The sequence below is a fragment of the Microtus oregoni genome, unplaced genomic scaffold (genome assembly GCF_018167655.1).
Source record: "Microtus oregoni isolate MIOR12 unplaced genomic scaffold, Mior012 000034F_ref0000314, whole genome shotgun sequence".
In the NCBI taxonomy this organism is placed as follows: domain Eukaryota; kingdom Metazoa; phylum Chordata; class Mammalia; order Rodentia; family Cricetidae; genus Microtus; species Microtus oregoni.
The window spans coordinates 4849644-4992648 of record NW_024543093.1 but is presented as its reverse complement, the minus strand read 5'-3'; the positions used below and the strand labels follow the sequence as shown (position 1 = coordinate 4992648).

The 143005-nt window shown below is 48.3% G+C and overlaps 2 protein-coding genes across 4 annotated transcripts; one reads left to right on the top strand and one right to left on the bottom strand.

Annotated features, from left to right (window-relative positions):
* The first annotated feature begins 51374 nt into the window (after window positions 1-51374).
* On the top strand, window positions 51375-119744 carry LOC121432450 (protein GREB1). Of its 3 annotated transcripts, none has more exons than XM_041630441.1 (32): window positions 51375-51531; window positions 55696-55815; window positions 57486-57662; window positions 66257-66439; window positions 67586-67729; window positions 69835-69963; window positions 73531-73644; window positions 74023-74166; window positions 76564-76749; window positions 80138-80488; window positions 81685-81813; window positions 82545-82673; window positions 83480-83593; window positions 84697-84877; window positions 86475-86670; window positions 87843-87979; window positions 89379-89718; window positions 90804-90919; window positions 92616-92812; window positions 93735-93839; window positions 94864-95489; window positions 99204-99306; window positions 101024-101182; window positions 102510-102652; window positions 106374-106535; window positions 108728-108932; window positions 109627-109801; window positions 110717-110935; window positions 113449-113584; window positions 116500-116700; window positions 117680-117818; window positions 118948-119744. In XM_041630441.1, exons 1-32 carry the CDS (start codon window positions 51375-51377, stop codon window positions 119109-119111), a joined length of 5781 nt encoding a protein of 1926 aa, XP_041486375.1. In that variant the 3' UTR covers window positions 119112-119744. The 3 variants fall into 3 exon arrangements, with proteins under 3 accessions (XP_041486375.1, XP_041486374.1, XP_041486373.1); XM_041630440.1 differs by having other exon boundaries at window positions 83396-83593; window positions 93750-93839; XM_041630439.1 differs by having other exon boundaries at window positions 83396-83593.
* An 8912-nt stretch (window positions 119745-128656) lies between these two features.
* LOC121432404 (neurotensin receptor type 2-like) lies at window positions 128657-136617 on the bottom strand. The gene is given in 5 exon segments (XM_041630361.1): window positions 128657-128991; window positions 128993-129161; window positions 130760-130850; window positions 132361-132634; window positions 135994-136617. Coding segments are annotated over 5 exon segments (1374 nt in total). The 3' UTR covers window positions 128657-128775.
* Between the last annotated feature and the right edge of the window lie 6388 nt (window positions 136618-143005).

Here is a 143005-nt window from a genome sequence, read left to right as displayed (position 1 = left end):
TGAACTCCCAGAGATCCGCCTGCCTCTGCCTCTCGAGTGCTGGGATTAAAGGCGTGCGCCACCACCGCCCGGCTTGCATGGTTAGTTTTATGAAACATTGTGAAGCAGTTTCCTAAGTGACTGTGCCCCTTTATCCTCCCATGGCTAGGGCACAGGGTTCTGGTTTCTCAGCGTCTTTGTCAACATTTGGTATTATTACTACTTTTTATTTAATTATCCTGTAAGGTAAGGTATGTGGTGGTATTTTATTGTGCTTTTGAAATATTTATCACTGAGTCATGATAGTACATGCCTTTAATCCAAAGAGATAGAGGCAGGTGGATGTCTGTGAGTTCCAGCCCAGTGTGATCTATAGAGTGAGTTCAAGGACAGCCAGAACTACACAGAGAAACCCTGTTTCAAAAAAAGACAAAACAAAATGAGAAGATTTGTTTTTATTCATGTGTGTGTGTCATGCATGTGAGGGTGGAGAAGCCAAAAGAGGGCATTAGATTCCCTGGAGCTGCTGAATTTGAGGTGCTGGGGGAAAACCTCCATTCCTGCGTAAAAGCCACAAGCGCTGTGCACTGCTGAGCTGCCAGGCCGAGCTGTCCCACTAGCCCACTCTTGTTTTGTTCTCTTAATTACTGTTTTCCCCCGGGTTCTCTGCTGTCTGTGTTCTTTCTGTTTAGTAAGGTGTCTCTCCACAACTTTGGCCCATTTCCTGACTGTGCTATTGTGCGTGCCTCACTCTGCCGCAGCTGGACTGTGTTTTGTGAACATCTTATTGCTGGTCTGTTTCCTCATCTTAGCAGGCTTTTTTTTAGAGCAGAACTTTTTCAATGAAGTCTAGTGTATGAGCTGCGTGTCCAATTGTATATGTATGTCCGTGTGTCTGTATGTCTTTTTGTGTTTGTGTCTCTGTGTGTATCTGTATCTGTGTGTTTCTCTCTGTGTGTGCCTGGGCATTATGCTTTTGATGTCAAATTAAAAAACTCTTTGGTTAGCTCTAGGTCATGAAGGCATTCTGTTCTCTAAAGCATTGTTTTCTGGTTGTGTGTTTGGAGCCACTGGGAGTCAGCTGTTGTATAGATGGCGTCAGGGTTTAGGTCCAGGTTCACTTCTTTGCTAAGTTGTTCCAGTACCATTTACTGGAAAGGCTTCCTGTCCTCTGCTGGGTTGTTCGTGAGCCAGTTTCTTTGAAGATGGTCTGGGTTGGTGCTTTTTGAGCTGGAGATGTAGCTGAATCTGTAGAGCACGGAGTTCCCTCCCCAGCATAAACTCCATGTGTGATGTATACCTGTAATCTCAGCACTCTGGAGGTAGAGGCAGGGGACCCACAGTTCAAGGGCATCTTTGGTTACATAGAGAATTTGGGGCCAGCCTGGACTACCTGAGACCTTGTCTCAAAAAAAAAAAAAAAAAAAAAAGAAAGAAAGAAAAAGAAAAATTAAAAAAGACAAAGTTGGTAGTGCTTATGAACAACTCGAATAGATGTCTGTTTAGGTACTGGAGGCTTCCTGGTAGTCATAAACACAGCTCATCAGCTTTGGGATGCTGTGAGTTAAGACTGTGTTCTAGTTAAGTGAAGATATGAGTCAGGGCAGGCAACTTGGCTGGGCTGCTGGCGTCTGGCACCCTGGTCTGAACTGGGGCACCCTGACCTGTAGGGTGAAGTTAACCTTGTAGTTGGCATGGGCATGACCTGCCTGGGCTCCTTCAATGGCTGGCTTGCCTAAACTGCTGGCCAATTTTATCCATCAGCTCCAGCCGGACCTCCCCACCCACGGAAAAGGTGTTGGTTTAGAAGCCTGGGTAGACAGTGTGTGAAACTTAAATACAGTCTGGGGAATGTGAATTTCCATTTGTTACGATTACTAGCAATGTTTTAAAATGCTCTAATACACAGATGTGTTCACTGGAGAAGTAAAATCAAAAGTGAAATTATATACAAAATTCTCTGGAATTTCCTTGCCTAAAAAATTCTCATGAGCCCTAAATTATTGCTAATTTTGATAGAAATTATCTTTTTTGGGGGGGGGGTCAGTTCCCTCCCAAACTCTTTTCTCAGTCCAGCTGACTGATGGAAATGCAAAGCTAGTTTGGAAACAAAAATTCTCTCAATGGCTGAATCTGGCAAGAATTTTCAACATGGCTGGCCATGCCGCTGAATGAGGCCTTTGTGTGTGGGGGCAGAGGTCACTCTAGAGAGCCCAGTAGTATTAAAAGGTGGGGAGCCTGGAGTCCGGCTGTGGCCAGAGCTGGGAGAATGAGCTTTTGTTTCCCCTGGTCCCAGTGGTGGCTGAGGACATCAAAGGCATGTCTACATACTGTTATCTGCCTTGTCCCTTGCCCTGCCTGCACAAGGGGGTCTCCCTATGGGGAGCCAGGGTGAGGGCGCCCCCAAGCTAACAGCCAGTGTTAATTGTGAGTAGGGATTGATCAATGACATTAGCATTAGCCATTTCATCCGTTTCTCTGTTTTGTTCAGAGGAAAATGCATGGATTTCCTTATCTGATTAAAAGATTAAGAAGCATTCTCTTCAGATTCAAGGATTATGGGTGCTAGTGGCAGAAAATTCATAGATAGAAAAGAATACAAAACAATAAATGAATTCCTTCTGCCTAGAGATAAGCACTGTCAGCATGAAGAATCTTTCTTTACAGTTGTGTGTGTGTGTGTGTGTGTGTGTGTGTGTGTGCCACAGCAGGTCAGAGGACAGTCTGCCACAGTCTGTCTTTCTGCCATGTGAGCCCAGGGATATAGCACAGGTAGTTGTTGAAATATTAGTGGCGGGGCTGTGTCCCCGGCACCCGGCCGCCCGCATGGCTAGCTTATGCCCTGAAATAATTACAAGGAACCTGTATTCTTTTAAACACTACTTGACCTATTAGTTCCAGCCTCTGATTGGCTAGCTCTTACATCTTGATCTAACCCATTTCTAATATCTGTGTAGCACCATGAGCTGGCTTACCAGGGAAGATCTTAACCTGCATCTGTCTGGAGTGGGAGAATCATGGCGACTCCCTGACTCAGCTTCTTTCTCCCAGCATTCTGTTCTGTCTACTCCGCCTACCTAATTTTCTGTCCTATCAGAGGCCAAGCAGTTTCTTTTACTTAACCAATAAAACAACAGATAGAAAGATGACCCTCCTCCATCAGGTAGTCACGATTAGCAGCAAGTGCCTTTACCCTTTGAATCATTTTGCTGGTCCTGTTCCCTGCCATTGTTGTTGTTGTTGTTTTGTTTTCTTTTCTTGAGATAGAGTCTCACTGTGAAGCCCTGGCTAGCCTGGAACTCACTGTGCAGACCAGGCTGGCCCAGAACTCACAGAGATCTGCCTGCCTCTGCCTCTCAGAGTGCTGGGATTAAAGGTGTGTGCCACCAATGTTAAAAGGCTGTTCTGCAGTTTAGATACTATCTCCTTGTCACTCTGGAGGGAACGTCTGACTGTGTCCTTACTGTAAGTATCACACTATGCATGTTTTGTTAGCTGCAGAGATCAGATATTCTTCGACATGATTTCTTTAGATTATGAAATTTTGGCTTTGAACAATTTGAAGTTGTTTCTGGTATAGCCAAATATTTTATTACATAGTAAATAAATACTGTTAAAAATTATAAATTACAGGTGTTCCTTATAGAAACTGTTCAAGGTATCATTGAGGTAACAGACGGTTACTTATTCGGTAAAATGATGCCCTGGGTGGCGTGGAGTTCAATCAAGGTCTACACAGTGATTTCCAGGCCAGCCAGGGCTGCATGGGGAGATGCTGACACATAAAAACAAAACAATGGCAAAGTGATCTGTGTTCCGATTGATGAGCAAGACTTGTGTGCGGAGCAGTGACCCCTTCTGGGGAGAGCTGAAGAAGAACAGCAAATTGAAACAAAGAGGAGTGATGGTTGCCACACTGTGATGTCAATATGAGCGGGAGACATAGGCGTGGTGAAGGTGGCTCAGGAGATGCCACCACGTGACTTGGATATCTGCAGGGCTGTGGTCTTTAGTCAGGCAGTGATGGGCCGCATGTACTGACCACACTGCGTTTATGTTTACCTTACTTCTCGCCCGGATCCTCAAAGGCAAGAATTGGGCCACATCACCTGGGAACTCACCAGACCTGATCTGAGGATTATGGCCTCCTGGAACTGGCCAAGGAGCACATTCGACTCAGTTATATGATAGCATATAATTAACTGCGCTTGCTGCAGGCTTTGCATCTCTCCCCGCATGTCAGGAGACCTTTGACTCACAACAGGACTGCTGGGGAGCTGACAGGCAGACAGCTACAGTCGGCCTTGGCGGGGATTCTCGAGTGTGAAAGCCCTTAGCCTGTCCCTGTTTCTGGGCAGTAACAAAGAGTTTATCAAGAGAGAATATGCTCTGATATTTTAGTTTATAGTGTGCCTTGTAGGACGATGACTTTGAGATGTGTCCAGCCACCACCACAAGTGCCAGCTTCTTGCTGTGTTTGGTGCTTTTTCAGGAGCCACGCGCTTGGCATTCTCCTTTTATATATGCAGCCCAACTGACTCTTGCTAGAGCCTGGGTGTGATGGTGCCAATAACTTCTTCTCCTTCTCTCCTCTCCTCTCCCCTTCTCTTTTCTTCTCTTCTTTCCTTTCCTCTCTTCCTCTCCTCTCCTCTCTTTCCTCTTTCTCTTCTTCAAGATTTATTTTTAATTATGTGTACGTGTGTATCTGTGGATGGGTATGTGCACTTGTATGCAGGTGGCTGAGGAGGCCAGTAGAGGGCGTCACGTCCCCCGGAGCTGGAGTTACAGATGATTCTAGGTCACCCAATGTAGGTGATTAAAACAGAACTCAGGTCCTCTGGAAGAGCAGCGAATGTTCCTAACTGCCGAGCCATCTCTCCAGCCCCCTAGATTTCTCAAGTTTACAGAAACAGCATAATTTTGTGCCTTCTTTAGTTCATGTATTTGTAATTTACTAACTTATTTAAGTAAAGACAATAATTACACACATGGCAAAGGCATACTTATTGTCCACAGATACAGTACTGTGTGTTTTCTATGCATCTGTCTTTTGATATTTTATCTGTAACACTTAGTGTATTGAATGAACACACAACTGATTATGGTGAACGAATGTGATCTAAGTTCTCTTATCTCTGGTCCATTCCTGAGGAATGGCAGTTTAGAGAGCCTAGGGACAAAGCATATTGCTTGGAAGGGACCCGGTTGGTATTTTAAACTGTAAGCCAGAGGGCCTCCAGTCTGTGCTGGTGCCACTGGGCTGTCTGGCTTCTGGAGGGATGTTCCTCAAAGGCTTTGTACTTGGTTGTCAGCTTTTGAGAAGTGATTGGCACCTGACTACTCTCTGGCCTGATACATGGACTAACCCCTTGATGGGTTCCTAACACAATGATACTTTTGTAAGATGCTGCAAATATTGGAAGGTGTGGTCATTGTGAGGCCTGGTCACTGGGAAGGCCTACTCATTGGGGGGGGGGGTCGTTGAAAGACTTGGTCACTGGGAGAAGGTTCTTGATGGTGTGCTGTGGGATAGGACATTCTCTGTTTCTTTCTGCGCCGTGTGAACTGATCTGTACCTCTGTGCACTTCCAGGAATGATGGGTGAAGCCTCTGTGAGCTGAAACAAATCTTTGCTCTCCTTTAAGTCTTAGGCAGGAGGACCATGAGATCAAGGCTAGCCTGGGCTACATACTGAGACTTTGTCTCAAAAAATAAATAAAGAAAGAAAGAAAGAAAGGAAGAAAGGAATTCTAAAATCTTCATAATATGTAAGAGTTCAGAGAAAGGTGCACGTACCAAGACCCCAGTTGATTGCAGAATTAAAGCTAGAAGGCTGATTCTGCCACTGTGGTAGGGCCATCCCTGGACTGGTGGTCCTGGATTCTGTAAGAAAGCAGGCTGAGCATGTCATGGGGAGCAAGCCAGTAAGCAGCACCCCTCCATGGCCTCTGCTTCAGCTCCTGCCTCCGGATTCTTGCCCTGCTTGAGTTCCTGCCCCAACTTCCTTTGATGGTGAACAGTAATGTCAAGGTGTAAGCTGAAATAAATCTTTTCCTGCCCAGCTTGCTTTTGGCCCTGGCGTTCCATTGCACCTTAGAAACCCTAACTAAGATGCTTCTCCTCTTGGAATTACAGATACATAACCATCCATGGGCATAGAATCTCTCTCTCTCTCTCTCTCTCTCTCTCTCTCTCTTTCTCTCTCTCTTTCTCTCTCTCTCTCCCTTTTTTAATTTTTGTTTTTTGTTCCCTCAGAACTTTCAGCATCAAGATTTGCCCCTAGTCTTCAGTCTTTTTCCCTCTTGAGACAGAGAGTGGTCTCAGGTATCTCAGGTTGGCCTTGAACTTGCAATATAGCCGAGGATGATTTTGAACTCTTCATCTTCCTGCCTCCATCTCCTAAGTTCTGATATTACACACATGAGCACTCTTGTCATCTGGTGCTGGAGGCGAAACCCAGGCAAGCCTCCACCATTGTTGTAAAAACAGTGTTTTATGTTCCTTTAAATGCAGTGAAAGACTATGCACATTTTGATACAAAACAACACAATAATCAATCATCAATTTAACCAAGAAATTTAGAAAGAGTTGTAATCCTTCCCTATATAGCGGTTTGGCTAAATGGGCGTATTACTTCTCTTGCTGTTGTATAGTGAGCTGTCAAAAGCAACCGAGAAAAGGTGGGACTTTCTCAGGTTCCAAAGGCAAGGCTACAGTCCATCATGGCGGGAGAGTCACAGCTATAGGACCCCGAGCCAGCAGATTCCACTGTGCCCTCAGTCAGGAAGCAGAGAGTGACGAATGTTTCTATTTGAGCCACTACCTGGGCTGCCAGGATCCCAGTCCAGGTATGGTAGCTTGAATGAGAAACACTGCCCCTGCCCCCTGCAGAAAAGACCCAGTTGGTGAAGCTGCCCAGATTTATGGGACCTTGCTGGAGGAAGCATGGCTTTAGGAGTTTATGCTCTCAGCCCGTCTCCAGTTGATTCTCTCTGCTTCATGTTTGTGGTTGGAGATGGGGTCTCTTAGCTTTCTGCCCTGGCCACCTGCTGCCATGCCTTCCCTGCTGTTATGGACTCTCTCTCTTTGGACCAGTAAGCCAAACTAAGCAACCAAGTTTTACTACCACAGCAAAAAAGCAAATTTACTAGGGGATGGTGCTGCTCACAGTGGGGTGGTCTTCTCCCTTCGGTTAACCCTCTCGGATGAATCCCCTCCCAGGTGATTCTGGACCTTATCAGTCCAACAGTTGAGATGAACATCACTATAGATAGGTATTGTAATAAACTTTGGTATTTTTCTAGTAATGAAACACAGTAACAATGTTAGCCGAGCTGCAAAAATGACTTTTTTTGGTGACTGCTTTCTGGTCTGATAAGACACCTTATAGTTGGTATCAAGAAACCAAGGCAGAATAGTATAATATGTATAACAGTAAACTTCTGTGTAATGGGTATTATTCTCATATTGGAATCTCCCGGCTTGAGGGTCCCACCTTGCTTCTCAGAGTCCCTGTGCTTCTTTGGAGGTCTTGGGGGGCCCTCTGTGCTGGGGGTGTATTGTAGTTATGAAACTTGTTCCTTAATTGTCACTATTGTTGACACAGTGGCTTTGGAGTGGGTGCAGAAAAGACCGTTTTCTTTTTCTCCTGTGCTGTAGCTAGGGAGTCTGGGCCTTTCCAAACTCTTCCCCTGATTTCCCTAAGTCTGGGCTGTATTGCTTTCAGGTACCCTGTTGGAAAGGCCTCAGGAAGGAACAGTAGCCTGCTGAGCAGAAGCCTCTTAATAGATGGGATTCTCTTCAGAGGTCTGGAGACATTAGGAACTCATATCTGTATGGGAGATCAGCAGCCTTCAGAATGTAGAAGGCAGAGAAGTGTCCCCCCCCCCCCCCCCCCCCCCCCCCCCCGCCTCCCTGAGTTCCTCCTGCATTCCAATTCCTGTCCCCAGCTTGACCCTTGGCTAGTCCCAGCACCAGACAGTGCTTCTCAAGGATTATTGGCAGTTGGGATTTACATTTCCTCGAGGAGAGCCCCCAACTCCTTACGACTAAGGGCTTGACTTTATGCCTTAGCCTTTCCTCTGCACCCCCTCCATCTGGGGCACACGAGTCTGGCATTGGCCTGTTCCCCAGGGCCTGCTCTTTCCACTCACGCATACGCAGCGGGGTTCTTGGGTACCATGGTCTCTGCCTCCTACTCCTGACCTTCCGCTGGTCCTCACCCATAGAAGATGTTTTTCCACCCTTCCCACATCTCCCCTTGCTTCTCCCTGCTGTATGGCAGCTGCCCGAGCAAGAACACTCACAACCCTTTCAAGAACATACAGTCATTTTCCGGGACAGCATAGTCTAAACTCAAATTTAGAAGGAAAGAAAACAAAACATTCTTTTAAAGCCAACATAAATGATAGAGATTTGTCAAAGACAATTTTTTTTTTGTTTTCACCATTTCCATTTCTTGCCAGACTAGACTGTCTAACATTACTATATTTCTCTCCTGCTCACCCCACCCTGTGTGTATATGTGTGTGTTGCAGGGATGCAGGCGTGTGCATGCCCGTAGGAAGTCAGAGGACGGCCTCAGGCATTGATCTCCACCTTTCCCATTGCTTTGCAGCCCTGGTATAGCGGTAAATGCCTGAAATTCCAGACTGGGTAGGTAGAGGTAGGCGGGTTAGATGTTCAAGGCCATCCTCAGCTTCGGAGAGCCCAGGAGGTCAGTCTGGGCTGTGTGACACCAACTTCTTGTATTAAACCAACAATGCACCCTGCCCCCAAGAATCCAAGGCCAGTGAGTCGACTCAGAGGCTAAAGGCACTTGCTACCCAGCCTGATGACTTGGGCTCATTTCACAGGACCTACATGGTGGGAGGAGACAACAGACTTGTAAGAAGTCCTTTGACATCTGCATTTGTGCTGGGATACCCGCACTCTCCCCATGCACACACTAAATAAGATAAATGTGAGAAAAATAATTGTAAAAAACCTATGTGTTGGAAGCTAGTGTGATGGTATTGAGTGGGGCCTTCAGGGATTGAGTAGATCATGAATATGATTGGCAGTTTTAAAAAAGAGACCCCGATCCAGCAAGCAGAGGCTGTTTTTAGATCAGAGACCTAGCTCTCATTCAACACTGGCGGATTGGACTTCGATGGCGGACTTCCGGCTTCCAGCAGGTGAGAAGTGAGTTGCCTTGTCTGAGGTGCCCTGCTGTGGCAGCTTCTGTGGCCTAGAGCAGTCACCTGTCCCCACAGATGGTTCCGTGCTGCACACTTAGCCCAGCTGTTGGAATCAGGACCCAACTAGGTCCAGGCACTAGTCTTAATTTGTTGTTTGAGAACTCTCTTTTTAGTTCTAGCAGGCCTGGAACTCACTGTGTAGACCCGGCTAGCCTCACATTCTCAGAGATCTGCCTGCCTCTGCCTCTTATTTATTTATTTTTATTTTGTATGCATTGGTGTTTTGCACATTGGTGTCAGGTTCCCTGGAACTGGAATTACAGACGGTTGTGAGCTACCATGTGGGTGCTGGGAATTGAACCCAGGTCCTCTAGAACAGTCAGTGCTGTTAACCACTGAGCCATCTCTCCAGACCTGTACTTCTTGAAGGAAGGCTGGTATTAAAAGAGTGAGCCACCACACCTTGCTCTATGTTTTTTAATTATTGTTTAATTTTTTGTTGTTTTTTGTTGTATGTGTGTTCCTGTTTGTGCGCACACATGTGCACGCGGGTATGTGTGGCCATGTGTGCCTGTGCACCTGGTGACCAGAGGCAGATGGCAGGTGTTTTCTTCAATCATCCCCACCTTACTTTGAGGACAGGGTCTCTATCGAGTCTGCACTTTGCCGACTCTGTTAGATTGCTCAACAGGCTCCCAGGATCCTCCTGTCCGTCTCTCTAGTTCTGGGCACAGAAACAGGGCATGCCTTTGCCAAGCAGAGATTACAGGCAGTGCCCATGTGCCTGGCTTGGTGCTGCTGAGGTGAAGCGGTCCTTATTCTTTCTTAACAAGCTCTTTACTGACTCAGCCGTCTCCTTAGCTCCAGGCACTGGCTTTATCAGGATGTTATGCAAGCTTCTTTTGATTAGTGGCACATTTTCCTTGACATTTCTTTGTTGAAAACACCAGGTCATTGCTCCCTTGGAATTGCTGGGCTCTGAACTATTGTGTACCTTTGTCCTTGTTTATTAGAGAACACTAATTAGATATAGAAGCTTGAGCAGGTTCAGGTGCAGTATTGGGAAGGTAGAGAGATGTGTGATCGGTGGGCTTATATTACATGATGCTTTGTGTCAGCCGGCCTACCTCGGAGATACTTAGATAGGCCAGTGATTTGAATATGCCATTCTGATTTATTTTTATTTTATTTTTGGTTTTTCATGACAGGGTTTCTCTGTGTAACAGTCCTGGCTGTCCCCCAACTTGCTTGTAGACCAGGCTAGCCTTGAACTCTCTGTGATCCACCTGGCTCTGTCTCCTGGGTGCTGAGATTAAAGGCGTGTGCCACCACCGCTCGGCTGCCATTCTGATTTTTACGTTTAAAATTTCTCCACCAAGGGGGCTGGAGAAATGACTCCGTGGTTAAGAGCACTGAGTGCTCTTCCACAGGTCCTGAGTTCAATTCCCAGCAATCACATGGTGGCTCACAGCCGGGTCATAATGAGACCCGGCGCCCCCTTCTGGCCTGTGGGCACACATGGAAGGAATGTTGTACACATAATAAATAAATAAATCTTAAAAATTTCTCCACCAAGCCAGGCCTAGTGTCACAAGCTGATGATTCCAGCTGCTCAGAAGGCTGAGGCAGGTGGATGACAAGTTTGAGACCTGCCAGGGCTACGTAGTGAATTCAAGTTTATTTTGGGCATCTAATTGAGTTCTTGTCTCAAAAATTTAAAAGTTAAAAAAAAAAGAGAGAGAAGGAAATAAAGATCTGAGGTATAGCCTCATCAGTAGAATGCTTGCCCAGCCGGTATGGGAGATGTTTAATTCCCAATACTACAGCATTCAATCAACTCTTTACCCTTTCCCCACGGGACGAAGCCATAGTCGGGTCACTGATTTCAGAGACTGAACTGACGGCATCGTGGCTTATAATGCCTTCCTCATTTATTTATTTTTTGGGGATGGGGGCTCACACGCCACAGTGTGCACGTGGAGGTCCGAGCTCAACTAGCAGAAGTCTGTTCAGCCCACCACATAATTTCCAGGGTCTGAAAGTAGGTCACGAGACTTGGGGAAATGCCCTTCCCCAGGTAGGCGTCCTACCTGCTCTTCCCTTTCTCATTCAGTATAAAGGGCTTTTCCTGAGGTCCAGCAAGGCAAGGCAGAAGTAGTGCCTGGTTTCTTTTCTAGAACAATCTGCGCACGATGGCTGGTGTCTGTGTCGGTTGCGGCTGGTGATAGTTTGTCTGTAGCATGACCAATGTTTTGATTTAATATATCCATTGTGCTCAGTCTTGCAAAGTAATGACTCTTTTTGGTGTTTAACTTGCCCACCAGGGGCCAGGGGCTCCTGAAGGCTCAAACTTTGGCAAAAGCACAGGAGTAAGGCTCTGGGGCTCTCTTTTGCCAAGCAGAGAATACAGCTTTCCCTAGTGCAGTGGTTCTCAACTTGTGAGTTGTGACCCCTCCTTTGAGGGTTGAACAACCCTTTCGCAGGGGTCTCATATCAGATACTCAGCATATCAGGTATTTACATTACAATTAATAACAATAGCGAAATTACAGCTATGAAGTAGCAATGAAATAATTTTATGGTCGGGAGTCACCACAGCATGAGAAACTGCATTAAAGGGTTGTAGCCTAAGGAAGGTTGAGAACCACTGCCTTAGTAAATAGCCAGCTATGGGCAGCCAGGAGTTGATGGAACAGCATTAGAAGGTCACGTTGTCCATTTCCCAGAAGGCCTTTTTCTAGAGGTCGTGGCATTTCTGATATTGTGCAACCTCCCCCATTTTATAACCAGAGAGCTGAGACACAGAACCCTTGAGATTCCCCCCTTAAACCTGAGGAGTCAATAAAGACAACTGGGCAAACAAACCATGGCCTTGGGTTCCCAGGAGTCATAAGGCAGTGAGAATGGAGTGGGGGAGAGCATTCCAGGGATCAGGAGACTTCGGTAAACTCCCTCAGAGAACACAGGGGTGAATTCGAGAAGGCTGCTTCCAACCAAGCACAGCCCTGTGGAGGTCAAGGCTCCAGCCATGGGCAGCTTTGAAAACTGGGGCTTCTCCACGACAAAGAATCAGCCTGGAGATCTGAAGGTGACTGTGAGGGAGAGAGACAGCTGAGGGGCTTGCACAGGGGAGTCGCTCTGACTTCCTATAGATCCTCAAGTCGCTGAGAAGGTAGAGTTCCCAGGAGTCTTTGCCACCTTGAGTGACAAGAGGAAGACTTCAGATCTCATATGTCAGGTTCGTGCAAGACTCAGTTGTGCCTGACACGGGGAAGGTGCTCTGTGACCTGCCTGGGAGCGGTCTCAGAGAATTCTCATGATGTTTTGTACATCTTAACTCATTTTTACTGAATTATCATTTAAAATGTGTAGACTAAGATAGTCAGGTCTTTCAGCTACAGGGCAGCAAGGGAGGAGGCCCCCATGGGGCAGAAACTATAGCTGCCTACAACACACCCATGGCCTGGGGGAATCAATAAGCAGAGTTTCTCTGTCTTTGAGCTGGATGGAATTTTTTTTTTTTTAATTTAAAGGTTTTGGGCCAGGCGGTGGTGGTGCACACCTTTAATCTCAGCACTCAGGCAGAGGCAGGAGGATCTCTTTGAGTTCAAGGCCAGCCTGGTCTACAAGAGTTAGTTCCAGGACAGGAACCAAAAGCTATGGAGAAACCCTGTCTCGAAAATCCAAAAAAAAAAAAAAAGGTTTTGGAAGGCCAATAGTTTTTCTGTTTGTAGTTCCAGTGTAAGGGTAAGCGTCCGGGGCAGGCTTTCAGACAAGGCCCCGCTTGATCCTGGCAGCTATCTGCCATTTCCCTTTTTTTCAGTGCAGTGTTCCTAGGGGCTTTTTAGAGTCCCCAGATCGTCTTGGAGGGATGTGTTTTGGTCTCAGGTGTAAAGAAGGACCCTGTTCACCTTCTGAGATTGCAGTTGGAGATGGAGGCTGGGGCCTGCGGGAAGTTCTTGGTAACTGGGGCTCATTGTCCCAAGCTACCTTCACTGTCTTTGACACCCATTTTACTCTGATAGCTGCTGAGACCACAGGGACTCTGTCAGTCATCCTTCAAGGCCATGTTCTCCAGGTAGCCTTCCCAGATCTCCTTTGATGATAGGACTCTGTTGTGTAGCTGGGAGTTTCTTCTGACTCCCATATATTTCAATGAACAAGAACATCCCATTTCCCGGTCATTTTAGATCGTTGCTAGTTCTCATTCCTGGCTTTTTTTTTTTAAAATGTAGGAACAGTGGCTTCCTTGTAATGATTCATATCTATTTCATGATGAGTGTTCATGCTGTACTTTTCTAGGGTAGATCTTTTGTGTATCAAATCTTGCATGTTGATTGAGGACATCCTGGCTTCCTATTTGTAGGAATAGCCTCCATTATATGGATGGTCAATCATACTGATGACCTCAATATAACCTATGTTTCATTTAACCAGTGATGCATGCAGGTTCCCTCCCTCCAGGCCCCCTTCCCCCTCTCTCTTTCCCTTCCTTTCAGAAATCACACATCCCAGACTGGCCTTGGACTTGCTATGTAGCTCAGAAGGATCTTGAACTTCTGACCTTCCTGCCTCTATAGTTTTGGTGCTGGGGTTACCCATGTACACCATCATGCCCAGTTTTATGCTGACTCTGTCCCCTGAGCTACACCCCCAGCTGCCCAGCCAGCAATTTCAAATGCTGAGTTGAGCTTCAGACCCGTGGAGCTGAATGTAGCTCATCCCTAAGGAGCTCACACCTTAGAGATGGGTGACAAGATGAGTGTGATAGAGCAGGGGAGTCCTTTTGATTGGGAGACTGGGCCAGATGAGATGGAGTTGGATCTATATGCCGGAAGGCAGTGAGAAATAAATGTTGTCCCTAAACACAGGGAGTGGAATATAGGCTTAGATTAACGCAGAAGCCAAGGGTATGTGTAGGAGACACTGTAGTTGTTTGTTCGCGTGCGGTTCTCATAGCATCTTTGTTTATTTGGAGACAGGGTCTCAGGATGTCTCCTTGGCTTGCCTGGGACTCACTATGTAAGCCAGGTTGACCCAAAACTCATAGAGATCTGCTTGTGTCTGCCTTGGTGTGTGCCATCACGTCCAGATTTGGAATGTACTTCCTTCCAGAGCCAGGGTCTTGTGGTGTCCCTGAAGACTTTAGACAGGGCTGTTCTATTGGCATCTCCACACGACTCACTGTGCAGAGAACTCTGGGTCAGAGAAAACCATTTCTCCAAGTCAGAGACTTCCATGTTAAATTTGGATTTTACCAGTTGAGAGATGCTGACTCCAAATCCTGCATCCTTCCCATTACTGTGTCCCTTTGTCAACCACCGTGACCGTGTCATGTCGTATTGCTGCTGCTGCTTGTCACCGTGATGTTTGTGAATGTTGATGCTTCTTGGCTGTTGTTGGGGGAAGAGAAGAAAAGGAAGACGGGCACTGGCTGCAGAAGGCTCTTCAGTGGGGACGAATTGGAGATTGCAATAGCCAAAGGAATGTCTCTGAGGGCTCAGGAAAGCACACAACTCCAATGACCAAAGGACACCTGCACATTCTCTGTTACTCAACCTGTGCAATTTCTCTGTGTGCCGAGTCCTTTGCCCCCTCTTCCTCCATGCATTCAGTTATTGGTGACATTTTTCCTTGTTAGGTTATGAGCACCTCTGAAGTTGAATGCAGGTGCCCCCCGGGGCTCACACTGCTGGGCACATGATAGACACTTGAGGACCATTTGCTGAGCCCATTCTTCCACCCTCCCACCTGCTCATCCAGCCATCTGTCTACCTATCCACCCACTGTCCATCCATCCATCCATCCATCTAGCCACTCACCCACATGCCACTCACCCGCCCAGCCGCTTGCTGTCTATCCAACTGCTCACCCACACACCCATTCATCCACCCAGCTCTTCAATATCTATTCACTTACTCGCCCACCCACCCACTCAACTGAATGTTTTTTGAATAGGATAGAGTACAAGCAGTGACATTGTAAGGTAACAGATCAAATCCGATACTGACAGTGCTCATGAAGAGTCTAGGGGTGAGGGGAAAACCTCGTGAATAGGAAAGAGCGAATGAACGGAATGATTGAAGACATTGTTTGCTCCATACCTGAGATGCTTCAAGAAGAAATCATGGTTTTAAGTTTACTTTCTGTCCTCAGTGGTATCGCTGTGAGTGAGGTGGCTCCTGCCCTGATCCTGTTCCCACTATGCCCTCCCCTGGAGGTGGTGGCAGCACCATCTGCCTCGCCTCAGCTGGAATCCCAGTGAGACATGTGGTCTTTGGTGGGGGCCTGAGTATGGAGGGAGGGCAGGGGGTACTGACCTGGTGGCTTCCAGGTGGCCTTGTCTCCATCTCCTCCTGTGTCTCCCAGGAGGGATTCTGTGTGAAAGGACCAGGCAGATGTTCTGGGGCCAGAGTGATCACTCACTAGCCCTTCTCTGGGGACAGGAGGTGACAGAACATGTCTCCGAGAGCAAAGGCAGAGCGCTTTGATATTATGCTTGATCCAAGCCACTAGGAGTTTGTGACTCATTCAGACTCATGGAGGCAGAGGAATTCTTTCCCCTTCCCTGAGCTCTGTGAAAGAGAGGCCCACATGGTGCTGCCCACTAAGGTTGATTTAGCCACACAAAATGTTGCATGCTTTGGAATGCAGCTAGGAAAAGCCTCACCAGGGCCCAGTGTTTCATTTTCAAAGGAACTTTGCAAATTTGGATCTGGCAATAAATTGGAAATGTTGTGAACGGCCTAGCAATGTGAATAAATACGGTCAAGGTTCACACCAGCTCTCTGGAGTGGACTCGAACTTCCAACTTCCCGCTGAGGGTCCCCAGAACATCACAGGCAAGTAATTGCCAAGTGTTTGGGATTGCCAGTTGTGTGTGTGTGTGTTGGGGTTGCTTGGAGAGATAGTCTTTTCTCTCTGTCCTCATGACCTGTGTGGCATGGGTCCTCAGTTGGGCTGTTATAATGGCCTCCTACCAGGGTTCCAACTTGGATCGTATTAGCACAAATCTGGTCTTGTCCTACAGGATCCTCAAACTCTGCTATGGTTTCTTTTGGGAGTGGGAGAAGTGGAGGGGTGAGAGAGGTGTCTTGGGAGCTAAGAACTCACTTTCCCACCCCCTACCCAAGTTCCAGCCTTGTAAACACCTTTCCTGCTGAGATGGTGTGGGAGGGCCAAATGGACTTGCTAATGCTCCCTTCCCAGGGACTTGGGGCCCAGGTCCCATGTCTTGGAAGAGTTCCTCTGGAGATGACTTCCTGTGGCAGAGGAAAGCATGGCTACCCTCTTGCAGAGACAGGATGCTCCTCCTCCTTGTAGCAGAGGGCCCATTCTGCTATACCTATTAGATCAAGTCCAAGTTCCTTCATGTGCTCCTATCCATGTCTGTGTTTCTAATGTCCTTCTCCGCCCGTGTGTATAGATGGTGCAGGCAGTGGATCCAGGGTTACCTGGGTGAGGTTGTGGGGATAGAATGGGGTTACATTGAGGTGGCTGTTGCTACAAGGCCAGGTTTGCCTCACCCTTGATCTCCCAGCAAAGGTAGCCTAAGGCTCTTTGAGATCATCAAGTCTGCCACTATCCGAATGTATTGTGCCTTCCTCATGCCTTCCTGTTCCCTTGCCTCAACCTGCTGCAGTGGGCTGCCTTTTGTACTACTGCTTCCTAGCTGGCTCAGGTGCCTTTAGTTAAGCAGAGCCAGGGTAGTATTTGGAGGTGAGTGAAGGAAGTTAGCCACTCAGAGCAGGCTGTAGACACGAGGAGTGAGCACCTGAAGGACTTGGAAGGATACGTCCCACTGGCAGGCTGACGCAGGAAGCTGTGCAAGGTCAAACATCACTATGCTGGGACTCAGCCTTCAGGATTCCTTTATCTCTCTTCCTTTATCTCCCTTCCCCCAGTCCCATTGGTACCCAGTCCTCGTCCTCCACTGTTCAACATTCACTGTCTAGACCTGTCCCCTGCATGAACTGATCCTTCTGCAGATGTTGAGAGCGTAAAGCAGCTACCTTAAGGATAGTGATGTTGCCAACATAGAGTGACTACCTCGAGCATAGAGTGTCTCCCTTGAGCATAAAGCGTCTCCCTTGAGCATAGAGCGACTCCCTCAAAGATGGTGATGTTGAGAGCATAGGGTGGCTACCTCAAGGATGGTGATGTTGAGAGCATAGGGTGGCTACCTCAAGGATGGTGATGTTGAGAGCATAGGGTGGCTACCTCAAGGATGGTGATGTTGAGAGCATATAGCAGCTACCTCAAGGATGGTGATGTTGAAAGCATATAGCAGCTACCTCAAGGATGGTGATGTTGAGAGCATATAGCAGCTACCTCAAGGATGGTGATGTTGAGAGCATAGGGTGGCTACGTCAAGGATGGTGATGTTGAGAGCATATAGCAGCTACCTCAAGGATGGTGATGTTGAGAGCATAGGGTGGCTACCTCAAGGATGGTGATGTTGAGAGCATAGGGTGGCTACCTCAAGGATGGTGATGTTGAAAGCATATAGCAGCTACCTCAAGGATGGTGATGTTGAGAGCATGGAACGGCTACCTTAAGGATGGTGATGTTGAAAGCATATAGCAGCTACCTCAAGGATGGTGTCTAGGTTCCTCTCCCGGTTTTTAGAATTTGGTTCAAGTGTGTCATGACAGGTTTTTGCAACAGTCTTTCTCCTACTGACACCTGGGCCACCCTTGGCCCTCCGGATGCCCACACCTTTACAAAGACCATGGAATGGCAGGTGGGTGCTCACTCTGTGTGATTGACATGACTTCTGGGCATCTGCATCGGGCCACATGGAGATGTCCTGATGCCTAAGATTCTGTACCTATTCTCTGGAGCTCTCCAGTTGCCTGGGGGGACAGCTGTAAGTCCTCAGCAGAGGTCTGTGTGGGGCCGTGAGAGTGCTTTCAGTTTCCTTGTGTGATAGGAAGGGGCAGACTGACTCACTGTGGGCCACAGGACCCTTCCTGCTGCTCAGACCTGCAGCCGTGGGAGCTGGGCAGTAGAGGGTCGAGGGGACAGCGTATCTCAGTGGAAGGCTGGCCTGGGTCCTTGGCATGGGGGCTTGTGAGACGGGGTCCTGTACTCTCAGAGCCTGAGGCTTTGTTGGTTGCAAATCTCTAGCAGGGGGATTTGGCCCAGTGATGTCTTGAAGGTCACTACATCCCATTGCCTCTTCCTTCTTCTCTCAACTTCAGACTGAGTGCAAAGGGAGAGTTCCATGTTGGTGGAATCAACAAAGGGTTTACTAAGGCATGTCCAGTTGTCACAGATTGGGGGGCCTGGACAATGGTCATCTAGCCTTTCTCAGTTCTAGAGATGGGAAGCCCCAGTGAAGTTTTTATCCAGGACCCATCCCTCTGTAGGTATTAGAGACATGTCCCTCTGTAGGTGCTAGGGACATGTCCCTCTGTAGGTATTAGAGACAAGTCCCTCTGTAGGTGCTAGGGACATTTCCATATGCAGGTGCTAGAGACATGTCCCTCTGTAGGTGCTAGGGATACACAAGCTCCCAGCCTTTCTCCTGGCTTCCAGGCTTACTTGGCCATGGGAGTATTAATATGTTCTCTCCTTCTCTGTAAAAGTTCCCATTTAGGTTCTGGAGAGGTGACTCAGCTGTGAAGAACATTTTCTGCCCTTCTGGAGGACCTGGGTTCAATTCCCAGGACCTGGGTAGCTCATAACCATTTGTAACTCCAGCTCCAGGGGATCCATTGCCCACTGCTGGATCTAAACTCACACATACCCTTTCATGTATATACATTACATATGTATGTGTATTTCATTAAAATTTATATTATATATAATTTAAAATTTAAGAGCTCATTGCCCTTTTAATAAGGTTACCAGTCATATTGGCTCAAGATGGGGTGGCATCTTAAGAGTGAGGGAAGGCTGGGCGGTGGTGGCACACACCTTTAATCCCAGCACTTGTGAGGCAGAGGCAGGCAGATCTCTATGAGTTCGAGGCCAACCTGGTCTACAAGAGCTAGTTCCAGGACAGGCTCGGAAGCTACAGAGAAACTCCGTCTCAAAAAACCAAAACAAACAAACAAACAAACAAACAAAAAATAGAGAGGGAAGCAGAGGGCAAGGGCCATCCCCTTGAAAATCTGATGGCCTTCTTTCACATTGTTTGCTCAGGGGTTCATTTTACCTAGTTAGCAGTTTGGTTCCTGGGGGACTTTAAACTTGGGGACTTGCAGGGTAGGTACTACTTTAGATCTCTGACCTTGATCTGCCTACTGCCCTTCCCATCTGGCCTCTCTAAATGACCCTTTGGCTCTTTGTGTCTCTGTAATCAGCGGGGGTTGGAAATCCTCTTGATCGATGGGAGAAACCGCTTTGCTGCTACGCCCTTTGAGACAGACCGGCTCTGTCGGTCAAGCAGGGAGAATAACGCGGAGTTCCTGACGGTGAGAGTAATCTCCACTCTGCAGTCTCAGGGGAGTTAGGAGGGAAGACGATTGTGTGCGTGCCTGTGAGTGTGGGGTGTTTGGTGGGTCCGTCTGCAATTTTGAGGGTCTCTGTCCTCTGGGGGTGCCCTGGCTACTGTCACATACATCTCATGTCGAACCATGGCAGTGGTTAGATAAAATAGTGTGGGATCATTTACTATGACTTCCTGACGAATTGTATGGAAGTGAACATAAACAAGCTAGCCCACTGTTAAGTCTGTCGCCTCCCTCCTCCAGCTTCTTATTGACACAAAAAAATCTGTGTGTTAATGTTAGTTTTCTGGCAAAAGTTATGGCTTGGTTCATTGAGTGAATATTTTCTTTCCCAAACTTATGATCTTTGCAAATGTTTTCTTCTACTTGCTTCTGGGTTTAGAAATACCCAAAAGGTCATGGCTCCCTGCAGATTCTTATAAAGTATCTGTCATACACGCCATGCGAAGCTTTTGGACATTTGGGAAGTATACTTTTGTTCCTTGACATTTCGGTTGTGTACCTTGTTTCCGGTGACTGACAGCAGAGCGGATAATGAAGGGTTCGTAATCCACCAAGCTTTTGGTTCTATGTCCATTTTGCTTGCCGGTTTCTTTGTCTGTAACCACGTGATAAAGTAGCCACTGTGCCCACCTGGGTATTCACGACAGCCATAAAGTGTGTGACATTTATATTTACACAGAGATTTTTATACGGACCAGTGTGTGTGCTTGTGTGTGTGTGTGCTTGTGTGTGTGTGTGCTTGTGTGTGTGTGTGTGCTTGTGTGTGTGTGTGTGTGTGTGTGTGTGTGTAGTTCAGAGAGCTCCTTCTCTCCCTTCCATCATGCAGGCCCCAAGCATTGGACTCGGGTTGTCAGGCTTGGTGGCAAACACCTCTACCCCCTTAGCCATTTTACTAGCTGCTAGTCTCATCTTTTTGATGACAGGTCTTTGAAAATGTTTTGCCAGGAGTTGATTGCCACATCTCCTTTTGCCCACATTACCCATGTGACATACAACAGGTCTATATCTATGCCTGGTGGAGCTAGAGAAGCCAGGAGGGTGTTTTCATACTGACCAAAATGCCCCCTACCCCCACCCCCAATTATATCCGAATCCTGTGACATATAAAATGGTGTGACATTTGCATCTGCCACGCCCTCTTACATACTTTAAATCATCTTTAGATTTGACAGGCCCCAGTCTATGTAAACATGATGTGAATACTTTCATGTATGTTGTTTGGGGCACAATGGCCAGGAGACCATATCTTCACATGCTGAGCACAGACACCAAATATCTGTGGCTGTTTTCCATGTTAGGATAACGGGATCACAGACCCAGAGCCTGTGGGTACAGAGAACTCACTGTACTGGCATTTGTAGAGGACCCAGTGCAGGATTGGAGGACTCTCAGCAGAACGTAGAGTACATGATTCCCAAACTGCTGCAGCTTTGACATTGAAGGGGACAGCCATTGAACATGCGGCTCTCACAACCCTGACAGGTGTGGTCCAGCTCCTGCTAGGGCAGGCTCATGTCTGTGAGCTCATCTCCTCTGCTTGGTAAAACTGTACTCATGCTGGTGCCCAGAAGGTCATGGGCACACAGACCTGGGGGTGCTCTTGCCCCAAGGTTATATGAAGTGTATGAACTCAGCGGTAGTTGTGTGTGTGTGTGCGGTGTGTGTGTGTGTGTGTGTGTGTGTCTGCATGCATGCAGAGGCCAAAGGATGACATCCAGTTTCCTGTGTTCCTTTGAGACAGTGTCCCTTGCTGAACCCGAGTTAGGATGGTGAGTAGTAAGATCCAGGGATCCTCTAATCTCTGCCCCACCTACCCCATGCTGGTGTCACAGGTGTGTGTGACTGTACCTGGCTTTTATGTGGGTGCCGAGGATCTTCTCAACCCTTCAGGGTCATGTTTTTACTACCGAGTTGTCATGTGTAGATGGACTGAGGACCACAGCCTATAGATGATGATGATGCCCAACAGTGAAAAAGGAGCCAGCTGTTTGGAGCCCCCCCCCCTTTCCTACGCAGGCATGAGATAGCATTTTTCATCCTTACTGTCCTACCAGGGTTCACAAAATACTCCCTACCCCCACCCCCAATTGTGACCAACATCTCCCAACTGGGAAAAAGTATGCATGGTGACAGTTCTGGGAACTGAAGCCAGAGCCTTATGCATGCAGTCCAGAGCTCTATTGCTGAGATATATATCTTAAGCCCTAGATTCTGTGATTCAATATTACTTTTGTTTTGGAAGCTAGCTGCTGTTGGTCTTGGTAAAAGGACCGGAGAAAATCCGTTGTCTGGAACATCAGCACCAACACTGGTTTCTGAAATGTTGCCTTCTTTCCAGTATAGTCAATGGGCCACCTTTCCTCCCCCAGAGGTCTGCGTGGTCCCTCCCTCACCATCCCTGAGCTCTGAGGATGTTTTGGATAGATGCCTGCTTTGATAAACAGATGTCCAACGCTGCGATTCAAACTGAAACCAGAAAGGCAGGAAGGACCAGCCCAGGTGTTTTTATACAGACCAATCTCCTCCTCACTTCTTCTCCCAGAATATTTCTAGTGCAGAGTCACAGGAAATATTACTTTCCGACTAGCCACAGGAAGCCTTTAACTGTTTCTTTGTGCCCCTGTCCTTGCTCCTGCCGGCTGTGCTCAGCAGCCCACATGGCTCATGGTTTAGATATCTCCAGAAGTCATCACTGCCTAGCTCATCTAGATGGGCTTAGAGTGCCCAACACAGAATGGCGCTGACTTGGAGTCGTTCAGATCCTGCTTGCCCGCATACCAGGGTAAGTCTTTTCTTGAGAACCAGCTGGGCTAAGCCCAGGAACTCTCTTTTCACAGGAAAGGGGTAAATATTTTTTATTCATTATTGTGGTGCTGGAAATTGAACCCGGGGATTCACGTATGCCAGCTAGCTCGTGACTACCAAGCTGTGTAGTTGCCCATACAGATACATGCATACCAGCAAACACTGCCTTTAAAATTGTGTGCGTGGCATCTGGACAGCTAGTTCAGTCAGTAAAATGCTTGCCTTGTAAGCATGAGGACCTGAATTTGATTCCCCAAATCCACATTTTCAAGGCTAGGCATGAGTGTGTGAGTTTATAACTCCTTTGCTGGGGGGGCAGAGACAGGTATAACCTTAGGGCTTGAGGGCTAGCCTACTTGGTGAGCCGCAGGCCAGTGAGGGAGCCTGTCTAAGAAAAGGTGGCTGACTCCTGGGGACTAACACCTGAGGTTGACTCTGGCGTGTACGCACACACATGCAACGTACACGTGTGCGCGCACACACACGCACGCGTACACACACATGCACACACGCATACGCACACACACGCACACATGCACACACGCACACATGTGCACACATGCACACACACGCACACACATATGCCCACACGTACATGTACGCACGCACACATGCCCACATGCACACGTGCACACACACAAGCACACATGCACACACATTCTGAATAATGAAATGGTTGGAACCCAGCTATAAACTTCACCTTGTCCTCGTTTGTATATTGGTGAGTATCCCCGCCTGTCACGCGGGAGACCGGGGTTCGATTCCCCGACGGGGAGCCAAAAAAAAAAAAAAGGAAAAAAAACCTGCACCTTGCCCCTCTCCCAAACCCTAGCCTGAGTTCTCAGTTGAGCTGGTGGGAGATGAGGAGAGGACGTGGACCTACTTGGTGAAGCATGGAAGGAAATCTAACCGGTACATCAGTGTCACCTAGAGACCACAGTCACGAGGTGCCATGACAAGCAGAGGGCTCTGAGGCTCTGGAGGGCAAAGCCTAAGTCAGAGTAACCAGTTAGCCTGTTTCCCAGGGATACTCGAGGCTGAAGCGGGCTCTACCTGAGCTCTGGTCTGCACAGAATGGAGGCAGGGCCGTGTTCAAGTCTCTCAAGATGGAACTGGACAAGAGAAGGTGGGGAGACCATGGTTTGGGAGCACAACAGACTCATATCATACCTCCTGCTTGAGTGACCTTGGGAGAGCGCTCATACTTTATCTCCTCTTTGCCTCCTGGGACTATGTGGGGATGAAGGGAAGTGATGTGTGTCACCCAGGTAGGAGTGTCCTTTAGGGACTCTCTGTGTGCTATGCTCCTGGACAGGAAAGAGCCACCTCTGCAGGCTCACAGACTGTCCTCACACACAGTACTTCGGTCTGTCTGAACGTCCTCTTCTCCCAGAAGGTCAGCATGACCTCCTAGTCTGGGACCGGTTTGACCCTGGTTTGTTTGGTCTTATCGTAGCTTCTCACGCCGTGCTTTCCAAAACCCATCACTCATCTCCCCCATTCCGGGCTGAACGGATGCTGGGCTCCAAAGCTTCGTGCGGCAGAAACTCTGCCCGCTCCTCCATCTCCTTGTCAAAGAGCCCAGACTTATTAGCATAGCCAAGCTCCATAGCTGAACACTTGATTTCCTAGGGCTCTTGGGAGCTGAGGGTGACGGTGAGGCTTCTGGCCAGTGTGCCTCCAGCAGAAGCCCGCTGGGTGGGCCTTCTGGAAAAGCAGTTGTTTCCTGGTGTGGAGGTTTTGTTGCATTTATCCTTCGCCTGTATTCCTTCTCCTGATCTAGACTGGGATGCCATCTCCTCCCTCCTAGTGGCAGAAGGAGCTTTGATCTTGGAAATCACTGAGGACAGACCTGGGAGGTCAAGCTGCCAGAGTCGAGTTCTTGTTCCAGGTCACCTCGCCTGACTGCCCACAAGGGAGTTCTTCCCTCCGCTCGCGCTGACGCGACACTAGCGATTTAACGTCTTTACTCCACAGTTCAGCAAGTATGTAGGCTGTGTCTTTGTTTCATGCGGGTTTCTTTTTAGAATGATTGGCCTCTTCTGAGTTCTGGGAGCCTTTGGTTAGGACCCACAAAAGAAACCTGCATTCATGTAGCCATCTGCCTCTTGAGATGAGATGAAATCGCCGCTCTCGGGCCTGTCCCATCTAGGGACTTCATGATGTTGAAAGAGTCTTGTGGAAGTTGAGCTCCAGAGTGGATCTCGGGCCTCAGTGAACAGCATGTCTCTTGGAGTATTGGGGTCCCTGGTCTTGCGGAATGACAGAAACAGAATAGGAGGTACTGGTGAGATTGATGCTCCAAGGAAATGGGCAAGCTCTTCCAGGAGGATGTGTCACTGGATCCTAATACAGGCCACCACCTGTATTATTTTATTAATACAGCGTATCAAATTGCTGTGGAGTCTGCCAGCCCCTCACGCTCTTAACTTCCATTCCCTTCAGCTTTGAGGAAGGTTTCTGCAAATGGCCATGTGTAGCAGGCTTACTTGGACTGCCAACCAGCTCCCAAATCAAGACAGACTTCTTATCAATTATGAGTGCTTGGCCTTGGCTTATGCTTGTCCCATAGGCTTTTATAACTTACTTTAACCTGTTTCTCTCCATCTATGTTTTGCCTCGGGGCTTTTTACCTTTCTTTCATTCTGTTTTTTTTGGGTTTTTTTTTTTGTTTGTTTTTGTTTTTTTTTTGGAGGGGGGATTTTTCATTCTGTAAGTCCTGCTTTCCTGCTTCCTCCTTGCCCGGCTGGCCTTGGGCTTTCCCCTCTCTTCCTCATCCTCACTTACTTTCTTTTCTCCTTTTTCTTCTCCAATTTATTCTCTCTGCCCACCAGCCACTCCTGTCCCCCTACTGCCTACCTATTGGCCATTCAGATTTTTTTTATTAGACCAATCAGGTGCCTTAGGCAGACAAAGCAATACATTTTTACACCGCTAAACAAATGCATTGGAAACAAATGTACCACATCTTTAAATAGTTAATGTCCCACAACAGTCATGGAAGCAACTCACAGAATCTCAAGATGAGTTGTGTGGGTTGTAAAATCGATTATTTAACCAGGCATCTAATGCAGGGGAGCCGTACACGGAGGTTGTGTTGGACATGTCTGGACCTGGCTGTGTATGTTAGGGAAGGGTCTTGAATTAAAAATTTTGCTTCTGTGTTTCAGAAATCCCAGTGGGCACTGTTCTGAGCTAGGCTTGTAACTTCCTTGTATCAACTCCAAATTCACACACTCAAAAATTCATTATGGCAGAACACTTCCGTTCTTTCTCTTGCTTCTCCTTCCTTCCTCTTCCTCTTCTTCTTCTTCTTTTTTGAGACAAAGTTTCTCTGCATAACTCTGACTGTTCTGTGAACTCACTCTGTAGATCAGGCTGACCTTGAACTCAGAAATCCACCCACCTCTGCTTCCCCAGGGCTGGGGTTAAAGGTGGGTGTGCACTACCACTTCTGGTCAGAACACTCCCACTTCATTCAAAAAGGGGCAGGCCTCCTGTGGGAGTCAAGGAAATGCTGTACAGCAAGTTGAGGCAAGGCCAAACTCCTCCCATTGCATCAAGGTTAGGTGAGGCAACCCAACTTCTGGAATGGGTTTCCAAAAGGTAGCTCAAGTAGGTGTCACAGACCTTAAATAATCTCAGCACTTGGGAGGCAGAGGCAAGCTGTGAGTTCGAGGCCAGCCTGATTTACAGCGTGAGTTCCAGTACAACCAGGGCTACACAGTGTGACCTTGTTTTGAGAAAACAAAACAAACCGAAACTAACCAAAAACCTGTGTGTGCACGCGCACGTGTGTGTGTATGTGCGCACGCATGTGTGTGTGTGTGTGTGTGTACATGTATACCCCCCTCCTATACAGTAACGTTGAAGTTCCCATTAGCCAGGATCTGCAAAATCTGCCTTATTTGAAAGTGATGGGAAGGAATTATTAAAAAAATATAAAGAAGTTGAGGAATTTGCATTTAACTTGTGAGGATGGAGGAGAATCCCTCATCCATCCCCTGAGAGGAAAGAACCTACAAACCAGCAAAAAGAAGAGGGAGAGTACCAGGCAGGGACTGAGCCAGAGTACGACTGATGCATTAATATTTATAGATTTGGAAAGAGCAATTCAAGGGATTATTTGGGAGTGTAGAAAGGGACAAGAGAGAAACAGATAGTTCAGAAGCATGCAAAGTGTTGGATTTCATCTGCTAGGAAGGGAGAGCAAATTAGACCAGCTTGGTGGGGCTGGGGAAAGGAGGCTGGAGCTCAGAGGGTGGAGTGCCAGCATGCATGAAGCCCTGGGCCTGAGTCCTAGCACTATATGGTGCATGCCTGTAATTCTAGTACTTGGGAGGTGGAAGCATATACGTTCAAGGCCATCCTTGGGTGACATAGCAAAATGGAGGCTAGTCTAGGATATGTAAGACCCTATCTCAAAAACAACATAACCCTTCCCCCCAAAAACAAAAAAACAAAAAATCCTATCATAATCAGCTACAATTTCACATGTTATCAGCATACAACAGTGAGAAAAGTTGACAGTAGGCAAGGGTGGATAAGGATGTAGGGCACCTAGAGCATGATTGGATTGATGGCAGGAGTGTAAAATGGTCCAGTGCTATAATTTGTGGGGATGCCATCTCTGTAGCCTACACAACTCCATAGTTGTGCACCAACCTGTGTTTGTAACAGGGGATATGAGAATGCTTATCTGAGGGTCGTTTGCAATAACTCATGAACAAGCAAGCCCTGGAAATAGCTCCACTAGCCACTAGCCATCCATTGGGAGAATAAATTGTAAACAGCCTTGGTGGCCAGGGTCTTAGAGACAGAGGCATCATCGTGGGGGAACTTGAGGGCTTAGTAAGAAGCTAAAAGCCAGTCACAGGAAATGTGCGCAGCACATGAGCACTCTTGTGGGCTGTGGGAGTGGGACACTGAATAGTATGCTGCAGAGGTAAAGCTGAAAAGGAAGTTGGAGATGGTACTTCCTGCTAGAGAGGTGGTACTTCCTGCTGGGGAGGTGGTACTTCCTGCTGGGGAGGTGGCTCAGCAAGCGAAAGGGTGTGGCTTGAGTTCAATCCCCAGAGACCATATAAAAAGTCAGAGGTAAACTGGGCAGTGCTGGTGCATGCTATTAATCCCAGCACGGGGGGGGGGGGGGGGGGGGGGCAGAGGCAGGTGGATCTCCGTGAGTTCGAGGTCAGCTTGACCTACAGAGTGAGTTCCAGGACTGGCTCCAAAGCCAGAGAAACCCTGTCTTGAAAAACAAAACAAAACAAACAAAAAAAGTCAGATGTCATGTTGTCCACCTTTAATCCCAGCCCTCCTTCTGTGAGGTGGAAGGCAGAGAAAGGAGGATTTACTGGTGGGAACTTGTGGACAGGTTAGTCTGGAGTACATGGCATGGTGAGACGAGAGAAACTCTGCCTCAATAATGCAGAGGTTGACTTGAGCCAACCCCTGAGAGCTACCCTCTGACTGCCACAGGACTTGATCCCCAGGGTGCTGTGATTCCCACACGCCTCTTTCTACCAAGTGATAATTGTGCTTTAAAAGGAAAGGGGGTATTTTCAGCTCCCGCTCAGATCTACTGAGTCAGAATTCTAACAAGACCCCTCAGGCATCCCTACATATATTAAAGTTGAGCTTCGTAAAACAGGAAAATTTTGAGCTAATAAATCATGAAGTGAGGGTTTGTAGCACGATTAAATAAAAACCCAGAGACAGATATTGTAGTTCAAGCCTGAAGGTCAGAAAAGCAAAACAGCCAGCCTCTGGCTCTTACCTCTACCTCAGTCCAAAATGGCATCCTGTCTCCAGGAATCTCAGAATGAGACTGTGTCTGAGAGCTGTCTCCTCCCGTTTTATGTTCTTCTCTAGGGCTGGGCTTAAAGCCGTGCATCACTACAGCCCAGTTTCTATGGCAAACTAGTGTGGCTACTGGGATTAAAGGTGTGCGTCACCTCTGCCTGGTCTGTAAGGCAGACTAGTGTGGCTGTTTTACCCTCTGATCTTCAGGCAAGCTTTATTTATTTAAATACAAATGAATATCACTACAAGGGTTATCTTGAAAACTATGTAAAGCATAAGAAGAAAAACAAGGGACAAATAAGACATAAAATTCAGGCTAGGCATGATGGCGCACAACTTTAACCCCAGCCCTGAGGAGGCAGAAGCAGGCACATCTCTGTGAGTTTGAGGCCAGCCTGGTCTACAGAGTGAGCTCTAGGACAGCCAGAGCTACACAGAGACAGACTGCCTCAAATTAAAAATAACAACAACAAAAACATAAAATTCAGATTCTTGATTACTTGGGAAGATTGACTAGGTAAAGAATGGGAAAGCTTTTCAGGGATAATGAGGGTGCTTGTTTTGAAAATGCTGGTGGGGACCAGAGCTTTCATTGGATGCTAGGTCGCTGAGTCCAACTTTGCAGAGTCAGTGTATTACAAATATTACAAAAAATTACAAATATTCCTCTGTTTTCATCTATTTAAATCAAATGTGCACTCTTCTTCAAAACAAAGAGTTTAGAGGGCTGGGGAGACGGCTCAGTTGCTGAAGAGCTTGTTGGGTAGACATGAGGACACGAGTTTGATTCCCAACATCCACATCAATGCCTGGTGTGGTGGTCCATGCCTGTAGCCCCAGCACTGGAGAGTCATAGACAACAGGATTCCCAGGGGCCATCCGCTGGCCCCCGAGTCTTGCTGAATCGGTGAACTCTAGATTCATTGAGAGCCTTGTCTTAAAAAATAAGGTGGGAAGTGACTGAGGAAGACATCCAAAATTGACCTCTGACCTCCATGTGCTCTTGTGAATGCATGAATATACAGGTACACACACAGGAACATGTATGCACATGAGAGAAGAAAGGAAGGAAGATGTTAGTGACAGTTACCTGGAGGATAAAGAACTGTGGTTAACTTGGAAAGGTGAGGGAGCTTGATGTCCATGGAGTAAAGGCTACCCTAGCTGTCCTGGGTCGGAGATGCTACGTGCCAGTCTATCCATCTGGCCTGTGACTTACTGTCAGCTAGGAGAGGCATCACCCAGGTGGGTGGGCTAGTGAGATGGGTCAGCAAATTTCCTTGGTTGCTTCTTACTGACTCGAGGACAGCTGACATGATGCCCTGTTCCGAAATATTATTTTAAGGCGTGTTACATTTGTTTATGCTGTGAACGTTTATTTAATGATGCAAAGACGTGTTGCATTCTTTTCTGTTGCATTTGTTTAACTCTGTGAAGCTGTGTTCTTTTGCCTGTCGAAAATGCCTGATGGTCTAATAAAGAGCTGAACTGCTGATAGCCAGGCAGGAGAAAGGATAGACAGGGCTGGCGGGCAGAGAGGATAAATAGGAGGGGGAATCTGGGAAAAGAAGATGGAGAGCAAGAAAGGGAGGAGAGGAGGACATGAGGGGCCAACTGCCTGGCTACACAGTAAACCACAGAGTAAGAAGTAAAGAAAGGTATATGGACTAGAGAGAGATAAAAGCCCAGAGGCCAAAGGTAGATGGGACAATTTAAGTTTTAAAAGGCTGATTCCCAAGCTTTTTAAACAAGCCAAGCTAAAGCTGGGCATTCATAAGAAAGAGTAAGTCTCCATGTGATTATTTGGGATCTGGGTGGCAGGCGCCCCCAAAGGACAGAGAGCCGAAAAGTATAAGAGTGAAATAAACAACAACCAACAGCAGGGCCCCGAGTCTTCTGTGCCACAATCATCTCCTGTGACTGTGTATTCATTTTATAAAAAACTGTGAACGCGACCAGAGAGATTGCCCAGTGGTTAGAGCACTGGCTGCTCTTTCAGAGGACCAGGGTTTGGTTCCCAGCACCCGCATGGAGACTTACAGTCACCTATGATTCCAGTTCCAGGGGCTCTAATGCTTTCCTCTGCACTCTGCATGCATGAAGCATGCATGTGGTGCACATACATACATACATGTAGGCAAAATACACAAATAGAAAAAAATTAAAAAATTCATGTGATCATATGCATAAGCAAAACAAGTAGAGTTAGAGAACACAGATTAGAAAGAAAAAAAACATGCCTGTAATCTTGCTTCCCTAAACACCCCTGTTCACATCTTATTGTATTTCCTTCCAGCTTTTCTGTATCTCAATGGAGGAGAAAGCATGGTAGTACTTGGAAGCGGGAACATCAGGTGTTTAAGGTCAATTTTGCCACATGGTGAGTTTGAGGCCAGCCTGGGCTAATGAGACATGTGTTTAAAAACAAATAAATAAATACAATTTTATAAAGCGCTAAAGACGTGAATGCCGTGGCTTCCCTCCCGAAGTGTGTGCTCTCCGCTATGACTATTTCATGCATTTGAATGCACCCCCTTAAATGCGGAGAAGCCAGCTTTGGTAATGAGCTAACACTAGCAAGAATAACATGGAAAATGTTAATTATTATTATTATTTTGTGGAAAGTTTTGGCAAGGATCTGATATTCAGGGTTATTAATTCTTTTTTTTTTCTCCCCTTATAGCCTGCCTCTAGGAGAACCTTCTCAGAAATACTCATGGTACTTGTGTGTGTCCCTTGTTGGGTGGGGGGTAAGATCTCTTGCAAGTAATTCTGTTAGTAAGAGAAAAGAAATTTAACGAGGCAGTGTTGGTGCATGTCTTTATTTCCAGCACTCAGGAGACCGGGGCAGGCAGATCTCTGAGTTCGAGGCCAGCCTTGTCTACACAGTGAGTTCCAGGACAGCCAGGACTGTTACACAGAGAAACCCTGTCTCAAAAACCTTAAAGAAAAAACAAGAAAGAAAGAATTAAAGAAAGAACAAAAAAAGAAAAAAAAAGGAAGAAAATTCTGTTATTTAAGAAGTGTGTCCGTGTCCCTGAAAATTACAGTCATGGTCAACTGTAGCCAGAAACACAGAAGTGTTCATGGTTTCCTTGACTGGGACCTGCATCTCAAGGGCAGAGTTCCTAACGTTATTGCTTTGAGCAAAAGCCGCGGAATACTTATCTCTTCATAAGCTTTTAGTTTTTGTTGGAAGATCCACCACAAACTGTATGGCGGGGGATGAAGGTGGGGTGGGGGGTGGGGGTGGGGGTGTCGCGGGAAACAACAACAAAACAAAGCTGTGGCAGCTGGGTCATTCTGACCTAGAACGGCCAGGAATGCTTCTAAGCTTCTAATTGCGGCGGCTTGCAGTGATGAGTTGATTCAGCCAGCCCTTGCTCCCTCGGTGGTGAGAGTTCCTAATCCGACTCCATTGTTTCACAGCCAGGGATACATGCCAGAACCTGTCTGGATCTGTAAGAGGAGGCAGTCAGTCCACCTTCTCGGCAGTGAGTTGTGAGCCTGCTTTCCATGTGAGTTGGTGCAGAGGGTGTCCTGCGTAGCGAGCTGGAGAGCTGGTGGGAGAAGGGTGTGGCTTAGTCATCTCAGGACACACAGCTTCCTCCCAGGTGGCCTTTGCTGAGCATCTATGACACGCCAGGCTTTGTCGAAGGCTCCTTAGGGTCTTGCTCTCTTTCAGAACTTTGCAACTCACCGATCTTCTAAGGGTGTTTTAGGGCTCATGTTGACGAGGAGATGATGAAGATTCTGGGAGCTGTCACTTATCCCCATTATATAGCCGGTACCCCTAAATGTTTGAACAAGTGATTGAGAAATGAATTCCAATGCCAGGGGAAGAAAAAGACTGACTGAAATGGACCCAAAGAATGGGTCCCAACAATTGCAAGGTTTCCTAAACTCCCAATGATCCACCCCTCCCACACTCAGTTCTCAAGTTCTAGGTTCAAAGGAGATGGGGTGGAGGATTCAATAGGTGAGCAGGCCAGTAACACAAGACAGATGAGGAAATGTGTTTGTGGCCCATGGAGAGATTTATAATTTTCCTTTTAAACAAGTGGCCAGGGACTGGAGAGATGGCTCAGTGGTCAAGAGCAATGACTTCTCTTGCTGAAGACCCCAGTTTGATTCCCAGCACCCATATAGTGGCTCACAAGTATCTGTACCTACAGTTCCAGGGGATCCAACCCCTTCTTCTGGCCTCCATGGGCACCAGGCAGATGTACAGAGTGCACAGACACACATGTAGGCAAAATGCTCACACACTTTATAAAATGAATAAACCTTTCAGGAAAGGACAAACACTGACGGCAACCACTACTAAGTACGTCATCTTACTTAATCCCTGTAGAGGCACCCAAGAGAGAATCACTCACTCCATGTTCTGCCAAGGAGGCTGGAGGTCAGAGAGGCACTGGGTCTGCCATGGGTCACAAGGTATCAGCGGGGGAGGAGGCTGGGATTGGAACCCAAGCACAGATGTTCCAAAGCTTCACTGGAGACTCTACTTTCCTGTAAACCAATGCTGGAGACGGTTTTTCACGGCGAGGTTTGACTTTATTTTGTATTCAGTGGAGGAAAGAGACCAAATGACATGGAGTGTCAGAACTTTCTTTTGTAGAACCTAATCTCCAAGTGTTGGTCCTACCCCAAGAAGAGATTCAGAGGGCCAAGCAGATGGGGAAAGTTTCTGGGTTAGATTTGTGTGTGGGGGGTGGAATGCGTATGGAGACATTTTTAAAACCAACCCCAGCATGCTATGCATTTTGATCCATTCCTTGCTCTTCACATAGACACTTAAATCAGAAACCTAAGTTATTTTTTTGTTTGTTTTTTTCTGAGGGTTTCGTGTCTTTCAGGCTGGCTTTGAACTCACTCTGTAGCATCAAAGATGACCCTGAACTTCTCACCTTCCTGCCTCTACCTCTAGGGTACTGGGATTATAGGCACATAAGCATATTTGGTTTATATGTGCTGGGGCTTGTGCCCAGGGCATTGTGCATGCCAGGAGAGCAAGAATGCAGATATACTTCCTTATGCTGAGAGAGGGGTAAAAAGAATACAGATATATAGTCATTTGTGCTATAATACAACGTGTGTGTTCATCGGGATGGTGTTAAAGACCCAGTGCTCAAACACTTTAAAAAGTGGTACACTTTAAAAAGAGATAAAATCCTAATAAAAAGGTCACATGTCTTACACATGTGCAAATAGTTCAGAAATATATATACCCTGCAATAAATACAGAATGATAACCTTGAAGGGCACAGGTACTTCGTACTGGCTGGAGTACCTGGTGGGTACTGAAGTGTGTGGATGCGTGCATGGTTTTTCTGTGTTCCTATGTAGCCCAATCCAGCCAGATGCCATTTAGATCCACTTGCCTTAGTATGTCTTGGAGGGGACACCACACCTAAGCATACACACATGCAACTTGAGAGGTGCTCCCTTTGCTCCAAACATGTCAATATGGTCTTGCAAATCAGAAGTTCTGGAGCAATCATGGCAGCAGGCCTGACTGTGTGGGGGACACTGAATAAGACCTAAAAGTCTTGCTGACCTTGAGTGTGAAAAGTGGAGGACTTTGTCCCCCGCCTCTCCCGTGTGCTACCTTGTCTACACTGAGTTCTCCCACAGGGTCCCAGATGAGCTGTCCCACCTCTTCTGGGTCCCTCCGAAAATATTTCTGGCAGTCCTTTGATGCAAGGGTTGTGTAGGAAGCAGAATCTGACCCCTGATCCCTCTGAAGACTAACTGTAAGTTTTGTTACAGTTGTAAATTCTTGCTGTGTCCTGGGTTTTCTGATTCCACAGAGTCTCTGGGCGTTTCTTCTGTGTTTCTTTCCCTCAGAGTGCTGGGCAACTGTTGTAGTTATTAGTGGTTAGCAATGAGGGCAGTTGCTTTGGGGACCCAGGACAGAATCTGCTAGTATTTGGGAGGCCTTTGGGGGTGGGTTTGTTCCCAGGGGTTGCCTGGATTGGCCAGATGATGACCTTGCTGAGCGTTTGTGGTGGTGGGGGGGGGGATGTAGTTTCCTGGAAGTATGGCATGTGTCCTTAGGAGTGGATTCCAGATACCTGGTAGATTGTTTTAGAGAGTCCCACTCCTGAAAGCCCACTTGCTGCAGGCAGGCTGGGGTACCTCAGTGTGCTTCACCCACTGAAGCAAAATGTGAACTCCCTGGCTTCTGGAAGTTCAGTAAACCTGAAATTCTCTCACTATCTGTCTGTTTTCCTTAAAATTTATGGCTCAAAGTAACTCCACCCATTTAAAGCTTAAAAACAAACAAACATAATTATATATATATATATACATACATATATACATTCACATACATATACATATAAGCATACACACACACACACACACACATATATATATATATATATATGTTTTTTTTTCTTGGCATGGTGGTCCATGACTCTGTGAGTTCTACATAGTAAGTTCCAGGCCAGTCAGGGCTGCTGAGTGAGATCCTGTCTCAAAAAGAATTTATTGTAATTCATCAGTGTGTGTGTGTGTGTGTGTGTGTGTGTGTGTGTGTGTGTGTTGGAGGGCTTTGCACACATGCAGCAGCCACATGAAAAGTCAGCAGGCAATTTGCAGAACCTACCATGTGGGACCCGGGGATTGAACTCAGGTCATGAGGCCTGGCAGCAATCGCCTTTACCTCCTGAGCTATCCTGTAGGCACCAAAACTAGAATTTTTAAAAAAGTGATGATTTCAGGTCAGGAGTGGTGTGTGTGGAGGTAGAAATTCGTTGTCGTGATAAGTTTCTGTTTGTCCATCTCTTCCAGTTCGCTGCATTTCTGGAGAAAAAAGAACGCCTCTCTCTGCTTTTGGATCCTGGCACGTCGCCCATAGGATGCCAGTGGATCGAGTTAGATATAAATGAAAGGTAAACAATGCATTCGTGGATTAAAATGCATTGAATGAGGTCTTGGTGCTTTTATCCTAGACATTCTGAAATTCGTGAACTCAAGGGAAGCGGCCAAACACAGTTGAACTAGAAGGGAAAATTAGGGCCCTAATTATGTGTTTTCATAAGCCCCCACGAAAGGCTGCATCAGGTTTGGGGTACACAGTTTACTTTGTCTTCTTAACTTCCTGGCTGTGTCCAATAAATTTGTAGGCTTTCAATAGTTTGCCTAAGTGTGGGTCTTTGAAGTGTTCATCTGTTTTGCTGTAGCTCTGAGCTCCTTATCCTCCCTTTCTCCTTTCCCTTCTCCTTCTCTTTCTTTCCTAATGAAAGGGCAGTCATTTCAAGTAAGTTCCTCTGAGTATCCTCCAAATACCCTTTGTTGTGGGAGGCTGTAGCTCAGGGGCCAAGGACTTACACATGTCTATGTATATATATATACATATTTTCCCCCAAGACAGGGCTTCTCTGCTTAACAGTCCTGGCCATCTTAGGACATTCTTTCTTTGTAGATCAGGTTGACCTTGAACTCACAGAGATCCACCTGCCTCTGACTTCTGAGTTCTGGGATTAAAAGCATACACCACCACCACTCAGTGCACAGATATTTTTTATTTTCCCAGACAGACGTGTGATGGCATGGATGGACACATCTATACTCTGTTCTCTTGCAGATCCCTCCATGTTAGGGGAGACAGCCAAGCATACAGACTGATTGTTCTAAGAAATCGGTGTAATCGTGCAGCCTACACTGGGAGCAATAGGGCTGTGAAGGATGAAGGGAGCTAGGAGGCTTCTGTTCAGGGCTGGAAGCAGGTTCACCACACTGTGGAAGAGATGCTTGGCTGGGTATTGAAGAATCAATAGGAGTTCGTGTCATGAGTAGTGAGGAAAGGGCTTTACAGCAGAGGGGAACACACAGCTAGGCGGGTGTGTGTGTGCACACGCGCACGTGCGTGAGCGTGTCTCCCATCTTCAGGCAGCATCTGATGGATGCTAGGAGGTGGTAGCTCCCAAAGCGATCTGGAAACCGCTCAGGGACACGTTTTGCGAAACTCAAGGCGTATTTACTTGTTGATGGCGGTTATCACAGTCTCTGGAGCATTTTGTTGAATAAACAGAGACTTCCTCCCTGTCTCTGGAAGGTCATCACTTCCAGTCTTGGTGGTTAGGAGGGAAAAACAAGAGCTGATGTGGTCGCAGCTGGTGTGACGGCTGTGCCTGTGACCTTAGTGTTCTGTTTATGTTGAAGGGGCTTTTCTGGGCAGGACAGCACATGCCACAGAGAAGGGAGGGACCGAGATTTAAAGCCGGAGGACAAGCCACACCACACCCTCAGCAACACTGCCTGATGGGGAGGGGAAGGCTCTCTCTTGCCATCCTCCTGCAGGAGACCTCCCCCCCCCCCAGTCCCCTGAACCATGCCTGTCACAGGTCTATTTGACAGTGAGGGAAAAGCACAGCTATCTCAAAGTCCCATCATTCAGACCTAAAGAAGACAAAACCTGCTTTGCTAAGTTTTTTCTTAAACTTAGACCAGTTTAAAAAGTTAACAGATTGGGGTGAACGTGAGAGACACCTGAAGGCGCTTGAGGCGGCTGCAGTGCGGTTTCCGTCAGTCCCTTTCTGATTGTTGCATATTCACAGGCAGAGCGCCTAGCCACGACCGACCGCTGTGGCTGTGACCCTGTGGTGTCCCCTGTGTTACTATGCCAGGAACTGCTGCAGGTACTCCGTGCACAGGGACTTACTGAATCCACGTAGTCCCCTCCAAAAGGGCGGGTTTTTTCATTCTGCTATCCAGATTTGGGAAACTGAGGTGTAATGGTGACTTGCTCACGGTTGAACATCGAGTAAGGAAGGGTAGAAACCCAGCCCTGGACCTGGAGCACATGGCATACAAACTGATGGTTAATTGTGCCGGTGTTACAGTGAGCAGAACATATTTTAGTGTGTGTCTAAACACATACATAATAATTGAAAGCATACACTATACAGCTATGGAAATTTTACATCATATATAATCTATATCTCTATATATAGATTATATATGCAAACATATTATATATAATATATATTATATCTATCTGTGACCCATGCGTGTGTAGATGCTCACCAAGGTCAAAAGAGGGCGTTGGATTCCCTGGAACTATGGCAGTTGAAAGCTACTGTGTGGTCTTGAGAATTGAACCTGGGTCCTCTGTAAGAGCAGCAAGTGCTATTAACCACTAATCCACCTCTCCAGTCCCACAGTAGCAGTGTTAAATCTTTTTTGTTTCCCTCTCTCCCTTCTTCTCTCCTTTCCTCCCTCCCTCCTTTCCTTCCTTGCATTCTTGTATGGGGACTGAACTCGTGGCTTTTAGGCAAGCTCTCCATCCTCAGCCTGTAAATCATTCTCTTGCTGAATGTTACAGCCTAAGAGGGTCTGTGTTATTTGAAATGCCTTCGTGTGTAGCTTTCATCATATGTGGGTGTTGTAGGTTACCTTATGTATTCCTCCTCCTTGTACGTTTCTTTAGCTACCACTTTTCACAATTACCAACAGTGCTCTGACAGAAAGGCCACAGGTGCATCCTGTATGTGATGATCCTTCTCCATCCTCCCCTGAAGGAGAGCCAAAGCCCCAGGAAGTTACTTCAGGGTTCCTGAACATTGTCAATCTGGACCACCAGGGGGCGCTGATCCCCAGTCGCCAGAGAGTGTGTGACTGTGGTCTGGACCCCACCTTTCCTAGGAGCCGCTGCTTAGGCAGGGGTGGGGGTAATGGGGGTATAAAGGTGGGTGGTGGGTGCCTTAATTCCATCCTGTGGTGCCTGGTACTTTTGGGAGTGACACTCAGAAACATCTAGGAACTGTTTTTCCTGACTTGAGCAATAACAAGAATAATTCTACCCTTTAGACTTTGTCATAGAGGTAAGTGGTGTTGAAATTCTCAAGTTGTATTCAAGTAAGTCACCATCATAGGGAAATAAAGATTAAAATTATCTACAGCAAATAGAGTTGTCTCTCACTTCCCTTCTTCCCTATTTTAGTTAGGATTTGCTCGAGAGTGCTGAATTCATAAAAGAAATATATAGAATGTATAGAGGGCTCTGGATTCCAGCTGGGGTTTTGTCAAAGATTTGTATTGCAGTAGAAACAAATGCTGCAAACGACAGAGTTGAAATCTGCCCTTAGGGCCAGGGGGTGGCTCACTGGATAAAGGCACTTACAGTACAAGCCTGGCGACCTGAGCTCGGATGTGAAACCTATGTGGTTTGTCTCCAGACCGCCACACATATGTGCACATGTATACAGCCACGCCTGCACAAAATTAAATAAAAATAAAATCTATGCCTCTCGCGCAACTCAAGGGAGCTCCAGGTGCAGGCGTGTTCAGGAGGTGGTGACTTTGAGGGACACGGGTTGCCTCTGGTTCACACCGGGCTGTGTGCACTGCACTGTCCGCTCACTGCCTCGCACAGCGCAGCTCGGGTCACCACCCTTTGCTTTCCGCACAAGCGTGCTTGGTTTTGTACTCCCAAGTACAGAAACTTCCACATTGTTGAAAAAGGACCAGTTGGACCGCCTGCGGGTAGAAAGCAGCGTTGTTATGTACCTGCGGGAGAGCACTGTGACCCGTGAGCTCTTCAGTTCTGAGAACGTTGACCCAGCGGGAGCGGGGCAGATGGAGCTCCTGGAACAGCCACTGCCAATTCTCTTTTCTTTTCTGTGGGGAGGGGTGGCAGCCGTGGTGTGGTTGCGGATACTAGTTCCGATACCATCCAGCATCAGGGCTCTGGAGCTGTGGTGTCAGGTCGACACCCCCCCTCCTCCCCCCAGGCTCCCTGCTGTGCACCAGGGTGGAACTGAGCCGCCCCACACCCTCCGGTCCTGCATCCTGTTCTCTAACGCAGATCAAAGGCGTGGGTTGAGGGAGGCAGGGAGCCACTGAGAGCTTCCCGCCCTTATGGGGATTTGCAACCTGCCCTTAGCTTGTTGGTTTAGGGGCTGCCTGCCGTGACCAGCTTTCTGTAAGGTATGGTGGATTGGACTTTGGGGTTGAAGAGGTCTGGTCGCCTTTGCTTATTTATGACAGTATTGGCTGGGATAGCTTATTAGCTGCAGAATATTAGCCTTTTGTAAGATGCAAGATCTATAACCAAAGGGAAGCTCACTTAATTATGTCCTTGGTGCTGTTTGCTGTGGTACCTAAGGAGGACGTAGGTGATATGTTTCGCACAAGGTGGTTACAAAAGCCACAGTTGCTGCTATTACAAAGGGCAGACTAAGGAAGCTTCAGAAACTTCTCTTTGGAGTCTACTTTGCTGACTCTGGAGAGGGGGCTTCCCAAGTGACATCTCCTCCGACTTTGTGCTTCTAGCCAGAGCCAGAAAGCAAAGCAGACCTCTTTGTCATTCTTTTGGAGAGCACTCGAAGATCTCCAAATAATCACCCCGAACCTTCTGAGAACAGACATCTGCAGAAGGTGCAGCGAGGCAGGGGAGTTTCCTCACAGGCTGGGCAGGCTCAGGGGATGAGGGGCGTGTAGCTTGGTCACCAGCTACCTTCCCAGTCCCCCACCTTCATTCCTCCACAACACCTGTGGAGTTCATAGTTCCTGCAAGACAGATCAGGGAATCTCCATTCGAATGCCCGCGTTTCCTGCCTGGGAGCCACCAAAGAGTTTATGGGATGCAATTCTGCGGTTTAGTGCTTTTATTGCCATACCATATATTCAGGGCTTGCTACTGCTCTCGTGTGGGAGCCACCAAGCCTGGGGGGATGCCTGGGAGGGAAGAGCATGTCATATTCAGAAGGCATCGCTTTGTTCTGTCCTGTTCTAAATTCTGGGCTCAGAGAGTTCTTATTCCCGAGCCTGACGGTTTGAGTTTGACCCACCAGACCCACATGGTAGAAGGAGCAAACCAATTTCTGTGTTGCATAAGCAGGCATGTGAGTATGTATGTGTTCACAGACATGCTTGCCCATGTTCACAAACTTCAGGCTCATTGGACACAGACCGTCCTATCAGTGTGTATAGGATTGTTCTACTGAGAATTTGTTCAAAAGTTGGAAGGTAGAGTCAGAGTTCATGCTAGCTAGTGTAGGGCGATGTAGTGAGACTTTGGGTGGCTTGTGGGCCCTGTGGCTGCCTCTGTCACTCTCATCTATGGTCCTGGAAGGTAGACCCAGATTCTGGGGGATATGTCTCCAGAAAGAGCTAGAACTTAGAGGGAGGCCCGAGGAGTGCTCAGGGTGCATTCAGAACAGACAGGGCAGGTGGAAGGTTGAGAGGAGGGGCCAGTGTGGAGCCGTGCTTTCTTCTCAAGATGTGGGGAGATGAGACGGTGGTGGGGGTGATGGGACCGGGCCCCTTGAAGCCCCGTGAAGGGAGCTTTGCAGGCTCGGGTGAGGACCTGAGGGGTCGGAAAGGCCTGGTTTGTTGGCACTCACGCCAGCCTTGTGCTGCTTCTGAGATTTTCTGCATGCGGAGACCACTGCTGGCTTCTCACTGTTTTCAGAGATGGAAGCCAGCCCGGCCTCCCCACCGCCTTACCCAGGGTGAAGTCTTCATGCTCTCCACACTCCTCTCCATTTCTCTATGCCACCTCACTAGGCTTCCCTGACTTCCTCTGTGGCTCCACAGGGCTCAGTATGAAGGCTGGAGCTGTGCCAGGAGGCCTTGCCAGGCTAAGCCGAGATAGAACTTTCTGCTCCCTTTCCCTTTCTCTTGAAGGTGGCTTCTGCCCGCCCCTTCCAGAGGCAGCACACACCGACAACTGACTGCCTGTACTGCCTACACAATGGAGGGATGTTTCAGGGCAGAATTGCGACCTGTCCATGTTTTCTTAGCTCGAGGTGGGAATGAGATACTTCTGCCATGCAGTAGGCTTAGACCATGGAAGCACTGGACTCTTGAGTCAAACTGTGATCTTGGGGGAGGGCATCAGATCTCATTGCAGATGGCTGTGAGCCACCTGGTAGCTGGGAATTGAACTCAGGACCTCTGGAAGAGCAGCCAGTGTTCTTAACCGCTGACCCATCTCTCTAGCCCAGGCTTTGAGACTCTTGAAGTCAGTTGTACTATCTCTAGGAGCCTGGGGTGGTCTGGGTGGTGCAGAAAGGACCCTTCTCCATAGGAAACTATTTCAGGCTCAGAGGGAGAGGGGGACAGAAGTGAGGGGATGGGGACAGGAAACATTTTGCTGCTTTCTGCAGCTGTTTGTTGGGGAGCTGGTAGACATGGATAGGTCTCTGTGGTTTTTGGGAGAATAAACTCAGGTCCGTGTGGAGATGCAGGCAGTTTACTGGGGTGGGGGAGCAGTGTCAACTTCTGGCTGAGGCCTTAGCTTAGGGAAGGAACAGTGGCCGAGCAAGCTGTGCTCTGGCGGGAGAAATGACAGGTACACAGCTTGATCCCTGTTTCTCATAGGAAAATTCCTCTCGGCTACAACTGGAGCCAAGAGCAGGAAGGTCTTTAGTAAATACCCGAGGGAGAAAAGCCAGCTGGAAGACATTTTAGATTGTAACGGGGGAGAGAGGAGGACCCTGGGGACCCAAATTATAACCCCAACTGTGCTTATCTGTCGTGGGCTGCTTCTGAGCACTGTTAGACAATCTCACACTCCATCCTCCAGGCCTCACTGTCTGCCCCCTTCGCTCCTGCCGCCTTTGAGTGGCTGGTGTCTAGTAGCCCAGTACCCTGGGACATAAAAAGAACAAATACAAGTATCTATTCATGTGTGTGTCTACAGCATATTTGCTGACTCATATAGTTAACACACGGGCTAAAGTGTCATTTTATAGTTATACTATAAAACATACATTTTATGCTCTAAAATTTTATACTGTAAAATGGTGATCTGGCTCAGTTGGTAAAGCGCTTGCTATGGAAGCGTGAAGACCTGAGTTTGGATGCCCGGGACCCACTTAAAAAGCTGGGTGCTATGCCACCCTCTGTCATCCTGGCACTGAGGAGGCAGAGACAAGAGAATCTCTGTAGCTCAATAGTCTGCTGGTCTTGCTGAATTGTTGGGCTTCAGATTGGGGGAGAGACCCTGATTCAAAACAAAGATGGAGCGTGAGAGAGGAAGACACTCAACACCGAGTGCTGGCCTCTGCAGTTGTACCCAAGGCATGCATTGCATATCCAATTTGGATATGCTAGAAAGTGATGGATGTGACTAAATAAGATGGTTAAACTGATTTTATGTGTTTGTGCATCTTTTGTCGTCGTGATGGATAGGTTCTGCGCTGAGGACCATGTGTGCTCTCTCTGGAGGTTCCAGCAGCAGAGTAGGGCCTTATTCTCTGAATAGTTGCAGGATTTTCTTGTCACTCAATGAAGAGGTTGCTCACCCAGGGGCTACCTAGCTTTGTTGTGCATGCTTGCTTAGGTTCTTTAGACCAGTGTCCTAGCAGGTGTACCCCACCTTTTGACATAGTGACATGATATTGTCATCTACAGAGTTTGTGCTGCAGAACCACACTGAGTTCTAGAAAAGACAACAAACGTCTCACAGTGGTTTAAGTAAGTCTACAGTCTGTTCTGGGTCACATCCGTAGCTCTCACTGGTTGCACATAGCCCACGGGCTGCGGATTTTAACACTAGAAGTTGGATGGAATGTCATAGCCTTCTATGAAATCGGGCGGTGTCGTGTCACTACTAGAAAAGTTCCTAGAAGGAAATGGTTGTGCATAGATTTAGCCACGAACACGAAGGTGCCTGAAACGCTTCTGGTCTCTATTTAAACTAGTGAGGGTTCATTTTCCCAGAGGAGACATGTGATGGCGTGCATGTGCAGGCAGAGACTGGCTTGTGAGAGTTCATTTTGCTCCTTCCACCATATTGGGTTCCAGGGAGCAGATTCAGATCATCAGGCTTAGTGGCAAACACTTTGACCTGCTGTGCCCTCTTGCTGGCCCAAGGAACCATTTCTTACTTGCGGGTGGGGATTTACCTCTTTATTTCCATAGGATCCCTTGTACCACAGCGTTTCACTTGTCCAGACCATCTTTTCATTTTTACTGCAGAGTATGAGCATTTAGCTTTCTTATATATCCCGTAGCAATTATTCATCAACACACACCCTGAACACACACACACACACACACACACACACACACACACACGTATCCAACACCCTATCAAATATATATGCATCAACATGTATACATATACTTGAATTCACGCATCCAATACACAGTGACACGCACATATCCAGACAGACTACCAGACTCACACATGTACAAAGCAGGTGCTCACTCCTCCCTTTCCTTCACCTTGTAAACTGGGTGAGTCCATACTTCCCACAGACCTGTGGTCTGTGAAAACCAACACTTCCATCTGTTCATCGCCTTTCCCTGCAAGTACTGTTTCTTGTCTAGACTTTAAATTCTTGTGAATCCTAGTCTCATATTTTGGTAGAGCTGGAAAAACTTCCATTGAGATGTAATACATCACACAGTCCAGCCTGTCACCTTGGGACATCCTTTCCAGAGCCCTGTTGTCCCCTGCTGCCACACGACTCTATTTCTGTTGTTGTTGGCGCCTGTGAGCCCCTTTACTGTCGCATGGTTGGGTTTCCTTTTTGGAGGTTCCGTGTGGCACATTTGCTTGTGACCTCCAATTTCTAGTAGCTTCTAGAAGGCTTGAACTTCTAAAAATGTATTCTCGCTTCTTTTCTTTGGAACTTGAGTTTGATTGGGTATAAAAGTCTAGGTAGGAAAGTTCCCGTGGAATTCCAGGGAATTCTGTTATTATTTCAAGTGTCCAGTGTTACTGCTGGGACATCAGAGCCGTTATGGTCTCTTCACATCTAGACCATGACTCTTTTTCTCATTGGCAATCTCCTAATATTTCGTGGTCATACACCTCGGTTTGTATCTTTTTTATTTTATCATGCTGGGTACTCCTAAGGTCCTTTCAATCTAGAATCTTCTAGGTGATTCCTTGAGGGCCATCCCTCTCTCTTTCCTCTGCTCCTCCTCCTGAAACTCCTAGGGAGCTCACAGATTAGTGTCAAATTTTCTTCCTTTTTCCTCCCCACCTCAAAGAGCATCATCTAGCATGTCAACAGGATAAAGACACTAAAAGAAAACACGCAAGTATTTTCCTTTGGTATTGGCATCTGCCAGAACCTTTCTCAAAGGTCTTGGTCATCTTTTTTGAAGTGTGTGTCTGGTGGGAGGGGGGTGGCATGGAGGTTGATTAAGTGTATGAATATTCTTAGTGACTTTATGAAATGTTTTATAGTAACTGTGGCCAGGTGTACTTCTTTTTCCTCTCATCTTGGAAAAAATATGACAGGACAATGACATGGTGAATTTAATGTTATTATTGTTTCAGTATGTAATAATTAAATAATTTAAATGTTCTTATCTTTTCTATTCCTTGATTCCTTCCTTCCTTCCTTCCTTCCTTCTTTTTTTTTCTTTTGTTTTTGTTTTTTTTGGACAAATAGCTCTGGCTGTTTGGAAATCTCTCTGTAGACCAGGGTGGCGTTGAACTCACTACTTCTACCTTCTGAGTGCTCGGATTAAAGGCATGTGCCACCATTGCCTGTCCCTGTCCTTTGATTTCTTAGCTTCAACTTTGTTTTAAGGCTCTTCTTTTAGAGCTTGGATTTCCATACTTAAGCAATCTAGAAGAGTTCACTCCTGGTTTCTGCATATACATGTTTCGCAGCATTCTCCTCTTGTGTTAAGTATAGTGTTCCCTCGAGAATGCTAACTGTGGGGGATTTACTCTTTCTGACGTTTTCTTCTTTGTCCTTTGGCTGTTACTTTTGTCTTGAGCTTTGAGGATAAAGGATTTCTCAACAGCCTTTGTGATGGCCTGCCCATTTCTCTCTCTCTCCATCTCATCTAGACTGCTGTATCGTTTATCATTTACCATGTGGGATCTGAAATTCAAATTCGTTAAACACGCGAATGCTCCAATTTAGCTAGAAATGAACGGCCCTGCTGCAGGTACTCTGCCAAGCATTTCCAGACACTACTGCTTTTATACTGGTTAGTGACTGATCTGCTCGTCCAAGCCTTCACTTTCGAGCTGAGCTTGTGAGGCAAGGTCTTTGCTTTGTCCCAGCTGATAAGGATAGTGTTCTGATGTGACTGCTACCCTGCCTGACAGAGTTTCCGGCTGGGAGGGCCTTTTGACGCCTCCATGAGGCACTGAGCAGAGATTATAAATTGCATTTATTTACTGTGTGTGTGCACACATGTGTGTATGCACATATATGTGCCTGTGTGCATGTATGTACCATGGTACTCACATGGGCAGAGGACAACTTGTGGGAGTTGGTTCTCTCCTTCCACCATGTGACTCAAGTCATCAGTTTTCCGGACAGTGCCTTTTCCCACTGAGCCATCTGGCCTGCCCCATTGAGCAGTTTTTAATGCTAGTGTTTGATTTTGAGGTAGGCTCTTTGGTCTGAACCTTTGGTTCTCACGGTCAAGTGGAAGATTCTGACAAGGTCCACATGCTTTTCTCAGGCCACCCCAACCCTTCCTCAGCTGGCAGGGGAGACATCATGGCCATGATCTGTCTATAAGGAAAGTGTCCACACAGCTAGATTGTGGTCCAGTAGAGAAAACAAAAAAGGCCCTGACATTCAGTGACACCCTTCATGTTGCTCTTCCAGTTTTATCTACCAGGGTGTCCTCATTACTGTGATGTCAACAGCGCCTGCAGATAGGAGTGGTGTACATTTTCTCTATTGCTATCCGCTTGTAGATAGGAAAACTTCAGTATTTGCCTAGGGTTGTAAGATAAAGTTTTCTTTCTTTTTAATTTATTTTATTTTATGTGGGTGGGTATTTTGCCTGCAGGTATGTCTGTGCACCACATGGGTGCCTGAGGCTAGAAGAGGGTATTAGATCCCCTAGAACTGGAATGATAGACGGTCGTGAGCTGCCTTGTGGGCGCTAGAGATCAAACCCGGGTCCCCTAGAAGAGCGGCCAGTGCTCCTAACCACTGAGTCATCCCCGTCTTTTTTCCTTTTTTCTAAATATTTATTTCTATTTATTATTATCATTGGTGTGTGTTTGTATGATGTACATGTGCATGCATATGTGTGTGCAGTGACATGGGTGTGGAATTCTCTCTTCCACCTTGGAGTTTGGGGAGTGAACTTAAGTCTTCAGGCTTGGCTGGTAAGCACTTTCACCTGGGGATCATCTTGCCATTCCAGCCCTTTAAAATGAAGAATTTATATATATAATATATATATATATATATATATATATATATATATATATATATATAAAGGTCAAATAGGATCTAGGGACTAACTGGCATTTCACTTAGAAGATGCACAAATGTTGGTTTTTTGAGACAGGGCTTCTCTGTGTATCCATGCTGTACTGGAACTCGTTCTATAGACCAGGCTGGTGGTGAACTCAGCACTATTTATAAATGTCTTTAAAATCTTGTGCACAGGAAAATCTAGCAGGACAAACGTCAACAGAAACCGTGTCTCAGCAATGGGATGCAGGAACTCTTTCATCCCAGTGAACATTCACTACAGTTTAAACTTTCTGTGGCATTTTATGTACTTTAAAAAGCAGAATTAAAATGTAACATTGAGCAGTTGTGTCCCTAGCATAAGAACGAAAGCTATGAATTCGCAAAAAACCATTATCAATCAATCAATCTATCTATCTATTTATTTATTTATTGAGCAAAGTTCCACTATGTAGCCCTGGCTGTCCTGGAGTTCACTGTGTAGGCCAGGTTGACCTTGAACTCACAGAGATCCACCTGCCTCTGCCTCCTGAAGTGCTAGGGTTAAAAGCTTAAGTCACTGGCACCTGATCCAAAATTTTAAAAATATACATATTTTTTATAGTTACACACATATATGTATGAACACACACATATATGTATATGATACTCCTTGATCAAATTCCGTTATCTTCTCTAAACTTCTCCTCTCCCTAAAGTCTTTCTTCTTCCCAAGTTCTCTCCTACTTTTGTGTGTGTGTGTGTGTGTGTGCGAGAGAGAGAGAGAGAGAGAGAGAGAGAGAGAGGGAGAGAGAGAGAGAGAGAGAGAAAGAGAGAGAGAGAGAGAGAGAGAGAGAGAGAGAGAGTGGCTCACTGCATGAAATCATGGTTGTCTGCATAAACATGGGTGTGGGGTTATTTGCTGAGTGGGGGCAGTGTACCAGTGATTACATCACTGTAGAATGTGACTTAAGTGACCGACCTTAGTCTTCGACTCCATTAGACCTCTGAAAAGCAGTGGAATTTGCTGTCTTGCTTGAGAACATGTCCTTATGTGTGTGTGTGTGCACATGCCGTGTATACATAGACATTAGAGGACAACTCACGGGAGCTGGTTTTCTCTTTCCACCACGTGGGTCCTGGGACTCGAACTTAAGTCCTTAGGCTTAGTGGCTATCCTCGTTACCCACTGGGCTATCTTGCTGGCCCCCTGAGAACATTTTTATGTTTGTCATGTAGTAAAAGCAGCTGATTAGTTTTACTTCCACACCATTGATCAGATGGATCCATTATTTATGAGCCACGAATCCAGATGTTTTGTGCTTGAATTAGTTTGATGTGCTTGATGAGAACCATTATTCTGGTCGGAATTGAATGCCACGAATGTTGCTGTTTGCCTTGCTCTCCAGTGTCCCGTGTCTCTGCTAAACATGCAGAGGTTTGTGTTGTTCTAGCAATAAGCGTCGCCGTGTAAGGACAATGTGACGCTTCGGTTTATGCATGCCTGTCTTGAAGTTTGTTATCAAGTTATGTCCTTCATTCAGAGGAGCTTCCTTTCTATGTTAAAGACTTAGAACAAAGCAAAAATTAATTTTAGAAAAAATTTTAATGTGCCCGTTTAATATATACGTTCAAACATGTATGACATATCTATTGATTATATTCACCCTATCTCCCCCTCCCAAGGCTGCAATTTCTTGAATGTAAGAACTCTCCTTAGCTGGTGCCCTTTTCCCTCCCATTTCTATTCTTTCGACAAGGGCTCCAGCAGGCTTTGCGCCTCCAGTGTTAATTCATAGCCAGTAAAATTAGCAATGGAATGCCCATCCCCAGGCTACCATTCCTTGGGAGTAGGCTGGAGCATGGCCCCTGAGGAAGATCTATCTTCTCTTCCCTTTGGCTGGTCTTCTCACCCTAGGTATCAATCGGCCTGGGCTGCTGAGTTTCTGAGCTCTGGGTGCCAGTCTGGCGCCCCCCCCCCCAGGCAAATGGATAGGGTTGTGGGCAGGTATGGGTTGCAAGGCTTTGAGTCCGTGTGCTACTAGGAAGCTCCCCCTGTGTGCTTGACACTGTTCAGACAAGGATGCTGCACAAGCAGGAGGCGTTGGGGATGTTATTGATGGTGGCAGCTTAGGTGGGCCGCCTTGACTTGAGAACTACATCAGCCCCCCTCCCCCAAGGATGAACCAATCTTCTCATGAATATCTCAAAGTCTGAGACAGGTAAAAATGTAACGACAACAAACCAAAGCAGCTGGTGGACAGGAGGCCAAGACCCCGTCAGCCGTCTTTCGGGGTGTCAGTTTCTGACCTCTCCACTCCGGAGCACTTTCCCTTTGTTGGGGTGTGGTCATCTCCTTGGCTGCAGCAAGCTGGGGAGGGGCCTGTGGGCGGTAATAATTGCGGCAGGCAGGAAGTGGTTAATAGGTTCCTTTGACTGAGCTGGAAGAGGAGGGTTGTTGCCCCCTGCAATAAAGGCGGGGAAAACCACACACAACACCATTCATTTCCCTCTCAGGTGGGCACTGGAGCTTCTTCAATCCCATAGTGACGTCTTAGAGGCTTATCTGCCACCACGGAGCAAGGAACAAGAGAATGTACTGCGTATGTCTTAAGACCAAAAATAAGGGTCAGATTTTGCTGAGCTGTGGTGCCGAAGTTCCAACTATTGTGTGTGTGTGTTTATAGAGGTAAGCCAGGAACTGCTCTCCACAGCTGCGCTCTTGCTCCTGGCATCCGGTGTTATTCTGTGGGTTCTAAATGATTTTCAAGTTTCACAGTATATGAGACAAGAAACACTCCAGGACATACATACAAGAAAGGAATGACTTGACCTTTTCTTTACATCCCTCAAACATGTACAGTCTCTTCTGTGTGCAGTATTCATGTAAACTCCTCAGGCGACGGTCAGAAAGAGACCTTTAAGATGGCTAAAAAGTAGAGCGTCTAAAGACTAGCCTTGATTAGAATTTAGTTAGCAGTGTAAGACACCTCCCCCAACCATTTTGATTATTTAGAAATTAAACACTCTTTGATAAGCATTGGAGCAAAGACAGAGGGAACCAAAACGGAGGACATAAGCTGTCCAGGAAAAAAAATGAGAAGCTGGACTTAGTGGTGCCTGCCTGTCATCCCAGCCATCAGGAAGGGGAGGCAGGGGGATAGAGAGTTCAAGGTCATCCTTGGTTGCATAGCAAGCTTGAGGGGAGCCTGGGCTACTCGAGACCTTGTATCTGTGTGTGTGTGTGTCTATGTGTATTGAAAGGGAGGGAGGAAGAAGAGATTGGCTGACTGAATTTATGGTTAATTTACATGCCAAAGCAAAGACATGGCCAAAGGACAGTGTGGTCTTACATGTCCCTATTGTTGAAGTCACATGAGCAAGTAATTATTTTAGAGGAATCGGGAGGAATGTGACAGATGAAATGGAAGGAACTGGGAAGAAGAACTATAAACCCAAAGCTAACATTAATGCAAGAGCCAAGGAATAGAAACCATCAGGAGGGTGTTGGGCATTGAATGCTTGCTCTTGGAAAGGACCAATGAGAGAAATTTAACTCTGAGCAAAAAGCAGAGAACTGTATGGGCAAGCACCTGGGTTTCCAGCCAGCGAGATGCCGTGCAAGCATTGAAGTGATTTTTAAAAGCCTGTGGAAGAGGGCTGAGGGACGTGTGTGTATCAAGGGAAGTAATTATGATTGTAACTGTGGATACAGTCTTTGTCCTTCCCACCCAAAGTTCTGAAGAGAATTTAGTTTGCAAAAAGAGATCAAAATATCACAGTGGCAGGGCTGGTCCAGGAGTCAGTGATAGAATTCTTAGCTGTCGAGAGGCTGTGAGTTTGATCCTTAAGACAGCAAACAGAACCCAAACGAATCCCAATGGCAGCCCTGCTGTTTCATGACATGGTGTATTTGGATCCTAGAGATACTGTACTAAGTGGAAGAAGCTGTGGGCAGAAGGCTTTCTGTCTGGTGCTTCCATTCATACAGCAGATAGAACAAGGAAATCTGCAGCGACAGAAAAGATACTCATTGTTGCAGGGTTTGGAGTGACAGCCTAAAGACTTCTCTCTGGGGATGATGGACATGCCAGGCCAGTCATGCCACAGTTGCACAAAAATGGTGACTACTAAAAACCTATGAGTTGTCTACTTTGCTGTGCAAATTAGTTATGAAGTTGTTATCGATAAAATGAGGATGATTGTCATGGCGTGGGATGCTGGGGTTGTTGTGTGTTACTTATATGACAGAGACTTTTAATAAGCTAAAGTATAGTCTAAAGCAGTAGTTCTCAGCCTTGCTAGTGCTGCTAATGCCCTAAACAGTTCCTCATGTTGTGGGGACCTCCAACCGTACAATTATTTCATTGCTACTTCATACCTGTGATTTTGCTACTGTTATGAATCACAGTGTAAATATATCTGTGTTTTCCGATGGTTTTAGGCAGCCCTGGGGGAAGGTCATTGGACCCCAAAGGGGTTGCAGTGCACAGGTTGAGAATCCTTAGGAACCCTTTGGACTCTAAAGGGAGCATTTTAACATCCCGCCTTTTACCAGGAGCAGACGCGATGGAATCTGCTAACCCTGCCTTTGGGTGTCTGTGCCTCCTCTAATCCTAAAGCCTGGGCTTGTGCTCTGATGCTGTCCTATGTGGATGGCCATTTGTGGAAAAGGTTATGTCATTTACCCGGGACCCGAGGAAGCAGGATCCCATCTCTGGGAAAATCAGGAAAGCCCGAGAAGCTCTTTCTGGTGGAATATTTGTCAAGGCAGGCGGTGGGCTCTGTGAGTGCAGAATCAATGGGGGTTGTTACTTATATAACTTCCTGTAATTGCCTGGCAGTAGCTGCGGAGAGCCGCCCTCTCCTGTCTGGGGCTGAGTGGAGGCTGCAACCCTTTTCTTCTCGCTGCTCCATTTACCTCCACGTCGGGCTTTGTGTGGAGGCAGCCCTTCTCGGAAGAACTGAGATGCCATTTTAACCAGAAGCCTCCGTCCTCTTCTTTGTGCTGTGGAGATGGGCAATTCCTATGCTGGACAGCTAAAGAGTACGCGGTTTGAAGAGGTCCTTCACAACTCCATCGAGGCTTCCCTGCGCTCCAATACCCTGGTGCCCCGGCCCATCTTCTCCCAGCTGTATTTGGAGGCTGAGCAGCAGCTGTCCTCCTTAGAAGGTAAGAGCCACGCTGTTCTTCATGTTGGTGCATGTGTGTTTGATTATGAGCAGCGTAAGCCTGGCGTTCTTTCTCTCTGTCTCTCTTTTTTCTCCATTCAGGAAATCTAGAGTCTATCAAAGAGGAATGCAAGTTGCACACAGATTTTTATTTGTTTAAAAGTAAGTTCAGGCCAGAGAATACAACAAAAAATACTAATCTCGGACTCGTAGGAGGAGGGGAGAGTGTGGTGTGCTAGACCCTCCTGAAATTGTTATTTGTGCTCTGATTTGATGGCATTTGAGCTTTGGTGAGGAAGGGTTTTTAATATGTTTGGCCCTCAGCTGTGTATTTTCTCTTCTTTTCCACCTGTGAGTCACGGTCTTATCTTTGCAAAATAGTTGAGAGGTTGTGTCTCTGTGTGGCAACAGGTGCAAGAACCCTCTAGAAACTTAAAAAAAAAATAAAGAGTAAGCTTTATGAATTTTGCATGTACCAAAAGTTAAAATACAGGTATGAGGATGACCTGGGAATTTCCTTTATCTGAAAGATAAAGTGTTTGAGTGTAAATGGTTAAGAGCACTGACTGCTCTTCCAGATGACCCGGGTTCGATTCCCAGCACCCACATGGCAGCTCACAGCTGTAACTTCAGGATCCAATACTCACACACAGACATACATGCAAGGGAAACACCAGTGCACAGAAAATAAAGATAAACAAGTAAAAAGTGTGCAAGTGTATGTTTTCATGTCAAGTAAGCCTGCCGCAATCTTCAGGATGGAACTGTTTTAGAATTTTTCTTTTGTTTGTAAGTTCATGCTTTTTGCTTAAAATTACACACAAACATCAGTAGTTTCTGAAGTAGGAAAGGTCTCGGTTTTAATTTAAAAAACAAAACAAAACAAATGGTTGAACAAGAAAGAAGAAAATGTCCACCAGGTTTGCACTGCATTTGGCTCCTGGGGCTGTGTGTGGTGCCTACCTAGTGTCTGGAAGCCTGCAAGCCCTTATTTTGCGGAGTGGATAGTGTGAGTCATTCTGGCTTCCTTAGTAAATTAACCTTGCCAATGGCACAGATGAAGGCCTAGCCAATCTGGGTCTAGGTCTAAGAGAAACTAGATTTTCCCAGCACTATCAATTAGGAAAACATGAAATTCTCTGATAGTTATTAAGAGAGTGCCAATATTTTCTGGCGTTGTGCCACTGTAACTTCTCCAGGAGAAAAGAAGTTATTAGAGACTCTTTAACGGGTCCCACTTTTGACCAGCCAAAAGACTTCTGTGAACTAGGCATTTCAGGGTCATCCTTAACTGATTCCTGGGTCGACAAGCCTTGCCAATGATAATTTAAAACCAGCAGTCATGATGATAATTTAGAATACTCGAGTAATGCCCTAAAATCTACGGTCTGCTCATTTGCCAATGCTGAAGCCTGCGGTGATTTGGAGATGTATTTTCAGCACTGCCTGTATGCTCTGGACTAGGACAAGCCGAGGTGGGAATAGGAGTGGGGAGGTGGGGGTGGGGGATGGGGGAATGAGAGCACAGCTGCTCACAAGGGAACTGAGAACAGCAGAAAGTCCTTGGGGGCTCCCCAGTTGCCTTCTCCCACTGTTGAGGATCTCCCTAGGCTGCCCACCTTCAGGTTGGGAGGTCACATTTTCTCGGGGTCTCCTTGAATGGATGGACACTTGGTATTTCCCAATGATCCCCACCTGACCCCAGCCCTGCCTTTGCTGGCCCGGACCCAGGAATTCTGTGTGCTTGTGTATGCTTTACCTCTGAGCTTTATCTCCGTCCCCAGAGAGAGCGTGGCTCAGGAATTTGATTCCTCCGGGTTCTGAGTGTTCCACGCTCCTTGCCAGCTGACGGTGGGACTGCTCAGCCTTTGAGTTCCTGTGCCAACTTGGCCCAGCCCCTCGCACTTCTCCTTTCTTCTCAGCAAACAATCCAGAACCATCTCCTGGATTTTGTTTGTCCAGTGCAGAAGTCAGCCTGAGGGGTCGGTGGGAGAGGGAGACCTTTGGGTTTGTTAAATGTCACCATAAACCAAGCACTAAGCTCGGGCTATATCTTCTGCTTCATAAACCTTGGAGCAGGCAGGCATTTGGGGGCCCCATTTTGTTTTGTCTGTCTGTCGGGGTCTCTTATCTGATGGCTGGCCTTCCTCAGATAATACCATTGTTGATGATGCTTATGACCAGGGTGCTGGGACACTAAACTCCCGGGGATCTGGTAACTTTTTATGTATTTGTGGGGGTAATTTAGCAGGGACCTTATTATAGCTTTGTTCTTTGAATTGGGGCTCTTACCCACTACCCACGTTAGGGAAAATCCTTTTGCACAGTATTGACATTTTAAGAGAAAGACCAATAAAACAGATGGCTGCATCAGCTGTAGGGATCATAAATTTACTATTTAAACAGAATGCCGGTAAATTCCTATAGTCCTACCTGCTCAGAATGCCCGTGAGGTGTGTCTCATGGCAAGAGAAGTGACTTGCTTGTAAACACCAGAGTGAATAGCCTCATGTGCCTGCTGTCAGGGGCGCAATGGGGGTCCTTCAATTTGTGGTTTTTATTACTCTGCTAACCCCTCAACCCTGATGGTTTTGTCTAAGGCCACTTTAAGACTCTAACCCTGCCAGGAGATCTCCGTAAACACGTCTGTTTAGTCTGCTCAGAGGGCTTCTGCTGGCTGAGGAGTCCATCAAAGTCCGGAAAGCCTGCCACAGGCCTTTGACCTTTAACCCTGCCTTCAGTTTGAGCCCTTTGAGGCATAAGACCCTCTTCTCTTGTTTCTTTCTAAGTGTGTCGGAATGTCTGTCTGTTGGGCTCCGCAGAATGACGCACAGCCTGGTCCCCTTGAACTCAGGGCCGATCTGCGGCTCCAGCTCTGCAGAAGTTTGTTTTAGCTGTTGGGGATCTTGCAGGAATGTCCAGTCCAAGGCCAGTGTCGGTGCCGTTCTCTGGGTTCCGGCAGAGCTAGATCAGAGCCCCATGTGGACTGTGCCATCTGCTCTGGTGCTGGTGCCTGGAGTCTGGCGGGGCTCTGAGACCTGCTCGAGGGGCCAAATTGTGCCTACCTTAAGCCCAGGAAGGCACCAAGGGGCTGAGCTGCTGGGCTCATTTCTTCCACCCTGGGTGTTCATCTTGTGTTATCTTTCCATGATTTTCCTGCCACTTGGTATTTGTCTTCTGCACCCACAAGGTCCAGGGCACCAAGGAGGGTTGAGAGTTGTAAGTTCCTCCTCAAGATCTTGGCCCCAGTCAGGTTATGGTCCCAGTAGCTTGTACAGTTAAATCACAGGTAGAAAACTGGATGCCACTTGGAAGTGCCACATTTTCTAGAACATCACAGCTCGCAGCAACCTAGGGCTTACCTTGTAACCAACTCATTTTGCACAGAGACGTTAACTGACTGCCCTGTGGCCACACAGGTAGCAGCAATCTAAGTACTGAAACTTGGCTTGCTAGAGTTGGAGTGTGCACATACGTGTGTATGTGTGTGTGTGTGTGTGCTTGTGTGTTTGTATTTCCAGCAATGAATATATGCATTCTTTGGATGAACACTAATGTATAGCTCAGCATCTCCCTTATGCAAAATTGAGGCAGTGCATGCTACTTTAGTTTGCCAGAACACCAGGGGCCCCTGCAGGCTCACAGGGGCTGTTGAACCACCGTGGGTCAGTGACCAACCCCCCTCCCAACCCCAGGTTTCTTATTTGTAATAGGAACGTCGTGTTTCAATGTCTCACAGAAATGCTTTTGGAATGCTTACTGTGTCGTGTTCGGTCCTTGTCTAGATACTGTATCCACAACAACCCCCCCCACCCCACACACACCTGGGCAGACCTAGGCAGCTGCTGTGGCTAGGAGAGAAGTGAACTTGTGCCTGAGTTGTGTGCGCCTTGGGGAGGAGTCACCGTCCCTGAGAGACCTTTGGCATTTCCGTCCAGTACAGAAGGATCAGAATGCCCAACTTCCGAGTGTCCCTAAGGACCAATGAGCGACAGAGCAGAGAGTTCATCCTAGAGGGATGCAGGGCTCCTTTGTTTGATGAGTTCCCCAGGCCCCGGACCTCGATGAGCTTATAGCTCCAGGTAGAGGGAAAGGCTCTGGAGGAGACTCCCCAGGCACCACTGCAGCTTCCTTACAAACCAACCCTCTTCTCTCCCATGCCCAGGTGGTGGACGAGCGGACAACGAGGAAGAAGAGGATGAGGGAGAAGGGGGCTTAGAACCCAGTAGTCCCTCGAATGCCTACCAGCTGCCCCCTCCTCCTGAAGGCTGTTGCACCACAGATGGTAAGAGACTGAACCCCCACTCAGGACCTGCAGCTCGGTTGTAACCCTCCTGTCCCCTGAGATGTGAACTGGGCCTGTGTCCACACACAGGCTACAGGAGGCTGAGAGTCAGCCACTCGGCCACTCCAGGCAGCCTCAGCAGTAAGAATGGCATGGGGTCCGATAGTCATTATTTTGGGTCCATTGTTTGGAAATCAGAATTTATTTTCCTTATTCGAGTTGACTATGCTATTTACTTGATTTGGGATGGGTTAGGAATGACCTTTTATGCCTGTCGATTCTTGTCTGTGAAGCGAAGGTATCTGCATTGTCTGGGAATCGGAGCAGTTTGTGGTGACAAGGAGCAGAGGCAAAGCATGCTGGGTACAGCAACGTCTCAGCGCAGTCGTGCATCTGAGGAGGCCTGTGGGTTCACATTTTAGACCCTGTTACGACCAGTCCATCACTACCATAGTAATCAGCCATTAATTTATTGAACCTGTGTTCTGGAAGTTCAGAGATTAGAGATGAGAACTTGTGGGCGCTATCTGGGGAGACAGATGCTTTGTGTCCCCTTTATGGTGGTAAGCTTGACAGCACGGGAGCTGAGGGCAACTCCAAAGGCAGGCAAGGTTTCAGAGATGCTCCCTGGAGAGGTGAGTCCTTCCTCTGGGTTTTAGAGGATTGGGAGGTCTTAGATAGGAGGCTATCAAGGTTTAGGGAGGCCTGGAAACCGCAGAGGAAGCAGTGTTGCAAAGGCTTATGGGGTGAGATGCATATTGGGGGAGCTGCAGGTGGCTGAACAGGACATTCGTGCAGGGCTTGCGAGCAGTGACAGCATGAGACTGGAAGACGATCAGGGTCATTGCCAATGCCATCTGCACTCTGAGGCCTGAACTTGACCTCTGCCCTTGACCCCAAGTGCCAGCCGATGTTACTGGGACAAAGAAGTCAGTACAGCTGAGAGACAGTCCCCAGAGGGGGATGGATGGTGAGAATGGTGAAGGGTGGCAGGGTCCCACGGTTGGCTCCTGGGATGCAGTGTGGATCTTGCCTCTCTCTCTTGGTTGACAGTGCAGAAAGCCTGGGATCTTAGCTCATCTCTAGCTCGAACAGCAGTTCTCAACCTGGGGGTCACAATGACTTTTCATCGGGGTTACCTAAGACCATTGGGAAAACACAGATATTTATATTAGCAAAATTACAGTTATGGGGTAGCAGTGAAAATAGTTTAATCGCTGAGGAGAGTTAAAGGTTTGCAGTGTCAGGGAGATTGAGAGTCACGAGCTAGAACAAGACTGTGAAGAAAGCCTCATGAACCCCGGCCATTTCCCTCTAGTTTCCCTTTTCTCCGATACTTCTGGGGACTTATTTTCCACATAGGAAATACATTTAAAAGTTTACAATACAAAGGTCCAAAGGGTGTAGATGGACCTCAAGTTCCCACAGGGGAAGCTGAGGAGGCCCTGCTCTGGCCCTCCTTCTGAAGGTAGCCATTCTGCAGCCCCATAAAGCATAGTATGTAAAAGATGAGACAACCCTTACCCTCTGATGGTTTTGTCTCGTCTCAGATGTAGTTAACATCAAACTCTAACCCAGAGGTAAGGTGGTGTTTGGTGCTCCTGTAACCCCCAGGCCCTTGGTTTTGGGATGTTTCAGGACAGTGTGTGAGCCCTGTCTACCCTTTCTAGGCTTCTGCCAGGCTGGGAAGGATCTTCGTCTTGTCTCCATTTCCCAAGAACCCATCGAGGTCCCTGCAGGCTTTCTCCTCGTTGGGGCCAAGTCTCCCAGCCTGCCCGACCACCTCCTGGTGTGTGCAGTGGACAAGAGGTTCTTGCCCGACGACAATGGCCACAATGCCCTGCTTGGTGAGTTCTCGCTTACATTCCTTTGTGGCTATCTGCTTGGCAGTGGGGCCAGACAAGGAGACCTTAGCTGCTGGAGACAGACTGCTTTAATGTTTGATGTCCTACACCTGTTTGTTTGTTGTATGTTTCTTTATGGAATGGAAGAAAAAATGGGAATTATTTAAAAATATGACTGGTTGGGACGAGGGAGATGTTGGGTTGGTAAAGTGTTATCATGTACCAAGTTTGATCTTTAGCAGCCATGCAAAATTTCAGGTATGATGGCCGTGTTTATCATAATCCCACTTCCTGGGCAGACAGTTGACCTGAGTTATCAAGCCCAAGGATATTTCAAAAAAACAGCTTAGGAATGACAGCTGTGGTTGACTGCTGGCCTTCAGACACACACACACACACACACACACACACACACACACACACACTCACATGCCTACACATATAAATTTTTAAAAAAATGACTGGTTGCTTCCCTCTAGAAAGCTCACCACTTAATATTGTTATTGTTTTTCTTTTTCTTTCTTTTCTTTTTCTTTCTTTCTTCTTCTTTTTTTTAGTAGTTTGCTATTCAAACCTTTGTTTGCCTGTTGGGATGAGAAAGGGCTTGTAAACCCTGGGCCAGGTACTTTCAGAAACTAGCAGGCAGGGGACAGGAGAGTGAGGCTATGTGTGTGTGTGTGTGTGTGTGTGTGTGTGTGTCTGCCTGTCTGTCTGTCCCTGCTACAGGGTGGTCACATCTGAGGGATTGCCAGACCTTCTAGACGTCTTCTGCTTTGATTTACTGCTCCCCCTGGAGAGGTGGTGTCTGTCACAATTCTGTAGGGGAGCTTAGACTTGTTCATGAACTTGTTTTAAGTCCTGAGAATAAAGAAGACAACAGGGGTCCAAGTTCACGCCTTTCAGTCTCCAAGTTCTCCTCTTACACACTGTGCTTTTGCGGTGATCAGGTATCAGTCAGGGTCGCTTTCCCTCCTGGCTGTGGGAACCTGCCCACTGTCTTTCGCGTCATCGCTGGCCTGCTAAGATCCTGATGACTCATTGTGACGTTGAGGCCGTGCCTGACCTTCTCTCACTCAGAAGACATTATTATGGTCTTACTGTGTACCACACTCCCTTCCTGTGTGGCAACATCAAGGAAGAGGCCAGCTAGGATGGAGAGGCCAGAAGTCTGAATAGGGTTGATTTGTTGTTTACGCACAAACCGCCATGTGGCCTCTCATACCCCCTCCATTCATGCAGCAGAGAGGGATTTGAATACATGCTATGACTTTGGGCAGTTTGTTTTTGGATTTAGCCAGTTACCTCTTTGGAGAACTGGGTAGCGGATGACTTGGCAGTGATCCATTTCCATGTGGAGTCTTGCCACTGTACAAGAGAGGATTCCTGGTCCAAACTCGTCTGTATTCTCCATGGGTTTCAGCCCTTTAAATATCCAGTTTTGTTCCCTTATGTCCCAGAACTGGGTGGGAAAACTCACTGCAGAGGAAGGGCTTCAGGAACTGGGATGGGAAAGAGTAGGAATTGGGAAGAAAAGGAATTATTCCTGTTCCCAGACTGTGTGTGTGTGTGTGTTGGGGGCAGGGGTCACACTGTGTGTAAACTATCAGAGAAGGCAGATGAATGCTCCCAGGAGGGGGCAGCATGTCTTGGGGGAAGTGGTTCCTAAGGCAGGTCTGCACACTTATTGAGATCTGCTCTTTAAGAATAATCCTGGAAAATTAGCCAAGAAGGCAGCCGAAGCCCTACAGCTGTGCTGAGCTTTCTCCCTGGGTTCATGGGGTTTGCTCACTGGGTGTATGTAGTACCCGTATTAACTGTGGTGCCTCATGCAGCTGTCTTTTGATCTGTGGGTGGGGTGGGATGAGATGGGATGGGACGAGAGAGGGGGGCTTGTCTGAATTCCACCCCTTTGTGACTATAAAGGAATTGGTGGGGCAGTAAATCAGGGAGGTTCTGCCTCTTGAGCCCCGGAGACAGGAATGTCCCAGCTCTTTCTGCTCCAACTCTTTAGAGTCTGGTCCCTCCTAGAGTGCCCAGGAAGGAACGTTGTTAATTGCTGGCAGAAAGCCATCCAGAACGAGGAACAAGGGCTGCCTGGAAATAGCCTGTGCTTTCTCTTTTGAACGAAAGTTTATGCTCTCAGCTTGGACACTTAACACTGTTTAGGTTTTCCTGCTATTAACCCGGGTGGCTGCCTAGGACAAGGTGGTCTCCTCAGCTCCTGCAGTAACCAGATTCAGCCTAATTTAGTGATCCATAAAACTGGACCTGTGGCTCATCCCCTGGGGAAGCAGAGCCTTTAGGAATATTGTTCTAGCAACTTTGAAGCTGTTTTGGGGATTTTGTCTGCGAAAATGGGAAGGTTACAGCTGTAGGCGTGTTCTTCAGCTTTGGGTGCGGTTGCCAATCATTAATCTAAGTTGGTCAGTCCCTTAGCCATCAGAGAAGAATAGGTCTCTCTTCCTAGCATTCTCATTTCTTAGGAGAAAATGAGCTTGTGGTTTAGCTGGCAGGCAAGTTATCTACACATTGATGGAATGTGTAAGGTCAAGGTGAAGGCTGGTGTTTATGTACACCTGGAAGTCACAGACAAACAGACACAGCTTGGTCTGTGGGGTCTGTGGGGTCTGTAGCATCAATAGAAAATAACCACACCAGCAAATCTTATACCTCATCTTATGGGGGCACTGCACCCTCAGAAAGTGACCAGGGTGTTACCACGGACCGTTGGTGATGGGAGGGTGTTTTAGTGGCAGCCAGGTTCTGACAAATTAGTAAAAATATTCTAGTTGGAAAATAGTAATAACGGTGGTCAAGGAGACACACAAATAGTAAATCTTATTTACTGAAGGCTCATGTGCCTGGAACTATCCCAGAGAGGTTGAAATAACAAATGAAGTAGAGACACCGTAACCTACCGTTCATAGGTGACATTCAGAGGGTCCCCCACGCAGCAGCTAGGAGTACTTTAACCCAGGTGATGTAGTACTGGTTTAGGAACCATGGTATGGACACTCGGAGAGACGTGTGAAGGTGGCCCCATGCTGTGTGACTCCTCTCTTTTCTCCCTGCCAGGCTGATCTGGAATCAAATTCCACCTGCCACGTGCTTCTTCTGAAATTATTTCCACATGTATCTGTCTCTATAAGACAAGGACAATTTTTTGGAAAGCCAGTGTCATTATCCTATCTAAAAAGTTTAAGCAGTCTTTAATATTGTTACGTACTCGGCAGTGAGTTCAGATTTCACTATTTTTTTAAAGTTGGTTTATTAAATTCAAGACCCAATCCAAGTTCTCTTAAAGTGCTTGGCCGATTCATTTCTTCTCTTTTGCATTTTTAATATGTATGTATGTTTCTAGACATAGTCTCATGTATTCCAGATTGGCTTCAAACATACTACATAGCCTCCACAGCCGATGACCTTGAACTTCTGGTCCTCCTTTCCCATTGCCCCGTAGCTGGGATACAGGTGCACAGCCCTATGCCTGGTTTTAATGTAAGGTTGGGCTCAAACCCAATGCTTCATACACAGCGAGCAGAGACTTCACCTTGTGAGGTACAGCCTCAGCTCTTGCCTTTTGACAATGATGTGTCCCTTTGTTTTCAACCCTTCCAAGATATACTTTTAAGAAATATTGGTGGTGTCATGAATGGGCAAATAGGGGCTGCAGAGAAGGCTCCGTAATTAAGAGAGCTTGCTGTTCTTCCAGAGGACCTGAGTTCAGTTCCTAGTACCCACTGCAGGGTTAGGAGATGCAGTATCCTCTAATGGTCTGTGTGGGTACCTGAACACATAAGACACCCCCCCTACACATACATGTATGCATACACATAAACAAAAACAAGAAATAAATCTTCAAAAGGTAAGGCAGTTATTGTGTTTTAGGAAACTTTCTTGGGGGTGCCACGTATAACTGATTTTTATCAAAGAGGAAACCAAGGCAGGCGTGAGTTTTTTTTTTAATATTTATTTATTTATTATGTATACAATATTCTGTCTGTGTGTATGCCTGAAGGCCAGAAGAGGGCGCCAGACCTCTTTACAGATGGTTGTGAGCCACCATGTGGTTGCTGGGAATTGAACTCAGGACCTTTGGAAGAGCAGGCAATGCTCTTAACCACTGAGCCATCTCTCCAGCCCCCCAGGCGTGAGTTTTGAGCTGAATACAGGACTTAAGATAACTGTGATGTTCTGACAGGAACTTCAGCCCTCCACATTGTACCCCGATAGGCCTGTGTCTCATCTGGTGTCTAACTGACTCAGCTTTGCATGAATCTTCCACCCAAGTAGGGTGTTTCCGCACGGGGCTGGGATTTGTCTCGAACTTCGAGGAGGAACTCAGAAATTGTTGCCCCCGCCTTTGCTGTCAGAGGTGTTCACATCCACAAACAGGAATGTGACAATGGATGCGAGGTTTGCGGCTGCTCATAGCCCCCCTCTCCCCACCGTGGGGCTATCCAAGAGCTCTTCTTGGATGGTGGTTCATTAGGAAAAGTCAGATGTTATGGCTTCCAGCCCATTCGTGAGGGTTGGGAGATGGAGTCCCTCTCTCTGCAAAGGAAGGAATCCCGGAAACAAGTCTAGACATCCCCTCCCCGCTCTGCCTCCCCTCCCCCCAGAGTTATAACACTGTGTGCTTAGACACCACCCACCACGTCCAAAGGAACACATGGTGAGAGCTTCCAGGAAGAATCATGTCACTTTAGACCTGGAAGGCAATTATGGCTTTTATTTCTGTCTTCTGTGACTGGGCAAGCCAGAGCAGAGAACAGAACAGAGACCAGAAGAGAACAGAACCCAGGACAGTTACTTCTTATCTCTTGCCACCTGCACTCTCCTCTCTCCCACTTAGTCCAAAAGGAAGGAGAGAGGACACCATGCTCTGAGTCTGGGACGGTTAGATAACTAGGAGACACCTTAACCCTGTAGTGTCCCCGTGGGAAGGTTTTGTGCAGACGATTGACACATCAGAGTGAGGAAAGCGAGGCTCAGTACCTCCCAACACCCCAGGCCATGGTGCCTTGATCACCTCACCTGCAAGCTGGAGACTTTACAGATTATTGTACAGGGTTCATGGGATTCAAATGGGGCGGTGGGCATTGGTAACATGAAAGGCTTTGCACACACAACTTACTGTGCTGCGGCTGTGCAACAAGTATTAGCTCCCATCACGTTTGCAGACAGTGAAGATGAAGCTCAGAGACAAGTCATAGCCTGCCTGATAGACACGCGTCAGGACCTGACCCCAGTCCTGCTGACTCTGGGTTCTTGTTTACTTGCTGCCGGAGAGGTGGTCAGGGGCCACTTGCCCATAGGAGGGCATGCTTCATTCACACGGTGGCCTGCAAGTGCAGTATCCATGCGGGCATGTGATCCTTACATAGATGGTCCTCTAGTTGCCACAGTAGATCCAAGGGGGTGATTCTGGGGTGCTGAGTTGGTTAGAGGAGGGATTATTTGTGCTGACCACTTTTGGTGGTGTGGTAGCTGAAGAACCGTCCCTTCCTTTCTGGCCTCTGTGCCCAGCAGGAGTCTGAATCATGAGTCCAGAGATCTCATTTTCTGATGAGTTTGTTGTTTTTTAGACTTCTAAGTCCTGAGGTCAATTCCCAAAATGAATGAATGGCTCCATGTTGTAATCTTTCTTGAAAGTGTCTGTTGCCCTTTAAGGAATTTCCTGAAGTTTTAGGATGACATCATCTGCACCAACTAGGTCCTGTGCTCTCACCCTGGCTTCTTTGCTCATCCCCCAGCTGCCTCTCCTGACAGCTATGTCCCCCTTGGAACAGCTGTGTCCTCAGCTGGAAGGTTTTACTATTGCAAGGGACCAGTCTGCCTGCTGGACCCATCTGTCCACTATGCGACTAGGCCAGGAGTCACCAGAGACTGCTCCGCAGGGCTGTAGCCACTTCCCTGCTGGGCATGGTTGCTGACCCCATGACCTTGAAGTTCCTATGCCTTGCTCAGCATCTTTTCTCTACTCAGGCTTAGAATTTCTTTCAGGAACCCCAGACATTTTTGTCGTGTTGTATTCTTAGGTGCCAGTGGGCTGTGTGTGTTCCTAGGTTGGAGGCCAGTGAAGAAGTAGAAGTGTTTATTATTAATTAATCGGTTAATCATCCTTCTCTTTCTTACCCTCTTGGCCATGGAATCACATGGTGCTCTCAGTCAGACACATATGTGTACACAGATACAGCCCGACATGTATGCAGTCACACCAGAGCGTGGCCATTTGGGAGGACAAGGCATGCATCTGCCTGATGCTGAGCAGTTCCCAGGACTCAGAGAAAGTTGCGCGTAGGAGCCTGGGGAAGTGTCCATCCCCAATCTCCCCTCTTGAGACTAGGAGCTGAGTAATGAGGAAGGGCTGGACCTGGGTATGGGGGTTGTGGAGAAGAAACTGAGGCAGGGGCAGGGCAGGGGTAGTTGGAGTAGGTGGGTTAAGAGGCACCTCTTTTCAGTGAGGAGAAGATGAAGCTAGGAATGGATGGAAGATTCCACAGCCTTTGGTGCCTGTGGGTTCTGAACTTCATTCTTGGGTTGTGGTTAAATCCCACTCTTTGTGTCTCTGTTTCTGCGGATTGCACAAGAACGCTCTGCTTCCCACCGTGACCGTGGGGTCAGTTAAGCAGAGTGAGTGCCCTGTACACTTGACAATGAACGGTACAACGTCCTGGTACTGTGTGCACATCGGCTTCCCCAAGTCCCACTCAGCATCACCCATGTCCATGCTGCCTTACTTGTTCACACAATTGTGGCCTGGGTACCTGTTCACACCAGTGTGGTATGAGTACCTGTTCACACTGGTGTGGCATGAGTACCTGTTCACACCGGTGTGGCCTGGGTACCTGTTCACACCGGTGTGGCCTGGGTACCTGTTCACACCGGTGTGGCCTGGGTACCTGTTCACACCAGTGTGGCATGAGTACCTGTTCACACTGGTGTGGCATGAGTACCTGTTCACACTGGTGTGGCCTGAGTTGGTTCTGAATGCCTATGTCACCTGTGCCTTTCGCAGCCCAGCCAAAGTCTTTCCTTGTTTCTAAGGCCTTTTATAGAATATTAAAATGCTCAAGACATGTGCAGATTGGAGATTTTGAGCAGTGTGGAGTCTTCTCTGGGGTAATGTCTTTAACTTTCAAGTCACCTACTGGACTTCTTCCGAATATGAGCCAGAATTCCCAGGGACAGCCTGTGTATGAGCAGTGCTTATGCAAAGACATGTGACTTTTATGGCCTCACACCAAATGAGCCCTTCAGGCAGAGGGCTCGATAAAGGAAGTGAATGTGGCTCTGCCTCAGGACCTCCCTTGACCCAGGACGTTGGACTCCTAGGAACCAGGCCTGCTATTGGCAGAGCAAGGTTGTCGTGGGATGGCTGACACTCAGGAGCAGTGGTCAGGTGGAGAGGCCACCTTGTTAGGTCTCTCTCGTACTAACCAAGGCCTGTGGCTGGTTCCGTTGGAGGGGCTTTGTGTTTTGTAGAGACCCCTCCAAATGCACGCTCTGCGTGTCCATGGCTCATACGAGGAGCTTTCTCATCCCCTCTCAGATGGCTATCTAGAGCTGCAAACTGGCAGAGAGGCCTGTCTAGCCTATCGCAGCAGGAGGATGCTCTGCCCTGATACAGCCATGTTTTTGAATGGCATCTCCACTCTGCTGGCTGCTAAACTTTGGGTCTCACTCCCAGGGTCCCCACTATGCATCTGGTATTTTTTGATCTGCCTGACTGGCTGAGCTGGCCTTTAAAGTGAGCTCCACGCATGGCTCTTTATCTGTTGCTTCTCAGCACTGGGTTTTATTATGACATTTTCCTGGATGTTTGTGTTTGTGTTTCGCTCATGTTTGCCCAAGCCACCCTTCCTAGTCCCCTTCCTATCCCCCTCATTAGTTACCTTCCTCCTCTGAATGTTACCTTTTTATTATATATCCAAAGCAATGTATATAATGTGTATAAATATATATATCATATATTTCACATATACTTATAAAGATCCTGATTTGAATATCATAAAAATATTTAATATTTATCTTTCTTTCCCCATTATCCTCGCTTATTCCTCTCTCCACCTCTTTTGAAGCCCCATGTATACATACATACATATATATATATATATATATACCCACCCACCACACATACACACACATATATGTTTAAAATACAGGCTCTGCATATGAGAGAAAAACAGTATTGCTTGTCTTTCTGAGTCTGTCTGGCTTGTTTCACTTAACATAATGATCTCTAACTCCATTTTTTTCCCCCTCAAATGATACAATTGTGTTCTTCATTGTGGCTGAATAAAATTCCACTGTGCGTGTGTGTTTGTAGACTACATTCATGTACATGGAATTTTTAACACACACACACTGCCCCAAGAGGGTGAAATCTCCCACACTTGGCCAGACTCACCTCTGTGGCTCAGTCCCTTTGTTCCCGTTTCAGTTAAGGCAGTCTTGACTCCTCAGCCTGATTACCATGCCGATGGCAGTCTCTGGGTGACTGCTGGTATGGGGGTGCAAACGTCAGAGTCCTGATGAACTGTGGCTGTTGAAAGGGAAGCAGAGAGGCTCATGGCTTGCTCCCTCCTGCCCAGGTTTCTCTGGGAACTGTGTTGGCTGTGGGAAGAAAGGCTTCTGCTACTTCACTGAATTCTCCAACCACATCAACCTGAAGCTGAGCACACAGCCCAAGAAACAGAAGCACCTCAAGTACTATCTGGTCCGGAACGCACAGGGGGCACTGACCAAAGGACCGTTGATTTGCTGGAAAGGCTCAGGTGAGGCGGGGGGGGGGGGAGCTTGAATCTGGAGGGGTGGGAGTGGGGAGCTGGGAGTGCACCCCCAGTGAGCATTGTAGGGCTAGGAGGGGAGGGGTCAGGGACTTCTGTACAGTGGTACAGGCTGTAGCAGGAGAGCAAGCCCTTGGCTCTGAAGATGAAGCTGACCTTCCCTGTGGGTCCAGTTCTCTATCCTGCTCACAGGCTAGAGCCGCTGCTGGGAAAGGACTTATATATAAAAGAGGATGGTGTAGGAGAGGAGGGAGATGCTGAGTGGTCCTGTGTCTTGGGGGATTACCATCACCTCATGTCTCCTTGGATGTTAAGCACAGGGCTCAGATTGCATAAAGTGTCTTTCTTTCTTTCTTTCTTTCTTTCTTTCTTGTTTTTTTTTTTTTTCTTCGAGACAGGGTTTCTCTGTAGCTTTGGAGCCTGTCCTGGAACTAGCTCTTGTAGATCACAGAGTTGTAGAATTCACAGAGATCCTCCTGCCTCTGCCTCCCAAGTGTTGGGATTAAAGGCATGTGCCACCACCGCCTGGCTAAAGAGTATTTCTTGTTACCCCCACTGGACACTCTTATTCTGCCTGCGGATAGAGTCACCCTTTGGCAGGGAACCGTTTATGGAACAAGGCACCTCTGCCCTGTAACACACTGAAACAGATTAGCATGGCACTGGCATTCTTTATAGACTCATGTGCCCCACGGTTCTGTAGACAATTCCACTCTAGGAAGTCATTCTGTAGTCACTGGGTAAGGGCCAAGTAGATTTCATTACTACGCTCTTCTTTCTTCTTCTTCCTTTTCTTCCTGGTCACCATCATATCCTCCTCCTCCTCCTTCTCCTCTTCCTCCTCTTCCTCCTCCTCCTCCTCCTCCTCATCATCATCATCATCATCATCATCATTTCTTCCTCCTTCTCCTCCTCCTTCTCCTCCTTTCTCTATTTTCTCCTCCTCCTTCTTCTTCTTTGTTTTTTTTGAGAGTGATTTTTTGGTGTAGCACTGGCTGTCCTGGAACCAGCTCTTGTAGACCAGGCCTCGAACTCACAGAGATCTACCAGCTTCTGCCTCCCAAGTGCTGGGATTAAAGGCGTGTGCTGCCACTACCACCACCCAACTTCATGTGTTCTTCTTGCCTCTGTTAGAGTTCAGAAGCCGGCAGAACTCCACCAACACCTGTCCCAGTTCTCTGTTTCCACCACTGGAGAGCTCGGGGTCTCTGGCTGCCTTCCCCAGTGATCCTGTTCCTGGGACAAACCCCAACATCCCAATGGGAGCTCAACAGGCAGGTGAGACTACTGAGTGGTGTCCCAGGTGCTAAAGCCAGGCCCCTGGAGTTGGCATTATTCAAAATATATAAAGGTCACACTTTGAGTGTTGTTGCTCGATGCCATCTTGTAAGTTTTACTTGGTGTGTTGTTGTCCTAGGTCATTTTGAGTTTGTGAGTTTTAGCAAAGTGTACACATCGTCTTTCATTTGGAAAACTTGCCTGCTCTCCTATTGGATAAGGAATGTGATTTCCCCCAGTGTTGGGATCCTGCTTCAGAGTCATTCTACCCCCACCCCCACCCCCCAGTCACAGCACAGGGTTCAGGGGATGACAAGTATCAGGTCAACATTCCAAGGGGATTTCTAGGAGGGGTGGAGGTTAGATTCCTGTCCTTTATCCCATGTTGGGTGTGCCTACCCTGGGCATGTATCTTACTCACTAAAGCTTGCTGCGTCCTGTGAGCCAATGGGGTGTTTGGAAAATTGAAGTTCCATGGGGGCTGAGGCTTGCCCAGGACCTCACAGGGAGGAGTTGGGGGAGGCAAATTTGTATACCAGGTATTTCTCTTTCACATGCCTGGCCCTGAGCCACACAGACGAAGCCTGTAAGTGTGGTTGCTGTTGTCTGGAGACGTCGGCCTTCCTGAGGACTCTGGAAGGCCATTGGTGGTTTTCATCCTTCCTGTCCAGAGAGTCAGTGTGGCACATTGCCCTGGCAGTGAAGCCAGTGTCCTGGGCTCTGCAGAGCCATCAATCACTCTCGCTGGGACACTCTGTCCTTCAGGGGCTCTAGGCTCCTTTTCACAAGCTGGCCTCTGTCCTCTCCCTCCAACAGTGTCCTGACTCTTCTCTTCCTTTGCCGCTGTGGACTGGGGACCCGGCTGTTTTGTGGCTAAGCACCCGGTGTAGACACCAGCGCTGCTATCCTTCGCCGAATGGTGCAATTCACTTAATTCCTGGAACTTAACTCTGTTTGCCCGTGTGTAGACCTGGGGTGTGGGGTGTCCTTTTCGGTCTAGTTCACAGGGTAAATAAGAATTAAATGAGGTTATAGTAACGGCAGCCCCTTAAGGGACTTGTTACATGCCCTGGATGTCTGCCCACCTGCATCCTTCACACAGTGGCTCTGCCTCTTGCCGTCATGACTCCCATTTATGGAGGGGGCATTGAAATTTGGAGAGATACAGTATGTGTTTCAGGTCACATAACTTGTAAGTAATGGGACTGTGGTTCAGATACAGGCTGGACAGTCCCAGAATCACATTCCAACTGTCACACGGGCCACCGCTTTGACAGGGAAGTTTCATGAAAACCTTCCTACGATTCCAGCCAACGTAGGCCTCCTTATGGGACCAGAGTCCATGGTTGCCCCCAGAATTATTCTCAAGACTTAAGGAACCTGAACCCTATAAGTATCCCAGATTTTGTCATCAACCAACCTGCCAGGCTTCCCTGCAGTGTTTTGATATAAAACTGAATTCTAGAGGTGGAGGAAGGTAGGAAGCAAACAGAATCGACCATCTCAGATATGGGGCTGCAGGTTAGGAAATTCGGCCTCCCATGCACCCCAAACCTTCCCTTACCCACACTAGACCCTCTTGAGTGAAAACAGAAGGTTCATGGTATTTGTGTGCTCATGTTCATATGTATCTGTCTGTTCCCATGCTCATGTGTGAGCAGGAATATTTATATCTTTCTGAATGTGTGTACATGTATTTGTGTATATCGGCCCCTTGTACATTTGGGTATTTATTAAGTATGTTTCTGTGCACTTCTATGTCTATGCAGGGGGCATGAATATGTTCCTGTATGCGTACCTGTGCATATGTGTACAAGCATGTGAAATCAGGAATGAGTTTGCATTCATATGTGCACATTTATGTCCACATGGGAAAGAACGTGCACACGGGTGTACATGTTTCTAGATACATACATGCATGTGTGTGGGTTTAGGAGTATGTGCACAAATGTGCACATGTGAATGCTCATGTATCTTTGTCTGCATGTGGCAGAATCACCCTGTCAGAAACCTGCTTTCCTGATAGAATGCATCAGAGCTAGTTTATCTGCCTGGTTCCGGTGCAGCCTGTGTTCTGACCGCTTTCCCATGCTTTCTGCTTTCAGGTCCGGCCTCTGATCACCCCTCAGTGACCACAGCAACAGGTCCCACTGTCTTCAATGGCAAAGACTCCCCCAAACAGCCACAGCTGGCTAAGAGTAGCCTGTCTGCCGTGCCTCGTCCCTCAGCCTTAGGTAGTGCTGCTGGTCCTGGAGGTGCTAGGGCCCTTCTTTACTCTGGACCTGGGCCAGAGGGGATATGGGTACAGGACTGGGGACATGGAGGCTCCAGAGTCTAATGTGTTGGTGAGCATCAGGGCGGATGTCACATGTCCTCAGATCTGTGACTGGGCCATGCTATGGGAGAGTCATGTGTGCTGAGGGGCAGAGAGGGTTTTGTGCTGGTGGCAGGTAGCCTCTCTTGATGCAGGTTTTGTGAAGATTGGGAGTGGTGTAGGAAGGTGGATGTTGGGACAGATAAATACGAATCCAGAGCCCAGCTCTGTTTTGTAAGGCAATGGATCTTGCAGCCTTTCAGCGGTCCCTCCTTGGGTATAGGTCTTGCAGCCTTTTTCAGTGGTCCCTTCTTGGGGGTAAGAATGGCTCTCTGAGGACAGGATGAGGATCCCCAGCTGCTGTGCACATCTGCGAGCTCACTGGCTATTGGTATCCGTGTCAGCCCGCCACAGGAGCTTGTCTGCCCATTTAACACCTGGAGGAGGTGATGGGGGGGGGTGGCAGGCGTGATAATTGAGTTTTGGAGGGAGGGAGGGAGGGGCAAGGAGACTTGGGGATTGCATTCAAACTCCCAGTCTCATGCTCTCCTAAGAATGTTCTGGAAAGTCTCGTCCGCTCTCCTTCCCTTCCTGCCTTGTCACCCGGCCCCCATGCCCCATGCCCACCTAAACTGGAACCTAGGGTCTGAGACATTAAATTGGAAAGGTCCTTAGAGAATGTCCATCCTGGGGATGGAGTTGTAGCTCATGGATAGAGTGTGTTTTCCTGGGTTTTATTTTCAACGTCGCGGAAGAGAGGCAGGTCCAGAAAGGCACCCTGGGCTGGAATACAACTCCATTGTAGCAGAAGGTTTCTCTGGCCCAAAGCCGTCGGCTGCAGAGCCATTTGCTGAAGGAGCAGCCCTCATGAATCTAAGACTCTCCAGTCTTGACTGGCTTTCATGTTCTGGAATTTTTATCATTCCTCAGCCTCCCCTCAAGACTCCCGCCTTCCTCCTGTGGCTGTTCCTTCTTCAGAACGGGTGCAGGGCAGCCACAAGGTTGAAGAGTGGCCCCTGGCCATAAGGACAGGAAGCCCCTTGCTGTCCATAGCTTCTTCCGTGAGCTTAGCTCTGTGGACATGTAGTCTTCACCTCATACAACAACACAGCAGATGCCCTCAGCCTGGGGCCCTGGGACCTTGGTTTTGGGCAGGTGGCCTACAGAGCGTTGGATTCAGGATTGGACTAGAACCTTCCAAGCCTACTTTGTGGAGGTGTGTGGGGAATGGAGATCTTTAAGCTTCCTCCTGGGATCTCAAAGGCCTTCTAGAATTTAGCTCGTTGACTGTCATTCTTCTTTTAACTGTTCACTTCCACGGGGGCTTCACCATGAAGTCCACACTCCACCCAGTCTCTCGGTGCTCACCCTGCCTGTTAGGTGACTTTCTAGAGCTCAACTCAGACCATCACTCTCCTCTCCCACATTGCTCCTGTCTCCCTCGGGGGGGTCCAGCCACCCACTCTAATCTTTAACTTTTGAAAGTCCCTTGCAGTCCCTAGCATCTGGCTGTGGTAGAACCCGGCAGAGGGAAGGACTGAGTCAGAGATGCTGGTTGACCTGGGTTGCCTCAGAGTTGAGCACAGGCATGTGTTAGAGCTACCAAGACTTTGCTGTCAGTGTTGGAAACTGCTTCCAACTAAGTTAGGCCTGCCACTAGCCGCTCTCAGTGAAACACTGCCTCTAGTGGAGGATGGGAAATAGGAGCTTTGTCTCAGATGAGGGGCTGGTGCTCCCAGATGGAGGGGACAGGTAGCTAAAAGTCCTGCAGACTCCTCAGAAAATGCCAGGTAGGGTTATCTCTGGAGACAGAAATAATTGGCTCACGCTGACATCAGTGACATCAGTGGCTGTTCCTGGTGATGTTTTGAGATCACTTACTGGCTTAGAGCCCGGTAGAGACGTTTCTGGTTGACCCCTGCATCCTCAGCTCCAGCCCTACCCTCCTGTAGTTGGGGACCACGCCCTAGAGGAACCGGGTTCTGTCTCTGAGAGCTCTTCCTCTGCTCCTGGGGCCAGTGTTAGATGAGCTGGTGTAGAGATGACAGTCCCCCCCTGTCTTTGAGGGCAAAGAAGCCTGCAGGTTTGAAAGCTCTCTGTAAAGTCAAGGACTTCATGTCTTTTTACCTCTGTGTCTGTTTGGATTTGGTTTTCTTCCACTTTGGTCAATCTAAGGGTAGGAAGTTATCTGAGGTTCCTTCCAGAAGACTCAACAGCAGTCATTCTCAAAGTGCTGCTGCTGTAGAATAACCGGGGCGCTCGTGACAAGGTGCATGCTCTTCCTGTCACTTCAGGGGCCCCGAGTGGTGGCTCTAGGCAGAGCCAGGTCTGTGTGTATTCTCTGCCTAGGCTGAGGGAGACATCACCCTCGGCCCTGAGGGCTCCAGTCTGTGGGTTCTCATCACCCAGAAGCCCCAGGTATCAGGAGGCCTCCTTCCTCACATGCTGAGCTCCTTGAGGTCCTTGGAACAGGCTTGTGTTCAGACAGACAGGTTTTCGTTTGCTTGTCTGTGTTTAAAGGCAGGCTCTCACTGTGTATCCCTGGCTGGCCTAGAACTTGCTGTGTAGACCAGGCTAGCCTTGAGCTCGACAGAAATCTGCCTGTTTCTGCCTTCCAGGTGCTGGGGTTAAAGGCATGTACCTCCCCACTGCCGTCCCGCTTGGCTAGGTAGTTTTAGAAGTATTCAGACGTGTTTAAAGTACAACAGGGTTGAGATAGGACCTCTGGACAGCTGAACACTTGTGTCCAGAGTTTAAAGAAAATAGGCTAGCTAAGTCTTGGTACTAATTTATGAACAGTTTTCCGTCACAAGCCTGTTGACATCAGAGTGGGCAGGAATGACTCACAAGCAGCAGTGGGTCCAGCTTCTGCTCTTGATTTTTGAAGAAATTAGCTTTCCAACTTGGGTGGGAGTGTGAAATTAGCTTTCCATTTGGGCGAGGGTGGGGTTGGAGGGCAGGAAGGGGTGTGCATGTGGATCAGTACTGCCTTCAAGTGGCAAAACTGTGCTGGTGCATTGAACCTTTGCTGGGCTGGTAATGCTGATACTGGCAGGAGAGGCAGTTTGCGGAGCCCGAACTCCTAAGTGTTTCATTTAAGTATTTTACATGCATCTCTCTTCCTCTGGTTACGCCACTTTCTCAGTAGATTTTTTTACTATTATTTTGACTGTCTTAACAACCAAGGAGCTCAGACCTAAAGAGATGCAGCTTCAACACAACTTTGGCCTGAAACATTTATAAAAATTGACAGGATGTCTCCTTCTGTCTAGATCCATAGAGCTGAAATTTTAAAAAAAAAATTACCAAGGGTTGGGAGTTGTAGCTCAGTGGGAGGACATCTGCCTAACACGTACAAGGTCCTGGATTTGAGCCCCAGCTCTGTCAACGTCACAAAACAAAAAAGTTCTGCTCTCCAGATCATGGGAGAGTTTTATTGACACCAGTTCCCAATGGTGGCCTAACCCATGCTCTGAATATTGTCTAGGTATCTTGCCAAACTCTGGGCCCCCCAAAAAACGACACAAAGGTTGGTCCCCAGAGTCTAAATCAACCACGGATGGTGGCTTCCCTCAGAGTGGTGGCAACAGAACTAAGCAAGGTAAGTGGCTAGGGTCTTGCTCAAACCCCAGAGTTGGGTGCCTTGGCCTGCGAGTAGCATGTGTGCATGCGTGCATGCGTGCATGTGTGCATGCGTGCATGTGTGCATGTGTGCACGCAGATGAGTGAGGAGGTTCTGGGCAGCCGACCCTGGCGTAGCAGAGAGACAAGCGACCTCTCTACCATGCTGTGGCCTGTGTCGAAAAAAGACTATGTCTCTTGGTGGGGAGAGGTGGGGCTGGGTGAGCCCACAGTCTTATGAGTGGGGAGATGGGTCAGGCGGTAGTTTTTGTACATGTCGGGTTTTGGGATGTCGGGTTGGCTGGGGAAAGATCGCCCCTTTTTCTGTGTTTTACTGATGTGCTGGTTGTGTTCCTAGAAGGTACCTGCGTACCCTGTGTGCCACAGCCTGGCTTGGTGGGACCGGCTTCAGTCACCTTCCCAGTGGTGGCATCCGGTGAACCAGTGTCTGTCCCGGACAACTTGCTGAAGATCTGCAAGGCCAAACCGGTGATATTTAAAGGCAAGTACAGCTGTGCCCACAGCTGGGCAGGCAGGGAAGCCTGCAAGGAATCCCACACCAAACTGTGACCTCGTCTCAGTCCAGCTCCAAAGGAATCCCCCTGAGCCAACTCAAGAGTTCTTCAGGGCAAGAGAGTGGGCCCAGTCTCTAGACTGCTGAGAATGGCAGAGCGTATCCGTTTGTCCCAGCAGACATGTCGCGACTCCATCCTCTGCTCCTTCCCTTCATTCTCTGTTTCACAGAACCCGGGCTTTAGTTACCCAGCTAGTGCAGAGCACCAAGGCCTGGTAGGGAATGGACAAAGCCCCCCATGGCTTGTTCCCTTTTCATCCAAAGCCATAACCTCTGACTTTGGGCCGAGACAGACATGGTCACTGCTACAGAAGCCTTGAGTAAGATTTGATTTGGTCTCCTCTGTGGTGGCTCGTGTGTGTTGCCAACTGAAGAAATCCTTTGGCGGTAGCCAGAGACTTTTAAACGGGAAACTGTGTGCAGGGTAAGCTGGCAGTGCCTGAGGAGAGACGTGCTCAGGACCTTATAGATCCAGTTCCTTGATTGGTCATTTGGCATCCTGCTTGTGAGAAGAGAGGTCGGGGAGATGGCAGGAAAATGGCAGAAAAAGTACTGACATGGTAGAAGGGCTTCAGGGCCCCATGGAAGAACCAAAGGTCAGATCTGCATCCTCTTTTCTGAAGCATGTGAGAAAGGCTGAGAATACAGAATTGGGACAGGTAGCAAGACTCGGAGGTGGACACCAGCATCCGCACTGACCAAGACCCTCACAGAGGGAACCCTGCACACCCGCATCTCACACTGAGCCATCCCAGAGGACAGGTCCTCTGCTCAGGTGTGCTCACTGCCCTACGCCCGCCACTTCCAGGCTTCCAGGTCCAGCCAGCGGCTCTGTAGCATGGCTGTCATCTGGCTCTCAGGGCAGCTCGCGGGGCCCCTTGCGTGACAAGCATGATATCCCTTACTTTAAGGTAACCGCATTGCCCCTTGTAAGCCAGCACATTTGTGGACAGTGCTGTCTCCTTATGGTCCCTGGTCCCCTACCCTAGCGTCTTGAGAGAAATGAGCAGAGATGTGAACTCACAGGTCTGAATCTGGAGCTGCTGGTGGGACCAGCACATGTCTTGGCAAATCGGTCCTACTCAAGTACGAGAAACAGTTTTTCTCAAGACCTGGCCCATGGAGCCCTACATGACGCCTATGCATAGCTACGCATGGGGAGATTTGGTGTCATTTTGGTGACAAAGGGAACATTCGTTCACATCATGCTCTCACCGTTTGGCATCTCCCCATTGTGCAAAGGCTTTGAGAAGGTCAAGTTCTTGCTTACGATCATGCAGCTAACGATGGTAAAGAGGGATCAGAACCTTGCTCAGGCCATCCTACCCCAGGACCTGCCGTCTGAAGGAGTCTAGGTCCACTCCAGCATTACTCAGTGTCGTTCGCTTTCTGGAGTCATTGGGTCTAGACACCGAGCTGTTTGGTTAACTCTGCTCACTATAGGACCTGGTGTGTGTGTGTGTGTGTGTGTGTGTGTGTGTGTGTGTGTATGTGTGTGTGTGTGTGTATGTGTGTGTGTATGTGTGTGTATGTGTGTGTGTATGTGTGTGTGTGTGTGTGTGTGTGTGTGTGTGTATGTGTGTAAGGCTTGGCCTTGGGGAAGACAAGGTCTGGTCAACAGTCCCCACTGCTGTGTGCACCTTGTCGTTTCAAGGACATTACTGTTTGGTTTCGGGTAAACTTCTTTTGTTTGGCCTTGAACTTGATCAACTGCAAAATAAGGGACTGGACAAAATGAGCAAGGAAATGCCCTACCACCAGCTGGATATGAGTGATGACATTTTAATCCTAGGTCCCAGAAGGCAGAGCAGGTGTACTAGGTCATCAAGGACCATAGGAGGTCTGAGATTTCTCAGAAACGGGACCTAAGAACTCCCCTGGCTCTTAGGGGATCCAACAGTGGTACCCGACCCAGGCTGAGTACAAGACTATAGCATGAGTAATAAAACCCTAGATATTGGGGTTCAATCTGAAGGTCCAAAAAGCAAAACAGCCAGCCATTGATTCTTGCCTCTACCTCAGTCTGAAATGGCGATCCTGCCTCTAGGAGTCTCAGAATGATAGTGTGAGCGAGAGCTGTCTCCTCCCGTCTTATATTCCTCTCTAGGGCTGGGATTAAAGTCATACACCACTGCCACCTGATTTCTATGGCAAACTAGCGTGGTTACTGGAATTAAAGGTGTGCGTCACCACTGCCTGGTCTGTATGGCTGACCAGTGGAACTGTTTTACTCTCTGATCTTCAGGCAAGCTTTATTTATTAAAGTACAAATGAAATATCACTCCCTAAGACCAGTTGCCAAGCGGCTGCTTTCTTCTTCCCTAGGCCACGGGAACTTCCCCTACCTCTGCGGAAACCTGAATGATGTGGTCATCAGTCCCCTGCTGTATACTTGCTACCAGAACTCCCAGTCGCTGTCCAGGGCCTACGAGCAGCACGGTGCCTCCACCATGCAGCCCATATCCGAGGAGACGCAACTGTTGCTGACCGTCTACTACCTCGTCCAGCTGGGTGAGCCTGGGTCCAGCTGTGTGCTAGGGATGGATCTTACCAGGAGGGCCAGCTAGATTCAGGAGGCCAGAGAGGGATCTGAAGACCAGGTTAGCCCTAACCTTTCCAGGGAGGGGGTCCACAAACAGTAGGGTGTAACCAATAGGGGTGATTCAGAGACCAGTCACTCACCTGCCCGTCTAAGTGCAAAAACGTGGGCCATATTCAGGCAACACACTGACCTTCATCTGCTGAGCCAGACCCAAAGGCACAGGTGATAAAGCCAACATTGTGCCCTCAGAGAGAGTCAGCTTAACCAGAGAAGAGAAGCAAGAGGCAGGAGAGAACTTAATGGGGTGTGGGCATGTGGGGTCATCAAGAAAGTCCTCTGAGTAGAGACTTAACCGCCAGAAGGAACAGCCTTGGGAAGAGCTGAGAAGAGAGTACAGGTCGGGCTGGGTGTGGGAGGGAGCCCTGATTGGGGTATGGGTGGGTGGGAGCACAGTTGGGGAGGCTGACTGTGGGTAGGAGGGATCACGGTGAGCTGTGGGTGTGTGTGTAGCAAAAAAGTGAGCGGTGGGAAGTAGTGAAAAAATTGTTGGCTACTTCTAGTTGCGTTGCTCTCAAGGCCACCTGCCCTCTGGAGAGAGAGCTCTTGAATCCCACAGAGGCTGAGGCCAAAGGTAGAAATTTAGGGAATGTGAGCTTGAGGATAGTCTGTGTGGAAGTGTCCAGCCAGCTGTGATCCACTGTGAGCAGCTGTGGGTGGGCAGTGAGGAGCTCAGGCTTGACCCTGGATACCCAGGTAGTCAGTGGGTGAGAAGGATCAGGACGGAACCAGTGAAGATTGTGGAAGGCAGACCCAGCATCAGGTTTCTCTGAGGCTCCTTCCCAAGACCCATGTGAACCGATCGATTGGCACAGATCCACCCAGGATCCAGCCCCACCCTGTCTTTGTCACCTTCCTCCCCATCACAAACCTCTGGCCTCTTGGTCTCCAGGTCTGTGGGAAACGTGTACCAAACCACATCTCCTTGTTCCCTGGAGCTCACCGATGGTTTCTAGTCCTGCCCGATTAACATTTATCCCCAGGTCTGGTGGCTGCCAGCCTACCACTCCCACCTTCCCACTCTGCCCCAGTTGCTACTTCCTGTGCAGTGTTATCATGCCGGAGCATCGTGGACTTGTAGCTTCCATTTGAAGCGCTCTGGTCTAGGACATCCATGAACCTTGCCCCTTCTTGCCATTTGAGTTTTGACCCATACACTATCTCCTCAAAGGAACCTTGTTGCTACACCTGGGACAGCTCCCCACATCAGAGCTCCCTGGCCTGTATCTAGTTTCCTTTGTTTCTAGAGCAACGTCACTCCAGGAGCAACTACGGCTGCTGTGTCTCCATGAGCACCTCCTCCAGGTTGGGATGTGTGCTATAGGACCAAGAACATCAGTCTGTTGCTTTATGTGTGAGTGCAGCCTCTGCAGGGCCAGTTTGGTGCTCACTAAGGGTGTGTGTGTGTGTGTGTGTGTGTGTGTGTGTGTGATTAGGTTGATACAGAGGCCACTGAAGGAAACGGTATCAAAGTCACAGACTTGAGCACCCATCAGTGTGGCTAGGGACACTGGTAATTGATTGTGGGTTGGCCATGTGGAAGGCTGGCTGCCTTGATGAAGGACAAAAGTCGTATAAAAGCAGGTCAGAGAGAATGGAGACCAGGATACAAATGTAGGAAGTCTAGCCCACCTCTAAGGGAGCTCTGCCTGGAGTGATGCTTTTAGAGAGATAAGGGCTCAAGGGAGAGTTCTTAGAGACAAGGGGTATAACAGCCAACCTGCCAATTCTAATTTGATCACACGCTTCAAATAACTAGCCATAATCTGGAGGCCTCTAATAATAAAATAAACGGGGCTGATGGGTGGGCCAAGGAGATAAAAGTGCTTGCTTTCAAGCCTGAAGATGAGTTTGATACCTGGAAACTACATGGTTGAAAGAGAGACCTGACTCCTGCCTCTTGCATTTTGACCTGCTCCCATGTTCTACAGCACACACAAGAAATAAGTGGAAAAATAAGTGAAACTCTAAGCCCACCTAATCACACTCTGGCACAGCCCTAAGTGGCTGCTGCAAGCTACCTTTTACAGACTGGGGAGTTGTGATAGGCTTGGCCAACCTTTTGACATTTGTCACCCAGCATTGCCACCTAAAGAATTCATACTTGAGAACGGTGAATTCAGAGTTTTTCAAACGGCAAAAGTACCTTGGTGTTTTAAGAAAGTTTACGTTCGTGTTGGGCTATGCTCATAGCTGTCCTGTGGGCAGGGCAGCGAAGGTCCCATAGCTGGGGAAAGCCGGCTGGACGTCTGAGAACCCCCCCCCCCAGCTCCTCAAAGGCAATGTTCAGCTAGAGCACCCAGATAATTTACAAAAGAAAATACACGGACTTTTGAAAGATGTCCGATCTCAGTAGTCGCTGAAGAGAGACACATGAGCAATGGAACACGTCATTTTTCTCAGTACACAAGAGATGGTACCCATTGATGCTAAGAGTGCTGGCTAGAACTGTCACACCCATCACACTGGGGGAAAGCTGACTTTTGGGAATTCAAGCCCAGGCTTTCAATTCCCCTGATAAACACCACAGTCAAAACAACATGGGGGAAGAAAGGGTTTATTTCAGCTTATAGTTTCATGTTACAGGACAGGAACTGATGGAAAGGCCATGGAGGAGTGCTGCTTACTGGCTTGCTCAGTTGGCTTTCCTGCACCATCCAGGGTCACTTGCTTAGAGGTAACACCACCCACGACGGGCAGAGTCTTCCCATATTAGCCATCAAGGAATCGCAAGCACGTTTGCCTGGCAGTCAGGGCCAGTCTGGGGGTCCTATTTTCTCAGTAGAGGTTTCTTCTTCCCAGAGGACTCTCGCTTGTGTCAAGTTGAAATAAAACTATCCAGCATGCCTAGGAAGTAACACAGTATACCTAAAGGCATGCACTTCAGATGTACCTACAGAGGAATTCCTTGAAGAAATACAGAAATCTGCAGTAGCAACCAGGATGACCAAATGCCACCCCCCAAGAGAATAATTTACACACCCATCAGTAGAGCTGTGCAGGGAGACCATAAGATATGGGAACCTGATTGTAGGGTTGATGGTAAAGAATCGCGTTGAGTACCCACAATCCTAATGGTAGATGGAGAGAGAGTATTTTGTTTTTCTTTGTGGTTCTTTCGAGATGGCAGGTTGCTGGCTGACTTCATTTTATGTTCTCCTCTGTTCTCCAATCACTATTTCAGGCTGTGTGATTTTAAGCATGCCCACGTCGTCTCAGCTGCCCATGGCATTGGTGGCAAGCTGCCCGTGCCCCTGACCAGCAGACAATGATGTCATCTCTTGCCACCGTGTCTTGCAGCTGCTGATCAGGTGCCACTGATGGAGGACCTGGAGCAGATCTTCCTGCGCTCCTGGCGTGAATCACATCTGACAGAGATCAGGCAGTACCAGCAGGCGCCTCCACAGCCCTTCCCACCAGCCCCCAACACTGCAGTCCCCGTGACTTCTGCACAGCTGCCCTGGCTGGCAGGACTGGCTGCCAGCTCTTGCAATGACAGCGTGCATGTCATTGAGTGCACTTACTCCCTGGCCGAGGGTCTCTCCGAGATGTTCCGGCTGCTCATCGAGGGTAAACTCTCTAAGACCAACTACGTGGTCATCATCTGTGCCTGCAGGAATGCCGCCATCGACTCCTGCATCGCCGTCACTGGTGAGTCCTGGCCAATGGGAAAGCCATGCTATGGATAGGTTACCCAGCCTCTCACCTTGGTGGTCCCCCTTTTGTTTTGGGGGCTTTATATTGCAGGACAGTTAGTACCTTAGCCCATGTTGGTGGCTTTAGAAGGGAGTCTTGGTCTCAGCTGCTCATCCCTGGAAACATGCGTAGTTACAGACATTCCGGCCGTCAGTAGCTAAGTTAGCAATGACCATTTGGCCTCTGGAGAGACTGGGCCCAGCTTTGCAGTCTGAATTGCCCTGTTTATACAAATTGGCTCTAAGAAATCCTCTCACATCTCCACCATTCTGGCTCCCAGTTATTTAGGGATCAGACTGAGATAAGAAACAATGATCCACTTTGTGGGTTAAAGTATTAAAATTTCCCGGAATGCCTACTGTGTGCGGCCATTGCTCCTGTGGCTGAGATTCAGGATGAAATGATGGTGGGAGTTTCCTTGATAAAGTAAGCACCAAGCACACAGGCTCTGGGTGGCTTTTTTCTGTTTTGATTGAATTTATTTAGTTTTATGTGCATTGGTGTTTTGCCTGCATGTATGTCTGAGTGAGATGTCAGATCCCCTGGAACTGGAGTTGGAGACAGTTGTGAGCCATTGCCATGTGGGTGCTGGGAATTGAACCCAGGTCCTCTGGAAGAGCACCCAGTGGTCTTGACCATTGAGCTATCTCTGCCGCCCCTTTGTGGGAACCTTTAAGGTTCCCAAATGGTATATATTTTCAACCTGAAGTTTTTGTATGCCTTTTAATTAAAAGCACACCTTGTTCCTATGCAGCCTCTCAATGGCCACTTAAACCTAAACTTATTGTTCTTTATGAATTATTAATTATCTTTCTGAGTTTGAGTCTCACCATCTTTAATAAGCCCATTCCTCTGGATGTGTGTGTCTGGCACTGTTGCCTGTGTTCTGTGAGGCCAACACAGCTGTTAGCCACTGGGGACCAATGAGGATGGTAGGTCTGGATGGTAGGGGACTTGTCTGTGCCCCACAGCTGGCACAGGCAGAGGCAGGCCCCGGGGGGTTCTCTAAGTGCTTTTGACCATCTCAGTCCTTTGTTTTATTCCCCTCAGCCAGGATGTTGCAGGGGTAGGTCAGGCAGGAACCTTGTTGTCTAAGAACTCACAGTGATTATATACTGAGGACCCAGCGACGGTTACCTTTTGTCTTCCAGGGAAATACCAAGCCCGGATTCTCTCCGAAAGCCTCCTCAGCCCTGCGGAATACCAGAGAGAAGTCCACTATGAGCTGGTCACGGGCAAAGTGGACTCCCTGGGAGCCTTCTTTAGCAGCCTCTGCCCAGGTAAGCCCATGAGAGGCAGGTGCAAGTGTGCACACTGAGAAGAAGCACATTTGTGGGGCAGGGAGATTGCTGGGGTGCCCTCATGCCTGGGATGGGCTGCAGCCGAGCCTCTCTGCCGGAGCCCCCACTCCTGTGCACTGACGCCGCTCCTGCCTCCTTCCTATTGCAGCTTTTTGGCTGTCTGTCCGTCTTCCTGCTCTGGTTGTAGAGGTCCAGGGTCAGAGAAGAGTTTTGTGCTCTCTGTCTGTCAGTCAGTTGTCAGTCTGTCTGTATCTTTATTTTTGAGACCTAGGCCTCAGATGTGTAGCACACCCACCTCATCTTCTCAGGTGCTAGGATTACACTGGGCCGTAGCACACGGCTCTCCCTGTGTTTAGAACCCTTTTTTCCCCTCTCTCTGTGGTCTATTCAGCCACTCAGATTCCCTTCCTCTCTACAGCTTCTGGTCCCTCAGGACTCATTTAATGCACTCCAGAAAAGTTCTAGGGACCAATCTTTGCCTGAAAAGGCACAAAGTCCCTCCGCCTCTGACCTCAAGTAGTCTATTTTTGTTTTCTCCCACCACCCATGAAGCCATGGTAGGATCCCCCTCATGGATACGGTTCTGCATAGAAGCCCACGCCTTCTCCACACATTACTTCAGGCCAAGACCAGACACAGTAGCTGGTCCAGAGAGGTCTGCCGAATTTCTCTGAGATGCAAAACCCACTTCTGTTCTCTGTTTTGGGCAGAGGGTGACATTGACATTTTGCTGGACAAATTTCACCAGGAAAATCAAGGCCATGTCTCGTCCTCATTCACTGCTTCCTCTATCAAGAAAACAGCCGCGCTGGATGCCAGTGGGGTTCCCGTGTGCACAAGTGAGTGGCGGGGAGGGTCACAGACCTACACAGTGAGTGGCAGAGGGAGAGGATGTATTGGGCACCCTAGAGACAGAGGGAGTGGCTGCTGCATGGGGAATGCTGGCTCCACTGTGCGTGGGTGTGCGCAGTGAGTGTAGGCTGGAGTGTGCGCAGGCGCGGACAGAGAGGCGCAGAGCGGGTGGTCAGACTCAGGTGTGTTCAGCACCTAAGGTGAAAACCTGCAGGGATGGGTCTGGAGTCTGCAGCATCTGTCCGGAAGTTGTGAGACTTTAAAGTTCCCATGGTGCACCTAGAAGGCTTAAAATAGCCCTACTTGATGTGAGGTCGCCCACTCCTGACATTCCTTTCACGCCGATTTCTTTTCTCTCAGTGCACTGTTGTAGTAGCTCATTCAGAGGAGGGTTTAAGGAGCTGTGACCATTTCTCTCCTGAAATGGGTTCTCATGGAGCACGGTGCCCCTTCCCAACTCTAGCGTCGGCAGGCAGAGTTTACCACTACTTTTGTTGCCCGAGTGCTTGCTTCAGACTTTTGAGGAAGGAGGAGGCCCGTGAGACTGCTCCAGGGTCTGGCAGAGAGCGTGCACGCCCTTGATGACTATGAGTGCCTCTCTTCTCTATATGGCTGTGTGTGCTAGGCCTCCCTTCCTGCGAGTCTCTCTAGCTGAGGGTGGTAGCTGCCTGCTGTGCTCATCGGGGATCCCTCGGGGCTCTGGCTGCAGGTTACCGTCTGGAGCCACGGGGCATCCGGCCCTTTCAGCTGGCGGTGGCACAGAAGCTCCTCTCGCACGTATGCTCAATCGCAGATTCCAGCACCCAAAATCTGGACTTGGGGTCCTTCGAGAAGGTGGACTTTCTCATTTGCATTCCACCATCAGAAGTGACCTATCAGCAGACCGTGTTCCATGTCTGGCATTCAGGTAGGGGGGCCTTTCAAGGAGGAGGTGTGAGGTCTGAGGGAGGAGCTTTGAGGCCCAGGGGTGAAGCTTTGAGGCATGGGGGAGGAGGTGTGAGGCCTGAGGAAGGATCTTTAAAGCCTGGAGGAGGAGCTTTGGGTTCAGGGGAGGAGCTTTGAGGCTGAGGGGAGGAGCTTTAAAGCTTTGGGTTCAGGGGCGGAGCTTTGAAGCCCAAGGGAAGAGCATTGCTCTATCCATTTGGTTGTCTTAGTCACTGTTCTGTTGCTGTGAAGAGATGCCACGACCATGGCAACTCTCACAAAGAAAACATTTAATTGGGGTGGCCTACAGTTTCAGAGGTTTAGTCCATTATCATCATGGTGGGAAGCATGGCGGCATGCAGGCAGACATGGTGCTGGGGAAAGGAGCTGAGAGTGGAGGAGCTACATCTTGATCCTGCAGGCAACAGGAAGTGGTTGAGACCCTGGGTGTGGCTTCAGCATAGAGGAGACCTCAAAACTTTTCCCCCACAGTGACACATTTTCTCTAACTAGGCCACACTTACTCTAACAAGGCTGCACTTCCTAATAGTACTGCTCCCTGTTATCTTTTGGGGGTCAATTACACTCAAACTACCACTCACAAGAATGTTGTTGCCATACTTCGCTGTGTGGTAGATGGAGCAAGTATCATTGCCGTCCATTTATTAGAGACCATAAAATATGTCCAAAGGCAGTGATTTTTTCTCAAGACTAAAGATAGAACCAGTTGGCCTTTTGCTCTTTCTGTGACTGGCTGCTGTTAATGGGCATTCATATAGCGTATCTTACCTCCTCAGTGGCCTGACATCGGGCCTGTGACTTGAACCTGAGATGGTTTTGTTAGGAGCTTGGGCCTTTCCCATCTCTTAATCTTGCCTCTTTGAGAGCTGCTGATTTAGGTGCTCGCTTGCTGGCACCCCTATGTGGGGACACTATACGCACAGGTAGACCTTTGCTCAGCTCTCTGGGCCCATGTTATCTCCACTGCATGTGTTCCTGCTGCTGCTCTCTCCAATCAGGGCTGGCCCAAGTTGTGTTGGTGGTGAGTGAACCCAGGAGCTCCTGAGGTGTTCTGCTGTGTTGCAGGGGTTCTGCTGGAGCTGGGCCTGGAAAAAGAGCCTGTGACCAAGCAGAGGGCGGAGCAGCACGTTCTGAAACTAGACACGGAGGCCCAGGCAAGATTTAAGGCCTTTCTGCAAAACTCCTTCCAGAACCCACACACGCTCTTTGTCCTCATCCACGACCACGCCCACTGGGATCTAGTGAGGTCAGGCCTCCTGGTCTGTGACGGTGACTTGTTTCTCCTTGGGGATGAGGGCGCCAGTCTTGAGCAAGTCCTGGGAGTTGGTGTTTATGAGCAGAGGCTGTGGGCAGTTTTCAGTATCGTAGGGCGTGGCATCTCTGAGGTCCCTCGGTACAATCTCAAAGAGGTGAGGGCTGAGTGCCACAGAAAGGGGGAGCATCGGGTGCAGTGGGGAGCCAGATTGGAGGTGTTGGTGGGAGAGCCAGGCTTGGAGCCATGACTCCTGAGTACAGAGTGAGGCTGTTGGGTGAAGCCCTCTCTGCTGGAACTCTGTCCTGCTCAGGACCATGAGTGATGGCTGGGTTGGCCCCTCCTGAAGGACAGGACTTTGAATCTCACCCTAGATGTGTGTGAGGTTGGTCACTTGGAGATTGCTGGGAGCAATCCCTCCAGAGGTTGGCCTTAGAGCTGACCAGCTAGATGCTGCCTCTGGTGGAGGTGAGAAAGTTTGTTCCTGGACCAGGTCAGAGAACGAGACTTTGATTGGCACCGACTGTAGCTGTTTAAGCTTGCCAGGACCAGAACGGGTTTACAAATATAGAGTCTGCACATGGGTTTGGAGTAACGGAGCATCCCGCAATGGTAGAAGCCGTTTTCTTTTGGTTCTTCATTTTGTCTCAGGTAGCTGCCTGGCAACTAGAAGATGAAGCACTGATTAGATTTAGGAGAGTGCCAGCCATTATCTTACAAAGAAAATGTGGGCTGGGCCTGGCTGCTAAAACCCCAAGATCCAGAATGGTTCTCATTCCTTTAATGTTGTCTTCTGAACAAATGTAGAATTTGCTCTTTTATATTATCTTTGTTTTTTTATTATTTATTTATTTATTAAAGATTTCTGTCTCCTCCCCGCCACTGCCTCCCATTTCCTTCCCCCTCCCCTTATATTATCTTTGAATCATCTCTAGTCAGTAGGACTTCATTTGATCTTGTAGGTTTTGTTATTATTATTACTACTACTACTATTATTTAATTTGAGGCGAGGCCTGGTCTCATGTAGCCTAAGCTGCCCTGAACGTAGTATATCACCAAGGATGCTGCATTTCCTATCATCCTACCTCCACTTGCCAAGTGCTGAGGTCCCAAGTGTGCACCACCATACCCTGTTTTATGTGGTGCTGAGAATTGAAATCAGGGCTCTGTGTATGCTGGGCAAGCAAGCCAACACCCTCTGCCAAGTTAGGAGGACATGAGGAGGCTCATCTGGCCCCCGAGTCTCCTTCCTTCCTCATTCACATCCCCATCAGTTTTTTTGGTTTTTTGGCTGAGAATAAGATTGGGTATGAATCATTGTTCTAGAGTAGACACACGGTGTCACGCAAGGAATCCACCGTAGTTTCTTTCCTGATAGTTTTCCTGTGTGTACTGAACGCTAATTGAGCCCCTGGCAGATCCCAGCTCTTATCGCCTCTTGTTTTTCTAGCCATGGACAGGGCTATAAGCTTCAATTATAGGTGAAATTGGGGAACCAAGTTAGATGCTTAATCAGGTGCCTTACCCTTGTAAGATCATCATACAGAGTTAGTGATTCCGTTTAACGTTACTCTTCTCTTCTCTCTCTCAGCAGTGCTGTTCATAACATCTATTCTCAAAGTGACCCCTCTGTGGGATTAGTGGACAGATTGCTCAACTGCAGGGAGGTGAAAGAAGCGCCCAACATCGTGACCCTTCACGTGACCTCTTTCCCGTACGCACTACAGACCCAGCACACCCTCATCAGCCCCTACAATGAGATCCACTGGCCCGTCTCCTATAGTAACGTGAGTGATGCTGGGCCGCAGTCTAACCTGTCTGCTTAGATTCTGAGATGCTGAGCTGTCAAAGGTCCTGTCCAGCTGGAAATGAGTGGGCTCCAGATCCTTGGATGTTTGGTTTGGCCTGGGGTTAGGTTTCTTGGCTTTTTGGAAAAATATCGGAAGCCTATCCCTGGGTGGTCCCATCTTAAATGTATAGGCAATATAGTTGGTTTGATATCTTCCCGGGGAACTGAAGTCCTGGGTCTCAGAAAAACATTCTGAGTGATTGTCCTCCTGACACCAGATGAAGATGCTGAAGATGGAGCCCTGGGATGGGTAGAGGTTTGGGCTCCCCATGGATGGCTTGGTGTGCAGCCACATTCAAAGCATCTTCAGACCGAACTCACCCCCTCCCCCGGGAGATTTGTTTCAGCCACCACCTGTCCTCATTTATGAAAGTAGAACCCCCACAGATCTGGTGATTTGAGAATTCTGCACGGCTGGGTTCCAGCTGGGTAGGAATAAGCACCCTAGCATTCTGTATGTCTTCAGAATGCTTCAGCCATCCCAGGAGCTTCTAAGAATATGGATGTCTGGCTTCCATCCCGTGACATCAGAATCAATATATCTGTGGTATTTACCATGGGCCCTACTCTGAGTGCTCTATAGCCATGAATTTATGCAAAAGGACCAGAGGATGTTCTGATTTACATATGGAAAAATGAGAAGATGAGGGTGAGCCAGTTGCATAGGACCACTCTTGAGGGGGTGACCCCGGGACATGCTCCCCTTAGCCCTGGTGTTTAGCCACTTCACTATTTGAGAGCAGAGCTCACACCTTTACATTTTGGACAACCTCTCCTGGCTTTGCTCAGCTCAGGTTGAAGGAGTTTCTGCACTAATTTGGAAATCATTTTATGTGGATCTAAGATTCATTTGATGAGTTTGAGTTTATCCCTTCATCGCCCCCAACCGTGAAGGTCTTGGGGCCAAATGAATGGGAAGCTTGACTAGTGGGAACACGCCATCTTTGTTCTTTGCTCTAGGCCCAGAATGAGGACTGGAAAGTACCACCCACAGAACCACAGGATCAACACTGTTCAAAATGCCAGTCACACAGTCCAGAGGCCTGGCCTGAGACCCCTAACCTGCCCTGTGAATGTGACATCTGAGTGACCGATGCTCTTGTGTTTTAGGGTGTGGACCTGTATCATGAAAATAAGAAATACTTTGGGCTCTCTGAGTTTATTGACTCCACCCTGTCAGGGCACAGCCTCCCCTTGCTCCGATATGACAGCTCCTTTGAGGCCATGGTCACTGCCTTAGGAAAAAGGTATGTTTCTCCTCAAAGTTACTAGACACACTTGGTTGCATCAAGTGTAAGTGGAAAGTGGGAGTCTTTGAATGTTCCAGGGAGCTCCAGGAAGGGTATTCACTTCCCTCCTTCCCTGGGTGTCTCAGTCCCTCCATCTTCTGCATTTGAAGCACCTTGGGTTAGTGGCACTTCTGTCACACGGCTTCTTGAGAACACTGTAAACGTCACCTGCGATGTCTGTTTCGTTCCTGTTGACCTGGACTTTTATTCTGGGATACAGTTAAGTCACCGAGAAGCAGTTAAAGACTTCTGGGTCTTTGCTTTAAGCTTTTTGGACAGCTGAAGAATGGTAGTTCATCTCATGCTCCATACCTCATCGCCCACAAGTAAAGCAAAGCCCTCGAAAGGTTTTGACAATACGCCACAATTTGCGGCATTTCCATGTGGATTGCAAGGATGGTGACTATTTTAACCACGTGTGAGCTTCAGCAAGGAAAGTGTTTGTGGTGCACACGTAAGGGCCTGAGTTTGGATCCCCAGCACCCACGTAAAACGCCTGGGAGATCAGTGTGCCCTTGTACTTCTACTAGTGTGGGGAAGTACAAGAAAATCGTCACTGAAATCTGCTGCCTAACCAATCTGGCCTATCGGGGAGTTCTAGGTTTAAGGAGAGGCCCTGTGGCAGAGAAGTCCCGGTAGTGTGAGGGAGCTGGCTCCATCATAGCTACAGTCAAGAAGCAGAGAGAGAGGGGAAGAAGAAGATGGAGGAGGAGGAGGAGAAGGAGGAGGAGGAGGAGGAGGAGGAGGAGGGGGGGGGAGGGGAGGAGAGAGAGAGGGAGAGAGAAGAGAGAGAGAGAGGGAGGGAGGGAGGGAGGGAGGGAGGAGGAGGAGGAGGAGGAGGAGGAGGAGGAGGAAGAGAGGAGGGGGGAAATGCTGCTTTCCCCTTTTTAACTGAATCTGCAACTCAAGCCTGTGGGTTGGTGCCACCCCCATTCAGGATGCCTCTTTTCCCTCACCTAAACCTTTGTGAAAACATGCTCATAGACAAGCACGCTCATAGACATATGGAGGGCTGTATCTCTGGGGTGACTTTAAATCTTGTTGAGTTGATAATGAAGATTGACCATCACTCCTGGCTTCTGGGTTGAAGTGCCTGAGCTAATGACAAACTAGGTAGGCATGTCTCTCATGCCTCGTACTGGAAAGTGCACAGGTCATAGCAGCTACAAAAGCCTATGCTTTTGTCTCCCTCCCAACTGGGCAAAACCAAGGCATTTGTGTATTGGTTTCAGAAGTTCCCAGCAGCTAACCCTTACAGGTTTTCATCACGTCTGTAACTTGGGAGTTGCCTGTGTCTTGGGTGGCAAGCATGGCCGGTCCTGGGGTCATGGGCATGGTCTCTTTGTGTTCCTTGTAGGTTCCCCCGCCTGCACAGCGCGGTGATCAGGACCTTTGTTCTTGTACAGCACTATGCGGCCGCCATGATGGCTGTGAGCGGCCTCCCGCAGATGAAGAACCATACTTCAGTGGAGACGCTGGAGATCACCCAGAACCTCCTCAACTCTCCAAAGCAATGCCCCTGTGGCCACGGGCTCATGGTCCTGCTGCGCGTTCCCTGTTCGCCCCTGGCAGCTGTGGCCTATGAGCGGCTGGCCCATGTGCGGGCACGGTTGGCTCTGGAGGAACACTTTGAGATCATCCTGGGCCACCCCAGCTCCAGCATCACTGTGGGCAAGCACTTTGTAAAGCAGCTCAAGGTAGGTGTTGTGCTCGGGGGCAGAGGGTTATCCACCAAAGGATGGCAAGAGGGGGTGTGGCAACAGGCCTTTGGCACCTGCTCTTCCCACCCCTCTACCTCCTCTGCTGCTTTCCTACGTCCCTGTGTCCCCCAGCACAGCCTGCAGTACCAGTCCTCTGATAGGAAGCATGTGCTTTCTTTCTCTTCCTGAGGCACCTTTCTCTTCCTTTGCTTTAGCTGATGCTTATTCTCTGATAATTCAGCTCAACTACTTTCCCTTTTAGGAGAGGCATCGTATTCCATACTTGGAGGCCTCTATTCCTGTCCCAGTGGTAAAGAAGGGATAGATCTAGGTCCCTCAAAGCTGAGTACCCTTGTAGGCTCTTATTAAGATATACAGGTGACAGAAAATGTAAAAGGGGCAGAGAAAATTGATTGAAAGAATAAGTGGAAAGCCTAGAGGAAGGACATAGTATCACTGAAGAAACCAGGGAGAGATGTCAGGGAAGCTGGAGCCACCCACTGTCTTCAAGAGTATCAGCCACAGGGTATCCTCACACACCCGTCCCCTGCTGTGGGAGATAGACAGGAACAGAACAGCCGAGGGCACAATGACTCAAGACATGCTTATATGCAGAATAAAATCCTTCCCTTGTATTACAAGATGGGTTGTGAGGGCCGCCAACTAGTGGAGAGACCTCAGGATGTTCTAGAGCCAGGATGGTTAGGAAGTGGCCAGTGTTAAGTATGGATTGCACATTGCATGTCTAGTTAGTATGTCTTTTATACTGTTTATTGTGTATGTGCATGTACACATGTCGCGGAATGCATGTAGAGGCCAGAAGATAACTTTTGAGAGTTGCTTCTTCCCTTCTACTGAGTGGGTTCTGGGGATTGAACTCAGGTCCTAAGACTCGGTGGCTTTTACAACTGAGCCGTCTCACTAGCGCCAGTTAGTGCATTTAATCCACAGTGTGGTGCCGTTGGGTCCTCTCAGACAGGAAAAACCTGAGCTTCGCTGAAGCTCGGTAACAGCCCCAGGAAGTAGCAACCCTGAGAGTCAGGCCTCACTTCTGCAGCTTGCCTTCCTTCTCCCATCTGCAGATGTGGCAGAAGATCGAGGATGCGGAATGGAGGCCCCAGACCTACTTGGAGTTAGAGGGCTTGCCCTGTATCCTCATTTTCAGTGGGATGGACCCTCATGGGGAGTCGCTGCCACGGTAAGTTGGGAATCAGAGCCCCTGAGGTCCTGAGGGATGGGGAGGGGAGGAGGACACCCCAGCCCCAGGTGTCCTAGTCGGCATGGATGCTATATTTGGGCTGGTTTTCCAGTGTGAGGTATCTGAGGTGTGAGCAGTATTAGCCATTTCTCAGAGGATACCATTGTGTGGGGGTAGAGGTTTGGAAAATCTGCAGTTCAGACTGAGGGGAAATGAACTCAGCTGGGGAGGTGTCTCTGTTGGAGAAGACAGTGCCATGTAGGATGATGACCAGAGCTGGAGCCAGTGTCACTGGTACCTGGACCATTGTGGGATCTGGTGTAGGAGGGGCTCATGATGCCATTCAGAGGGAGTAGGTTGTTAATTACAAAGAGTAGATGCCACCTTTCTCAGTTACTGTTCTATTGCTGCCAAGAGACACTATGACCAAAGCAACATATAGAAGAAAGCGTTTAATTAGGGGCATGCTTACACTTTCAGAGAGCTAACCCTTGATGGCCATGTGGGAAGTGTGGCAACAGGCAGGCAGGCATGGCGCTGAGCAGTAGCTGAGAGCTTTATCTGATCTGTAAGTTGGAGGCAGAGAGTGAGTGAGACTGAGCCTGGCCCAATCCCCAGTGACACATCTCCTCCAGTGAGCCACACCTCCTGATCTTTCCTAAAGAGTCCACCACTGGGAAAGAAACCTTTAAGTGTATGAGCCTCAGGGCGCCGTATTAAACCACCACATTTCCCTACCTGTGTGTTTCTGCAGTCACCACAGACACATGTCCATTGAGGGACTCCCTGGGATCTTTAGCTACACACAGGCACTTGGGATGGAGAGTCACTTGCCCTCCTACAAGGCGAGACTACACAGAAGTGACTGAGTCCACTGCTGTCATGTTCCAAGCTTCCTTCACAACACGGGGCACATTAAGTGTGGATCGCTCAACTGAATATCTAGTTAGCAATTCAGTCTACAACAGTACCTGTAGGTACTTAGGAATATTCAGCCTTATTTTTTTTTACTGAGACAGTTTCCTCTGTGTAGCCCTGGTTGTCCTGGAACTCGCTCTGTAGACCAGGCTGTCCTCGAACACATAGAGATCCGCCTGTCTCTGCTTCCCGAGCACTGGGATTAAAGGCATACACCATCACTGCCTGGCTCAGCCTCATCTTTTTTATTTTAAATTATTTATTTATTATGTATACAATATTCTTCCTGCAAGCCAGAAGAGGGCACCAGACCTCATTACAGATGGTTGTGAGCCACCATGTGGTTGCTGGGAATTGAACTCAGGACCCTTGGAAGAGCAGGCAATGCTCTTAACCACTGAGCCATCTCTCCAGCCCCACAGCCTCATCTTTTAAATGGGAAAAAATCCCAGAGCCTCTAAGAAGCTACACACCTCATCAGTTTCCAGCCCTGGGAAACAGCGATGCTGAAGTTCAGCTCTCACTTTCACCCAATCTGAAAATGTGTAGTATCCCGATTACATGCCCCACGGGAGTAGATCCCTGGTAGGTGCCCTCAGAGACATAGCACAAACCTGACTTTGGTGCTCTGCGTTCGCAGTGGGGTTCTCCATGCATCCGAGGCCCGTGGGCTACGGTCTCACGAGGAAGGCAGGTGTGGCACCATGGCTCTGTCCGCTAGCAGTAGAGCCTCCTGGCGGAAGGCATGCGACAGATGAAAACCTTCTGTTCTCCCCAGGTCTCTGAGATACTGTGACCTACGTCTAATCAATTCCTCCTGCCTGGTGAGGACAGCCCTGGAACAGGAACTGGGCCTAGCTGCCTACTTTGTGAGCAATGATGTCTCCTTGGAAAAGGGGGCCAAGAACGAGGTCTTGGAGAGTGATGGGGAGAAGTTAAGCAGTACGGATGAAGATGAGGAGGCAGGGGTGGAAGGTGAGGGGGCTGACCGCACCTCTGTTCTGTCCTCTCACCCTCCTGGACTATCCTTTAAACGTCAACCACTCAGATTCTGCCTTTCTTTCCTTCTCTGTCATTCTGGTGTGGGGAGACGGGAATTCCTGTAGGTTCTTCTAAGATCTAGAATTCTTAAAGAATAGGAAGGAAATGGTGATGTCTTAGGGTTCAAGTTTATGGTTTTGTTTTCAGTGCAGGTAGATTCACTCCCTGGTCCTTTTTGTTGGAAATCTGCTCACCCGGTATTAAACTGAACATCAGTGAAGTTTATGAGGCCAGGCCAGCACCATTTGTAGACTCCAAGAGTCTGATGCCATATTTTTAATATGACACACAAATAAGAGCAATGTCTGGCTGTGGTCCATAGTACAACAGGAAAGTAGAAACTAATAATATATATATGCCGTGCATTGGGGGGTACAGAGGGTAAAGAGAGAAGTGTAAATTCCTCTTATTTCTCTGTCTACTGACTGGGTAACACAAGGCAAGAGTGCCATAGCCTGGTTGCAGCTTATCCTGTGAGGTAGCAAGGCCTGCTCACCAGGATCTTCTGTGTGGCAGCTAATTTTAGCATGACTTTGACCATGGCATTAAATGTTGTTTGTCTATGGTATGGCTAGACTCACTGGCCTGTCCTGACCCACCCCATTCTAGTCTCCTAATTACTTTGTGAGCTTATTCTAGCTAGGGAGGTCTGTGCATGCATGTGTGCATGTGTGTGTGTGCGTGCGTGCGTGCGTGCGTGTGTGTGTGTGTGTGTGTGTGTGTGTAAGGTACAGGACTTAAATGGCAGCAGGTGGATGAAGGATCGAGAGAAGAAACAGGCAAAGAGGCGTGATGTCTTCACGACTTCTGAATGCCGGCTGTGAGGTCAGGGATGGTGATTCCTCTGTGTCCGCAGGGTGTTTTGATGCAGGCTCTACCTCAGAGAAGAGGAGCCCCGTGAAGAGGGAGCGCTCCCACTCCCATGACTCAGCATCGTCCTCCCTCTCTTCCAAAGCATCTGGTGAGTACACACTTGGGACAACACACACGGGGCTGCCTCCCAGTTCAGAAACTGGGAAGAACATCCAGGGCCGTGCTGATCCTGGGCTTCTGGTCAGGACCCAGGGCCATGCTGTTCCTGACTTCTGGTCAGGACATGGAGAACAGACCCACAAGAATAGCCTAGAACTGAAGTTGACATCTGAGACCTTGAAGCCAGGATAGGACTTTCGGGTCCAGCTGTTGCTACTGGGAGGAGAGGACTAGTCTACCCCTGGCTGCAGTGTAGGTCATAGTGCCCTGGCATGTGGTGGTGCCACTTTTGATGACCCTTCATGGACCTCTGCCTGAGGAGAGCAGGAGTCTTGACCAGATAAGTGAAACTAGGAGGGTTCATGGGAGAAGCAATATCAAGAGCCCATGATGCCTGTACCCAGGAGGAGAGACTGTGAAAAAGTCTCCTGTGGGCACCAACCCCAAGGGGGCCTTGGTCTCTGGGCTCTGCCAAGACCCCATGGCCAGAAAATAGCATTACCTGTCTTAAAGTGTGCATCAAACTGGGCATTCATTATAATCTGGGAGTTGGAAGTCCTTCACCCGTCTCACACGTAGGATAGATTTAGGACAGTTGTTCACCAAAGGTTCCAGAGAACCTTGGTGGAAATTGTGTTCCTGGGAAGGGAATAGTCCAGGTTGAGAAGCTCAAGGGAATACAAGCTTGTGTGGGATTCTGTGCAGCCTCGCTGAGCTTGTGGTCACGTGTGTGGAGAGCTCAGGGCCCATCAGGAAATTGGGTTTACAACCCAGGAGTGAGAGCAGGCCCTGTGGGTGTGGTCTACCCCACAGATACACATGCCCTTTTAGCATCAGCCTGGCACTCTGTGACTGAAGGAAGGTCTGGTTTGTGGAGGAGAGATTGGCCAAATGTATGCCTACCAACTTTGCCTTAAACTGTCCCAGCATTCCTGGGGCAGGTACAGGAGCAGCTGTGAATCTGTGCCTGGTTGTTCCCAGGGCACGTCTGACCATATTCCCCTCTCTTGCAGGCTCAGTGCTCTATGGTGAGTCCCTGGCTCAGCTCTCAGGACCTCCACTGGGAGAGCCTGCCAGGTCACCTCTACCCTGTGGCCCTGCAGAAGAGGGCAGGACCCCTGGGGAGATACCACGGCTCCGAGTAAGTCAGGGACCTACGGTTGTCAGCAGACACAGCCCTGGGCTGGCCCCACAACCCGATTCCAGCCTCAGGACTGGCCAGAGGAGCCTGCAGGTGCCAGCCGCCCCATCCTCCCAGCTGTCCTCCTCCTCGGGCTCATCGTCCACGTGTGCCGTGCCCACTGCCAATGTACTAGTCCTCCAGGCCTCGCAGTGCTCCATGGCCAAGGCCTGCCGGCAGCCACCCATCGTCTTCCTGCCCAAGCTTGTGTACGACATGCTCATCTCCACAGACAGCAGCGGCCTGCCCAAGTCTGCCTCCCTCCTGCCTTCCCCTTCTGTCATGTGGACCAGCTCCTTCCGGCCCCTGCTCAGCAAGATGATGACGTCAACTGAACAGTCCCTCTACTACCGGCAGTGGACAGTACCCAGGCCTAGCCACATGGACTATGGCAACCGAGCTGAGGGCCGTGTGGACAGCTTCCACCCCCGCAGGCTGCTGCTCAGTGGGCCACCTCAGGTGAGTGCCATGCCTGCTGCCCCTGGACAGGCCAGGCTTCCAGAGTCGCCTTTGGTTTTGCTACCCAAATGTCTGCTTGTTCACTTTGTGCTCCTTCTATGGGTGGCCTCACTTCCTTTCTGTCAGCGCAATAGGATACCCTGACAGAGGGTTTGGTTTTGCTCAGCATTCCAGGTTGTAGTTCATCATAGCAGGGAAGTCAAAATGGCAAGAGCGTCAAGGCAGCAAATCCTATCCCACCCACAGTCACGAGCATAGACATGTGTGCACGCGTGCCTAGTGCTCGGCTCGATGTCGCCACTCTTCAGCAATTCAGGACCCAGACCCAGGGAATCATGACGCCCTCTTCAGGCTGTGCCTTCCAGTATCAAATAACATACTTAGGGCTGGGCAGTGGTGGCACACACCTTTAATCCCAGTACTCGGGAGGCAGAGGCAGGTGAATCCCTGTAACATGAGGGCCAGGCTCGTTGGGGTTTCTGTCCCTCCCAGTCCCTCAGCCATTTAGTCCCAGAGAAAAACACACAGCGACCTCCATAAGTTATAAAACTTATTGGCCCATTAGCTCAGGCTTCTTGTTAACTCTTGTAGCTTATATTAACCCATTGTTCTTATCTACATTAGCCACATGGCTCGGTACCTTTCTTAGCCAGGCAGATTATATCTTGCTTCTCCAGAGTCTGGGCAGGAGTGGGAGGAATGGGCTTCCTCTTTTCCAGCATTCTCCTGTTCTCATTGCCCCGCTTCTACTTCCTGTCTAGTTGACCTGCCTATACTTCCTGCCTGGCCAATCAGCGTTTTACTAAAATACATGATTGACAGAATACAGACAATTCTCCTGCACCAAATCCCTGTGAGTTCAAGGCCAGCCTGATCTACAAGAGCTAGTTCTAGGACAGCTAGGACTGTTACACAGGGAAACTCTGTCTCAAAAAACTTTAAAAAAAGAAATACATAGGATAATCCCTCACAGGTGCAGACACAGGCCAACCTGATCTAGACAACCTTCATTAAGACTCTCTTCCCAACCAAGTGTGATGGCGCACACTTTTAATCCCAGCACTGGGAAGCAGAGGCAGTAGCTCGATCTGATTCGTGAGTTCAAGGTCAGCCTGGTCTACATAGTGAGTTCCAGGACAATCAGGGCTACCACCTAGTGAGACTTTGTCTCCAACAACAACAGCAAAAGACTCTTTCCAGTGTAGTGTCAAGTTGACAACTAAAATTAGCCATCACAGTGAAGACTCTTTCTGATGACCCGGCGTAGGCAGGTGGATGTGAAGGGTGGTTTCGTCTTCCATCCCTTGCTAGGTTCCTAGTTTTCTTTTCTATGTGTGCGGAGTATAGGGATGGCGTCTGGATAGGAATGTCTTGTAATTTCAGGCAGAGTCCTACCTTCACCCTTGTGGACAGTCTTTGAATATTTCTTCAATGGGAAACGAAGTGACAGTTTGCATTGGAGAGTTTTGGTGGACAGTTAATGGGGCTCAGGGGGCTTTGTTTCCTGGATTCCGCTCATTCTCAGCTCACCATGTATCCAGCCTAGACCACTTTTCTTGACAAATCCACAAGGATCAGAACTGGGAGATGAGTCAGTTGGTGAGGTGTTCACTGTGTAAACACAATGTTCATGCCTTCAGCACCCACTGAAAAGCTGGGTGTGGCCTACACACTTATCCCAGTGCAAGGGAGACACAAACAGGAGGCTCCCTGGAGCTCACTGGCCAGCTAGGAGAGCTGCATTAGTGAGCTCCCCGTTCAGTAAGAGACTGTGTTAAAAAAAATAAGATGGGGGGGAGTTGGAGGAGGGGCCGCTTGTTGGTTCCCAGCTGCCTGGCTAGCTTAGACCCTAAATGATCACACAGAAACTGTATTAGTTAAATCACTGCTTGGCCCATTAGATCTAGCTTCTTATTGGTTAACTCTTACATTTTAATTTAACCCATTTCTATTAATCTGTGTATCGCCACGTGACTGTGACTTACTGGTTAAAGTTCCAGCGTCTGTCTCTGGCACGGCTGCATGGTGTTTCTGACTCTGTCCTTCTTTCTCCTAGCATTCAGTTCTGTCTTCCCCGCCTACCTAAGTTCTGCCCTGCTATAGGTCCAAAGCAGTTTCTTTATTCATTAATGGTAATCACAGCATATAGAGGGAAATCCCACATCAGGGGGGCAATTGAGGAAGACCTCAATATTGACCTCTTGTCTTCATGCACGCTTGCACACTCACACATACACAGACACACTCACACACAGAACCCCAAGGGTCTGGGTGTCACCTGTGGTGGGCATGGGAGGAGGAGGGTGGCATGTTCTTTACAACTGGTTAAAGACTGAGAGGAGACCCGGGGTCCAAGTGCCTGGAACCACATTTTGTTCAAATGTCTCCTGATTTGATCTTGCCTGTGTAGAGAGAGGTGTAGGTGCTTAGAGAATTGCCTTGCTCCCAGGAGAGCACAGTGACGGCTCTGTATGTCTCATGATCATGTATCATGTTCTGTCTTCCCACAAGCAAGCTCATCTCCAGGGATCCATCCTGAGAAATGTAAATGCACAAAATGCATGTAAGATCACTCGTGGTAGTATTGTTTATAATGATGGAAAATGACCCAGAATGAAAGTCCCCTGGCTAACTGTTTAGCTGACTACACACATATGGGGATAAACGTATCCTAGAATTCAGCCACAAACATTTTAAGAGGTCTCTTTGTTTCGCCAATGAGATTTCTTTAAGAAACCTAACTTGTAATCAACATGACCCCCCACATAATGTCATATTAATTAGCAAAGAAACCATTGTATGTGTGAGTATGTCTTGAGGGATCTTGGAAAGGCTAGCTCCTAACACACTGTCTTTAGCGGGGAGGCAGGATCAGTGGCAGTCTACTTTCTTCTCAATCTGTATTTTTTCTCTCATTGTCGAAAATGACTATACATTACTTTTTCTAATTTAAAAGAATCATAAAAATGCAGTTGGAGTGGTGGATCTCTTGGCATCGTCATACAAGCATAAGGACCTGAGTTCGGTGCCCCAGCACCCACATAAAAATCCAAGCATGGGGTTTCCTACTTGTAATCACAGTACTGGGGAGATGGAGACAGGAGGGTGCCTGGGCCAGCATCACTCAATTAGCAAGTTCTAGGTCAATGAAGAGACTCTACATCAAAAAACAAGGTGGGTGGGGGATGAAGAATGGCGCCCAAGGTTGACCTCTGCGCCTTTACATACACACACGCACACACACACACACACACACACACACACACACATGCATACATTAACACACATAAATGTTTTCTAAGAGCCCCCACATGTCCGCACTCACACAGAGCTGGATCTTACAGCCGTAGCGCTTTTACTCATTTAATAGATGAGAAACAGGGTACTGGATTATTAATAAAATAAACACATTGCAATGTGTTCATGGATCATTGGTCCTTTTTCAGTAATTCTATTTTAAATTTGTGTGTGTATGCTCATATATGTGTGTATATTTGTGTATGTATGTGCTCATGCATGTGAGTGTATGTATGTTTGTGCATGTATGTTCATGTATATACATGCACGTGTGTGTATGTATTCATTCATGTATTGTATGCTTGTGCTTGCTTGTGTGAGTGTGGGTATGTTTGTGTGTGTGTATGTTCATGTATATGTTTGTGTGAGCACACACACCCTTCCTGCCCCTGGGCTCTGATTCCAGTGTCTTCACAGATAGGGAAGACGGGCGCCTACCTGCAGTTCCTTAGTATCTTATCCAGGATGCTGATTCGACTGACAGAAGTGGATGTTTACGATGAAGAAGAGATCAATACCAGTGAGTTGTGTTTTGTGAGCCCTGGGCTTGGGCAAGTACTCACCAACCTTTGTCAGTGGCCTGGTGACTCTATCTCTCCCTTTCAGGATGGGCTCTCAGGTTCACAGTTTGACTTGTCCCAAGGGCCTTTTCTTTCTTGTTGTCTGTTTTCCTCAATTATACAGCCAAGATCTTCATAGGGATAGAGTTGCTAATGCGAAAGCAATTCATGCCTATTGAGTACTTTCTGTGCGTCAAGTACTGTGATAGATACCATTCCTATTTGATCTTCAGTACAGCCCTGTGAGCTGGGATATCAGCCTCTCATGTGGGAAGCCCAGCTGGACAGCACCAAAACAGGAACTGAGCATCATTGGCCTGTGGCCTGGAGAATGTGGAGTTCTTCATCAGGGAAGGTCCCCCACAACTCAGGCAACTAAATACCTAGGACAGCATCTGGGGGGTGGAGAAGAATTATATTCAACTGGGAGAAGGAGGTGTCTGGGTTTGCTGTTTACTGGATAGATTTGTTTGGAGTAAGGCATGTGTCTCTCTGCGTATGCCCTGTGCTAACTGTAAAGCCTACTCTGTTTCCTCCTCACATCCTGCCCAGCAGTTCATGGTCTTGGCCTGGTGAGTGAATCTGTGCCCTTGTGTAAGGGGAATTGACTGCCATGCAGAGGTCACCAGCTACCTACTCTGGCATCAGAGCAACTCCTGCGAGCACTTTCCGAGGCTGAACTTGATCAAGAGAAGCTTTGAACCCAAGACTCCCATCCAGCCCTCTGCTGTTCCGTGGCCTTGTGGTTTCTGTGGTTTCCTCACAGCAGGAGCTTGAATCTCTGTCATCTTGCTTTCTTGGATAGATCAGTGATAAAGACAGGATTTGAATGCACTTTGTCAAATCTGAAAGGCCAAATTCTAACTATTCTATGGGTTCAGGTTTTTTATTTTTTTCTTGCAAAGCAGGAATAACTTCTGTATCACAAGGTATGGAATTCCTATTAAAGCTCTAGTAAGCTCTGCTCTCCTTCCTCCTTGGATACATGTCCACTGCCTGGATATAGGATATAGACTTAAATAAGCATCTATAACTTTCTCTATATTACACATATTGACCATCATACATGATATCAATATATCATGCAATTGGAGTTGGGTGCACTAGAATTTTTGACTGGCTGTTCAGGCAGTGAAACTTGATGAGCAACAGAAGGCTATACCTAGCTTAGTGTCAGAGGCTGCTGGCAAGTATAAGATGTGATTTATGCTGTGTCACTGACCTCTGCAGTACTCTTTAGTGTGAAGCGACAGCAGCTGAGTTACTATGGCTGGGGTGACTTAGATGATAGAATAAGGAAGAAACCTACACAGGCACCACAAGGACAAGGAGCTGGAGCTGTGCATGAAGTAGGTGTTGCTGGAAGGCAGCGTGAGCTCAGGGCTTAGGACTCTGGAGGGTTGGAAGCCAGTATGCAAGGGCAGAGAGCAGACCTGTGTCTACAGGACACAGAGCGAAGGCTGTTCACTTGGGTGGGGACAAATCTCAGTGCATGACCTCGTTCTGTTTGAGCCATCCTGAAGTATGACTATGTCAGCGGCTTTCTAGATACAGTAGGGATCCCCAGGAAGCCATAGATGAACGGTGATTCAGCTCCATGCACCATCCTTGGGCACAGTTAAAGAGCACATCCTCACATCTGTTTCTCATGCATCCATTTTTCTACCAATCCCATAGGCCTCCCAGAGGAATCGGATTGGCATTACCTCCAGCTCACTGACCCCTGGCCAGACCTAGAGCTCTTCAAGAAGATGCCTTTTGATTACATCATTCATGACCCGAAGTATGAAGATGCCAGTCTGATTTGTTCACATCACCAGAGCATCAAGAGTGAAGGTCAGGGACTGGGGCGACAGCTCATTCCATAACATGCTTGCTGTCCACACATGAAGACCTGAGCTTACATCCTCAGCATCCATGTAAAAAGATGAGCATAGGAATACACATCTGTAGGTGGGGGAATCCGTAGAGACAGGTGGATCTCAGGGGCTTGCTGACCAGCCAGTATAGCCAATCGATGAGCTCCAGATTCAGCCAAGAACTTATCTCAAAATATAAAATGGAAAAAAAAAAAAAAGCTCTTGAGGAAGACATCTGGTCGACCTCTAGTTTCCAAATGTACCCTTGTGGGTATGTGGATACATAGCGCTCTCTCTCTCTCTCTCTCTCTCTCTCTCTCTCTCTCTCACACACACACGTACATGAGGGAGGGCAGACTTTGCCAGTGAAGTAAGATGTCTTACTGAATTCACTCTTGCTCAAAGTACATAGGCTCAGTTGCATCTTATGTATTAATAAATGTCAGCTGGGTTGGGATGCATCCTGTTAGGGTTGCTCTTTGGTAGTAAGTGAGTGATTTGCCAGAACCTGGTTTAGCACTGAGACTGCCCATTGCCAGTAGAAGGAAAGAACTACCACAAAGCCCATAGACTTATGGGCAGGTTCTGTTGAAGGCTTGGTTAATGGAAGGATTTCTATTTATGAATTTGTCCCCAAATGGGTGCATATGTTCCTCTGTCCTCAGCCTCTTTTTTTCTCCCCAGGGACGCTGACTTCTGTGGTCTGTGAGGACAGCCTCAATCAACCCTGCTGGCAGTGACCTGTGGGACTATTAGTGTAGCCTGAGAAAATTTGATAAATGTCATGTTAGGGCAAACAGTTTACCTATAACCCGGGTGTGGTAGTGTGCATCTGTAATCCCAGCACGTTGTAGACTGGGGCAGGAGGATCTAGAGTTGGGGGTTAGCCTGGCTTACGTAGTGAGACCTTGTCTCCAAAGAGATAAAAGGTACTTGCTGGCCTGATTCCCTCTCATTGACGGGGGGGGGGGGGGGGTCCCTTTCCATAGATAGCCCTAATGAAGGACCAGTGTTACAGTCTTACTCCTACCAGGTTCCTTGAAGAAACTGGGTACCATACATGCTGTTAATTTATTTCCTAGTCATGGAAACCTTCCCTCAAAGTGTTTATGAAGCGTTTTTAGGTCCACAGGTATGATGCCATGCAGTCCGTGTTCTCCCCTATTAGAATCCCCATTGAGATGCTGACCTCCTATGACCAGGGCCTAGGGACACGAGAAACAATCTTCAGGTCAGGGCTGGTACATTTGGGTGGGATGTTTGCTCTGGGCTGAGGCCGCTTAACTCGTGGAATATCTTTGCAGACAGAGGGACTTCCCGGAAGCCGGAGGACCTGTATGTGCGGCGTCAGACAGCACGTATGAGACTATCCAAGTATGCAGCATACAACACATATCACCACTGTGAGCAGTGCCACCAGTACATGGGCTTCCACCCCCACTACCAGGTAGGCTTCAGGCACTGGCTGGCTCTCTGGCTGCTCCCAGCAGCTCCTGCTGGTGCCACATCACAGCCCATGTGTCTGTTTCCCTGTGGCCCCTCGATAATGTTCTAGGGTAGGAGAAGAGAGTTCCAAAAGCCCTTGCTTCATGGGTTGCATGTCTGCCAGGTGGCCCTCATAGGTTATGACGTATTGTTGACTCTACAGAACAGTCCCTGTGGTCATCTAGATATTAGTGGCTAAGACTAAGGGTGTCATTCCTATCTTCAGGCTCTAGAGAATTCAAAAGTTACTTCAATGCGAGGGACACTCGCTGTGCGCTTACTAGAAGGACCTGAGAATGCAGATGCAAATAAACCTTGTTTCCATCCTTAGGGTTCATGATATGGAAGGTAAGTGAGCAAGATTTCAGAACAGCTTGAGGCAGGAAGGAGAATGATATAGTTGTGGCACAGAAATCAGATAGATACGGAAGGAGTCTGAATTATTGGGCACCCACTGCATGCCAGCCTCTTACTCATGTCTCTCTTATGTACCAGCTCTTCCTGTTATGAATGAAGAGATGGATTAAACTCCCTGGCCATGGCTCTGGCTGTCTCAGGCTGGCTGATCATCAGGGCACTGTGTTACAAACTACACCTGTAGTTCATTCAGGGTTCCCCTGCTGGAAAAGCATCCTATCTAGGCTCTTGGTGGATTCCCACAGGAGCCTTGTCATTGTCAGCTTACAAATGAGCATCGGTTGAGCATCCCTCATTGGGACATCCGAAGTCATCACTAACACGACGCTCAACACAGTTTTCAGAGCCTTTGGGATTTGAGACTGTGAATGCCCAGCTAGAAAAGTCCTTAGAAATGTCACAAGGTCTGAAAAAAGAATCCTAAATCTGTAGAATCCTTGGAGTCAAGCATTTCAGATCTGGGATAATCGACCTTTGCAATTCAGGTAGAGAAGGGACTTTTGAAGGGTCAGTAGGAATTTGCTGAGGAACCAAAACCAGTGAAAGGAATAGCATGTCCCAAAGGGGGAGTGCAGAGTCTGGGGATGAGAACTGATCTCGGTTGACTGTGGCCAGAACACAGAATGGAAGATGTGGGTGTCCGGAAGAGGCAGCAGGAGGGTGGGTGGAGAGAGGGTCACAGAAGGCCCTGGGCACCCAGAAGCAGGTGGGCTTCTTCAGAGAACTTGATAGGAAAGGTTCCAGTGTGGATGGGCTCCCCCAGCTACGTAGCTATTAATAGACACGTAGACTCTAGTAGTTTAGATTTAAGAGTTTCATCTTAATTCAGACCCAAGCAGGGAGGCAGGAGGACTTGGAGGGCTGGAGTGGACGGGAACCAGGCACATCTGCTCATGACAGGGAACTGAAGGCTGTGGTCCTGCTGGAAATGCCCAAGACAAGGACTTGATTGGCCTTTGTCTTGTTTATGAAGGGAAATGGCATCCAGCGACTTTAATATAGACTGGCCTTTGGCTTGTCCGTCCCAGGCATAGCAGCTGCCGTTTGTAGCACTTTTCTATAGATGACATTGGAAAGTATTTTAACTAGGTCAAAATAGTAAACACTACTCCTGCCCCATAAATTAAGGCCAATTTCTCTACCCTGAACATGGGGGTTTTGTTTCAAGAATTCAAAACAAAACAAAAAGTAAACTATTTCCTTTTTGTTTTTTTTAAATAAGTCCTGACATATCACTGGCTTTTATTTTATATTTTTTCACCACCAGGATATAGTTTATTATGACAGGAAGGGTTTATATTTTCTTTACATTGACTGCTGTAGCATCTATTACATGCTAAACTGTTGAAGGCATTCAAAATTGTAACCATGTATTCCAAAACGATACTCTAAACTTGTTATCTAGCATGTTTCCAACTTAATATATTGGGAATCTTCCTACCTAAATATACTATAGTTTTCTAGAAAACAAATGTCTACATTTCTCTAAATGTAGAAAATTCACAAAATGACAAAATATAAAACCAATTTCTCCATGTTTGTATGCTCATTGACAACTAGACTGTCACATGCCTGTGGCAAAACTGTTTTCTTGACTTTTGAAATGGGATGGACTGGAAAGGACTCATGAGTTGTAAGCACTACTCAGAACCTTAGCTTCCAACAGTGGACTGTTACTCTATACAGGAGAAACAGTGTTTCTCCTTCTCTTCATTAGTGGAAGCCCAGAGCACATGAGGCAGGAAGCAGAAACTTCTGGGTTTAGGTGATGGGGATGCTCCAGGCCTGTGTTCATGAGGTGCACAGATCTGGGGATAGTCAAATAAGAGCATGCTTGGGGCAAGGGGACCTGGATCCTGTCTGGTGAGGGATGCAGGAGCACCAGCCGGCTGCTGGCATCTGATTCTGGCCCCAAAAGAAACTCTGCTCCTCCTCTCCTTTTACCTCGCTAGAGTCCTCTTTTATTATTATTTTAAATTCATCTTCTCATGACTACCTTTACTGCCTAGCCCCGCAGGTCTAATCCCCTTGCTTTCCAGAAGGCTCTATGGCTCGGGCAGAGCCCTAGCAGGAACAGAAGGAAGCGTGTGCTGGTGTGGCAGCTGCTACCTCCCTCTGCAGCTCCTGTGTAGCTCAGATGAGGGCAGGAAAGGCAGAGCTCAGCAGGATCCGAGAGGCTACCCAACCAGGAACAGAGCTAGGACTAGGGGTCACTCCCGAAAAGGAGGACACACAAACAGTGCGTGTAGGAGGACACACAGACAGTCACGTGGGGTAGGAGGACAGTGAGGTTAGCCTAGGGGACGGGAGTGAACCTGCGACCTCTGGATCCATACAGACCTCTGTGTCCATAGTATCCATGCCTCCTAGCAATGCCATCCTCCCCAGGATTGTTAGTGAGAACACAAAGGGGACAGAATGGCACCTAACACAAGGCTGAGTGTATTACGACATTCAAGGTTGTGTGGCTATTATTGTTCTGCTGTATGCCAGCTCTCATGACACCTGCAACAGAAAATGCCCTCTTAGAATGAAAACTAAAAACTGGGCTTCATAGCACAGGCTTATCCTAGTGACGGAAGTGACCAAGGCAGGAGAATCCCAAGTTCAAGGCCTACCAGGACAACTTAGACACTAACTCAAAAAGCTGAAGATGGCTTAGGGATGTAGTTTAGTGGTAACTATTTGTCTAATAGGTGTGAGACCTAGGTTTAATACACAGTAGTTTGAAAGAAGGATCTGGGGTGCACTGACCAATCAGCTTGCTAACTTTGCAAATTCCAGGCCAATGAAAGAGCTTGTCTCAAAAATAAGTGTAGACAGTGCTGGAAGAAAACACCCAAGGCTGTCCTATGGTCTCGCGTGTGTGCGCATGCGTGCGTATACACCCCCCCCCCACACACACACCCACCATGAGATCTTCATGAATGCCTTGTTTTCTGACCCAGGATGGCCTCTAGGTCAAATCTCAGGGCAGAAAGGCTTAGTAATAATAGAAGCTACTATTAGGGTAATACGATTATGGGTAAGCACGATTGGGATTCAGGATGAAGCTAGCTCCGGCCCCATGAGGGTGGCCTTGGTTGTGCTCACCCAACAGCCAGATCTGAGCACCTTAGGATCTCTGCTGTGATACTCTTACACTGTCGGGCAGGGGTGGGTGTGAGTTGGGTGTCATCATGGCCAGGCGAGGCCCGGGTTCTTTGGGGACGTAAGTCGGCCGTCGGACTCTGATGATAAGCTCTGTCCTTTCCCTCACACCCCAGCTCTATGAGTCCACCCTGCACGCCTTTGCCTTCTCTTACTCCATGCTAGGAGAGGAGATCCAACTCCACTTCATCATCCCCAAGTCCAAGGAGCACCACTTTGTGTTCAGCCAACCTGGAGGTCAACTGGAGAGCATGCGTTTGCCCCTCGTCACAGACAAGGTACTGCCTGGGGATCCCTGAGTTGGGGGTGTAGACACATAGGAGCCCCGCTAGTCAAGGGTGTTTGGAGCAGGTTATACAAACACAATGGTGACTGAACCTGAAGGACGCTGGTGAAGGTGTGGGCTTGGAAGTCACTTACACTGGGGCCTTGTTGTAGCGCTTGTTAATTATGCCAGTTGTCCCTTAACAGTGCTGAGCCCCACTTTCCTTACTTGCAAGGGTGGGCAGTAACAGCTCATTTTAAAAAGCTTTCTGATGGGCTGGAGATGGGGCCCAGTTGTTAGAGTTCTTGCCTAACACACACAAAGCCCTGGACTCCCTAGTACCGCACGAACTGAGTGTGGTGACTTGTTCTGTGATCCTGACACTGGGGGGAAGTAGAGGTAGGAAGATCAGGATTTCAAGGCTGTGTAGGCATTCAAGTCCAGCCTGGGCTATATGAGATCTCATGTCAGCAACAGCCACGACGTTTGCTGTAAGCGTCACTTAGAATAGTCAACACGAGGTAACTCCAGCACCTGGAACACACCACACACCCGTGAAATGTTCACTCCCCCCCCCCACTTGTTAATGCTCTGTCATGGAATGTTTGGCTAGGCTGAGGTAGGAGAAATAGGAGAAAGATCCCAAGACTCCTTTAGGTCCTGTCCCCAATGTCCACAAAGACTAACTCGTAGTCAGTGTGTTTTCTGTCTTGTCTTCTGTCTATATGCCATTTGGGGGAGACTGATCCCCAGTATCTCACCATTTCTCCTCTTGTCCTCACTGTCTCTCCCCTTATAGATGACCCATATAGGGTTCCTTACTTCCATGTCTACCTGACAGCCTCAGGGTTGACTGGATGTGATTTATCAGCCCTCATCAGCAGACAGGAGTGGATGACATTGCTCCTCCTCCTTGGGAGCACCAGCTGTCAGTCAAGCTGGACTCGGCCTTGCTTACCTAGCAGTCTGTTGACAATGAAGCAGATCTCTGTACAGCACCAGAAAGGTCTCAGTTACTTAGATGCCTGGGGACCCTGGAATCTGGTGGTGTCATGGCCCTTTTGTAGGTGTGCCAGGAGAGGTTGTTCATACTCAGTTCACTTTCCCAGCCTCCCAATGATAGCCCACAAACATTGGTTGTGTATGTAGTGGGTGCTTTGAGGAATTCATAGGCAACACAAGCCCCAGCTCAGTCACAGGTTCTCATCAAGCAAAGAACCAAAGAAAGAGTTATGGGCGTGAGGCATTACCACTTGCAAATACTGATATCTAGGCTATGTAGGATGTCCATGACCAGAGTGAAGGGAGTGACTGGACATACAGGAATGACATCTGCCAAGACCAGATTCCAATATGTGAGAGTGATGGATTTGTGTAGGTGGAAGTTTCAGTCCCACCCAGTCCACAGCCATTCAGTCTCAAAGAAACACACACAAGCTTATATTAATTATAAACTGTTTGGCCTATTAGCTCAGGCTTATTATTAACTAGCTCTTTCAACTTTAGCCCATAATTCTTGTCTATATTTAGCCACATGGCTTGGTACCTTTTCTCAGTGAGGCATTCGCATCTTGCTTCCTCTACATCTGCCTTTCCTCTTCCCTCAATTCTCTTTGTCTGGTTGCCCAGCCTATACTTCCTGCCTGGCTACTGGCCAATCTGTATTTTATCAAATTGTTATGTGACAAATATTTACAGTGTACAAGAGCATTATTTCCCAGATTCCAGTATGAGACGGTGATGGATTTGGTTAGTTGGTGGATGCCGATTAGGTTGTTGCATAACACCCAGGCTTCTCATTCCAAGGCCTGATGATAAGTGGCACTTTGATGGATGCTGCTCTGAATTTGATCAAGCTCACTCTTGTGTCTGGGTTAGCTGTCATTGGCTTATAGTAGCCAGCCGGAGGGCATATGTCTAGAGCGGTCTCACAGAGCTCTACTTCTCTGCCTTGTAAAGCCCTGAGCACCATCAGGCTAGCCCAGGCTTAATTGTGGGCACATTCTGAAAGGGTACACTCTGCAAGGCCATGCTCTGAAGGGGGACAGCATCATTTCCCCCACATCTTACTGGCTATGGCTAATCACAGTGCTCTCTCTGAGGTCAGAAACGACTGTATCTTTCCACGGAAGATGTAAGATGGGGCAAAGAGTCCTTATGCCTTCATTTATGCATGCCCTCCCTCACTGTCCCACTACTTTGCAGAACCACGAACACATTAAGAGCCCAACCTTCACCCCGACGACGGGCCGCCATGAGCATGGACTCTTTAATCTGTACCATGCGATGGATGGGGCTAACCATCTGCATGTGCTGGTGGTCAAGGAGTACGAAATGGCCATTTATAAGAAATACTGGCCCAATCACATCATGCTTGTACTCCCAAGCATCTTCAACAGCGCTGGAGTTGGTAGGTGACTTTGACATATACGACCAGGTATGCTTTTTGTGAATGAAGACTCGGGAGAATGCTTTACAGAAGGAAAGCACTGAACGGTTGACATTACATTCTTTGCTTGTGGAATGGAAAAAGCTGCTCTGATGTGTTTGATTGTGTGTGTGCACTTGCTAGTGAACGTGCATGTGTGGAGGTCAGAGGACAACCTTGGGGTCATTTCCCCAAAGGAGTCCACCTTGGTTTGTGAAACTAGGTCTCTTGTTGCCTAGGACACAATGGTTTAACAAAGTTGGTTGGGTGTGTGAGCCCCAGATATCTGTTGGTCTCTGTCTTCCCAGTGCTGGAATTATACACACAGACCACTATACTCAGCTTTATAAAATCCGTGGATCCTGGGGCTCAAATACAGGTCTTTGTGCTTGCAAGACAAGTTCTTTACCAACTGAGATATCTTCTAGCCCGTGTTAGGATTTTCTTATAAATAACCCTTAAACAATTGTTTGATTATTTATTTAACTTATTTTCTCAGCTGTTAAAAAAAGAATACATGTATGTATAAACTATAGAGGGGTCTTTCCTTGCTGGTGGTCAGTGGTCATTGGAGGGGGGATATGTAGTATTGGTTCCGGTGTGTCTGGTGTGGGCTCTCTGTCTTGGCCGTGAGGATGCAAGATTGAACACTGAGTCAGGTCACTTGGCACCACAGGGGCTGCCCACTTCCTGATCAAAGAGCTGTGCTACCACAACCTAGAGCTGGAGAGGAACCGGCAGGAGGAGCTGGGGGTCAAGCCCCAGGACATCTGGCCATTCATTGTCATTTCTGATGATTCCTGTGTGATGTGGAACGTGGCCGATGTGGACTGTGCAGGAGAACGGAGCAGGTGAGGTGGTCTGGGTGAACCATGCCGGACAGTGATGGGCAGTCCCCTCTCAGCCTGGAGGACCATAGTGTGCCTCTCATGACAGAAAGCCAGGGTTGTGGATGTAGCAGAAGTGGACCCATTGTCCAAGTCCTGATTCTTTTGATTTAAAAAAATCATTAATGAGATATATGATACAGAATGCAAGGACTGGGAAGGTGGCTCAGCGGTGAGGAATACTTGGCTGCAGAATCGTGAGGATGGAATTCAGATCCTAGAACCCACATAACAAGACCCATTTAGCAAATGTCTTTAACTCCTCCTCTAAGGGCTCATATGCTTCCACGCATGCACACGTATATGCATGCAAACACATACAGACACATACATACATGCACATGTACATAAAATCTTTAAAAATGAAAAAGGCATATATACTTAGTGTGATACATACATACATACAAAAATCAAAGTATAACATGTATACAATTTTTTTCACACATCAAACATACCCAGTTAGCTGACCCCCTCCCCCTGCCATCAATAAATGGACATTGTTCATCTCCCAAGATGCTCCTTGTGTTGGCTCTAGCCCTGATCCTCCCAGAACCCTTCACTCTTGGCATTAATTTTTGCTCATGTCTTTAGGCATGCAGCTAAAACTTTGGGGGTTCTAGGTTTCTCATTTTGAAGGGTGTCAATCTCCAGGTTAGCGTTCATTGAAGAGATGGACCACACCATTGTCTGTATGTAGGCTCCATACGTGGGACATAATTATATTCTGCACCTCAAAGTCAGAATAAATATGAAGTATGTTTCAGGATGCCCGCTGCCTTGTGATTGGATAGCTCTGGGTTCCATATCAGACCTGTCCAGCACACCCAATGCAGTTAGGAAGCCATGCAGTAGCTGACTTGGCATCTCTCCTCCAAACAGGGAGTTTTCCTGGTCTGAGAGGAATGTCTCTCTGAAGTATGTCATGCAGCACATTGAGGCCTCCCCCAACATCACACACTATGCACTAATAGGCATGAGAAAGTGGACCAGCAAGACAAGGGGCCGAGAGGTGCAAGAGCCTTTCTCCCGATGCCACGTGCACGACTTCATCATCCTCAATGTGGATTTGACCCAGAATGTGCAGTACAACCAGAACCGGTGAGCACTGGGTCCTGGGTGGGAGCTGGCCTCAGTACCCATAGCCCTGAACCCTGTACAGGATGCACATTCTCCTCTGTTCTACCTGCGCTGTGGCCAAAAACAATGCAACAGAAGCAACTTGAGGGATGAAAGGCTTATTTGACGGGGAATTTGACAGTTAAGTCCAGCGGGAGGGGAAGGCATGGTGGCAGGGGTGTGAGGCAGCCAGTCACATCTCCATTGTCAGGCCACTCAGAGAGATGAATGAAGATGCTCAGCTCCCTTTCTCCTTTGTGCGTAGTATGGTACCCCAGCCCACGAATGGTGCTGCCCACATACAGGGTGGATCCTCCCATCCCAATGAACCCACTCTAGAAATTCCCCCAGAGACACACCCGTGTTGATTCTAAAGCCTGTCAGATTGACAATCAGTATTACTCCCCACAGCTGCCGAAGCAGCGGCTCTGCCCACAGCACTGGGGGTCCTTGTGTGCCATATAATTGTCCCGAATTCTGATGGAATCATTCAACTCCACCCCTTCACAGATGCCTTCCCTAGTGAGCTACCTTGTGCTGGATGTTCCCTCCCTTTAGGCTTCCTCGACAAATAAGTCACATTTTAGTCATGTTACCCTCTGTCTTAGTCACTGCTCTGGTGCTGTGAAGAGACACCATGGCCACAGCCACTCTCTTAAAGGTAAACGTTTCATTGGGGTTGGCTTACAGTTTCAGAGGTGTGGTCCATTATCAACATGGCAGTCCATGGCAGCATGCGGGCTGACCTGGCACTGGAGGGGTTGTTGGGAGTTCTATATCTAGATCCTCAGGCAGAGAGAGAGAGAGAGAGAGAGAGAGAGAGAGAGAGAGAGAGAGAGAGAGATTGGGCCTCGCTTGAACATTTGAAACCCTAAAGCTTAAGCTCCAGTGACACACTTCCTCCAACAAGGCCACACCCACTCCAACAAGGCCACACCTCCTAATCCCTCTCAGGTTGTGCTACTCCCTAGTGACCAAGCATTCAAATCCTTGAGCCTATGGGGGGCATTCTTATGCAAACCACCACACCATCAAAGAAAACTGTAGAGTGATTTGAATGAGTTGCTTTCCAACCACAGAAGTCTGTGGCCACTTGGGGGTGTGAGGTTGGAAGCCAGGTTGGCTTCCTGCTGGAGCCCAGAGTCCCCCATTTACTTGCCCTGCAGAACAGGCAATGATTTCTCTCTGAACCTATTTGCCTTAGCTATAAAAGAATACCCAATATTTTTTACACTCTGGGCTGTGGCTGTTTCTTTTTTTAACAGTTTAGTGGAGGCCCTGGGAACGTAGCTTGCCTAGCACATTTGAAGGCCTGGATTTGGTCCCCAGCAGCACATAAATTATATACGTCCCTAGCCCTTGGGAGGTGAAGGCAGGAGGACCAGAAATTTGAGGTCATCCTTGGTACATAGTAAATTCAAAGTGAGCCTGGGTTTCATGAGACCCTGTCTCAAAAAACAACAAACAAATCAACGTACAGCAGAATTGCATCTGTGTGGTATCCCTCTATGGTGTCTGCACTCACATCCAAGTCCCTGTGTAGCTGGTGTTCCGGGCACACACAGCCTTTCTGGGTCCAGTGCTACTATTTCTTGCCTTCCACTTTGCCTCTCATTCCCCACCAGAATGAGACTTTGAGGCAGGAGTGAGGTCCAGTTCAGCCTCACGGCAGTGTAGGGGGTGCAGGGACAAGTTCATTTTTCTTGCTGGGAAGAATCGAAAGGTGGTAAAGCACCATCCCTGGGAATCCTGAAGAATCCTGGAGCACCATTATATAATACTAGGGAAATCAGTGCTCCCTCCTTGCGGTTCTTAGTCTCATTCATACAAAGTGTTTAAGAGCAGATGCAACTGGAGGCTCAGGGACAGTGACCAGACTCAGATGGATGCTGAGGCCAGTTAGAGTTTCAAAGGAAGACCCATGGCAGGCTAGCTGTAAAACTCAGAGGATGGAGAAGAGCTGGTATGAAGGCTGCCACCTGGAGGCAGGCAGCCACACTGCAGGCAACAAAGAGCCAAAGGGTGTGTTAGGTAGTTTAAAAGTGTGTGTGTGTGTGTGTGTGTGTGTGGCGCGCGCGTGCGCGCACACACACACACACACACACACACACACACACACACACCATACTTACTTAGGCCCTGGCCTGGCCAGCATCCAAAAGAGAAGAACAGAAGCAAGAGGAATAGTTTTGCCTTTCTGAAACATGACTCAAAAAAGCAGGCAGACCCAGCTGAATCTCACAGTAGCTCATAGGGACTGAATTAGGGGCCTGGAATACTGGGAGGGAGAAGAACATTTTCTCAACATGAACCCACCTTCCTTGGGGTGGTCTCCTCAGCAGATCAGAACACCCCTCTCCCCCAATTAACTCTAAACGGAGGAGACGAGGGCATGTCTCCACCTAGTGGTAGATCCATTTGTAGCCCCCTAATGAGTATCTGGGGGCCCGGGAAATGTGCCCAGTCAGACCCACTCCTCCTTTGACTCTGTGCAGGTTTACGTGTGATGATGTAGATTTCAACCTTCGCGTGCACAGCGCAGGCCTGCTGCTCTGCCGGTTCAACCGCTTCAGCGTCATGAAGAAGCAGATCGCGGTGGGCGGGCACAGGTCCTTCCACATCACATCCAAGGTGAGTGTGGCAGCACTGACAGTAGGTGCTCAGGCCACACCCAGGTGGCCCTGGTACCAAAGCTGAAAGCGGGAGCCTGGGGATGGAGGGTGGCGCCTCGCCTTTTAAGGGAGTCAGAGGATTGGACACTTGGTGCCAAGACCTGGGGACCAGTCTCTACTGTTTGACATTAAATGGCACCCAGGGAGTTGCTGCTTAGTGCAGGATCACCAAGCAAACCATTCTTGTGCACTTCTTCGCTCCCCATCCAGGCGGGGTGCAGGGTTCTAGGTTTGTCTTCACACCATCAGATAGCACTTGGCTGAAGAACTGTTGGCGTCATGCACAAGGCTAGCCAGCTTCGTGGCCATGTTTGTCTGCCCATGAGCTGGGGTCTAGTGGGACAGATGTGACTCTACTCTAACTGAGCAGACCCATCCATTTAAGCAAAAGCAAATCAGATATTCTCCAGACGGCCAGATAGGCTGGCCAACCCCTGCCTGAAGGTCCCTCTGATTCTCGTTTACCTCTTGGATCTTGTCCTGATGTGTGACATCAGGATGTCCTTTCCTGGTGTCTGTCTTTTCCTAGTCTCCACCAGCTCCTTGCAGATGACCTAACCTGAGCTGGAGCACTCCTGGATCCCACACCAGTTCCACACAGCCATCCCACAGGCAAGGTCAAAGCTTTCTTAGTGAACCAAAGCCCAGCTCAGAGTAGCAGGCCTTCCAACGGTGAGACCTGCTCAACCCAAGAACTTGAGAACCAATGACTAAGACACTGCGATGTTTTAAAAAAATGGAGTGTTGATGTTGGGACCACCAAGATCTTCCTACCAAAGATCCTGATGTGCCTTTTAATTCACTTTTATGTCCCCATTGTCATTTTTAAGTTCTTGGGTTGAATTTTCTTTCTCGCGCATCTATGTATGCATGTATGTATACGTGTATGTATGCGTGTGTGTGTGAGAGAGTGTGGTGTGTGTTTGTGGTGTATGTGTGAGTGTGGTGTGTGTTTGTGTGGTGTATGTATGTGTGCGTGTATGCCACAGTGCACATACACAGGTTACGTGAAGTTAGTTCTCTCCTTCCTTCACGTGGGTCTTAGGATTAAACTCAAGTCCTCAGACTTGGCAAGTGCCCTCGCTCACTGACCCAGCCCTAGCACTTACTTGTTTTTTAAAATTTTCATCCCAGCTTGAACACAATCTTAATTGCACTTTGGTTAAACATGTTTTTTTTTTTAACTTTTCATGTGAGCGAAATCGCTCACTTCTATTTATTTCGTTAGATATAAACCAGCATTTGGTCTTTGGTCCCTTTTCCCGCAGACATGTAGACTTGCAGAGGAAGACAGACTTAGGGCAGCCCCCCACTGTTAGAAGCACCACGGAGCCGCAGGAGATGTTGCAGGGTGACCCAGCGTAACAGCTGGGTGGCGAGGAGTCCATGGGTGCCCCCGAGGAGGAAGCCTCAAGAACCAGGAAGAGTGGCAGGAAATAGATGGAAACTTCTGTGACTGGCCGTAGGAAACTTCTAGACTTTGCTGTTACGACTGATAAGAAGCCAAAGTCCTGAGAACCATACAGTCAAACTTAGCTCAAATAACAACCCCGTTTCCATGACACCAGTTCATAGATTAGCTAGATTTATGTCCCCAAAGGGAGAATGACTATTGGAACAGCTAAGGGAAAAAGATTTCTTTTGTCTTCCAGGTGGATTTTGGTCCACGAAGGTGGGGTGGGTGGCAGAGTGGAGGACTCAGCCTATGGTGGCAGGACCATGTGATGGAGCTCTGTATGGGGTAGTGAACCATGATGTAGACATCAGGGGAGCGAGGGGCCGGGCTGGAACAGCCCTTAAAGGCCCACCCCCAGGACCTACTCCCATCAGCTAGCTTCTACTTCCTGAAGGTTCCACAGCCTCCCCAAACACCACCACCAGGCAGGGAACAAGTCCTCAAGACACGAGCTAATGAAGCTTGGGTATTTCAGAGTGAAGCCGTAGCAGAGCGCTCATGATTTCCAGCAGAGGTTCTGATTTCAGATTCATTTCAATTACTGAGCAGCCTCTGGCTGCAGCAAGGGAACCGTGCTGTGGTAGAGCATGGGGCCTTATGGGTGAAGGCTAGACAGTAAAGTGGAAGAGCTGTGGGAGAGGATGCAAAAGGATTTGGGGGTCAGGGAGGAGCTGGCAACTTCTAGATCAGTGGTTCTCAACCTTCCTAACACGGTGACTCTTTAATACAGTTCTTCTTGCTGTGGTGACCCCCAACCATAAAAGTATTTTCATTGCTACTTTGTGACTGTAATCTTGCTACTGTTGTGAAGTGTAATGTAAATATTTTTGGAGAAAGAGGTTTGCCGGGGGGTCGTGACCCACAGGCTGAGAACCAATGCTCTAGATACTCTAGTTGCTTTTATAGCTCAGGCTCTGTGGGAGAGTTTCCAAGACCTGCGTGTGCTTTTATTTTCTTTGGATAAATTTTCTCCATGGAATGATCAATGTGTACAAATCAATGTGATCTCATTAGTCAGTTTTCACAGGCTTTCTTTGGTGGTGTGTGTGTGTGTGCATGCTTGCACGCTCACATGCATGTAAATGTGTGTTTGCATGCTTGCACATGCGTTGGCATGCATGCGAAGCCAGACATTGGAGGTGGCTGTTGGATCTCTTGTACTATTTCTCTCCACCTTACCCGTTGAGAGGCTGTCTGTCACTGAACCCAGAACTCATTAGTCGGCTGGACTGGTTGGCCAGTGAGCTACAGGGATGCAGCCTGACCTTCCCTCTCCCAGCCCTGGGGTTACAGATACACGTGACCATGTCTGGCGTTCACATGGGTGCCAGGGTTCTGAGCTCAAGGCATCACGCGTGTGCTGCTGTATTTTACCCGAGACAACTGAGAGGCCTGAGGCCTGTCCCTCTTCCTGGCAGGTATCTGACAGCTCTGCGGCCATTGTGCCATCCCAGTACATCTGTGCCCCAGACAGTAAGCACACGTTCCTGGCGGCTCCTGCTCAGCTCCTACTGGAGAAGTTCCTCCAGTACCACAGCCACCGCTTCTTCCCGCTGTCCCTGAAGAACCACAGCCACCCCGTGTTGTCTGTGGACTGCTACCTTAACCTAGGACCTCAGGTAACTTGGCTTGGAATCCATAGAACAGGCGGCCCAGTACCACGATCTTGAATCATAATTACAGCATCTCTCAGGTATCTATGGAGATCGGTCGGCGGCTCCGTGGGTACTGGGAGTTCACATGCGCTCATGTCCCTTGTGTTAGCATTGCTCATATAACCCTCCTATACACTTGGATTTACCTCTAGGTGGCTTATACCCATTGCAGTGTAGATGCTATGTACATAACCGTACTACGTTGCACACTCAATACAGACTCAGTTCTCCAGATATTTTAGACCTGTGGTTGACAGCATCTGTGGGTATGGATGTGTTGACTGGGGTTTCTGTCCCACTAGGTCCCACAGCCAGTTAGTCTCAAATAAACACACAGAGGTCTACATTAATTATAAACTGATTGGCCTAGTAGCTCAGGCTTCTTATTAATTAATTCTTACATCTTATATTACCCATAATTCTCGTCTGTGTTAGCCACGTGGCTTGGTACCTTTTTCGGCAAGGCGGTCACATCTTGCATCTTCTGTAGCTGGGTCACGACTGCAGACTGAGCTTTCCTCTTCCCAGAATTCTCGTTGCCCTGTCTCTACTTCCTGCCTGGCTACTGGCCAATCAGCGTTTTATTAAAATTAATACAAGTGACAGGACAAAAGATCATTGTCCCACGGCATGGATGGAACCTGTAGATACTGAGGCCGGGCTGTGCTCACCCTTTACCTCAGATGCTTATCCATACTTGACCTCTGCCAAAACCAAGGCAGAGGGCACCGTGTTAGTTTGTCAAGGCTTTACTGATTTTCAAATCAACTTACGAATTGGAACAAACCTCCTAGAATTGACTTTTTTAAAGGCGATATCATAACTAACTCTTCCCCAAACTCCACCTTGAGTTTGCCCCAGCACGTGCTATGTGCTGGCTGTTAGTTCCAAGTGTGACTGAGTACTTCCTGGAAGGTGACCCTCCTGGCTCCTTCTTTTCCAGATTTCTGTTTGTTATGTGAGTTCCAGGCCCCACTCCCTAAACATCAGCTGCTCTGGCGTGGCGTTCAGTGGGCTCCTGCTGTACCTCTGTGACTCCTTCGTGGGGGCCAGCTTCTTGAAGAAGTTCCATTTTCTGAAAGGTAATGCTTCTATCCCGGACCTCGGCCACTGTCACCCTGCGTCTCCGATGATAGGACATTGGCCTCAACTCTCAGAGTAGCAGAAAGCTGGGACTGAATTCCCAGGGACTGTTCAGTAGAGAAAAGACCCCCCTGTCTTTTTCATGAATAGCAGGCGTTTCTCATTTCTCTGTTTCTCATCCTTCTCAGTCCTTTATGTTGGTTCCCGGGGCCCCTTAAAGGCTTCTGTGCGGTACAAAGCACCATGTCCTCCATTGTCTCCAGTCTTTCTCCTTTTCTTGTTAGTAGCTGAATCTGGAAACACCCTGTAAACAGGCACTTGTCTGCCTATGGCTCCAGGCCTGCTCTAGTTCCTTGCTGGCGTTGCCTGTACCTTGCCTGTTTTCCTTGCTCTCAATCATTTAATTAGCAAAAATAGGGCCAAACCTCTTACCTCGGGAACAGTGTTTAACAGCCTTGTTTAGCTTGCGGTCTGGGGGCCCCAATGTGCCCCAGGTTAGCTAAGTATGGTAAACTTACTTAAAACATCCAGACCCAAATGATGACCGAACACAGGTAGAGAGGGAGGAGAAAAGACTGTGAACAGAGCCTGGCAGATGGGTGATTTGCTGCAGGCTGGGCGCTATGCAAATGGAGAATTTCTATGGCGGGGCATGTGGCAAAGGTGCGAGCTGCCCAGGGCCCACCTGAGTGAGAAACGGTTGACCTGAGATAAGTAGTGGCCTGAGAGCCCAGGGCTGGAGCTGAGATGGTTTGACCTGGCGAAAAGCCGCCATCTCTGCTCGCCTTCATCCCTGTTCTGTTCATCTTCTCTGCCCGCTACACTGTCTTCCCAGCAAGCCTGCCTAATCCCTACCATTGTCTATGATGTTGAGATTAGGAATCACTTAGACAGGAGCAGAGGCCATAGGGCTCCTGGCTCTTCCACCCAGCCACTTGGTTATTGCGAGTGGGATCCCAGAGGCCACGGGGTGCCTGGCTCTTCCACCCAGACACTTGGTTATTGCGAGTGGGATCCCAAAGGCCACGGGGTGCTTGGCACTTCCACCCAGCCATTGGCTACTGTGAGTGGGTACTTTGGAAGGACTCAACCCCTTTCTCTTCATGCCTCTGTCGTTGCTCTCTCAAGGAGCCACCTTGTGTGTGATCTGCCAAGACCGGAACTCACTCCGCCAGACCGTAGTCCGCCTGGAGTTGGAGGATGAATGGCAGTTCCGGCTGCGGGATGAGTTCCAGACAGCCAACGCCAAGGAAGACAGGCCGCTCTTTTTCCTCACTGGACGACACATCTGAGGGGGCGGGGCTGGAAGAGCTCCTGAGAGTGTGGGGTCGTCAGGACCCACCTGCCACTGAGGCTGGTGAAGGTTTCAGACCAAAGGCTGTGTGAACTCGGTCATGCAGAGGCCCTTGTGACACATGTCACAATGTCCCGTGGCAGATAATGACTTAAAGCTACAGCCACGCATCCTTGATGGCAAGAAAACGGAAGACTGGGCCAGTCCACATGCCCTGGGCTGTCTTGAAGTTCGTTTTATGAAGAATGAAATTTGAACTCTACTGTCGCTCATATGCTTCCACGGACAAGCCTGACCTGCTCTAGAGAAGCCTGGGTCGTCTTGTCACAGTGCCTGTGACTATGATTTCACATAGTAGGTTTCCCACAACTCCCTCCAGAGCAATATTCCAAAGGAACGTTTTAACTGTAAAGGCTGGAGACTAGACAAAGGTGTGGATCATTTTAATAAGAATTATTTAACCACCTCCAAGTTTTCTTTGCAGAAGCTAGCCCAAAGGCATCCAGTTTAATATGATAAAATGAATTGCTTTAATTTAGAAAAAAATGGAACTCTTAAAATAATACAGGGTAAATACCCTACCTCTTAGAAAGGGCAAAGTGGAAAAGAAGTTTTCTTACAAGCCAAAGGACTTTAGGGAGGGAATTAGGATTGTCGCAGTGGACTGAGGATTTCCCTTCCAAAGGAAAGAGGAACAAATTGCTTACATGATAAAAAAAAAATAATGAAAACCAAAGTTATGTACAAGACAGTGAAGATGGCTCAGCGGTGTAAGTGTGCTTGCTGTGCAGTCGTGAGGACTGGAGCTAGGAGCCCAGCACATAGATTGCAAGCCACGTGTTCTGCAAATGCCTGTAATTCCAGCTCCGAGGGACCCAGTGCTCTCCTCTGACTTCTGTGTGTGCTCAGGCCTGTGTGCATGCGCGCACATACACACACACACACACACACACACACACAGAGAGAGAGAGAGAGAGAGAGAGAGAGAATCTTAAACCTCAACAAACCAGTAAGGACCAGATTTATAATTTTTCGAAGTTCACTTTTCAGTGAGACAGCCTGAGCTTTCTTATTCATCTTAGTTCATTTAGAGAGAGAGTCTCTAGCCTGTCCAGAGAAAGTGGGACTAGAGAGAAGCAAGCAAATGTGTGTTTCCCCTACTGGTGGGCGGTTAGATCAACGCATTAGGACGCCCCCTGGCAGCCGATCTCTATGTACGCTTTATATTACTCCCTGAATGACTGTTCTCATTTGAAAGATGAACATGCAAAGAGTGCAAGCTGTGACAAGAACCAGAAGCACAATTCAAACCGCTGTCCAGCTCCCTCTAGACAACAGTGCTTTAGGAGTGACCCACGGCTATCGGAAAACTGAGGTTGCTGAAAACGTACTCAAAACACAATCCTTGGGCCCATTAGAGGTGGACGGGCACTGTGCATGGTGACGGTCCAAGGAGAAACCTGTTCAAGTTGATGCCAAAGATTTACTGCCAACTTTTTCCCCCATGGAAAAAAAAATACACAAGTATAAAATATTTAGATCAATGTTTATAAAAGAATCACTTTGTGAATGTCATGATTCCTGATTTGGAACAAAACTGATGGTCTCTAGTTTATTTAGTTCGTCTCCTGTAAATAGCCAGCCCCTAAGCCATTCCCCCTGTTTTATTAGTTAATTTAAACTAACACTCTCGACTGCTCCAGTCTTATAAATAAAACATATAAGGCACTTCTGGTTTGTATGGTGGGTTCAGATGGTGTTGTTTCAAGGAGACAGTTTAGCCAGTGTCTTCCTGGGACTGCCTGCTTCAGATCTCATAGCAAGACAGTATACTTTGGGAAAGAAAATATGAACTGTGCCACAGAGAGCTGGGGAGATGGCTCAGTGGGTGCAGTACTTGCCGTGCAAGCATGGGGACCCGAGTTTGGAACCCCAGGACTCAGGTAAAGCTGGGTGTGGGTGCACACATCCTTCAGGGACACAGGAGATGGGAACAGAGCCCCTGAAGCTCCTGGCTGACGTACATAGTAGGGACAATGGAAGACCCCGTCTCAAGGTGGAAGGTGAGGATTGACTGTGTTAGTTATTTCGCCTTTGCTATGATAGAAAACCAAACACAAAGCAAATGAGAGCAGGAGTTTGAACCCTGGAGGGGGAGTTGAACAACCCTTCACCGGGGTCCAGTATCAGATAACCTCAATATCGGATATTTACATTATGTTTTATGACAGAAAAATTACAGTTATGAAGTAGCAACAAAAATAATTTTATGGTTGGGGGGTCACCACAACGTGAGGGGCTGTACTGGAGGGCCACAGCGTGAAGAAGGTTGAGAGCCACTGAATCAGAGAAAAGAGAACTGCAGAAATTAACACCATTAATGCCAGAGAGTGGGAGGAGAGGGAAGCTGTGTGGGGATGTGTAGAGTGAGCCGGATCTCACGGAGCAACTTTAAACAAGGTTAAAACCAGAAAAAAAGTGAGATGACAATGTTTACCCAAAGCATAAAACTCAACTACAGGTCTCGGGAATAAAACTATGTGCCTCTGTTGGCGATTACCGGGAGTAACAATGACCACAATGCCTTGCAGACCTGGGGACACTGCTACGAGCTAGATACAGCAGGAAATGTCAGAAATACAAATCGCTGATGATACCTAGTGACAGTTGTGGAGAAAACTGATTTTCCTTTTTCCAGCCTGACAGAGCAGCTGGGCTCCTGGTGTAGAGAGAGTAGAAAATGCTAAGCTATATGTAGCGTCTCCTCCTCTGCAAATACCGTAAACTAGGTTAGGGCTCTGACAGTGGGGAAGAGAAAATCAGGAGGCAGGGAGAAACTAAAGGTGGTGTTCATAGCATGCCCATCAGGGAGAGGAAACATTGGAAGCTGGGGCTCTCTAATCCACAGGACCTGTCCCTGAAGTCTGATTGACACAGGTCATCTCTTGGAGATGGAACATTCTTAGTGAAAAGCTTGCTCTTGTTTTTCCTGCTTACTGCAGCTTAGTGTTTGCCTTTAGACAATGCTTCTGAAACCTGTGTGAGACTCCAGGATGTGGCTGTGTTAGGAGGGAGGCCCCAAGAAATGGAAGGAGCCAGGACCATAAACAGCCATCTTCCTCCTCTTGATGGTGTTCTATGACAAGAACCTATAACCCAGGACACTCCCACCCTGACCCCCACCCCCAGCCTGGGTTAAACTTCAGAGATCTCAGAATTCACTTGCTGTTTGGACAGAGCCCAATTGTTGGGCCACAGTTTCTGTGGTCTCACAGATTCAATTCTGATTGTTTGCTCCCATATCAAGCGTCTCGCAAAGTCGAGAAACTTGGTGTGTTACCTGCTCTGCTTGTTGCTGTAGAAAAGACCCAACAGAAGCCACTTAAGGAAGGCAGGGTTTACAGGGCTCATGGTTTAAAGGTGTGGGCTATCATGGAGAAGGCGTGGTGGCAGATGCATGAGGCGGTTGGTCACATGACATTTGCAGTCAGGAACCAGAGAGAGATGAATGACAATGCTCAGCCAGCTCCTCTCTTTCCTTTCATTACGGAACCCCAGCCCCTAGAATCTGTCATTCACATTTAGGGTGGATAGTCTGGCCTCGCCTAATCCAGTGTAGGATCCTCCTCGCAGATGCGCCTAGAATTTGACAATGTTAACCGTGTGATTCTAGCTCCTACCAGGTTGGTAGTGTCGACCATCCCACTTAGCAAGATGGCAGCCCTGGCCGTTTCTGTCATGGGTCCACCGGCTGCGGCTCACTGACAGTCCTTAGCCTTTCACACTCAAGGAGGTAGTTTATAACCATAGCTCCCCAGCTGTGGAACTGTGGAGGCCGTGGAGCCTGCCTCCCAGGGAAGCTGCCCACCTTCACATTGTTTCTGTAGAATTACCTTCACAGTTCTGGTGAGGCCAGACCCGTCACCGTCCTCCTTCCGCGTTCTCAAGTGCTCCTGGCCGTTGATAATCTTCTCTGTTACACTTCCTGCCTCGCCTGTCTCCTTTCTCTCGAAAGACTCAATGCCGGTTTTAATGTCCTTAATATGACCTCATGTTTCCTTGGCAATTGGAGTACTTTTTAAAATTTCTTGAGTTTTTTCCCCAGACATCTGTCTTGCCAGTGTCTGTCTATTTGCTTGTTTTGGACTCCTTGAGGCAAGAGAGATGAGCCCCATGTTTGGGACCTGCCGATTTTATGTGCCAGGTAAATGACGTGTGTTCATTTCCACATATCTAACGGAATACCTAGTTATTACTTTCCATTTATATAACACGTTCCCACTCTGTTCTAAGTGCTTGGCAAATCTTAACTTCTCCTCCTGCATAGAAAAAGTCACACAAGGAGGCACAGTATAGGTCAGTTTTGCACCCCAGCTCGGACTTGATCTGTCCACATCTGTCTGGCTCTCAGCCTTGCACCCCAGCCTTGATCTCTGTCCACATCTGTCTGGCTCTCAGTCTTACACCGCAGCCCGGACTTGATCTGTCCACAGCTGTCTGGCTCTCAGCCTTGCACCCCAGCCTTGATCTCTGTCCACATCTGTCTGGCTCTCAGTCTTGCACCTCAGCCTGGACTTGATCTCTGTCCACATCTGTCTGCCTCTCTCTGCCCTGGGCTTTCCTTAGAGTTGGTTCATCTTTCAATCGCCTTTCCAGGATTATCCAGAACGTGGAGAACAACTTTAATCCCAGCACTCTGGTGGCAGAGGCAGGCAGATCTCTGAGTTTGAGGCCAGCGTGCTCTACACAATAAGTTCCAGGACAGCTAGAGCTACACAGAGAAAACCTGTCTCAAAATAATAATAATAATAATAATGCTTGTATGGAATTTTGTGATTTTTTTTGTAAAAGGAAGTTTCATGTGTTCAGTAATGCCCCTTCTTGTGTTTCACAGATTTTCCTATAATTTCTCATATTAAAATGCTCAGAAAGGCTGAGGATGTAGCTCTGATGGTTTCGCTTGCCCAGCATGCACAAGTCCCTGGCTTTATTCCCCAGTGCTGCAAAAATAAGTAAACAAGCAAACAAACAAACATTTCAGTAGATCAGGCACAGAAAGACAAGCACCACTATGTTCTGTCATTCGTGGAAGCCAAAGAAAGTCATCCAGAATGTGAAGAAGTCATGTCCAGATGCTGGAAAAAATGAGAGTGGGGAAGGCAGAAAGGAGAGGGGTCGATGTTGCCCCCCAACTCATGGAGGATGGCTGTAACAAATACAATCACATAAAGTGCCATTATAAAGATCTAGAACAGAGAAGCCCGAAGTCTAAAAACAAACAGTGATGGAGGGGAATGCTAATTACCCCAAACTGACCAGTGTATGCTGTATAAATGGTTGAAATATCACAGCAGGGGCTGGAGAGACACCCCAGTGGTTAGGAGCACATGCTGCTCTTCTGGAGGACCCAGGTTTAACACTGCATGGCTAGTCATAACTGTTTATTGCTCCCATTCCGGGAGATGATGCCCTCTTCTGGAATCCTTGGGTACTGCACTCACATGGTGTGCATATAACTCTCACACATAGGAAAAGAATCGTTGTACCGAACTCCATTAATCTGTGTCATTATTATTATTATTAATAAAAATACAGGTCATTTTAAAACTTCCTACCAAGTCCCTGCTCTTCTCACTCAGAAAATCCTGTGGTTTCTTATTATCACTACTGTTCTTCCATGCCTCCCAGGTCTTGTTTCTCTATTTTCCTCTCCTCTTCCAGAAGAGCTTCCAAGTGTATCAGCGAACCATGACTCCATGTCCTTGCTGTATGTTCCTCCATCATCATCTTGCTTCCAAGATCTTTTGGTCCCAACTTCTTCCTTTGTAATGCTTCACTTCCGGTGTGGAGGCACCTTGCTTCCTTGTGAAGTATGAAAGCCATGTCACCAACAACTGATCACAGTCACCTTCGGGAGTGTGTCCCAGCCCCATGTGCAGCATGCTCTGCACCCTTCCCCAGGCTTCTGTGCCCGGGGTCATTCTCTGGAGTCATAGATTAAAGAAAAGTCTGACCAGTTCAGTTTCTCTAATTGGCAAAGCTTCCCCTTGACTTTGCTCTTTGTCCATTTGGGAGACTACCTCTTTCCCAGGGGCAGGGCTGGTTGCTACATACTGCTCCTGGTCTCTTTTCTAGGCAGGATTGAAATCTGCTCTTTTGGGTTATTATTCCTACCAGCTTCTCTCTGAACTCTCCTAAAGAAGGAACAAACAAGGGGGCAGAGGTGCCACGAGAAAATCTCCCATCTACATTCTAGCACCAAGAATCCCAATAGCCCCAACTTCTGATTTTTGTTTGTTTTGGTTTAGAGATAGGGTTTCGCTATGTAGCTCTAGTCAGCCTTGAATTTACTAGGTTGTTCAGGCTGACCATGAATTTACAGTAATCCCCCTGCCTATGCCTCTGGGAGTTGGAATTATATGTACCATCATGCCTATGTAATAAGATGCTGGGGACCAAACCCGGGCTTCCTGCATGCTGGGTAAAGCACTCTACGAACTGAACCCCTCCACTTGTTCTGAACTGGAAGACTTAGTTTGCTATATCAGTAACGGAGCATGTGCCAACTATTTGCTAAAAAATCTTTAGTAGCTGTGGAGTTAGTGAGGTTCTAAGGTTTTTAGTCTCCACCACACGGTTTTTCCTGATATCTTGAGTTCTTCACATTCTACCGACATTCTGATAGGAGAGGTGGTGTTATAGACTCTTGGCCACATGTCATTTTGTACAGAAGCCACACTCAACACAACCAACTGTTATATGTCCAATTTCTTCACTTAGGGAGCACTCCAAGATCCAGAAGAATCCTTGCCAGGATACGCAGCTGGTTGAGACCCTTAATTATCCTAAGCCAGGATAAGTTATCCTCGGGTTCAAATCTAACCAGTTAGAATACCCTTAAACCCCTATGTAATGCTCCATCACAAACACAAACTTCACCATGACCTGAGTTCAACTCACCTGGGGTCACCAGGGCCTGGTGCTTATATGCTTGATGGGTCTTCATGAGTAAGTGACATGGTGACCCAGAATTCTCTACCTTAGTGGTTCTCAACTTTCCTAAGGCTGCAACCCTTTAATATAGTCAGTCCCTCACGTTGTGGTGACCCTCAGCCATAAAATTATTTTCGTTGCTACTTCCTAACTGTAATTTTGCTACTGTTATGAATTGTAATGTAAGCACTTGATATGCAGGATATCTGCAACCCTGTGAAAGGATCATTTGATTTCCCCAAAGGGGTCATGACCCACCAGTTGAGGACCACTGCTCTAGCTCCTGACTTTAGAGCTTCATTCTCTGTTTCTCGTCATCTGGGCTCGCACAGGCCTTTCTGATACGTGTGGTCCCTAAAGAGAAAGGCTACCCAAATGCTTTCATCAGTGTAGAGAATATCATGATGAGAGATGAGAGATACTGGAGACTTGGAGTTTGTAAGAGTAGGTAAGTTGGGGTTCTTACAGAATCATGTCTTGGGGTGTGTAGAGCAACGACAAAAACCAGGATCCTTGGACTCAGCTCCCCAGGACATGTGTTAGCCAAAGAGTAAATCCCAAGGTCAGCAAACACCACTGAGTCTCGGCTAACCATTATGCCATCCTATTAATGCAGCAGTACTCTGAAGTAGATGTCATTGGGACCATTTTAACAAAGAGACTAAGTGACCTAAGACTGCACTGCTGTTAGGTGAGGAAAGAGTAGACCTTCGAACAGAGTAACATCCCTGTCAACATTTGGCAGCTTCCCATCTTAACCTACTCCCGCCACTTCACAGAGTGGAAGGTACTGTCGGCTTCTCGCTCTGTACTGGATAAATGTATTGGTCCCATATCTTTTCACTGGAAGCCCACTTGGGCTGCATATTGGACATGAGTCTATAACAAACACGAGTTGGTACCAAACCCACTGGATTTTACACCTGGGGTTCCGAGTTTATTAATCTCTTTTCATTCAGAAATTTACACTGAAAACATTCGACCTGTCTTCAGCTTCTACAGACAGCTTTTATTTGAGGGAGGACCATGAACCAAGGCGGCCTCCAGCAACAACTGATCTCATTTCTTTTTCAATCTGCTTGTCTGGGCAGATGTCCCAGAGCAGAAAAGATTAGCATCTTAATGGGCAAAGCAGTTGGAAAGGCTTTTGTGCCCAGGGAAGAAACAAGGATCCTGTGAGTGAATTTGTCATTCCCCAAATACACTGCCCCAGTTTCTCTCTTTCTTCATTAAACTCTGGCAAGCTCTTGTATTCTTTCTGGGGACTGGGGTCATGCTTGTGCCTGTCCCTGTTCAACAGTAACCTTTATCCAGAGGTGCAGGCCTGCCTGCCCTCCCAGGTGGGGGTTTTTGTGATCTTCAAAAGAGGTATTGGACCCCGCAACGACTTTTTGGTCCTAACCCTCAACATCTCAGGACTCTGGCCTCATTTGGAAATAGATCCTTACTATGTAAACTGGTTAAGATTACACTAGAGCAGCCCTTTCACAGGGGTCACCTAAGACTGTCAGAAGACACAGATATTTACAGTATGATTCACAACAATAACAAAATTACAGCTACGAAGTAGCAATGAAAATAATTTTATGGTTGGGGGTCACCACAACATGAGGAACTGTATTAATTGGTTTGAGCATTAGGAAGGTTGAGAACCACTGTCCTAGAGTGAAGGTAGCCCTAAGTGGCATGCCCCCTGAGGAACACAAGCACGCCCAGATCATGGGACAAGGAGGTCTAGGCGGGAGTGAGAGATCTTCAAGCACAGAATATTTAGGATTGTCTGCCAGAAACTGAAGCAAGATGAGGTGGGGTGGGGGGGCTGGTCTAGTTTGCGCCAAAGCTACACAGAGAAACCTTGTCTTGAGAAAAAGAGAAAGAAATCCTAAAACAAATACCATAATTCATGCTTTTTAAACACGCATGGGTGTGGTAGTGGCATACACTTAGAATCCTAGTGCCAGGGAGACAGCGACAGGACACTTGGACTCTGTTCGGCTAGTCTAACATGTTTGGTGAATTCAAGTCCTGGAAGAGACTGTGTCTCAAAAACAAGGTGGATGTTTGTGGTGGTTTGAATGAAAATGGCATTATTTGAAAGGATTAGGACATATGACCTTGTTGGAGGAAGTGTGTCACTGGGGGGTGGGTTTTGAGGTTTCAAATGCTCGAGTCAGGCCCAGCGTCACTCTCTTCCTGCTGCCTGATGATCCAGATGTAGAACTCTCAGCTACCTCTCCAGCACCATGTCTGCCTGCATGCCACCATGCTTCCCATCATGATGATAATGGACTAAACCTCTGAACTGTAAGCCAGCCCCAATTAAATGCTGTCCTTTGTAAGAGTTGCCATGATCATGGTGTCTCTTCACAGCAATAGAAACCCTAAGACAATGGTTGATCTCTGGCCTCTACATACATGAGCACATGGACACACAAGACCACATAAGATACACAAACATGAATGTGCATACACATGTGTGTTCACACGCACACGCCGACACACACGCACACATATATACATACAGAGAGAGAGAGAGAAAAAAAGTTTAGCACCAGCTAAATTTATTGAGTATTGGCTATGTACCAGGCCTGGCACTGGACACCTTCATCACTAGGCAACGGTTCCTATTTAACTCGGTAGCACAGGTGGGAAGCTGAGGGTAGTGGGTGTTATGTGGCTTGCCTGCAGTAGGCACTGCTCAATGACTGAGCTGGGTCAGGAGGTCCACCTGGATTGTTAGTGATGGCGTGGCATGTCTGATGAGCATGTCCCAGGCAGTCATTGTTATTCTCTTCATACTTGTATTTCACCCAGGCTGGGGTTTCTTGGCGATCCCCAAAGCCGGAAACTGTATGTACTAGGGGGTGACTCTGGGGCTTCTTGGTGTAAGGGCACCAGGGAACGCTGTTCACCACACGGAGAGCTGAGGGATTCCAGGAAGAGCTTCCTGAAGGAGGAAGACACAGCGTTGTAGAGAACCGGGGTCACTGCCGAGCTGACATAGAAGAGCGTGTTGGTCGCCATGTGGAAGTAGTGATAGAAATTGTAGAGTGTGCTGGAAGGGAAACCCAGGAGTTTAGAGACTGTGACATCATCACAGTGCCTGCGAGTCCTGCTGTCGAGTTCCTGTCCCCTCCATAGTGCCGGGTCAGCAAGGAAGGTCTTTCTGCTGATGTGTACTGATTTGTACTCAGTGCGGAGAGTACAAATTCCTATCGCTGCCATTCCCTGGGGCAGTTCAGCCAGGCTCTGTGGTGATAATCCCTGCTTATAATTATTGACCACCTATGTGGCAGATGGCTCCCCTGAGGACAGAGGCTATCCGCCCAGGTCAGTGAGATGCTGGGAACCCTGCACTTCGTGGTATGGTCAAGGAGATGTGGCTTTACTCACAAGGGAAGTTTTTGGTTAGTTTTTCAGAAGTTGTGCTCCCTGTGGCAGAACTCCTCGGCAGTGGTAAGAGCTTGGCATATGCTCCTTGTGATGTTTGAATGTAATCGGCCCTCCTAGGCTCATAGGGATTAGCACTATTAGGACCTGTGGGTTTGTTGCAATAGACATGTCCTTGTTGGCCTGCGGGGGGGGGGGTCTCATATCTGCTCAGGCCACACCTAGTACCCCAGTTCACTTCCTGTCACCTGCAGATAAAGATGAAGCTCTCTTTATCTTTACTACTCTCAGCTCCTTTCCCAGCACCATGTCTACCTGCACACCACCATGCCTCCAAACACAATGATAACGAACTAAACTTCTGAACTGTAAGCCAGCCCCAATTAAGTGTTTTTCTTTATAAGAGTCGCCATGGTCCTGGTGTCTTCATAGCAACAGAAACCGTAACTTAGGGCTTTGTGGTTGCTAGGCAATAACTCTACCAGCTGAGCTGTATTTCTAACCCATGATTTTTCTCTTCTTTAACTTTAATAAAAGAGGATTCACATCCTATTCTCCACACAGTTTTTATTAGATCACGAAACTATGTTGTGTCTTTCTCTTTCTCCTTGTAATAACATGGCCTTTACCTCCCTTCCTGGGCTGGAAGCATTGGTCTGTTCTGGTGTCAAGATGCTTATAGCCCAACTATCCATGAAGCCTGTCATACCCATGGCCTTACCAGGTCAGGGATGTTTTCAGAGGGTACCCTGATCCCGACAGGCATGACATAAGCCTCTTACTCCAGTCCTTGGGAGACTGAGGCAGGAGGATTATTGTGCTTGGCTACTAAGAGAATACTAGGTCAGTTGAGATATTAGAGCAAGACTTGGTCTGAAGACAAATGAACAGTGCTGGAGAGATGGCTCAGCAGTTAACAGCACTGACTGCTCTTCCAGAGGACCCGGGTTCAGTTCCCAGCACCCACATGGCAACTCACAAGTGTTTGTAACTCCAGTTCCAGGGTATCCAATGCCCTTACACAGATATATATGCAGGCGAAAACACCAGTGCACATGAAATAAAGTTATTTAAAAACAAACAGAAGACCCCCACAATGCCTTGTTCCCCACCTCCAGATGGAAGATTTTGAGAACCTGAGCAGGACCAAATAATAGACTATAGGTCAGAAATCCTGAAACCTTAGCAGCTGAGGATCCATTGCCCGGCTCCAGCCCGCCCAACAGTCCCTGCTCAGTGACCAGACAGCCTCAGTCCACTTACTCAGTCCACCCGTCATCAGGGATGTAGCAGTACATGAGCCTGCGGACATGGTACGGCAGCCAGCAGATGACATACACAGCCACAATGGCTCCTGCAGGACAGTGGAAGAGAGAGAGGGGACATAGCAGACAGAAAGTAAACACGTTCTCAGTTACATCATCGTCCAGGGAGGAAGGTGCCCAAGGTGACAACAGCAATTCCCATGACCTCTTCCTGGAGCCAAAGGATGGGAAGAGAACTTTAAGTTACTGGATATGAACTTGCCCTGTCCTTGGACACAACATGCTTCCAGAATCTTCCATTGACTGCTGGAATACACTCCCAACTCAGAGCGAGATAGTCCCACCTGCGTGCCTGGGCAACATGCTGCAAATGCCTTTTGTACCCTGCAAAGCTCGTCCCGGAACTCCTCCTTCTGGCTGGACGGATGGTGGTACCATCATCAGGCCAGAGACCAGAACATTCTTAGTTTTTTATCCTTCCTCACTTTGCTTTCAATGGGCTCTTTCCCAGCAACTGTTCACTCTCTCTCTTCCTTGTCTCCATTATTGCCACCTGTGAAAGTCCTCCCCACTGGACTCTGACAACTTTTCCTCCTCCTCTCATGAGCAGCCACCCAGGTATAACCCAGTGTGGGCCCCCCCGCAGCAACAGCCAGCAGCAGCAGCAGCAGTAGTGGCGGCACTGACTAGTATCCTGGTCCAAATACAGAATCGTCGTCACCCCACTTAAGACCTCGTTGGTTGGAAACTCCTGGCTGGGCCCTACGCTCTGGCTTTTTGCAATGTCCCATATCATTGCCATACACTCTGAAGTTTGGGAGCATTATTTAGTCCATACGCTAAGGAAATGTGAAAGGAACAGATCTGCTAGACATTGGCTCTTGGAACTTCCGCCCAGTAGCTGTAGACTGAAGCCTGATGCATACTGGAACACACTCCCAGCTTAGGGCTAGCTATTCCCAGCCGGCTGACTTTGTGCCAATCATCACCTCACTGTGCACTCAGCTCTTAACATCTTTTCCCACGAGACTGTGATGTTGCAGAGAGCACAGGCCCATCTCATCGGATCCTTCCAGAATTCAGCTAGGGCCCAGATTTCAACTAGGGCATGATGGTTGCACGGAGAGATCCTGTTTTCCGGTGCCTTTTAAAATGTCCCTTACAAGGCCAGATTGTTCCCGATCCTTACCAAAGGCAGGCAAGTAAACAGATGTGTTAGAGAGGAAATGGGGTTTGGGGACCCAGCCAGTCTGAGCGTCCACAATCGCCAGACTGAAGTCCTCCACTGGAGCTCCGCCTGGTCTTGTCACACACACCCACTTTCTGAGACAGAGCCAGGTCTCTGCCTGTGTCCTGGGTAAGCTACTCCCTGGACAGATCTGTACTTTCATTTAGAACTCCACTTCTTTCTTTTAATGACCCCAATGTGTTTGTGAGGGAATGCTATGGATGAACATCCAGCTCCTCCGAGGAACAGGGCAAAGGAGACCTAGAGAAGGAAAATAGCTTGCCAAGCTCATCCCGCCAGGGACTGATAGTGGCAGCCCTGATTCCCCAGGCTCCTCTCCTTCAGGGGAGTGTTGTGATGGAGTACTTAACTGAGAACCTGGGCGCTGTGCTGGAGGCTGCGGATCTGGCTGGTATCCTTGTGTCTCAGCAGGCTGGCTTGGACCCCCAGGGATAGGGTCTTTCTCCATGCGATGACACCCAGGAGGCCTTCCTCACTCAAGAGCTCCAGGCGGCTGGGGATTGAGTTGACTGGGGCAGAGGCTGATGGTACCTGGGAGTAGAGGGCCATCAAGTGGTTGACAGTGACCCCGTTCAGGAAGGCGGTGAGTGCCAAGGGAAGCACAAAGGACACCAGCACATTCACCTGTGAAGGTAATGCCAAGCGTCACGGGGGCAGTGCCTGTGGCTCTGGCCATCAGGTTGGCTCCAAACTCAGAATCTGCATCAGCAGAAGTGGGGACAGAAAGGCCTGGAAGGTAAAGCTAAGGAAAGGCTCAGAACTGTGCCGCTACAGTACAAGCCCAAGGCCACAGAGAACCCATCTTCCCTGTGGATAGGAGGCAGAAACTAATTACATCATTAGATGCTTGACCTCCTCAGTCACTGTCTTCAGGCCTCTGAGTGCCCCAGCCTACTCCGCAGTCTTTCTGTTCGAACAGGATCTTCAAATGGTTCCCATTGGCTGGTTACCTTTATTTTAAAACCACAGTCCACAAGCGAAGCCATGGCAGTGCAACCTTTAATCCCAGCATTCGGGAGAAAGAGGCAGGTGAATCTCTGTGAGTTCGAAGTCAGCCCGCTCTCAGAACAAGTTCCAGGAAAGCCAGGGCTATAGAGAAAAACCCTGTCTCGAAAAACATATAAACAAAAAAGTAACATTTCATGGGCTGGAGAGTTCAGTGGTTCATAACACTTGCTGCTCTGGCAGAGGACCAGAGTTCTGTTCCCAACATCCATGTTGGGCAGGTCACAACAACCTGTAATTCTGGCTTGAGGAAATCGGATGTCTTCTGGCCTCTGCAGGCACCTGCACTCATTGTGAACAAACCCTTACACCCAGACATAGACATATGATGAAAAAATAAAGGGAATCCATTTTAAAAATCACAGTCCATAATCACAGTCTTGGAGGTTGGCACACAGAAGGCTGTGGCAAGCGGAGGTTCAGTTTGTCCAGGAAGAGCAGCTGCAGTGACACACAGAGCCATGCGACAAAACAGAATCCATGCGGGGCGGGGCACCATGGGGGCTCAAAGCGAAGTGGGACCCCCGGAGATACCCCGGGCAAAGACAGCAGAGGGGTGGCCTGTGGGTCCTCCACCCGTCAACCATATGTTTATGGGGAGATTTCATGAGGCATGGGTGGGGAACAAAGGCTGCACAGTGGTCCAGGCTGGATGCTTCGGTGAGAAGGAAAACTGGAGAACAGCCCTCTAGAGCATAAGTGGGGACAGAAAGTTGGGGGGACACGGGTTGAGGACCTGCTGTGCTGTATCCCTACACTTCCACAGGGTCACATTTAATGATCTCATGATACTGGCGCCATGATTTTGGCATTCAGGCAAACTCGGGCATGTGAATACTGCCCACGGACAGGCAAACATCCCTTTCTGAATTAGGACCAAAGCAGGGACAAAGAACAGAAGAAGGTCCTCCTGGGAGCCAGCACGCCCTTCATTCTGACTCAGGGTGCCATTGCTCCCTGCCATTCTTGTCCTGCATCTTTCTGTAGGCTGAAGTTTCTTCTTGTGTCTGCATGGCTTGCAGCAGCATCTTGAGCAGAACCCTTCAGCTTCCCTCCATCCCTTACCTCCCCTATAGTGGCTGAACTCAGTGCTAGAAATAGACACAATGTTTTAAATGCCAAACTTTTAAAAGCAAATCCATTACAAGCAGACCATTATCGGCATTTGCTTCTCTTTTCTCCTGGAGGGAAATTTGGACCTGATAGGGATAAAGCAGCCCCATAGAACACAGTTTAACATGGGCACAATTTAACAATTGGCCCCTCTTATGCTTCCTCCCCATCCCTCTTGGGTGAAAAGGAAGGTCACATGTGTCCTCTCTCCCTACCCACCAGACCCAGCTGACACACACAGGGTGGTGAAGGGGAACAGAGGGAACCTTATGTCAAGCCTGCAGCATTGTACTGAGGCAGGAGAATAGGGTGGGAGAGAGAGAGAAACCAATAACAGAGAAAGGCAAATGATCCTTACCAATGGATACATGTAAGAGACAAAGCATGCAATTGAAAAATCCATGGATTGCAAATATGGAAGAAGGCAGGTGCTATGCAATTGACCCATAAAAGGTCGCCACCACTCCACTCTCCTGGTTGAGGGACCTTGAGCTTCTAACCCTTCTCCCCTGCTCTATGTCCACTCCAATCTTGGAAGTGCTTTCCCCCCCACCATAAACCCACAAGTGTGCCCCTGGTCCAACTCATTGTTCTGGGACACAAGGACCTGAACATCTCAGCAGTTCCCCCAAGATTACAGTCTACACCTGGCCAGCAATGCAGTGCAGAGGGACGATGGTCCAGCTGTCTGTGCAGCCCTCGAATCTCGTATGTGTCCTGATTCACTGGCTGGCATCCTCTGCATGCTCTTGGGCAGTGAAGGGGTGCTGGCCACACTGTGTTTGGTCCTTTGGATGTCTGGGAAGGATGCTGGAGTGGCTGCTTTGGTGTCTTTCACTACACCAGTGTGTCTGGGAAGGATGCTGGAGTGGTTGCATTGGTGTCTCTCACTACACCAGTGTGTCTGGGAAGGATGCTGGAGTGGCTGCGTTAGTGCCTCTCACTACACCAGTGTGTCTGGGAAGGATGCTGGAGTGGCTGCATTGGTGTCTCTCACTACACCAGTATGTCTGGGAAGGATGCTGGAGTGGCTGCTTTGGTGTCTCTCACTACACCAGTGTCTGGGAAGGACGCTGGAGTGGCTGCTTTGGTGTCTCTCACTACACCAGTGTGTCTGGGAAGGATGCTGGAGTGGCTGCATTGGTGTCTCTCACTACACCAGTGTGTCTGGGAAGGATGCTGGAGTGGCTGCGTTGGTGGCTCTCACTACATCAGTGTGTGTTCCACTCAGGCTCATTTGGACAGTGAAGGGAAATCTCAGAGGGCCCTGGGTTACAAGGACCACTGGACCAAGTACTTGGGAAGGTAAGACTTGCTTTAAAAAAAAAAACACTGCAAATCCCTGGGAGTGGATCACAGACTAGGGGAGGGGGCAGGAGAGGAGAGGTCTTGGGAGCCTTCCCCTTTCAGACAGAGGCAAAAATATTGCTCACTTCTGGGGTTAAGAAGGGTTGGGGAGGGAGGGAGCAAAGAAAGACTTATTGAACTAAATGCCAGAGAGAGAGGGGCCAGGCAGAACTAGGGAAAATAGCAGTGCAAGGTGCAAGGGCAGGGCAGGGGGGATGCTCACGGGACAGGAAGGGGCAGGAAGAGAGGCCAGAAACCCCATCAGCTCCCAGAAGACAGGAACAGAAAAACGCCCCCCCCCCTCGATTTCTGAGAGGCCCACTCCAGAGCTACATGGTTTGGAGTGGAATAGGTGCAGAGTCTAATGGGACAAAAAAATGTGCATTTCACGGGCTCACTTTATGGTTCCTTGGAAAAAAAAAGTGTGTGTGTGTGTGTGTGTGTGTGTGTGTGTGTGTGTAGGACAGAGGACAACTTTAGGGAGTAGGTTCTCCCCTTCAAATGTGGGTCCCCCTTACCTGGATGAAGACCTGAAGTGTGGCGCGGCTCACCATTACCGTGCACACACGCGAGGCGGGCTCGGGCTCCCCATTGGCCCCCTCCACTTCGTGCTTCTGTCCCATGATCACCGCCATGGGCAGGGCAAGGCCCAGTGAGGCGACCCAAACCAGGGACAGCAGGCGGCGGGTGCGGCGCGGAGTGAGCAGGCGGCGGGCACGCAGCGGCTGGCACACAGCCAGGCAGCGCTCTGCGCTCAGGCTGGCTACGCTCAGTACCGTGGCATAGGCGCACAGCTCCCGCACGAAGTAGTAGCCACGACAGCCCAGATCGCCGAAGACCCAGGGGTAGTGGGACCACACAAAGTTGTAGAGTTCCATGGGAACGCTGACCAGTAGCAGCAACAGCGCAGACAGCGCCAGGCTGAGCACGTGGTAGCGCAGGCGTCCGGGGCGACCCGCCCGTGCCTTCAGCACCACGTGCACGGACAGCGCATTGCCCGCAGTGCCCAGCGCGAAGATGAGCGAGTAGAGCGCTGTGAACAATACCTTCGCCCAGAGGCGCGTGTCCACGCCCAGCCTTGCGTCCAGGCTCAACCCTGCGCTGGGGCTGGGCCTTGGGGGCCGCGGGCTGCTGGTCTCCATCACTGTCTCGCGGTGGCCTGGGCTCCCTCCCTCTCACTGCCCAGAGCCTGGGCTAGCTGCCCGGTGAACCTCCTTCCTGGGAACCTCCAGAGCTGGGAGGACACGCCCCTGAAAGGAGTTCCAGAGTAGCAACAGACCTGAAACCCTCTTCCACTCGGCATGTGTTGATGGAAAAAGGGGGTTCTTTGTGGGGGTATGCCTGGATAGCATCACTGATCAGCTGGGTGACTCATGGGCAAGTTTTTAAACCCCTCTGTGCCCTTTCCCATTTTCAATTTTAAAATACCACCCGTGATGCAGAATTTCTCCGCGGATTAAAAAGAATGGCTCGGCACACAGATGTCCAAGCTACGGTACAAACAGACAGACAGAGAGACATGGAATTTGAGCTTTGTACCTCTCTCTGTTGTCATCACTGTGCGCAGTCAGAAAGAGACCAGGGAAGGCTTGGCCAGGCTCTGGCAACTTTGCCAACCTAATAAGGTGGCCAGTGCCCAGACCCTCCCGGTCTCATACTGTCCCACTCCTTGAGGATCTCACTTCAATGTGTGCTAAGCCTGTTTAAAAACATTTTACTGTGCTCATTTTTAAGCCCGTGAAGAAAAGAGAACTTTGGAGTTGGAAGGCTTTCTAGAGGCCTCGTATCTCCTGGGAACAGAATTAGATCAACACCCTGGCCTCCTGATGTTTTTCGTTTGTTGGGTTTTTTTTCTACCACAGGTTTTATGGCCCAGTGACAATCAGTGCAGTCTTCCTCTGGATATACGACCATAGCCACAATGAAACTGAGATAATACAAATTTACTTTTCATTCTGCTCTTACACGGGAATGCTTTTGAGACTGGGAAAGAGACAAGGAACGATCCCATGGCTTTAGTTAAGAAATGATAGGAGCCACCAGCATATGCGGTCTGACTTCTGAGTGTGTGGTCTGTCATCTTTTTGGGGATCCCTGCTTAAGAGCCGAGTTAGTGCTCCTGTTGACATCTTGAAATTCTTTGAAATTTTGGAGTAAAGGGTTCTCTTAACTTTCTCGGCCCTTGGCCCTGCAAAGGACGGGGCCTCCTTCTCACTGAAAATCAGAGCAGCCCACAGGAAGGAAACTGAGCAAAATGGGCCAGGCTGCCTGTCAATGCTTGATGGGTTCTGTGGCTGGAGAACTAACAAACAAGAATTCACGTTTGTCAGGGTTCACAAGGCCATGTTTCACACACTTTAAAAAGTTATTTAACTTTTTGTTTCATTTTGTTTTAGAAGAAAGGTTTTCAGCCTGGTGTAGTGTTGAACTCACCTTCAATCCCAACCCTTGGGAGGCAGAGACAGGTGGATCTCTGTGAGTTCGAGGTCAGCCCGGTATGCAGAGCGAGTTACAGATGGTTGTTAGCTACCTCACTATTTCTCTGAGGTACTTTGCCACAGGGATGCAAGGCTAACCTACACAATCCCGTAGGTTTGTCACTGACGACTGCCATCCACAGAAGCACTGGTGTGGGATTCCAGTGCCCTACCCAGTGTGTTGCGAGTTCAGAACTCACTCTGTTCTGAGTGCAAAAAGCTGAACGCGCTGAAAAAGTAATGACCGTTCTTAGGACAGTCGAAGAAACCAGGTCAAGGGTCAAATCACCACCGACATCACAGAGATGGGTAAGCAGACACAGAGAAGGACAACATTCCAGGCCAGAAACCCAAACCAACCCTTCCTCCTTTAAGTTGCTCCCATCAGGTACAGTATCATGGCAACAATGAAAGTAACAAATACCTTAGATTTGCTCAGTACAAACACAAGCGCATCTTGATAGGTTACTTATTGTTAATGTCTATATTAAACAAAACGAACATGGCTTAGCCCATTGAAGCTGCCAACTAATTACACTTCTGCGACGAGGACCGTCCTAGTGACTCAGATCAAACACTACATATAATCGTCACCCATGAAATACTTCTGAATTTCGAAATAGGCTTTGAAAACTTTGTGTGTCAGTTTGCTGTTTTACGATGTTGAATGGGGATTAAGTCTGGACCTCATCCCGAAAGGCTGCTGTGGCGGTTATGATGTGAGGCCTAAATAGCAGACAACCCCTGGAGACGATATGTGTAAGAAGAGCCTGTGGCTCCCTGAATGACCTCAGTCATGCCAGCTCCAAGCTCTGACCACAAGGGTCAGAAGGAGAAAAGCGTTCTGGGATGGAGGAGAGGCCTTGGCCATGGTGTTAGGAAGAAAGCGTGAGAAGGGTGAAGTCACGTCAGCAAAGGATCTGAGAGCTTGTGGGCAGCTCGCAGATGTGAATGAGGCTGCCAGGAGAAGGGTGGCATCCTGTGGGCTCCTGACAGCTGGGATCTGCAAGGGACGTCTCTTCAGGTCCTGGCCCCATCACTGAGGGAATGGGGGGAACTTTCGTGTGCTATTATAAAATGTTAGAGCCTCCAGCAACTGATGATGTCAAAAATAAGCCTGAGCTTTTTAGGGCTGAGGACAGAGAGCCTGTCCTGAGGGGTCCCAGTGCTGATAGTGAGACAGAGTCTAGCCAATAACAGCCCTCCTTGGCACATTCTAACTGTCAAATAAGGGACACTCTTGTCCAGTGAGCGTGAGGACTCGAGTTTAATCTCTAACACCCATGTGAGGAAGCGAAGTGCCATAATATACACTTGCAATCCTAGGGCTATGGAGCTAAGAGGGTCCCTGAAGGCTTCCAGCTAGCTGGTCCGGCCCACTTGGTGAGCTTCAGGCACTGAGAGACCCTGTCTCTGCAAAAATGGGGGATGGTGTCTGAGGAAAGACACTAGACTGGCTTCCACACATGTGTGTACATGTGTACCCTATAGACATGTGCCCACATAAACCTGCGCATGCACGCTGTTTCTGCATCTCTGCCATGGAGTCCCTAATGCCAAAGTTACTGTGGCGAAAAAGAATTGTCTTATTTCTATTTTCCAGAGGTTACAATGTACAAGGATCACAATAAGACCTTTCTGACGTGGCCTCAAGTCTCCCCAAAATCTCTAGAAAGAATTTTTTTTTTGCAGGATCCCATTAAGTTGCCGGACTGGCCTTGAGCTCACCGCAGCTCAGGTTGGTTTTGAACTAGTGATCTTCTTGCCACGGTCTCTCCATTACAGGTCTGTGCCACTGTACATGTGTGGGAGGGGCTGTTTTGATCCTCGTTTTCCCAGATGGGAAAAAGAAGGCTGTTGGAGGTGGAGTGAGTCCCCCTAGGTCCTGGCAGCTTCTAGGGGCAGCGTTCAAGAGCTGGCCTGCTTCCAGCTGTGGCTTCCCCCATCCCATGCTGAACTTCTGCTGAACTGAACCCAAGCTTCGAGCTCACCCACGGTCACTTCCCCGTCCTTGGCATCATGTCCAACCAGTGCGTGTTCCCAGCTGTCTGACCCAGCAGCAAGACACATGTCACTGAGCACTTTGTCTCTCCTAGCACGCTGCCAGCGTGTGTGAAAACTCATGGGCTAGGCTTGGCACACCAGGACAGTGGCCAAGACGCAGCCCACTTTGCCTTCCTTACGGTGCAGTGTCTGTGGACACGTATGCTACATGCGTGATGGGGTGCTTCCATCAGGCCAGCGCTGAACCTGACAGATACAGCGCCACACAGTCTTATCACCTGTCACTCATAGGGTTCTTAAAATATCTTGACAGGGCGAGTTAAAAATAGTAAGGGCCTTGGTGACCCAGGCTGGTGGAAGTGTCCTGGGACATTGACATTTTCTCTATTGCACTTAAGATCCTCTCAGGGCATTCGGATGTGGGCCCTAGTCCGTGTCAGAGTGGGGGGTGCCTGTTCTGAGCTGTGCCCACTCATCCTCCCCAGAGTAAGGAAGGCCGGGGGTGTCCCCGCTGAGTGGCTGAGTGGTTCGTGTCAGAGCTCAGTGGGTGAGCACCAACCTGACCTTACAAATGCAGTCACTGCATAGCCAGCCCTGTCTCTGAACTCGCCTGTCCTGCTTCGCCACTGAGGCAGCTCTTCCAGCTTGTTTTCTGTGTGGGATCTTACAGGAACGCTATGTGAATCATGCACAGTCGTGTGTAAGACCAGGGAGCACAGCAAAAGGGGAGGGGGTAAAGCACAGGGGAAACTGAGGCAGGCTGCAGTTTCTGCTACTCACTGTCCTTTGCTGACTCTTTTTCTGTCTTTTTTCTTTTTCTTTTCTTTCTTTCCTTTTTTTTCGTTTTTTTTTCTTTGTTTGCTATTTCAAGTCAGGGTGTCTCTGTGTAGTAGCCCTGGCTGAACTCAGTTTGTAGACCAGGCTGGCCTTGAACTCACAGAGTTCCTTCCTCCTGTCTCTGCCTCCGAAGTGTTGGGATTAAAGGTGTGTCTTTTGTCTTTTTATTAGCATATTTTAATTGCACACGATAGTAGATTTCATTATGATACTTTTATACATGTGTGTCATTCACCTGGGTTGTATTCACCTCAGTTATCCTCGTCATCCCTCCCAGTGACTCCCTCCTCTTGCCATTGACTCTCCCTTCTGTTTTCCTACTACTCAATAAGTTTTGTTGGGATTGTTTGCAGGAGCATGGTTGGGGGTTGTTTCCTGGAGCATGGATACCTTGCTATGAATACACCATTGAAGAAATTATCTCCCTCTTCCCCAGCAACCAATAACTGCCTATCAATCCTGGGAGTGGGGGGGGGGAGCCTCGTGAGCTCTTCCCCATGCCACCACTTCCTCCTGTGTTTACATTTCTTCCGCCCCTTTATCTATGTTGTCTCAGGAGTCTTAGCAAGGTTGATACAGTTGTCCTGCTTATGGCTGGGCTTTCTCGTTCACTCCTTCTTACTGTTCTGACCAGTTATGAGTCTCTGCATTGACCACTGCCCACTGCAAAGAGAAGCGTCTCTGTCCAAACCTGGGTGTAAATGTAATTATTTAGAAGGAATAGCTTTTAATGCCAGGGTCTATGGCCTCCCCTGACGTGGGCTTTTGACTAGACTTACAGGACCAGATGTGAATTCCTTCCTGTGTAGTGGGCTTCAAATCCTATCAGACAGAAATTGATTACCTCCACAACAGCCATGGCATTACACACTACTGCACATCTTGCCTGACCAGTCAGAAGTGTTGCATGCAGAGTCCCCAGCTAAGGAAGACAGTTTGATAGCATTCCCCACCCCCAGCAGCCTGTATGACACTGTCCTCACTATGAGGGCGAGTTAGCAGTGGGGAGGCGTCCTGCTCAGATCCAGCTTTGTGTCTCTATGTCCTTTGACGTGGCATGTGGTGGCCGCGGCATAGCCATCTTGCCAGCAATAGCATCTAGCTCAGCTGAGCAACCAATCCCTCTGACTTGCTCCTCTCCGTTTTCCCTCATCCATCAATGCACTCAGGGACAATATTCTGAAGCCCTGTCCTTGACTCTGCTCTATTGGTGCCCTGTCTCCCATGTGGCCTCTCACCCCAGCCGTGCCCAGAATCGGTCTTGCTAAGCCTCCCTCCTGGCAACTTCAGGCCACCTGAGCCCAACAGAATCCAGGATGTGTGGGAATTTAAGAATCAGCTTAAGGGCTCTGTCCCTTAAGTCACCTGATCTACTCTGTAACTTCCCACTTCTTGACTCAAGGCCAGCTCTTGAAGCTTCTCCTTCCTGGGTGCAACAATGTATACTTGGTAGGAAATCATAGCCTCCATGCTCAGCATAGTTCCCACGGTGTCTAAGACCGTTGCAAGCCCGGATGCCTGGAACTGAGGAGCACAGTGGTAACGAAGGGTGCAGGAACCCAACTCAGTGTGCCGCATAGCCATGCGGGAAACGCAGCCCCGCGGCGGACCCCCTCTCTCTTGGCTTTAACAAGCCCATGACAGTGCAACCCAGAGAGCAACTTCTCTCGGATTTGGTGGAAAACCTGTAGAATACGAATGCATGGAACACTGCCACTGTGTTGTGTAATCTTCTGTGTATATGGTGTGAGTGTGTGTGTGTGTGTGTGTGTGCATGTGTGTGAGAATGCTGGTGCATGTATGCTATAGCATGGAGGTGAGAGGCCAACCAATTGCTTGGGTTAGTCCTCACCTTCTGCCTCGCTGAGAAAGTCTCTCGTTTTGCCTATGTGTCTCAGGCTAGCTGCCAACAAGACCCTGAGATTCTCCTGTTCCTTGCCTCCCATTTCTTGTAGGTACACCACGAGGATTACAGATGGCATCAACTTCTCATGGGCCCTAGGGATTCACACTCAGGTTCTTGTGCTGGCTGGTTCTATGTCAACTGAACACAAGCGAAAGTCATCTGAGAGGAGGGAACCTCAGTTAAGAAAATGCTTCAACAAACCAAGTTGTAGGCAAGCCTGTAGGGCATTTTTTTGTTTAGTGATTGATGGGAGAGGGTCCAGCCCATGGTGGGTGGTGCCATCCCTGGATTGGTGGTCCTGGGTTC

Coding starts and splice junctions, on each gene's coding strand:
- LOC121432450 (XM_041630439.1), top strand. CDS start 51,375: ATGGGCAATTCCTATGCTGGACAGCTAAAGAGTACGCGGTTTGAAGAG. Junction 84,878..86,474: donor GCCCACTGGGATCTAGTGAG/GTCAGGCCTCCT, acceptor TCTCTCTCTCAG/CAGTGCTGTTCATAACATCT. Junction 117,819..118,947: donor GAAGTTCCATTTTCTGAAAG/GTAATGCTTCTA, acceptor TGCTCTCTCAAG/GAGCCACCTTGTGTGTGATC.